Here is a 144179-nt window from a genome sequence, read left to right as displayed (position 1 = left end):
ACACTACAACAATTGATATATCTAAGAATCTGGTACTACATTCTAAAACTAAACATGTCTCTATGAAATTGAATTTTCTAAAAGAGAATGTTGAAGCAAAAGAAGTAAAACTGGTTTATGTGAATACTAAAGAGCAGATTACAAATATCTTCACTAAGCCTTTGCCTAAGGAGACTTTTGAATATCTTAGAAATCATCTTTGGGTCATACCCCCACCGGTAGAGACTTAGACAGTTGATGTTTGTCATCAATCGACAGAATTATCAAAAAAATCTTTTATTCCGACTTTGATGATGAGAGCTACTTCTGAGGAGGAGTAGTTGGTATACTGAATTGGTTGGTATTTTGTATTTGAACTTTGTTTTGTATTAGCTTTGACATTTTATGTCAAAGGGGGAGAGATTGATATGGAAAAACACAAGGAAAACTCATGTTACCCCTAGGAGGAGAGACTTGGGGAGTGATTGTTACTTTGGGGAGAGACTGATTACTCTCTGTATCCTGATTTCTGGTTATAATCTTTTTTGGGAGATTGTTGGTTTTTGGTATTTGGCATTTCTGTTTTGGCACTTTGATGGTTTTTCCATCTTGTGTTGCCATCAATGCCAAAGGGGGAGATTGTTGGTATTTTGGATATGCTAATATGGTTTTGTCATTGATGTCAACACCTATTAATTCTTATCAACTCTAACACTTTGGAGGATTGGCAATATTCACTGGCAAGCAAGTGACTTATGCACAGTCACCAGTATCTGGTACACCAGTAGGATATAATGTTCACTGGCACTTGGAATGACATGGAAAACACTTGGTTATGTTTAAGACATTATTTAGACACTTTGTCTTGAAGATTTATTCATTGGTATATTCGTATTTGCATATTTGTTGTTACCGGCAAATAGGTCCAAAATAAGCACCAACAAGCTTATCTATTCCAGATCAGCATTACACACTTTGGAGATGATTTATTATTGTTGTAAATGCATTAAGATGACATGTTGTATCGATTATTGCATCAATTATTGATTTACTTGTAATTGATTTTATTGTAAAATCTCTTAGTCGACCTACTAAAATTGGTCTTAGGTTATGATATAAATGTAGGATCTTATTTTTAAAATCGGTATGTGATTGGGAAAAGGAATTGTAAGAAGGTATATGCGAGAATAAGAAGAGCTATACATGCAGACATCATTTGATGGTGAAGCAAGGTTTTTTCAAAGACATCAAAACTACACTAGTACTGAATCTAGCATATGAAGATGCTATTTTGAGCAATACATCATTATTGGATTTAACCATCCAATTGTAGTCAGTGTGACTCCTATTTGTGTTTGAGCAGTGAGCTCTAGGCACTTGGCCTTTCTACATGTGCATGTATACACATGAACATACTATTTGCAGTAGTATAATCTAATTGTGGGTAAGATTTCCCACTATGGTTTTTCCCCTTACAGGGTTTCCATGTAAAAACATTGGTGTTATGTGTTGTGGATGTTATTGTCTTTCTGTTTTATGCATTAATCTTTACTGGTACTGCAATTAACTAATAAACTGTCTACTGGCATAAAGTTTGGTTTTTTCGGTATTAAGCATTTGGTTTGGATAAGTTGTTTTTGGTTTAAATTTATTAGACAACTGATTCACCCCCCACCTCTTAGTTGTCTCCGAGACCTAACAAACTAGACTAGTAACTCCACCAGTAGAACAGAGCATTCCTACAATGGTAGTGTTGGTGGTACATATAAATTTCTATTTTTATGTCACCTTTTTGAGTCATGCCCCTAACTGGTCCTTTGGTCAGGTTGTATTTCTTGAATTTTCTGTGCAAATTCAATGTTCGCAATTTATTATTTATTTAAGCTTCATTGTATTGAACCTGAACCTTGAACTTGAACCTTATTGGGTTCAAGGTTCAAAGTTCAATAGCCTTCATGTTAAATTTTATTTCCCCGCGTGGTTTTTAAAGTCTTTTTTAGTGTTTGTCGGTGTTTAGCATTGGTTGAACCTTGAACTTGAACCTTATGGGTTCAAGGTTCAAAGTTCAAGATTTGTTATGTATATGTTTTTGTGTTGCTATTGTTCTTCAAGGTTCAAAGTTCAATGTTTGATTTCTTGGAAATCATATGACTTTTCATGAGCTGATGGCACGGATTTTGAGGAATGGCTAAATGGTGGTAGAAAAGGGAATATTCTTTCTTAATGATTTAAAAGTTGTCATTTATAGCAAGTATGGCATGGGAATCCGTGTTTTCAGATATGAAGTGACTTGTTATTAAATGCATGTTCATGTGCGATCATTTTAGAGTAATGTCGCACGAGTGAAGAGTAATGATGATGACTTATGGAAATCATGAGTAAGATTTTCTTGTTTGTTTTAAATTGAACAGTTGTTTTGTTGAGATTATCATTTCTGAAACATAAGTTTTAAGGAAATTTTTTGGAGCGAAAGAAAAATAGACTACGACAGGGGTTTTATAGATGATAGAGGAAGGAAAGAAGAAAGCTAAGATTAAAGAGGGAAATCTTGACTTTGAAGCTTCACATTCCATTAGTGGCCGAGTTACTGGATCAAGATACAAGAAGAATTTTTAGCCACCTGCTGCCTATCTCATTCTTGATTTAGACGCTGAGGAAGCACAAGGCAATATGACAACCCCTATTTTTGATGCTAAAAAAGTTGTAAACGATGCTGATGCTAATGTCCAAGATTCATAGGGACTTGATGTTCTATCTAACATAGATAATGCTATGTTGCTAACTTGAGGAGGACATGTTGCTAACTTCAGGAGGACCTCTACCTATGCAATCCAAAGATCTGACTCTAGCTCCTAAATGGTTGAGTGATTCAATTACCAAGAAGAGGAATTTTGTGCCTATTTTTGTGTCAATAGAAGATGTCATGAGTAAATGTGTAGGAAGGGCCATGAAGCCTAAGCGACTGAAAGTGGAAACCATGATTGGTTTTGATGAGAGCACAAAACATTGGATTGCAAATATTGCTAAGCCCACATCCGATAGGGATGCTTCCACTACCTCAGAGGCTGATTATACTATTGAATGAGTTGATTTGGGGGTAGGAACTAGAGCGGTTGATGTGAAACATTTAGAGATTTCAACTGAAAGGATTATCTCATGCAGTTCGAAGGATGAAAAGGGTAAATCAGAGTTGAAATAGAGTTTAATGCAAATGGCCCAATACATCCATGCTCTGCACAATAGCCTACTACCTTTGTCCCAAAGCTTTGTTCCCTTTAATATAATATCCCCTGATAATCAGAAGTTCTTGAATGAAGTTCAAATGAACAAGATGATCACATAGATTTTCTATGAATGGATTCATCAATTGTGCATCAAGGAACTAATTATATATCGGATTTAGTTCAAATCTTCAAATATGCCAATGATGTTACCAAAGAATTGGACGCTGACTTAATCACATGGCAGAAAGAAAAGACTAAATGGATAGTGATTTCAAGGCAAATGTGCGATATTCAGTGCTATGTCTTAATGAATTTCCTTGCTAAAAGACAAGTGTTAGGATTAGATGAAGATAGAATATTTATATGCAAAGAAAGTATAGAGTGGTGTAACTAGATCATTGAGCAAGGTCATAATGAATTTGTCATTCTGTGAGGGGACTAACAACCATAAGAACAACCATGCAAAAGGATTTGTGCTGTGTAGATGCTTAGTTTCTTAAAGAGGATGGCTAGACCCTGGAAGATATAGCAAAAATGGTTAATGTTTTTAGGAGTCGCATTAAATAGATTAAGGTGGAGAAGTCCTTAGCTATGGAAGATTTTACAAAGATTCATAGTTAGATGAGAGGGGGGGGTGAATCAGATAACCTCAATAATAATTACTCTAATTAGATTCAACCTCGGTAGCATTTACTTGATATGCAACTTATTATTGTAAATCATTCAAACTCATAAACAGATAAACATGAAACATTAAATCAGATTTGACACTAGATTTAACATGGAAACCCTAATAGGGAAAAACCACTATGGGATTTCAAACCCACAAGAAAATATACTCTTCTAGAGTATGCTCAGTTAAAAGAAAATCCTATTAAAGATTACATACACATTGCTAGATGTGACCCGGTTAAGGGATTTCCCTCAAATCTGTTAGAATCTTCACTTTGTTAGAAGTGACCTTGTCAAAGGATTTCAAACACTCATTTAGAATGTTACCTTCCAAGAGGATTTACAAATAAGTCTGTCAAGTCCACTTGGTTAAGAGATTTCCTATCACTTACAAACATAAATAACAGTAATAAAATATATCTGCAACTTCACATCTAAAATGTTAAAGCAGATTCTATGTGCTCAATATGCTCAAGATAATCTTGTCATAAGACTTATCTTTCTCCTTGCTGGGCTTCTCAATCTATTCTTCAATCAAATCTTCAATCTTTTGTACTCGGTAATCACCTTTGTAGCATCATTATGCTTCAGTTTGCCCGTGTTCTTGTTCAACAACATTATTTTATTTATAAGCAATTCCCAACTGATTAATCTCCTTAATCACATTTCCCATCATTAATCTTAGCCATCAGATCTTCAAACTTGACTAGGTTCATTATATCCTTCGATCTAAAAAACATTTTATCTTTCCTTGAAACTTGTATCCTTCCTTGGTACTTGTGCTCGGTTAGGACTGTTCAAACCGTGCTGTAGATCTAACTCTTTAATTTTCATTGCTATAGATCCTTAAAAAAATTCTTGCACGATATTCCTATCTTCAATAAACTTCTAGCTCATTGGCATCCTTCATTAAATAATGTATACACTTTACTTAATGCATTCTATTATTGCTCGGCTGGTACTCCGTTAATACCAAACTTTACTCGGTAGACATTCTTTTCTTGTTGAATTTTTCTTTCATTAACCGATGTCGATAACCTTGAAGTTTACCGACTAGCTCCTTGCTCGGTAAAATAGAATAGTATCAAACCTTTACTCATTCTATTACATTAAATCTTTTCCCCTTCATGTTCAATCTTTGAATACATATATATAGGATATCAAAACAATCAAAACATTATAATCTCATCACTGTCTAACTTGGTAATAGTTGCCCATTGAATAACCTATTACTCCCCTTCGTTTTCACATTCTTTGTGTGTCAGTTACTGACATCTTTATACTCATCAAAACATACTTTTTAAGATATGGCAACATCATACTGAATCAGAATATCAATTGCTTGACATCAATGACAAAATAATAATATTAAGACAGTAATCATTCTTTATCAATTATATCATTCATCTCCAACAACCTTCTCAATATCATCAACCATCAAACTTATTGTAATGCCAACAATCTCCCCCTTTGGCATTGATGGCAATACCAACTTAATTTATTCCAATTGATTTTGTTATTAGTCTTCTAACCTTTTAGCTATAACAATCATCTCCCCCTTTGACAACAATGCCAAAAGTAAGACTGATCCATAATTACTCCCCCTGTGAAGTAATTTTCTTGCAGTTCAAACATATACAAATGTATCTCGGTCAGAGCAACTTGTCTTCATTCACTATTTCTTGCACAACTTTAGACATCCTTCTAAAGTGTGTAAATCAGCATCAGCTCACAAATAGTATTCTTTGGAGTCATAGAATTGATGTTGTCACTGAACTCTGTCAGTAAGTGCTAGATAGGGGTAGGACCTCTAACTTACTTCTGAGATACTCAAAAGTGTCTCTTGGCAGTGGCTTTGTGAAGATGTCTACAATTTGTTCCTTTGTGCTAACATATTCCAGCACAACATTCTTTTCTTGAACTTCTTCTCTAAGATAATGATACTTTATAGAGATGTGTTTTGTCTTAGAGTGCATTACCGGATTCTTTGAAACATTAATAGCACTTGTATTATCACAAAATATAGTTACTGGCCTAGTAACTATCTCATTCATTCCTTCCAACAGTTGTTTGATCCATGCTATATTGGTACAATTCAATGCTACAGTGACATATTCAGCTTCAGCTATTGACTGTGAAATGCATCCTTATTTCTTGCTAAGCCAACTTACTAGTCTTTCTCCCAAAAAGAAAGCTCCACCACTTGTGCTTTTCCTGTCATCAATATTTCCTACCCAATCAGCATCAGTATAGACTTTTAAGTCAAAATCATTCCTCTTTTCATATAGTAGACCATAATCTTTAGTGCCTCTCAAATATCTGAAAATTCTCTTGACTGTTGTCATATGAGTTTCTTTGGGATCTGCAGAAAATCTTGCAGCTATACCTACTGCATGTGCTATATCAGGCCTGCTGTGAACTACATATTGCAACTTTCCAATCATGGATCAATAATGTGTCTCATCAACATATGCAGATTCATCATTCTTTGATAGTTTACAATTAGTAGTCATAGGAGTACTTATAGGTTTAGAATCCTCCATTCCAAAAAATTTCAAGATTTCCTTTATATACTTGGATTGAGTAATAAAAATCCCATTTTTCATTTGCAGTATTTGTAAACCTATAAAATACTTTATCTCACCGATTAATGACATCTCAAATTCTTTGCATATTTCATTTCCAAAGTTCTTACATAAAGAATCATTTCCACAAAAAATAATATCATCAACAAATATGGTTGAAATTAATATTCCATCCTCATCATTCTTCATATACATGTGCTATTCTCACTAGTCCTTATAAATCCAATCTTTAATAAGTAAGAGTGCAACCTTTCATACCATGCTCTAGGTGCTTGCTTTAGACCATATAAAGCTTTTTTCAACTTACATACCTGATCTCTATTCTTCTCTTCAATAAATCCTTCAGGCTGTTCAATATAGACTTCTTCTAGTATACCATTCAAAAATGCAGATTTAACATCCATTTGATATACCTTGAAATTATTATTAAGCAACATATGCCAATAATGTTCTTACTCCTTCAAGTCTTGCTATAGGTGCAAAAGTTTCTCCATAGTCTATTCCTTCTTCTTGAGCATATCCTTTGCAAACTAGCCTTGCTTTATTCCAAATGACCTCACCTTTTTCATTTAGCTTATTCTTGAAAATCCACTTTGTACCGATTAAATTTTTCTCTTTTGGTCTTGGGACCAATGTCCATGTTTCATTTTTCTTGATTTGATCAATCTCTTCTATCATATCATTTATCCAATCTTCATTACTTAATGCCTCTTTTACTATCCTTGGTTCAAATTCGGATATCAGACATGTGTTGTGTCTCAGTTTGTTCCTTGTCATCACTGGAGCATCCTTATCTCCTATAATCTGACTTGATGCATGATTTCTTCTGACATATTTTGCTAATATAGGCTCGGTAGGCTCTAGATGATCTTCTTCATCACTCGGTAATTGAGTATTTTCTTCATTAATTTTCTTGATAAAACTTGTCGGTTGTACATATACAAACTCTTCATAATCTTCTAGTTCTTTGGAGTTTCCTTCATCATTCATTTCTGCAAATTCATCAATTTTCACATTTACACTTTCCACAATTTTGTTAGATGATTTGATCAGACATTTAAATGCTTTACTCCTAGAGGAATAACCAAGAAATGTTCCTTCCTCGCTTTTCTGATCAAATTTTCCATTTATATCATCTTTGTGAACATAACATCTACTTCCAAATATTTTAAAATAACTTACATTTGGTTTCTTGTCATACCAAATTCCATAAGGTGTCTTCATAGTCCCTTTCTTCAGTTGTACTCAGTTCAAGGTGTAAACTACAGTGCTTATTACTTCTCTCCAAAATATGTTACTCTCTTTTCTATCATCAAAGTTCTGGCACAATCTACAATTGATCTGTTCCTTCTTTCAACTATTCCATTTTTTTGTGGTGTCCTTGGTGCTGACACTTGTCTCTTTATACCATGATCATTGTAAAATAAGTTAAATTCATCAGAAATGAATTCTCCTCCTCTATCAGATCTAAGACATTTCAACTGTCTTCCTGTTTCTTTTTTAACTCTCGCCTTATACCATTTGAACATTTGAAAAGCTTATGATTTCTCTTTTAGAAATAGATTTCTCTTTTAGAAACATAACTGACATCATCCTTAAGTAATCATCCACAAATAATATGAAGTATTTATCACCATAGTAGCTTTGAACTTTCATAGGACCACAAAGATTAGTGTCTACAAGATCTAAAATTCATTTATAAATGTAAGACTTACTTGTAAAGCTTGATTTTGTCATCTTACCCATCTAGCATCCTCAACATATTGCATTCTCAGGTTTTTCCAAGCTTGGTAGACCTCTTACACGATGCTTCTTACTTATTTTGATCAGATTATCAAAATTTACATGACAAAACCTTTTATGCCATAACCAGGTATCTTCTATTTTTGCATACGGACAATTGTTCCTAGTTGAGTCAAGGTGTAATGTATTACCTCTTGTTTGAGTCCTGGTAGCAGCCAACTTTCCATGTTTGTCATGAACTTTGACAATTCCTTTCTAAAATTCTATTCAGTATCTTGTATTATTTAGTTGTGCTACACTCAACAAATTGTATTTCAGACCTTCAACCCAATATACATTATCACATTTAGCATTGTCAAGAAGTGTAATAGAACCTTTACCTTTCATAGGACATGGTACATCATTACCAAATCTTACATAAACTCCATCATAATCTTCTAATTTAACAAACTTGTGTTTATCACCTATCATGTGATGTGAGCATCCACTATCTATGATCCAAGAATCATTTTTATTTATGAGTGATATTAAGGCTTTTTCTTCATACCTTTCTTCATTTGATCCATCTTGATAGCCACATATACAACTTCCTTTGTCTTAGTCTCATCAGATTTATCATCATTGGATTCCTCATCAGCTACTAGGCATGTCTTTCTTTCTCTCCTTCTAAAGTCTCGGTGCCTTCTATATTGGTTGTCTTTCTATTTGTCATCTCGATATTCTTTCTTTTCATCATCTTTGTCAGGACAGTTAGAAGCCATGTGTCTAATTTTATCACAGTTAAAACATTTTAAAGGTAACTTCCCTTTATACTTACCTTTGCCTCTCGGTAACCTTCTGGCCAATAATGCTTCAAACTCTTCTTGCTTTCTGATTTCCTCATATAGTTTGTGTACTTATTCCATGTTTTTGAAAAATCTCTCACTTGCTCCACTGTGATTTCCTTCAACATACTTAGACATTCTATCATTATAATCTTTAGATTCACTGAGATGAAAAGAACTAAATGCAGATTCAACTTTGTTTACCAAAGACCCACTGTTATCAAAATTACTTAACTCAAAAGCATGTAACTTACCGATAGTAGCATCCAAAGAGACTGGCATGTTTGGTACAGACCTCAATTCATTAATTGTAGAGACTAATGGCATAAGCAGGTAGAAGTATTCTCAGAAACTTACTTGTTACATCCTTTTCTTCAATAGTTCCTCCTACTCCTTTGATTTGATTGACAGTTTCCTTTAACCTTGTACTGCATTGGATAATGTTCTCACCTTCATTCATTCTCATGGATTCAAGTTGTCCTCTTAGACTATCTTCTTTTGCTCTTTGAACATGTTCATCTCCACCATACACAAATGTGAGCTTATTCCACATTTCTTTGGCATCATTACAACCTTCTACATCATTAAACTCTGAGTCGGTCAAAGCTGATGTTATTTCTATCATTGCTTGAATGTGTTCTTGCTTTGCCTTTATTTCTTCCATTTTCATAGGGTAGGTGCTAGGTGCATTGTAATCATTCTCTAGATAATATGTTGCATATTCTTCAATTCCTGATAAGTGCAGCTTCATCCTTTTCTACCATGTGGTGAAACTTGACTTGTTCAGCTTTGGTGCATCCCTTTTATACATCTTCGGATCTTGCCTCAAGTACCTTTAAAAATTTTCTTCCAGAGTCCTAGCTCTGATACCAATTGTTAGTTAGATGAGAAGGGGGGGGGGGGATGAATCAGATAACCTCAATAAAAATTACTCTAATAAGATTCAACCTCAGTAGCATTTACTTGATATGCAACTTATGACTGTAAATCATTCAAACTAATAAATAGATAAACATGAAACATTAAATCACATTTGATACCAGATTTAATGTGGAAACCCTAATAGGGAAAAACCACTGTGGGATTTCAGACCCACAAGAAAATATACTCTTCTAGAGTATGCTCGGTTTAAAGCAAATCTTATTAAAGATTACATACACATTGCTAGATGTGACCTCATTAAGGGATTTTCCTCAAATTTGTTAGAATCTTCACTTTGTTAGAAGTGACCTTGTCAAAGGATTTCAAACACTCATTCAGAATGTTACCTTCCAAGAGGATTTACAAATAAGACTGTCAAGTTTACTCGGTTAAGAGATTTCTTGTCACTTACAAACATAAATAACAATAATAAAATATATCTGCAACTTCACATCTAAAATGTTAAAACAGATTCTATGTGCTCAATATGCTCAACATAATCTTGTCATAAGACTTATCTTTCTCCTTGCTGGGCTTCTCAATCTGTTCTTCAATCTTCTGTACTTGGTAATCACCTCTATAGCATCACTGTGCTTCAGTTTGCCCACGTTCTTGTTCAACAACATTACTTTATTTATAGGCAATTCCCAACCACTTAATCTCCTTAATCACATTTCCCATGATTAATCTTAGCCATCAGATATTCAAACTTGACTAGGTTCATTGTATCCTTCAATCTGAACAATGTTTTATCTTGCCTTGAAACTTGTATCCTTCCTTGGTACTTGTGCTCAGTTAGGACCATTCAAACTGTGCTGTAGATCTAACTCTTGAATTTTAATTGCCATAGATCCTTAACATATTTCTTGCACAACGTTCCTATCTTCAATAAACTTCCATCTCATTGGCATCCTTCATTAAATAATGTATAAACTTTATTTAATGCATTCTATTACTGCTCAGTTGGTACTCGGTTAATACTAAACTTTACTTGGTAGACATTCTCTTCTCAGTGACTTTTTCTTTCATTAACCGACATCGGTAACCTTGGAGTTTACCAACTAGCTCCTTGCCTGATAAAATAGAATAGTATCAAACCTTTACTCATTCTATTACATTAAATCTTTTCCCCTTCATGTTCAATCTTTGAATACATATATATAGGATATCAAAACAATCAAAACATCATAATCACATCACTGTCTAACTTGGTAATAGTTTCTCATTGAATAACCTATTACTCCCCTTCATTTTCACATTCTTTCTATGTCACTTACTGACATCTTTATACTCATCAAAACATACTTTTTAAGATATGGAAACATCATACTAAATCATAAAATCAATTGCTTGACATCAATGACAAAATAATAATATTAAGACAGTAATCATCCTTTATCAATTATATCATTCATCTCCAAACAACCTTCTCAATATCAACCATCAAACTTATTATAATGCCAACAATCTCCCAACTTATTGTAATGCCAATAGTCCTTAGTCATGGAACAGTATGTCTTGATCATTTGGACACTCACAGAGATAAAGTGCAGTTGGTGAAAAGGAAGAAGGAACTTTGGAAGCAAAGGGTAATTCATATCAGCCTACCACATGTAGCAGTAATCTAGGAATTCTCAAGGGTTCATCAGGAGTGGAGTGCAGCGAAAGTGGTTATGGTATTTGCCCAAAATAGCAATCTGGCTGAAACTGAATCGACCGCATGACTAGCACTGCTGGCAGTTGTATGCCAGTGTGTCTAGCTTTCTTTCATTTTATGTTATGTAGTTAGGACAGTTTCTCATTAACTCATTTGGAGTTAATTTTACCTTTGGTTAAACTATTGTTTTGAAGACCTATTTATAAACTTTGTAATGACTTTATGAAGGTCTGCTAAGTTTTTGAAAAACTATCTCTTTTAATTTTGGCTAAATACTTTATGTATGTGTTGGAAGTTGATGATTATTTATGAATGAAAATCGAATGACAATTTATCTTTGGCTTCAAATCTGTGTGTTTGGTGTTTGAAATTTGATTTCTGTGAGAATCTATTTCAAGAAAGAATTTGTCATGCCTTTCTATATGTGTAGAAAATATCAGTGAAATTCATTTTTAAAGATTTTCATTTTGTTTTAGCATACATGTGAAGTCTGTCAGCTTTACACAAAGAATTATATATGAATCAATGCTTGTGTTCATTTGGTATTTACTAGTGAATGCAATTACCTTTTTGTACTTTCTGATGAAAATTATAATATTGGTTGTATGTAATTTGGAGCTGATTGAATATCTATTTAAGGGAGTTGTACCTTAATTCAAAGGTTAATCAATACAATGATTTTCCAACTGTATGGTGAAATTTGTCTTTCATTTATTGGGCTAAGAGTAGAAAACTTAAATAAATTGTGAGAGACAAATCTGTTTACCAATAGATTTTTGGCGACTCTACTGGGGATCAAGCGAGATAATTGGTTTTAAAAGAAAGTCATCTTTATGGTAATAATTTGTTCTTTATAAATGGTGCTGCCTCACGAAGGGCTCTTACCTATTTTTCAACCAAATCTAAATTGGGTGCAAGAAGAGTAAAGTAACATTATCTTTGAGTTGGATACTCTATCTTGGAGACATAGGAGAAGTCGAGCTGAATATGATAGGATAAGTGCATTCCTCGACAAAGTAGAAAGGCAAGCAGACCATCCTATGTTAGTTTTTGAGAGGGTGATTGTTCCTAGAGTCTTCTTTATTAGAAACTTTAATAATCAACCACATAATCTCAGACGCTTGTTACCCTAATTTTTTTTCACACTGGAGTCCAAGCCTAATACCCAGTCACAACGGAGGGAGGGAATTGTTGATCACACCTTCTAGGAACTCTTAGACCTTGGTTTTGTTTATCAGGCTACACCTAGAAGGGCTAGAAGTAGACCTGTATCTCCACCAAGAGCAACTACTTCACCTATCTGTCAAGCCTTAACTTTACACAGTGTTGTACCTCCAATTGTTATAAACCTTACCCCTTTGAATACTATTGGAGCAATGGCAAACAATCCTTGGGGTGTTGTTATCCGACCTTTAGCTTTGGGAGAAATTCTTAATCTTTCTAAAGGAGCAAAAGATCATCTGCCCAAGTTCAGTGGTGATGGCAAAGTAACCACCACTAAACACTTAAATGCTTTCAAAGTGGCATATGGAGTGTTGGTAGTACAACATGAAGATGTGGTAGTGAGGTTGTTTGTTCAAACTTTTACTGATATTGTTGCTAATTGGCTCTACCACTTGCCTGATGGAGTTATTACAAATTGGCAGGTTTTAATAGATAGTTTTGAGGCAAGGTTCAAATTGACTGAGGATGAGCATTCACTCATTGCTCAGTTGGCTCAATTAAAGAAAGAAATAACAGAGCCTATGAGGGACTTTGTTGCCCATTTTGATAAACCTTGTCATAAGATTCCAACAACACAAAAACCCTCTGATGAAAACATGAAATGTTTCTGATGCTCTATAAAAAGGGAAGGTTAGTGAATGATAACAAAACACAAACAAGAAGAAAAGCCAAGTTGTTAGTGTTAGAAATCATAAACAAAAAACTTTCCTACACAAGCATATCAAAAGAGATAACAAAAGTATGATAGAATATCTAACTAGGAAGGTAAATATGATGAGGCATCTCCAAATGCCTCCTAACATGCTCTTGACTTCTTCTCCCTTGTTCCTCTCCTCTCCAAGTTCCAAAATAGTGTAGCTCTCAGCAGCTTTTTGCACTATGGATGCTTATGGAGGATTGAGATTGTAGTATTATGCTCCAAATGTTAAATGAAAAGCTAATACTATGCTATTGATGCTAAAATGATTTATTTTTAACCAAAATAACAATACATGAGTTAATTATGCTAAAATGCTCTCTTAAAATGCCTATCGCTTAAATGCATACAAGTTTTCAGGATCTGGATTATGAAGAAATGGGCTCTATTTATAAGAAAAATGGAGCAATGGATGGTTGAGATTGAGCAATCTCAACAAGGGTCAGGATTGAATGATTTCAAATCCATGTGATGGCTTTCAACCCAATCCCAGGATGACAAGTGTCAATGTGAGATAGGTCGAGAGGGGAGGGAATAAGCATTAAATGCTTGACATGACTTTAAGAGTTCAAGTCAAGGTTGGTTGAATGAATAAACTCTTTATTCAAAGAATAAAGCTTTTATCTAATGGATAAATTCTTGTGCAAATGTGAAATGGATGAATATGGTCAAAACAATAAATGTTTGGGGGGGCAAGTTTGAAATAACCATAAATGGTTATGTAAGAGCCATAAATGGTCATATAAGAGCCATTAGTGGTCTTGGAAGACTTTGGGGGCTAATTTGTTGAACACACAAAGCATTAAATGCTTTTCAAAGACTTTGAAGTCTTTGAGAAGTGACTTCATTTTGCTTAGGAATGTGACAATAATTAGGGGATGGATTAGGCTAATTAGGAAGGGGTTAGAAGAATCTAGAAGGGGATTAGATTTGCAATTGGATTTGGTGGGTGAGGGAAAATAGGATTTTATTAAAATAAAAATTCATTTATTCCAATAAATGTGTGCAAGTTGCATTTGTAGGAAAATGCAAGTGGGGGGGATAATGATTTAAATAAATGTTTTATTTAATTTATTTAAAAGAGGAAAAAGGGGATTTTAATTAAATAAATAGATTTTATTTATTTAATTGATTGGAATTTGATTTAATGAATTAATTAAAATAAATTGAATAATTTATTTAATTAATAGAAGAATGTTTGGGGATGAATTAATTAAATATTAATTTAATTAACTAGTGGCTAGTGGATTTTTAATCAAATAAATAGCGAATATTTATTTAATCAGGCTGGATAGATTTGTGTGACTACATTTGCCCCTCTTTGAGACGGTGTGGTTTATCGCATCGTTTCAAAGAAAGAAAAACTGGTGTGAAGAAAATGCCCCATAAAATGTAAATTTAATGGGTGGTATGCCCCCTCGAGAGATGAGCTGAAAAATTTCAAAAAAATTAGGTGATCTCTCGAAAAAGAATGAAAATTGGCAGGGTGGTAGAAGAGAAGAAGTTAGGCATATGGGTGAAAAATAAAGAAAATGGGGGAAAAAGGGAGAAATGGGGGGCTCAGGAAGTTCACGGGGACCACGGCGGTGAGCGGGGAGAAGTTACAGTAATGGCAAAGGGTATAAATGGGGTGAAAGGGGTGAAAACATGATCATTTGTGACCACGACTATTTGGAAATAAGAGCTCTGATAGGGACATTTGGAGGAGCGAGTAGCAGTCAGAATGCCAATTCCAATCACCGAGCATAGATTCGAGCGAGTCCGTTAGTTCCAACGCCCAGATGACTACGGACCAGCGGTACACAAATTCGAAAACTTAATTTTTATGCATTTTTGATAGGTTTTTAGCTGAGTCCAAGTCAAGTCGGAGCAAGAGTGCTGGAACTACGGTTTTGGTGCTTTTGCTCTATAAACTAGCGCTATTGTGCCGCAATGGCACTATTGTCCCATTGTTTGAGCACTTTTGCTCAGTATTAGTGCTATTGTATGCAAGTTTTAGCGCTTTTACAGTTTAGCGCTATTGTTTTTAAGTAGCGCTACTGGGTGGTTGCTTGAGCGCTGTTGTAGTTTTAGCGCTATGGGATAGTTGATTGAGCTCTTTTGTTAGGGTTGTAGCGCTATTGTTTGGAAACTAGCGCTTTTGCTTGAAGATAAAGAGAGACCCTAGTTTGGATGAAGAAAATCTCCCGATGCCAATGATTGATGGATGGCGAGGTGAAGTGGGAGTTGTTTTGAACCATAGCAGCCTGATGAGACTTAGGTCATTGGTTAGGAGAAATGCTCGTTGAAGTCTAGGTGGCCATGATTGCTTACCTGTTGAGACCCGAAGATACTTGATCAAAGTATCTGTTGATAGTCTAGGTTTAAACTTAAGAAAGTTTGCAAACAAAACAACTGATGGTGATTGATGAATGTCCATGTGCAGGAGGAGCTGCGCGTGTTGCAGTTATGTGAGCGCCATCCTGCAACACAAGGGTTGCGGGATCGATTGACATAGGTGGAGATAGACTGTATTGCCGTGACTAGTCTATACGAGGTGATGCACATGCCCGTGATTCGTATGAATCATGGATTGATCATAGCATTAGCAGAGCGGTGGCACAGTGAGACGTGCACCTTCCATTTGGCACAGGGGGAGATGACCGTGATGCTAGAGGATGTGTGGCGCATCCTGCGGATTCTGATTTGAGGGGAGCTGGTCACATATGATAGATCCTAGGGGACTGTGGCAGTGCAGAGGATTTTTGATGAGGATGTATTTATTGATGATGGCTCCATTGCTTGGGAGGATATAGCAGCATTATATGAGTCTCTTCCAGTAGTTTTGTCAGGTATTGTGGGAGGACTGTTGTGTCCAGACAAGCATTCACATGGTTTGGCGATGGGATGGGGATAGGTTATTGAGATGATGATGACCGAGGGGACCTGATTTGCGTGGGGGCCGTGCATGCTGGCGCACATGTACCAGGAGCTCCATGAGGTGGTATATCGAGGGAGGGGTTCCTTAGCAGTGGGCATGACGCTGCTACATATTTGGGCCTGGGAGCATCTACCAGTGACTCGACCAGTGAGTCTTAGATTCTGTGCAGTAGACCAGCCGTATATGTTTATGTATAGTGGCATGATGAGTCAGCCCCACCTAGGGAAGTTAGAGTGGCGGCGGTGGGCATTAGACGATCTGGATGCAGTGATATGGTGGCCATACTTGGAGTGTGAGCCATGGGATGATGACGCAGAGGCACTGTCGTATGTCTTCATGACCCGATTCCTCATTGGGAGGACTTCATACCATATAGAGAGACAGGTGCTCAGGAGAGTGATGAGGCAGTTCGGACGGTAGCAGGGACTGCCCAATGGATCTGAAGAGTATGTGTGGGTTATTTGAGAGAGGTATGCATGGGTTCCAGTGCTACCTTATGATCAGGCACTGGCAAGGTTCCGGACACTGTAGGTGAGACCATGGGACATACGACTGAGGGTCGTGGATGCAAGGGTGACAGATGAGTACACGCAGTACCGGGCGGTGCACCCGATCCCATAGATATCGGATCTAATAGAGCCAATCCCAGCTTTTGAGGATGAGAGGGGATGGAGACGGAGGAGGGCAGGAGGTCGAGGAGATGGAGGAGGAGGAGGAGGTGGAGGTGGAGGAGGTGGAGGAGATGGAGGAGGAGGAGGAGGTGGTGGAGGAGATGGAGGAGGTGGAGGAGGATTGGGGATGCGGAGTCAGTGGAGAGGGAGAGGTGGACTGCCTTTACAGATATCACAGGGACCATTGATACCGAGAGGAGTTCAGCTGAGTGGGAGGGGGATGGAGAGAGAGATCTCGATGGGCAGAGGGGAGGGGACTACTGGAGAGGGTGGTGCAGGGGAGGCAGCTATGGATACCGAGGAGGGAGCCACTAGAGATCTACAGGATCACATCATAGTACTCTTACAGACACGGATAGAGGATTTGGAGGCGGAGGTGGTAGCTAGGGATGTGCAACTATTTGCACAAGAGTCAGAGCTGACGGTGGTGCTGCTGGAGAGAGATAGTGTAGTGGAGAGATTGGCAGAGCTATAGGAGAGAGTGCAGATTGGAGTAGGAGCACAGGGGCCTACAGGGGAGGTGATGAGGGAGATGCGGTGAGCATAGACTGAGATAGAGTACTGGTGGGGTTTATACGAGCAGGTGGTGCCAATGAGTCAGCGAGCACTCAGTTATTCTCAGATGCGGCAGGTGAGATCAGAGCGATCACAGAGGGTGCAGAGCAGTGGGGGTGTGATGGATCCTTTGAGGAGGGAGAGATCAAGGGATGCAGGAGGGAGTGGTGGTTTGATGAGGCCTCCATGGAGAGATGGATCAGGTGGTGCAGGCACCAGTAGTGGAGCAGGGGGAGGTGTTGGGACAACATCTGGCCAGAGTGGCATTTGAGAGAGCATTTTTGCATCTATGTATTTGTATCATTATTTTGTGGATTGTATCTTGGAGGGCTCTTGGTAGCTGATTTTTTATAGACTTCATTGTACTCTGATATATGAGGAGATCCCATATTTTGATGATATGCATTTGATTATGTATGGATGTTTATGCAAGATGATGAGTGATTGCTTAGATGGATATGCGTATATGTATGCATTGATGAGATGTTTCTTTTATGCATGTTTTTATGATGATTTATGATGTTGGATATTGACATATGAATGCAGGTTTATATATGTATGATTTGTTTGATTTTTGATGTAATGCTTTATATATGTAATGCCATGATGAGGATGTATGCTTATGATGATTGATGAATAGGATTTTGGTGTTTCCTATTTTGATATAATGATGAGATGATTGATGTGATGATGTTAATGCAATGGTTGAATGAATGATGTTATGTATGGATATACATCTAGATGTGTTTAGATGAATGTAATATGGATAAACAAAATGTAAAGTACAAATGTGTACATGATAATGCCTAAATGAATGCTTTATGTATATGTATAATGGATATGAACCAATGTGTTTTTGAAAACAAATGGATTTATGATTCTAAATGCTTAAATATGATTTTAAGTAAGAATGATAATGTGATGATGATATCATAACTTATGGTTTTAATAACTGCACCTTAATGCAATTTAAAAAGGATAATGAATGCAATGTGAAATGAATCCTAAAATGAGCATAATAGGATACATTAATAAATTGATGAATGAACGCACTTTTTCACTAATGAATGGATGCAAATAATAAATGATAAAGGATGATAAAATGATGATGGATAATCGACACTATATGAATGCCTAGTAAATGACTTAATATAATCAAAGACAATTTAATCCCATGAATGAATCTAATTATTTATGATTGAGGTAATGATGCAAATGTTTAATGAAAATTAATGTCCAAAATGAACTATGTGCAATGTTAAGTTAAAAATGACATGAATGTACTTAATGCAAGATGCAACTAAATGCGATGATGATATGACCATGAGGAATGCAAGGTTTTTGAGACTTTGCATGATGCATTGATGATGTATCAAAGTACTCGGTTGTGATTGTATCCAAGACCAGCTTTTAATGGTCACTTTTTGCATAAAAATCCTAGACATGAATGAGTGAATGGATGGGTGATATGCAACGGAATGCAATATATAAATAGATGAGATGAAATGACGATCCATAGTGCTCTATTTTCATCATTGATCTTTAAAATGTTGGAAGAAAGTACAAGCATCTTGACATAATGATTCAAGATGACCTGAGTATTCCTTACATGGATTTTAATATAGCACGTTAATACAAATGACTTGATATAAGGGTCAAGTCAACCAGATTATTGCTTGTGGAATAGACAAGGATTATCTCCATTCATGCATAACTTGGATCGTCCTCCTCGATCTTAGGCTGATCATATCCTGAGACAAGTGCATACCGTACTAAGAGATACAAACCTTTATCCAATTTGGATGAGGAGGAACCAAAGAATGAGCATGGTACCTGTAAACAAATAGTATATACATAAAGAATAAAGAATAAGGATCTTTGGTAATGGTTCATGCCCATATGGTCGAGGTATATGTTATAGTCAACAAACCATAGTGATCTATGATTGCATTTGGCATAAGATCATGTAGCTTAGTGAACTTCCCACGTAGACACCATTAGCACATGCCCCAGAACTTCATCGGAAATAATGCACAAATGATACAAAACAATGCTGAAAGATCCTGATATAGATAAATGAATGATTGCACTCACAAACCAACCAAGTATTTGATAGCTTACATGATTTTCTTGTCAAAGAAAATGTCATCTTGTCTTTGTTTTGGTAAGGAAGGATGCATCCTTGTTGAAGACAGTTTTGAGTGTTGATGTGGATTGTGTGGTCGATTGGTAAATGGTCATTGTGTGAGTATTATGCCAATGTTTGTTTTGGTATCTACATGGATGAGTATGTACAAAGTGTTGCCATGTTTTTGTTGGATTTATCGATGTTTTCTGATGTTTTTGGATTTTGAATTGTTTTGAATGTTTTTGGTATTTTGTTGAGACATTTTCCAATGTTTTTTGGTATTTTTGATGATTATTTGGAATAAAGACCTTAATGGATCATAAGACAATGTAGAATCCTCTTCCATCAATAGGTTAAGGGCGTTGCCCCCAGTTCTAGACATGACTATGAAAAAGCCGGATGCTAGATGCATGAAGTACTATCATAATTGCAGATGAATAACAAGCCATGGTTTTTGGATGGATGGATGTATGTATGAAGTAGATGTGATCAAAACAAGTCTAAAAGATAATGGAGCCATAGTCTTTATGAGTGGCACCTGTTTGCTAGGTTTTCACCATCATACATACCCAAGGTGCCATCGGAGTGGTTGTTCACCATTTGGATGCATGATTTTTCTTTACTTTTTTGAATGTTTTTGTATTTTCTTCAGGACATTTTTCTAAATGTTTTTGGTATTTTTTGGTATGTAGGGGAGCCTGATGCTCTGTACAGCTTAGGTATAAAACCGTTTGAGGTGCATGCTATTGATTGGATCTGCGAGCGGTTCTCCTTCTGATGTAGCCAACTGATATGCCCCAAACCCGAATACAACAGTGACAACATATGGGCCCAGCCAGTTTGATTCAAACTTTCCCTGATGTTCTCTATTTGGTTGGTTGTGAGGATTCTCTCGTAGAAAAAGATCACCTACCTCAAATGTGCAAGGTCTAACTCGGTGATTGTAGCTTCTGCTCATGCGCTGTTGATAGGCTTTGAGATGATTGTATGCAGCTTGTCGCTTCTCATCAAGTAACTCTAAGTCCTGAAGATGGGATACTCTATAGGCTTCATCATCTATTAGAGTATGCAAGGAAACCTATAGTGATGGTATCTCAACCTCAATAGGTAAGAGAGCTTCTGCACCATAGACCAATGAATAGGGAGTTGCACCTGTAGGGGTTCGAATGCTAGTTTGATATGCCCATAGTGTTGGATTCAATTGAACATGCCAATCACGACTGACATCATTGATTGTCTTCTTGAGGATTCTTAATATGTTTTTATTTGATGCTTTGGCCTAACCATTGCCTTGTGGGTAATAGGGGGTGGAAAAGCGGTCTTGGATGTGAAATTTCTCACAAAGTTCACGAACATCCTGATTTTTGAAAGGAAGACCATTATCTATGATGATGGACATGGGTACACCATACCAGCAGATGATGTAGTTGAGTATGAATGAGGTGATCTGCTTACCGGTGACTTGGGTAAGTGGAACAACTTCGATCCACTTTGTGAAATATTCAGTGGCAGTAATAATGAATTTATGGCCATTGGATGAAGATGGATGAATCTTACCCACAAGGTCAAGGCCCCATTGACAAAAATGCCAAGGTGTTGTGATCGGTTGTAGTTCCTAGGCCGGTGCATGTATCAGGTCGCCATGAACTTGACATTTCTTGCATTTTCTGACAAAGTAGTAGGAGTCTTTTTCCATAGATGGCCAATAGTATCCATTGCGTAGGAGTTTCTTGGCGAGTGATGGACCACTTGAGTGAGTCCCGCAAATTCCTTCATGTACCTCTTCCAAAGCCTTTGTTATCTCATCTTGTTCCAGACATCGAAGGAGATTACCATCAAGACCGCGTCAGTATAGGGTTTCGGCAATAATGGTATATCGAGCAGTTTGGCGAATGAAGGTTTTATGTTGGTTATTTGATTGGTTGGGAGGAAGGGTGTGATCATAGAGATAGGTGTAGAACTCATCGTACCATGGGGATTCAGATCCGACAAGGTGACATATCATCTCAGATTCAGGGATATCATAAGTGGGGATCCAAAGCTGTTCTACCAAGAACTCGTAGCGTGTTGAATTTTGTGGAAGATCTAGGAGAGATGCGATGGTAGCCATAGCATCAGCAGCTCGATTCTGATCTCTTGGTATCTGATCAAAAGTGATAGTAGTAAATGATGTCTTTAGAGTGTCCACCATTTGCTTATATGACATGAGTTTACCATCTTTGGTTTGATATTCATCTGTTGCTTGTCAAATGACTAGTTGGGAATCGCCATATACTTGCAGTTCTTGTAATTTCCATTGTACGGCTAACCTGAGTCTTGTGATCAAGGCCTCATACTCTGCTATGTTGTTTGTGCATGGAAATGTGAGCCTGTAAGACTTTGGGATGCTATCACCCTGAGGTGTGATAAACAGAATGCCTACCCCCGAGCCATGCCTAGTGTATGAACCATCAAAATATAGTTTCCATGGTTGTGCTATTGTGATCATGAATATCTCTTCATCTGGAAAATTGGAAATGAGAGGATGATCGCCTATGAGTGGTGCATCGGCCAATTGATCTGCAATAACTTGACCTTTGATAGCTTTACGGTCCACGTACTCAATGTCAAATTCACTTAGAATCATCACCCATTTGGCCAAGCGGCCTGTCAATGCTGCTTTGTTAAGTAAATACTTGAGTGGATCAATCTTTGCAATGAGTTGTACTCTGTGTGTTAACAGATAGTGCCTCAGTTTAGTGGCTGCTAAGATTATTGCTAGGCAAGCTCACTCAATAGGGGTGTAATTGAGTTCATAGCCAACCAGTATGCGAGAGGTGTAGTAAACAGCACACTCTTTTCCTTCTGCATTATGTTGTGCCAGTAGTACACCCAATGCTGTACTTGTTGCTGAGATATAGAGTAACAATGGTCTACTTGGATCTGGTGGCATCAGCAATGGTGGATTCATGAGATAGTCTTTAAGCGTCTAAAATGCTTGCTAGCATTTGGTATCCCATTGAAAGCGGATGTTCTTGTGTAGCAGGTGTCTGAATGGGTGACATTTATCAGCCAGTTGTGCGATGAATCTGCGGATAGATTGGAGTCGTCCTTGTAGTGTCCTTAGCTGACTAATATTCTTTGGTGGTGGCATGTCCATGATTGCCTAAACCTTTGCTTGAGACAATGTATCCTAGAAGTTTCCCAGAGGTTACTCCAAAGACACATTTCTTTGGGTTGAGTCAAACATGGTATTGTTCCAGTCTATCAAAGATTTTATCTAAGATGTGGAGATGCCCTTCTCTAGTGAGTGATTTTGCTAGTAAGTCATCCACATAATCTTCCATCATAGTATGGATCATGTCATGGAAGATGGTGGTCATTGCTCTTTAATAGGTTGCTCCTACATTCTTGAGACTGAAAGGCATCACATTCCAGCAATATGTGCCCCATGGACAGGTGAAGGCTGTCTTATGTTGATCTTCTGGTGTGATCTTTATCTTATTGTATCCTGAAAAGCCATCCATGAGTGAAAGCATGGCGTGTCTGGCTGTCAGATCCACTATGATGTCAATATTGGGAAGGGGGAAGTCATCTTTAGGACATGCGTTATTCAGATCTCTGAAGTTAGTACAAATGCGGATGCCCCCTTTTGGCTTGCTGACAGGCACAATAATGGAGATCCATTCTGCAAAATCAATTGGCCTAATGAAACCAACATCTAGGAGTTTCTTGAGTTTGGTTTTGACTAGTACTACAATCTAAGGATGCATCTTACGAAGCTTCTGATTGACAGGTTTGGCTCCTTCTGCTACAGTAAGGTGATGCATGACTAAATCAGGATCAAGCCCAAGCATGTCTGCATATGACCATGCAAAGTTGATCTGACGCTTCTGGAAGAACTCTATAAACTTAGGCTATTCCTCTAGAGTGAGAAGAGATGCTAGATGTATGAGATGAGGATTTTCAGGAGTCCCCACATTGTATTCTTTGGTTTCCTCGATGAGAATCGTTGATCATTCCTATTGTACATTAGCAGGGAGAATGTCAAACCCTTCATCCTTAGGCACCTCAAAGAGGTTTTCACCATTGGATACACTCTTTCTTTTTACTTTTGTCAGATCAAACAGTGCCACAGTGTGGTTTTCACTGGAAGATCCATGTTTTATTGTTATGTTTTTGTAGCTGAAAGGTTTGGCATCCACCCCGAAGTATGCTGCGCTATTAAGTTCAATGGCGAATCCAGCTTTGTGATCCTCGCTTGGTAGGTTGTCCCTTAATTCCAAAAATTCAATGATAGCCTCATCATTTTGGAAGTCAAGACATGGGGGATTTGGTTGGTTCCATTCGATGAGTTCAGGGTGGATAATGGGCATTACTTCATTGATTAGGTTAAGTGCGTTAGATGTATCAGTGAGGGTTAAGATGTTATGGTGAAGGTTGTTGATGGTACTCTCACTGTTAGAATCAGGCGTAGGATGAGACGTAGGGTCTGTGGAAGATGTTTCCAATTCAGGAACCCAAGTGGTCATTATCTGTGCTTCTCCATAAACAAGGATGTCTTTGCGTAGTGGAGGTAGCGATGTGTCTTCCTCATCTGAAGTGTTAAGATGTACAGAATCAAATTCCCACTCATGTGAGTCAGTCTCTGAGTCACTTTCTAGCATCCAATTACTATACCATACTGGGATGTCTTTGGAGTTAAATACTGCAGGTGTGATTGGTTGATGTACCTTTGTAGTAATTGGTGTTGCAGGAAGATTGATGGGGATTAAAGGATCTGGTACAGGGAGTATCGGTAATATTGACTCTGTTTCTTCTGCTGGAACTATTGGTGCCATAGATGTTGCTGCGGGTTCTGATACAGTGGCTGCTGCTAATGGTGCTGCTGATGGGATTACTGGTTCATTTGGTGGGATGATTGGCATTGGTGATAGTTGTGTTGGGATTTTGAGCCTTGGTGGGGCAGTTGGGATGGTGCTTGATGCTGCTTTGATAATAAAAGGTGTCCTTTTGGTAGTAGGCTGACATAATGGTTTGCTGGGTTTTCCTTTGAATCTGAGTTTAGGAAAGATCTCTTTTTCAAAGCCTAGGCCTGTATTACCTTTGGGCTTTAATTCCGGCAGTAGGGGTTGATGTCGTCCTTGTTTACAATATCCCAAAGCACTCTGACCATCATACCCCATTCGTTGCATAATGAGGAGACCTTTGCCATACTGATCTGTAGGAAGTGTAACTCGCGGTATATCAGTGATGATGGGATCTTTATAGATCCATTCCGCTAGGTCCTCATCTTGTGTTTCTTCCTCTTGACTCTTTCCAAGAATGAAAGGCATCAAAGCACATGCTGGCATGATTAGTGGTTGCTGGAGTAACTATTGTGGTTTACCATGTGTTCTAGGAGAAGTGGGCATTTGTCCCACACAAAAGAGCTAACTCAAGTTGTATTCCCTAGGACCTTCCTCTGCTATCTTCATTTTAAGCTTTTCTTGCTTGGGTATAGTAGTGTTTGAACTAGCAAGAGAGGCAGGACTTATATATGATGTGGAAGAAATGGCTTCTCTATTATTAGGAACGATAATCTCTGGTTGATGGCTGATATTATGGCAATATGCAAAGGGATTTGCATCACCCAGGATTGTGATCTCTACATCGTTATGTGGGAACTTGATACATTGATGGTAGGTAGATGGAATGGCTTGCATGGTATGTATCCAAGGTCTCCCTAACAATAGATTATATGGCAGAGGAAGGTCCAGAACCTGACAGATGATGTGCTTTACCACAGGGCCTACTCAGATTGGTGGTACCATAGCTCCTTTGGATGAACGCTCTACATCGTCATAGGCTTTGATTGTGATCTTCTTACGAGGATCCACTGATTCTACCGCATATCCCAATGTTGTGACCAACTGTAGTGTACAAATATTTAGGCCTACTCCATTATCGATCAAGACTCGCTTGATCCTATGCTGGTTGATAAAGCCTTCAATGTGTAGTGAAGCATTATGAGGTTGCTGGAAAGAAGAGTTGTCACTTTTGAAAAAAGTGAGACAAGGTGACAACTTTAGACTTCCAACCATGGCTTGAAATTGGTCTATATTAAGATTTAAAAGGACTGACACCTCTTGGAGTGCTTGATCCAAGATAGTTTTATGAGAGGGCGATAGGCACAATAGCTCTAAAATGGATATAAGCGTAGGCATTTTGTCTAATTGTTCCACAAGATTGTACTGCTTTGGGATGGAGGTGGTGCCTTGTGGAGTTGCCTTTATGGTGACCTTACCACGACGTGTAACAATATTGCAATTTGAGTTGGGATTTTTGAAGGTTATAGTTGCAACTTGTTCATTGGCATCATATAGATGATTTATAGTGTAATTATACATAGCTTGGGTATAATCAGTGGTATCAGTGCCTCACCTGGAAGTGGAAGGACCCCTTTGATCTTGTGATGGAAGTAGATTTTTGAACATCAGATGATCATTGTTGGTTGTTTTTGGGTCATGTCCTTCTATTTCAATTTCTCCTCGGTCAATAAGATCCTGAATAAGATCTTTTAATCGGTGACAATTACTTGTCTTGTGTCCTCTTCCTTGATGGAATTCACAGTGTTCAGTATCTCTCCACCATGCCAGTTTGACCTGAGGCTCATAGTTTGATAGTTTAGGTAGAGTGACCAAATTTTGAGAAATGAGTTGTCGCAATACTGTTTCAATGGGTTCCCCTAAGGGAGTGTATGTTCATTTATGTTTTTACTGACGAGGTCTTGGTTCATCATGAGATGTGATGCGACCTTGATTGGAAGGAACATTTGTGGTGTTCTGAGGTGGAGGATTCTGTCCTACAAACCGAACCACAGGTTGTGCATTTTGGATAGTCCGGGCATCCACAACCCCATCATTGATGATATTCTTGTTTTTATTCCAGAAGTTTGGTTTATCGCTATTGAAGTGTGGGTGAGGACCATCTTTTGGTTCATTAAAGATTTTGATGAGTCCTTTATTGATGAGTGCCCTTTCACATTTCAAACCCTTGGTGATCATATCATTAAAAGAGTCTGTGTCTTTGACATCCAGGTGAAATTTCATTTCTTCATTTAAGTTGGAAATGAATATTTCCACTAGTTCTCATTCAGGTAACTAAAGAGAACGTTTGCTAGAAATTTGGCACCATCATTGCAGGAATATTGAGAATAGTTCACCTGGTTTTTGTTTGGTGTTGCACAGATCAGCCATGGTGATGTCGTGTTCAATGTTATGAGAGTAATGAGCGATAAATTTTTGGATAAGTTCCTCAAATGTTCTAATGCCACCTGGTAGTCGGGAAAACCATGATGTGATTGTTCCTCCCAAGCTTTGGGGAAAAAGGCGCATTAGGTATATGTCTTCATATGCTACTTCAAGACAAGCAGAATGAAATTCTTGGACATGATCGTGGGGATCCCCCTTTCCTCTATATTTTTCAAATTTGGGTGTTTCGAATCCTCATGGAAATGGTGGCATGTAAAGATTCCTATCAAAAGGATAGGGATAGATGTCATTGAGTGAGAATTGGTTAGTCTTGACACCACTATGAAGCTGTTGGGCATGATTCTCGACTTGTTGCTGCAACATCTCCATTTTAGTTGGAGGAGGAGGTGGTGGGTTACCTTGAGGAATGTTATATCTGATGGGATCTCTACCTCTTTCCTCTTCATGACAACTTTGTCTTTTGGATGCTTGTCTTAATTGGGCAAGATCAAAGTCAGAGGGGAGTTTTGCTCCTTCTTGAGCGAGTTTTAAGAAGTGAGCATCCGCATTGCTCCTGAGTATTTCATTAAACAACCTGTTAAAGAGAGGGTTATGCTGAGCCCTTTCTATTGTTGCAGGAGTAGGAGTACTTGGGTTTTCATCATTTGCATTTCCTCCAAGTGCTTCTTGAAATTCATTGAGATTTTCCTCTTCTTCTTCTTGTATTTCTATTTCTTGTTGCCTTGACTGTGATCGGGTTTGAGCCATTTTGTTTATGAGTCTTTGTTGAAGTTGAGTGAAAATGATGATGAGTTTTTGATGAAATGAGAGATTTGATGATTGGTGAAGTGTTTTGCATATGGATCTCTAGCACTTTTAAGGTAGATGTAACCAAAATTCCTTCTTTGAATTGCTTGCTTGTTTGATAAGATTTTGATGTGATAAGGTGTAGAGAAATCTGAGATGTGTTACAGATTTAACTACCTAGTAATGAGAAGATTCACTCATGAACTAGTTTTAACCTGCGTAGATGTGTCTCTTAGGATGAGCTTATCCTAGATGTAGAAACAATCTAAAAAGTGATGTGAAGTGTTTGATTCAAGCAATATCTAAAAAGAGAACTTGGAGCAAGAACCTCTTAATGTTTTGAGAGTTGGAACGGATTGATGATGAAGTGATGATGTATGAATAAGATGATGGATGAAAATGTTTTCAACTTTAATAAAAACTTTGTGTCACAAATGGGACAAACTCTACCTCTTCCCTTTCAGGTGTTGGTGGTATTTCTCGAGCTGTGTTATAGGTGATACAGATGTTTGGGAAAAAATTGGGATTAATCTTACCTCCTTGGTTTTTGTGATAACTCAGAGCTCTATATTGCATAAAAGCTCTGCAGTTCAATGATTCTGAATCAAATTCGTTTGTTTTGCCTTGAAGGTAGAGACGCATACGATGTAGAAAGACTCTATGTGAGACAAAGATTTGTCTATTAATATAGAAGAATTTCCTCCTTTTGATCAAAGCCTTTGAGCTCAATGGTCTTTTTTTCAAGTTGATATTCTGATGACGCTTCTTCTTTCGCAAGATGTGAAGAATGGTCATAAAGGTTTGATTCTTTGTTGTTTGCACTTTGTTTTTTGATGTGTTTGTTTGTTTTGAAAAATGTTTGGTTGTATGAATACTTTGCTTTTGATTTTTTTTTCTTGACAAGAAAAACAAAGCAAGCACACAAACACAAGAATGTAGCCTAAAAAGGCACAAATGAGTATGGGTCTAGATCAACCCAATCCTTGGACTTTGTATATGACCCTTCCTTTAGATGTATTTTAAGGTGTATTTCCAAAGCCTGAAGTCGGCTCAATTTGCACTTGGTCTTTAAAAATGAACACACTTCAAACACTTTTTATCCCTAAGGTCAAATGGCCAATTGCAATAAATTTAGCCCACATCTTGATATTTCTTCGACTTTGGTACTACATACCTTATGAATCCCACCGTGGCAGGTAAGGATGTGATATACTAAGTCTTGCATGAGCATAACAAATAGATGATCCCTATGATGGGGGAGTCACCACTTTTATCAAGCCACAAGTAACTTTTCAAAAAGCTATGTTTCTACTCAAGGAAATATGTATGGTGAGTATCTTGGGAGCAAAACCATCTATGCTCTTGCACTAAATTATATCGCAAATATCCTCAATCAATAGAACAGGTGGGATACTACTTAAAGGTGTTTAGTTATGTTCGATGTTTTTGGACATAAGTTCATCCTGCATTGACTCACTTAAGAGCCTTGTAACTGGTGGTGGGGCGCATTTGTCCTTTCGGCTAGTTACACTATAGGAATAGCTATACCCAAGGCTACAACTTTCACTCTCACCTGATTTCTATAGCAGCTCGAAGGATTTACCACTCGAGGTCATTCCTAAGAGTATCGATCCCTTGGCAGGCCTCTCTTAAAAAGATAAAATTCTGAGTGTTACTAACACTTTTTTCTTGCACCTAGGACCACGAAAGCCAAGGGAGAGGATAGTGTGTGTTAGAGGTAGGACCACTCGACTGACTTTTTGCACAAGTGTGCCAAACACAAAATTCACTTGTTCTTTTTAATTCATCATTGCAATGTGATCTAACTATTTGGAGATGTTGCTCCAACAGTTATGGCACGGTTTTTAACTTCAAAGGCAATGTGTTTTGTAATCTAGAATTCGGAAATCCTGGTCAACTTAATGAAAAACACGTTTGCTTGAAGTAAAATCTGTTTTTGCAAAAATCAAAACAAGTGGATTGTTCTTTTTATTTGACCAAAAATTGAAGTGTGGCTTGTGATTTTTAAGTTTGATGCAAGAAAGAAAATTTGTTTGTTGATTTTAAGCACCGAAATGAAGATGAATCCTATCTTGCAATGGAAGTAAATGTTTGTTTTCAAGTTTTTTTTTTAAAAGAACCAAAGGAAAATTTGTGATTTTTCTAATGATGAGTTTTAACTTGCACAAACCACAATTTGTTAGTAAAATCTATGTCCAAGGGGGGGCTTCCACAAGCCTAAGATTTTCAATTTTTCGGTTACAAGGTGTGTTTTACAACATTCTGTTGCAATAGCGCTAGTCTACATTTAAACAGAAGCGCTATTTAACATAGAAGTGCTAAAAGAAGGGTAAAACCAGAGAGGCGAAAGTGCTAAAAGATTTTCAATAGCACCAAAAGAACAACAAACGCGCCAAAACAAACCCAAAAGTGCTGGAATTTGGACAATAGTGCTATTTTAAGAACAATAGCACTAAAATAAAAGGTGTCGGTAGCGCTAAAACGTGTTCAATAGCGCTAAAGCGCACCCTGTGTGACAAATTCAACAATCAGACATGTTAGTTTACAAAAAAAAGGGGTCTTTTTTTGGTGGTTTGATTCATGTTGGGTTCACCAAATGATGCTCTACAAAAAGGGAAGGTTAGTGAATGATAACAAAACACAAACAAGAAGAAAAGCCAAGTTGTTAGTGTTAGAAATCATAAACAAAAAACTTTCCTACACAAGCATATCAAAAGAGATACCAAAAGCATGATAGAATATCTAACTAGGAAGGTAAATATGATGAGGCATCTCCAAATGCCTCCTAACATGCTCTTGACTTCTTCTCCCTTGTTCCTCTCCTCTCCAAGTTCCAAAATAGTGTAGCTCTCAGCAGCTTTTTGCACTATGAATGCTTATGGAGGATTGAGATTGTAGTATTATGCTCCAAATGTGAAATGAAAAGCTAATACTATGCTATTGATGCTAAAATGATTTATTTTTAACCAAAATAACAATACATGAGTTAATTATGCTAAAATGCTCTCTTAAAATGCCTATAGCTTAAATGCATACATGTTTTCAGGATCTGGATTATGAAGAAATGGGCTCTATTTATAGGAAAAATGGAGCAATGGATGGTTGAGATTGAGCAATCTCAACAAGGGTCAGGATTGAATGATTTCAAATCCATGTGATGGCTTTCAACCCAATCCCAGGATGACAAGTGTCAATGTGAGATAGGTTGAGAGGGGAGGGAATAAACATTAAATGCTTGACATGACTTTAAGAGTTAAAGTCAAGGTTGGTTGAATGAATAAACTCTTTATTCAAAGAATAAAGCTTTTATCCAATGGATAAACTCTTGTGCAAATGTGAAATGGATGAATTTGGTCAAAACAATAAATGTTTGGGGGGACAAGTTTGAAATAACCATAAATGGTTATGTAAGAGCCATAAATGGTCATGTAAGAGCCATTAGTGGTCTTGGAAGACTTTGGGGGTTAATTTGTTGAACACACAAAGCATTAAATGCTTTTCAAAGACTTTGGAGTCTTTGAGAAGTGACTTCATTTTGCTTAGGAATGTGACAATAATTAGGGGATGGATTAGGCTAATTAGGAAGGGGTTAGAAGAATCTAGAAGGGGATTAGATTTGCAATTGGATTTGGTGGGTGAGGGAAAATAGGATTTTGTTAAAATAAAAATTCATTTATTCCAATAAATGTGTGCAAGTTGCATTTGTAGGAAAATGCAAGTGGGGGGGGATAATGATTTAAATAAATGTTTTATTTAATTTATTTAAAAGAGGAAAAAGGGGATTTTAATTAAATAAATAGATTTTATTTATTTAATTGATTGGAATTTGATTTAATGAATTAATTAAAATAAATTGAATAATTTATTTAATTAATAGAAGAATGTTTGGGGATGAATTAATTAAATATTAATTTAATTAACTAGTGGCTAGTGGATTTTTAATCAAATAAATAGAGAATATTTATTTAATTAGGCTAGACAGATTTGTGTGACTACAGTTTCTTTATGAACTCTATGCTTGTAGAAATAAGTTTCTTGATGAGGCATGAGTGGTTAGAAACCCTTGATGCTATGAAAGCTTCAGTTGTGAGTCTTGAAGATGACTTAATCATGGCAGACAAGTGGAAAAGAGAAGTGCAAATTTCTACTTCACAAGTTAGAAGTACCTCTACTTCATCTGACCCTGTGATTCAATGGTTAATGAATGATGTGATTGCCCTAAAAAGACAGGCCCCCAAAGCAAGTACTTCATATTCTCAACCATATCACGACATTCCTAGAAAATATCCCACTTAACAAGGAGGAAATGGAGGAAGACAATTACAATTACCTCTTGTGTAGCAAACACTTGCTATTGAAGCACCACCTCCTAGGATAAACACATGTGTGTTTCATTTAACTGATGAACATGATGGTTCTTCATGTCTAGAGATGTTTCATTTTTCTCAAATGATCAGTAAAGGAGAAACAATCTTAGAAGCTAATGAAGGAGGTTCCCAAAGTATGCCTAGCGACTCTAAAATTCATTAAATGGAATATGTCTCTGACTCATAAAGGGGAGGAAACATGTTGGTGACTTTGGAGGATTCCTCATGTGCAATTCTTACTCGAACTCAACAAAATTTGAAGCCTCAAGATGTTGTAACACCTATCCATAGCACTGCAAAGGGTAAGGAAATCCTGACTCGTCCTAGAAGTGTTTCAAAAGTCATTCAAGAAGTTGCTTCTTCAGGTTTTGATTCATCTAATATTTCCTTTGATATCATTGAATTTTGCAAATCATCTCGTATTCAGATTAATCCGGCTGAGTATCTAAAACTTAACCCAAAAGAGTTAGATAGACTAGTTGAATTTGTCAAGGGAAATGATACTCAGGCTTTAGCAAGTGAAACCCAAATGGCCGCAACTTGTAATTCTTCAGCATAGGAAAATGTTAGCCCTGCTTTAGTAATTCCTGAAGCTCCATCAATTACCGTTCCTCAACAAGATGAATTGATTTAACCTAGTCTTGAAGATAAGCCTGAACCTTTCTATGTGTCTTTGTTTATTAATGTGCATAAATTGAGTAATTGTATAATAGATTCTAGAGCATCAAAAAATGTTATGCCCTCAGCAGTAGCAAAAGCTTTAGGTCTAACCTTAACAAAAACCTTTGGCAAATGTTATTCCATGGATTCCAAACAGGTTCCTTTGTTAGGGCAAATTAAGGATGCACAAGTGGCTTTGGTAGCACATCCTGACAAGAGAATCAAGTTGACAATTTTGGTGGCTGACATCCTTGCCAATTATGGCATGTTATTGAGTTGTACCTTTTGTAAAGACATGGGTGGGTAAATTAGAATGGATTGGTCTCAGGAAATTATCACAGTTGGAAAATGTAGAGTTGTCTTGCATCCTAAAATAAAATCCAAATACACAGTCTTTCCTTCAGATGATCTGAAAGCTCAAATTTTGTATCAATATTGTGGCTTTGGAAATTATATGATATCAACTGATTTTCAAGGTATGGATAAGATCGTAGATCTAGGTATGTCTCATGAACTCTGGTCCATGGAATTTGATGGGAGTTGTTCATCTTCTAGTTCAGTGGCTAGGGTAGTATTAATACCTATTGAAGGTAAAGTTATTCCTTATACTTTCAAATTGGAGTTTTAAAACACTAATAATATGGCTAAATATGAAGCTCTATTATTAGGTCTTGTTGAAGCAAAGAAACTGTAAATCAAAATGTTGAAAGTTAAAGGTGATGTTGAACTTATTATGAAACAAGTGAGAGGTTTGTTCATTGTTAAAAATGAGAGACTGAGACATTATAGAAACCATGTTTGGGATGAGATTGAAGCATTGAATTCTTTCTCAATCGAAGCAGTACCAAGAGAGTTCAACTTGAAGGTTGATTCTTTGGCTGTATCTACAGCTTTATTAGTGCCTCATCCTAATTTCATAACTGATATCTATAGGATAGAATTGGTTTATAGACCAAGCATGCCTGACAATTCTAAATCCTGGTAGGTGTTTGAAAATGATAAGCGGATTCAGAATTTTTTATGGTGTGCTGAGATTTTCACATCCTTGTTTTATGAAGGTTCAAAAGCAAGTTGTAAAGAGATTTCTCTTGATTCACCAGGGGAACTGCATGATGGGATGTTATAGTTGAAAGGAAATCAAATCTCAAAAGGCTTGGTTGCTCTCAATCATCTTTTTGATAGAAAGGATGGGTATGTTAAGAAAAGAGAGAAAGAAACTCCTGTAATTCAAAACTTTGGTGAGTATGAGCGAATCAACATTGGTACTAAAGAGGATCCTAATTTTGTTAATTTGGTAAAATGTTGTTCTAAGGAGGAGAATATGAGGTTCATCAACCTATTAGTTGAGTTCAAAGATCTTTTCGCATGGTGCTAGGATGATTTAAAGAATTTTAGAGATGGTAGGTTCCAACATCACATTCCTTTGAAACCTGGTGTCAATCCTTTCTGGCAAAAGTTGAGGAACTTTAATCCAAAGGTAGCAGAAGTGATCTTTCATGAGGTAGACAAGATGCTGAAGGTTTGAATTATTTATCCTATACATCATTCTACCTGGATTGCTAATATTGTCCCCGTTCGAAAGAAAAATGGTGAAATACGAATTTGTGTGAAACTTGAACCTAGCAAGCCTGAAGGATAATTATCCTCTGCCAACTATGGATCATATTTTACAAACCATTTCAAGATCAAAGATTATTTCCATGTTGGATGGCTTCTCTGGATATAACCAAATTAGTGTCTCAGAGCAAGATCAACACATAACAACCTTTACAACTCCCTGGGGCACCTTTGCATATAATAGGATGCCTTTCAGATTAATTAATGTAGGGGCAACATTTTAGAGGGCAATGGATCTTTCCTTTGGGGATTTAAGGAATAAAATCATTGTCATATATTTAGAATATTTGACTATGTTCTCTAGGAAGAGAAAACATCATCTACAAGATTTGTGGAAAGTTCGGATGAGATGCAGAGAGCATGGGGTGTCATTAAATCCTATAAAGTGTTTTTGGCGTCACAGAAGGAAAAATTATCGTACATATTGTTTCAAAGGAGGGAGTAAAGGTGGATCCAAAAAGAGTAAAAGCAATACAACAACTCAGCCTTTCTTCCAACAGAAATGGAGTGAGGTCCTTCTTTGGACAGGAAAACTTTCTAAGATGTTTTTTTCCTCATTTTGCTAAGACTACTAAATGCATTGTAAATATGATGACTACAAACATGGTTTTTAAGTGGAATGAGGAAGGTAAAAGGGCTTTTGAAGAAATAAAAAGAGCAATAGTGCATGCACCCACTCTGGTTAATCCGGATTTCAATAAGGATTTTATTATTTACTGCTATGTGTCAGAGCATACTATGTCTAGAATTTTAGTGTAGAAAGGTGAGGATAATGGGGAAGTCCCAGTCTCCTTCATGAGTGTAACTTTGAAGAAGAAAGAGTTAAAATACTCATAGATAGAAAAGAAAGCTTATGCGGTAGTGAAAGCTCTCAAATAATTCAGGTACTGTATACTTCATTCACATGCAACTATCTTTGCTCCAAACTCTGCAGTGAAAAGTATTTTAACCTAGTAGGATGTTGGTATCGATAATAGAGTATCTTGGGTCTCTAAGATTCAAGAGTTCAATTTAGACATTAAGTCTACTAAGCTGGTCAGAGGACAAGGCCTTTGTAAACTAATGGCGAAGAGCAAGTTTGAAGAGGAGGAAAGTCTACCCTTAACTTATTTTTTAATCATCAGGATTCTCGGTTCACCGATGTTGCCTATTATCTCACTTATGGAGATTGTCCAGGTTATCTTTCTCCTAGGGAGAAATGAAATTTGAAGCTGAAAGCTACAAAGTACGTTATCTTTGATGATATATTGTACAAGAAGAGTTTGGATGGCACCTTTCTCAGGTGTGTAGATTAGCCACATCAAGAAGCTTTACTGAAAACTTTCCATAATGAGGCATGAAGGTGGTCATTTCTCCTCTATGGTGACTACATATAAAATCTTGAGGAACTATTACTATTGACCAGGAATGTTTAGAGATGTGTATGCTTAGGTAGCAAGGTGTGAAAAGTGCAAATTGTTTACTGGTAAACCCCAGTTGGCTGCCCTGCCTTTAAGACCTGTAGTGATTGAGGAACCATTTAAACAATGGGGATTAGATTTCATTGGTCCTTTGAACCCAACCTCCAGCATAGGACACAATCACATATTAATAGCAATGGATTATTTCACCAAGTGGGTGGAAGCTATCCCTATGAAAAAGACCACTTTAGAGGTTGTGTGTGTGTTCCTTAAGGACAATATTCTTGTTAGGTTCAATGTTCCTCAGAATATAGTCATAGATAATGCATCAAAATTCTCTTCATCTAAATTAGTTTTATTTTGCTAAGATCATGGAATTTATTTGTTGCATGCTTCTGATTATTATCCATAGGGTAATGGCCAAGTAGAATCAAGTAACAAAAACTTGATTAACATTATGAGGAAGTCGGTTAGCGAAAATTTCAGAGATTGGCATAAGAAGTTGCATGAAGCACCGTGGGTAGATCAAACCTCACCTAAGCGAGCTATAGGGATGTCTCCATTTGAGTTGGTATATGGCATTGGTGCCCAAATCTGTCTTCCTCTAGAATTAGCGGCTTCCAAATTGCAGACTATAGTAGAAGATGCATTCTTTCAAAGCTCTCTTGAGAAGAGAATTATGTATTTAATTAAGATCAAGGAAGAAAGCGAAAAGTTGATTGATAGGATTACCAAACATCAGATAAGGGTGAAAAATATTCTTGATTAGAAGGCAAGACCCAAGAATTTCATGAAAGGTGATTTGGTGATATTATGGGATAAAAGGAGGGAGTCAAAGGGCGCCCACAGTGAATTCGAGTCACTATGGAAAGGACCTAATGTAATTCATGAGGTGAAAGGTCCCAATTCTTTTAAACTTGCTTATTAGGATGGCTTTGAACTACCCCTGTCCTACAATGGGCATGACTTAAAATTGTATCAATTGTAAGTAGGAGTCTCCTGCCAGTTTGTGTATATAGTTTTTGTTGTGTTTAGTTTAAGTGTGTGAGTTTTGGTGTGAGTCGGGCCTTACTTTTAAGTCATTTGTGAAACCAAGGATTCTGGGATTCATTGCTTGGTACTTTACAGTTCCAGTCCCCATGTAGAGCCACTATCGACGATACATATAAATTTCTATTTTTATGTCACCTTTTTGAGTCATGTCCTTAACTGGTCCTTTGGTTGGGTTGTATTTCTTGAATTTTTTGTGCAAATTCAGTCTTTGTAGTTTTTTATTTATTTAAGCTTCATTGTACTGAACTTGAACCTTGAACTTGAACCTTATTGGGTTCAAGGTTCAAATTTCAATAGGCTTCATGTTAAAGTTTATTTCCCCATGCGGTTTTTTAAGTCTTTTTCAGTGTTTGTCAGTCTTTAGCATTGGTTGAACCTTGAACTTGAACCTTATGGGTTCAAGGTTCAAAGTTCAAGATTTGTTATGTATATGTTTTTGCATTGCTATTGTTCTTCAAGGTTCAAAGTTCAATGTTTGATTTCTTAGAAATCATATGACTTTTCATGAGGTGGTGGCATAGATTTTGAGGAATGGCTAAACTGTGGCAGAAAAGGGAATATTCTTTCTTAATGATTTAAAAGTTGTCATTTATAGCAAGTATGGCATGGGAATTCATGTTTTCAGATATGAAGTGACTTGTTATTAAATGCATGACCATGTGTGATCATTTCAAAGTAATGTCGCATGAGTGAAGAGTAATAATGATAACTTATGGAAATCATGAGTAAGATTTTCTTGGCTGTTTTAAATTGAGCAGTTGTTTTGTCGAGATTGTCATTTGTGAAACATAAGTTTTAAGGAAAGTTTTTGGAGAAAAATAAAAATAGACTATGATAGGGGTTTTGTAGATGATAGAGGAAGGAAAGAAGCAATATAAGATTAAAGAGGAAAAGCTTGACTTTGAAGTTGTGCATTCCATTGGTGTCCAAGTTACTAGATCAAGATACAAGAACAATTTTTAGCCACGTGTCACCCATCTCATTTTTTATTTGGACACTGAGGAAGCATAAGGCAATATGACAACCCCTGTTTCTAATGCTAACAAAGTTGTAATCGATGTTGATGCTAATGTCCAAGATTCACAAGGACTTGATGTTTTGTCTAACATAGATAATGGTATGCTTCTGACTTCAGGAGGACCTCCGCCTATGCAATCCAAAGATTTGACTATGGCTCCTAAATGGCTGAGTGATTCAATTACCAAGAAGAGGAATGTTGTGCCTATTTCTATGTCAATGGAAGATGCCATGAGTAAATGTCTAGGAAGGGCCACAAAGCCTAAGTGGCTGAAAGTGGAAACCATGATTGGTTTTGATGAGAGCACAAAACATTGGACTGTAGATATTGCTAAGCCCACATCCAATAACGATGCTACCACCACCTCAGAGGCTGATTATACTATTGAACGAGTTGATTTGGGGGTAGGAACTATAGCGGTTGATGTGAAACATTTAGATACTTCAACCAAAAGGATTATCTCACACAGTTGGAAGGATGAAAAGGATAAACCAGAGTTGAAACAGAGTTTAATGCAAATGGCCCAATACATCCATGCTCTACAGAATAGCTTGCTGCCATTGTCCCAAAGCTCTATTCCCTTTAATATAAAATCCTCTGATAATCAGAAGTTCTTGGATGAAGTTCAAAGGAACAAGATGATGGAAAAGATTTTCATTGAGTGGCTTACATTGATTGTGCATCAAGGAACTAATTATATATCAGATTTAGTTCAAATATTCAAAGATGCCAATGATGTTACCAAAGAGTTGGATGTTGACTTAATATAATGGCAGAAAGAAAAGACTAAATGGGCAGTGATTTCAAGGGAAATGTGCGATATTCAACGCTATGGCTTAATGAATTTCCTTGCGGAAAGACAAGTGCCAGGGTTAGATGAAGATATAATGTTTATATGCAAAGAAAGTATAGAGTGGTGTAACTAGATCATTGAGCAAGGTCAAAATAAATCTGTTAGTCTGTGAGGGGAACTAACAACCCTAAGAACAACCATGCAAAAGGATTTGCACTATGTAGATGTTCAGTTGCTTAAAGAGGGTGGCTAGACCCTAGAAGATACAACTCAAATGGTCAATCTTTTCAATAGTCACATTAAATAGATTAAGGTGGAGAAGTCCTTAGTTATGGAAGATTTTACAAAGATTGCTAAAGTGGAGTCGATGCTTACAGTCTGTCTTGATCATTTGGACACTCACAAAGATAAAGTGCAATTGGTGAAAAGGAAGAAGGAACTTTGGAAGCAAAGAGTAATTCATATCAGCTTACCAAATGTAGCGGTAATCCAGGAATTCTCAAGGGTTCATCAGGAGTGGAGTGTAGCGAAAGTGGTTATGGTATTCACCCAAAATAGCAATCTGGCTGAAACTGAATCGATCGCATGACTAGCACTGCTAGCAGTTGTATGTCAGTGTGTCTAGATTTCTTTTATTTTCTATCATGCAGTTAGGATAGTTTCTCATTAACTCATTTGGAGTTAATTTTACCTTTGGTTAAACTATTGGTCTACATACCTATTTATAAGCTTTGTAATGACTTTATGAAAGTCCGCTAAGTTTTTGAAAAACTATCTCTTTTAATTTTGGCTGAATACTTTATGTATGTGTTGGAAGTTGATGATTATTTATGAATGAAAATCGAATGACAATTTATCTTTGGCTTCAAATCTATGTGTTTGGTGTTTGAAATTTGATTTCTGTGAGAATCTATTTCAAGAAAGAATCTGTCATGGCTTTCTATATGTGTAGAAAATATCAGTGAAATTCATTTTTAAAGATTTTCATTTTGTTTTAGCATACATGTGAAGTCTATCGTCTTTACACAAAGAATTATATATGAATCAATGCTTGTGTTCATTTGGTATTGGCTGGTGAATGCAATTACCTTTTTGTACTTTCTAGTGAAAAGTATAATATTGATTATATGTAATTTGGAACTGATTGAATATTTATTTAAGGGAGTTGTACCTTAATTAAGAGGTTAATCAATACAATGATTTTCCAACTATATGGTGAAATTTGTCTTTCATTTCTTGGGCTAAGAGTATAAAAGTTAAATAAATTGTGAGAGACAAATCTATTTACCAATAGGTAGGAAATTCAATTGGTAACTGAGGCATATGCCTTCGGGGTTGGCAAATTCATTAAAAATCTTTCATATTCCCCGGAAGAGATCTGGAAAGAGATTTGGAGAGTGGTATTGATCATTGATGGAGGTTTATCCAGCATAAAACTGTGAAACCGACATCTGGTAGGGCACACTGCTAAGCATTTATGATAGTGATGAATTAGGGTTTACTTGCTAATAAAAAGGGGAAAATGGACTCATTTTCACTCACCTAGCACTTGAGCAAACCAAAGCAAAGAAAAAGTGAATCATAGGTGATCAAGAGTGAGCAATGACATTCTAAAGAATTTCCAGTAGTTATTTGAGAAGTGATCAAGATATTTACACCGATGATTGTTATCTAGCTATTTCTTTGAAATGGCATCTAGATCATCATCTGCTCCTACTATTTTTGTGAATCCTACTATTGTTGAGGTTAAGGATAGACTTAGAACTATTTTCAAGGAAGCTCCTCAAATTGCAATGAAGGAAGACTCGATTGGCGCAATCTCGAGGGTTCCCGATGGAATAGTTTTTGTGGAAGATGTCAGGGCTTATATTCACTACATTTTGGAGGATTTAGGCACTGAGGAAATCAAGGGAATGTATCAATCTATGATACTAGGTAGCTTTGAAACAAACAAGCCGGAATATCAAATTATTGAAGACCTAGGGTTAACCGGAATCCTATATATACCAGAATTTAAGGACAATAATTAGATATGTTCTAAGAAGTGTCATTAATGAATTCATCTGGCTGGACCAACCTCACATAATCACCAAAGAAGCAATTCAGGTAGTCACCGACTTACCCAAAATCGGACAAGAACCAGGGAAGAAGATCTCCAACACTGAGGTTGAAAATCTCACCGGCGCAACCCATGATGGAAGGTCAATGAGGGTCAGCACCATTAAAGATATAGATGTGAAATTTACCAGCATGATCATAGGCTACAAGGTAACATAATCAAGTCCATTGAACTTTGTTGCCAGTTCCTGTATCCATGATGCATATCAAATGACAAAGAATAATGGAAAGTATGATTTGTGTGAATGGTTAAGAAGTGAATTAATGATAAATCTTGGAAAAATCAAAGGTGTCAAGAAAGGAACATTCTGTTTTGGCAATCTTATTGTGCTCTTGATGTTGTATTTCATGAATGAGCTACCAGGTTTGGGAAAGAAACAATGGGCTCATGACATACCGGTAGGCATGCAGATAAAAGATGCAATCACCGGTCTTGGCAACAACAGGGATGAAAAGCTTTGGAGCTTCTTTAAAACTTTTCAAGAGAACATGAAACTGAGGGAGAAAATCTCCAAACACATTATGGAGAAATACTCCACTGAAATTTGCTTCATGGTAAAAATAGATGAGACTCTCATGGAAGCGGTGGAACCTAGAACAATATGGGTCACTGAATTAGGGTATGCAGTTGATGACAACATTCTAGAACTATATGCTAAAATGCTAATTGACGCTCCTTTGGATGATAAGGCTGAACACTTTGGTACTACTGAGGAGAAGGCTCTTGAAGTTTAAATTGGCTTCAATAAGAAAAGGAGGGAAAATAAAATAGACAAAGTGTCTGCCTTCGTTCAAAATGTAATTCATAGGATAGATACAAAACTACGTTTTGGATCTAAACCCATAGATCAACCGATAGCGGCTAGTGCTCCAGAGGTAAAGAGGCCAGCAAATTTCATATCTCCTATCACTTCTAACTCTAATGTAGAGGACAATCAACCTCTTGCATTCAAAAGGGTACAAAGGAAGAAAGATGAAAAGCCTCTGGTAGAAGAGAAGAAGGTGGAGCCAAGGAGGAAGCTAGTAAGAAAGATAACAACAACATCCAAACCTATAGCAAGGAAACCTACTCAGAAGAGGAAGCCTGCTCCATCTACTCTTGCAACCCCCAACAAGCAGAAAAAGAGTGAGATAGATGAAGCAATTGAATATGGTAATGTTACCATCATCCCCCCAATGACTTGTGCATAATTAATAGATGAGGTTACTAAAGATGGAATTTTGAAGAATGTGTCAAATTTCTATGAAGATTTAGATGATAATGAGCAAAATGAAATAGAAGAAGAAATTTTGTTACATTTAGGCATATATAAGAAGGCTTTGGTAGAGATTTTGAAGGAAATTCCTTTATCATTGTATAATAAGTTAGATGCAAGGAGATTAGATGAAATCAAGAGGGATAGAGAGATTAAAGAAGTTGAACTTTTAGGCATTTGTGGAACTATAAATAATGAGGAAATGAAAATATGTATAGAAGTTGCAAATAGAATAATCTTTAGTAGCAAACCCCGACAAATAAGCTTAATGATGGGCTGAGTCAATGAAATAATAAATGAGACCAGAGATGGTTGGGCTAAATTATTCCAAAAGAATCCTGATTTCATTACTTCTCAAGAAGAATTTGCTAAGGCAACAACTCCCACCATTCTAGATAGATCTAAAGGGAAAGAAATTTTGGGAAGCTCAGATCAAATCTTGAATGAACTGATAGATAAACCTAAAATTGATGAGAGTGTACAAACTATATAGACAGAGACAACATTTGTATAGTATGAGCAAGGTAATGCAGATAATATATAGGATACATATAATATTGTGGATAATGATCCACCAACAGTAATAGATACTGCACCAAGTGGCAAAACTACCAGTGCAAAATAGGATGAGAAAAGGGATACACCAGGAGAGGATAAGGAAAAGAAAGAAAAGGAAAAGGAGACTGAACCAGCAGTTGATTCCTTAGCAAAAATTTTGGCAATTGACACTTCTCAAGTTGAGAAGAAATCAATCATAGAGATGAGTCCCATAGAGCTAATGATGTTGGCTGCTTAAAAGCTAATGAAGGAGGGATCTGTAGACTTAGGAATAATAGATCAATCAATAATAGTTTTGAATAGATTGATTCTTGAATGTATGATTGAAAATGAAGAAAGCCCTTCTCGCAAGCTTGAGGTATTGATAGAGCACATATCTAAAAACCTTCAATCATTACAACAGATTTTTGATCAGCAAGAACTTGAAAGATTTACTTTGGCTAAGAAAGCCACTTTTGACCAGATTATTAAGATAGAGAAAAGGAAGATTGGGTAGAAACTTATACTTACTAAAAATTCTTTGAAATAGTGTACTAACATCTACAGGGTCTGTTGTAATATAGAGATTCTTTGAACAAATGCAAATAAGAGGATAAAGGAGTTACAAGAAAAGATTGCTAATATTGCTAATCCTTTTGATGGACTAACTTCACTTACAACATCTATTGATGGACAAATTTTGACTTTGGAGAGACAATTTTTTCCTTTTGAAAAGGAAGGAGAAAAGATCATTCAGAGAGCAAGGAGTCTTAGAGGTTTGGTGAGTCCAAGATTGGATTCACTTAGTGTACATAAGAGGGAATGCATGGATATGCTTGCGAAGCCCACACCGATAGAAGTCACTAAGAAAGAATCACTTGCACATTTACTGAGTGGACTTGTATCCTTATCTAAAACATTCAAAACCAATCGGGATACCTATATATAGTTGCTAGAGAAATCTTATCTAAAAATCTTGAAATTGGTCAAGCTTCGGTAAAGTAATCTATAACAATTCTTTCAATTCTTTCATCGGTCTTTGGCATTGATTCGAAAGGGGGAGTATATGTATGTGAAAAATGTGTATATAATCCTAGGGGGAAGATATCAAACATAGAGTATATTGACAACATATTCAATCAACTTAGGGGGAGCATGTTTCAATTTCAATTGAACCGACAGGGAATCCATTTTTCACATGAGTGTTGCCATCAATGCCAAAGGGGGAGATTGTTGGCAATTGACACTCATTGGATTCATATGTTAGTCATTGATGGAAACAAGATTAGCTAGAAGGTATATACCAGCAAATGCCAGCATTGGAGGCATATACCGGTAGATACTGACATTGGAGGCATATACCAACATATACCAATATTGGAGGCATACACCGGTAGATACCAGCATTGGAGTAATCAGGGTCATCACCAACACCAGCATCCTAATAAACTAACTTAGATACCAGGATATGTATGTAGGTCATTTGTATGAAAAATTTATATCATGCAATGATCAATAGATGGTTTGTAAATCATTCCTGGAGGAAAGGAGATACCGGTAAAAGGGTTTAGGGTTTTATGAACCGGTATAGAAAAGAGCTATAACTAGAACTCTTTTTGGCATTGCAGATGCATTTTGTGAGTTTTCCATTACTGTTTTACCTGAGCAAAAGATTGTAGTCAGTGAGACTCTTTTGTGTTGAGTAGTGTGCTCTAGGAAGTGTGCCTTCCTACATGTGCAGGCCCCCATGCTATGTAATATCTTTCATATGGCCAGTGAATTGATATTGTGGGTCACAAATCCCACCATGGTTTTTCCTCTTTGTGGAAATACATGTATAAATTTAGTTTGTTATGGTGTTCAATCATTTAGATGGTTTATTTACTTCATGTTATATGTTTCTTCATTTACCAGTTTATATGTGTATGTTGTAATAAGGTAAAATTTTATATTATCGGCAACACTGATTCACCCCCCACCCCCTTCAGTGTTCTTGAATTCCTTGTATTCCAACAGAGGGAGGACTATAACCTTCTACAATAGAGTTACAAATCCCAACATTTATAGAGTCCATATGTGATTCAATTCTTATCTTCCAAAAAGATTAGTTTGAGCCATCGAACTTAGGAATTTTGTAAGATCCATCTTGTACCATCCTAGATCTTGTTTAAGCATTTAAGATTTTTCTAGAGGAGCCCAACTTTGATACCACTTGTTGAACAGGCCTTAGGTCGAGGGGGTGAATCAATTTAGGCATTACAACATTCAATCTTATACTTTATCAACTTATCCTTTACTTCATTAGCAACACTGAGGGATAAAGAAAACAAATGTAATTCACAAAAAAACACCAAATTTACATAGAAAATCCAAAGAGGAAAAACTACATTGAGATTTAACTCACAATATATTAAATGATTACAAATTTGTTTTAGGTTCACCACTAAGGAAGCATATTTCCATCTAGAAAACTTTCACACTAAGATGCACTATCCTAGGGCAAGATGCATAAGGACCTATAGATTGAATCTCACTGCTCTAGGGCAAGATACAAAAGGGCTTGTAAGCTAAAGTTCACTACTCCAGCATGAAATATAAAAGGAATTGTAGGTTGAAGATCACTTCTCTAGGAAAAGTTACAATATCACAACATTTGAATTAGTAGGACAAAGACTTCTCCAAAATGAAGTTGTACTTGAACCACTGTCACAAGTAGCCAACTCCACCAACAATCACCAACACATTATAACTATCTTCACATCATATAACTCTGCAAGTGATATGATTATGAAAGTACATTCACATATATTATAATTTATTCAATCACATCACAACACCACCCATATCACAACATCAAAATGATCTTTAATATATACCATCTACTTCATTACAAACATCAATTAGGCTAACTAAATCAAAGAATAAGCATAGGACCTATTAAACTAGCCACCAAACATTATTGTGGTGAGTGTGGTCCAATATAGGAGATAGAGAAGACCTAAAACATTATATTAGACTTATCTAAGTAGCTCTAAATAATATGTTTTCTAGAACATATCATCCAAGGATGACACAAAGGTAGCATGTAGATAAACAATATAGCACATTACCAATCAGCCCAAAAACATAGCATCCAAGTGAATAAAATCAATGTGGAGCCCCATAGCCAAGGGTAGGACCCAAATAAACCTTAAAATTTTCTCTAAGGTTGGAAAATATCATTAAGATCAAAGCACAAGTTGAGACCCAAAGCTTTGCCAACCAAACCATAACAATTACCCAAAAGACAACATAGACACAATGTTGCATCAACTAGAACAATCAACACCATGTAGAGCACATAAGGACATGCTCTAAACATCTATCATTCCAAAACAATTATTTCTCATTGAAACATATATACACAATAGCACAACATAAACAAACACATAACACTTTATTGCCAAAATGCTAAGAACATAATTCTAAACAAAACATCAATAAAACTTCTTGTAGAACACTTCAACACTTGTTATTGGAACTGAGACAAATACAAACATTAAAAGAATGTCTTCCTATTGGAATTATGTGTTTTTATGGTTGTCATTAATGTCAAACTTGTTATTATGGATAGTTGTTGGTTAGGAATGTCTATGGTGTGGAGGTATCTTGTTGTGTTGATGTTGCAGTTATTCTATTGGTTGTTTTGAAAGTGTTCAAGTCTGGAAAGTGTTGCTAATGTTTTTTATGTTTTTATCTTCTATGGCTATGTTTTTAGCATTATGGATGAGTTAGTTTTGTGGTCCAGAAATATTTTTGTATTCTCTGGAAGTTTTGGTATACTTCATAGCAAGTTATGATAATCTATGTTAAACCTATTTTTGGGTATAGATATGATTTTTGGAAGGTTATTTGATATGTCATGGTCCTCAATGAAGTGTGTGGAGATCTAGATAAGAGTAGTTTTTATTGTAGATTTTATTTTGATCATTAATTGTCTATATGGATGTGTTGCATGTTGGGATGTTGAAGTTTTTGTTCTAATGATTATAGATCAGTATATTGATCTTTAGAAGATGTATTTTGGTCCCCTCTTTCTCATAGATTGGATTAGTGTGTGTATTTTTGGTTTGGAAGGTGTATTATGTTTTAGAACGACTTGGTTCAAGATTTGATGATCTATCTTGTATATAAATAATGAATGTGGTTGAGTTGAGTATGATGATGCAGACGAGGTGAAAAGAGAAGAGAAAGCAAGAGGAAGTGTGTGGTTTGAGGACAACTAGAAAAAATTGGTGAAGAGAAAAGAAGAAGAGTTATGATTAAATGATATGCAAGCTATTTGAGACTATGACAAAGGTATGAGATAGAGTGCTGATAGATAAGGTATGAGTTGTGTGTGTTGATCTTGGTTACTTGATGCAGAGCTCAATGACAACTTCATGATCAAGATGTCCTTTTGTTGAATTATTTTTGTATCTTGCTCTATTGTAGTTAGCATCAGATTTGCAAGTCCTCATTTTGTATCTTTTCCCAAGAGTAATTAGCCTTGGTTTGCAAGTCCAAATTAGTGAGCTCATTCATTATAATATGATATACATTGTGGATATATTTTATGGGAAAGTGCTCACCATGGCTTTTTTTATTTGAATTTTCCACATAGAAAATCTTGGTGTTGATGTGTTATTTTTGTATTGCTAATTAATTATTTATGTGCTACATTAATTTTTGTTCAAGACTGATTCACCCCTCCTGTAATGCCCTGTCAGAAACCCTAAAGGAAAACAATACAATCTATGCAACTAAGGGTGAAATATTTTTTATTTTATTTAAAAAGAACAAGTGCACTAATAATAACTATTGCATGCCTAATAATAGCAGAAGTCTAACTCATGAATTTCCTAAGGGTCACCAACAAAGATTACTTCATTATTATATTAACACCACAGAAAAACCTACTGTTCGGCTTTATAGGAAAATTAAATGTTTAAGATAAAAATTTCCACAATGAAAGAATTCAAAGTACTCTAAAGCAATCATTTAATAAATACAAAAGAATTAAGTAACTGAAATAACATGCCTTCCAATGTTTCTCTATTTTACAATATTCAAAAATACATGTTTACAAAAATTACACCATGAATTAAAATGTTACAAAATGAAGGTTACATAAAAGTTTCGATACAAGACCTCAAGATTTCAACTGAACAATGGTCATGAATAAGAGCTGGTACATGAACCACGAACCACGAACATCAGTGAAGCCTTTCCTCACCTGAAGACACCTTCCAGAACATCCGATGGGAAGTGATACTACCACCCGACCATGTGATCCCAAAATGGAATCACCCCACCGTGCTAGGAGATAGTAGAAAACCCTCAAGCAAGAAAAATAAGACAAGTACGAAAGAAATACATGACTTCGCAAACATTCATGTGACTCAACTCACAAACACTAGTGACTCTAAGGAGAGAGTGTCATCGCATAGCTTATGATGGATACCATGGTACAACCTCCTAGGTCCTGGCCCCCATCCTGGGTTATCCTGGTAACCTCTCCCAGCTTCCGGCTCCAACTAAGTCTCATGCAGACCCTACCAATCCTTTCATGAAGACAAGGTAGTTAGTTTTCCATTCCAAGCCTTCTCGTAGCATTATGAGCCCTGTACAAGCACTACACCTATGCACAAGGAACATTATCTTAATTAATGTTTATTTCACCCATATCAATTTTTAGGTTATCACTTTTTAACTAACTTCCGATGGGTTATCCTATCATCCACTTTGGGCACGACCCCTACTCAAAAGACACTCTCTCTCATAGGACACTACAAGAAAAGTCTCTCTACGAGAACTCTATGGTGAAACAGACAACCATACCTAATCTTGACAAACCACAGGTGAAGGATACATGATTTACTAACCAAAGGTTGACCATTTGGACAAAACACACAATGGCTCACATCCATAAAGTTATACCTCGACAGCTGACCAAGGAAACATAATAAGACACAATGATAATGCAAACAAGAATTGAAATTTAAACTTGATAGAAGACACCATTTACACATGATCCTAACACAGGCAATCTTTCCTTAAAACAGTCAAAATGCATAAACAACTTGCAAATAAAGACTTCCAGAAAATAAGAATCGCAACTATATTAATACACTATTTAATAAGTCATAAAACTTATGTTTCAACAATGCCATTACTCCCCAAACTCTCCTAGAGAAGTGACTAATAATTCTTAATACCTAGGTTCTGAACGCAAGCATAAATTTCTATATAATAAAAAAAAGTGTGCAATATGTTCTTAAACAAAATTTCACTATGATTTCCATTCCTCTATTTTAAATGACTAATGATTATATTTTCAATTAACAATGATATAAGCATAATCATATAAATAATCATAACCTATGTCTAAAATACAAATTCCACCCTTCCTTAAATAATAAACAAAATCAAATGAAACCCTGACCTCTTTGCAAGCTTGAATCTGATTTGTGACACTTCTAATGATCTTCCACCAATTAGCTCTATGCCTTGCTTGTCAATCTCAAACTTTCTATTCTCCTATTTCATTCTTTATTCCTTCGTTGCATCTCCATCCCCCTTCTCTTCCCACTCAATGGATATATATAGTGTAGCCATCTACCCACTTTCCTAGTTTCGGGCTATCTCTACTAGAGGTGGATTGATTCCAAGTGACACCACTCAAGATCTAATTACAACATAATAGTCCTAATCGTAATTGAACACCTATGTGTTCATCATGTAAAGTTCTTCATTAACCATTCCACGACACCACACCACTAAAGTGGTTAAATCCTTATTTATAGATAATACATGTGGCTTTTGACTTCAATACTAAATTGACTTTACTAAACTTCCTAAAAATAAGCAAATTAAATAACTATCTAATACACGTTGATAATGGTGGATATGGGTGGGTTTACATGGTTTGGTAAACCACATTATTCTCCAAGTTACTCCCTACATTACCTCCTAACCCTTCATTAATTCCTTCCACCACATACCTTAATGGATATGGTTGCATATAAATAGGTGCCTCAACCATATTTGCTTGTTGATGTGGGGTATGCATATTGCAAAGGGAGGAGGGGCATGCAATAATAAAAAGGGAGGAAGGTGGTTGGTGGTAATACCGACCCCTCCCTTTATTAAGGGGGGTGGTCAATATTACTATCGGCCACACTAGCTATTAGTTTAAAAAACTTTATTAAAACTAAACCGCCACCCTATTTATTTAATGTTTTATTTTTATATTATATATATATTTTTAATTTATTTTAATTATATGTTTAATATATAGTTAATAACCCTTTCACTAATATTTATATTTTAAACATTAATCATTATTTAACAAATTAAATATATATGTAAATATATATTTCAGTTCTTCATTAAAGTAATATTTATAATTTTTAAAAATATATTTTTATATACCATAATTACATATTTATATATTTGAATATGATCGATTCATACATGTATATGGTTGATTCATATACATATATATAATATGTACATATATATTTATTCTCAAATGATTCCATAGACATATACAAAATTCATAAATAATCATATTTCACGATAATTGTTTATATATATATATATATATATATATTTATATATACGATCTATTTCACAGTTATTTAACTACCAAATATATTTAACTTGTATCAATATAATAGAATGATTAATTAAAAATCAATCATTCTATGTATATATGGTATGTTATATTATAAACTCTAATTTATTCAACTTCCAAATAATCCTATTAAGATAATCAACATAATTGAACATGACTCCTAATTACCTACACATATATTTATATGTATGTTCGAGTCTGAATCTCCATATAAAATACATATAACTATAGTATAATTTTAAAACCAAACATCGAACATAGTTTCAATAATTCACCTACTTCTACATGAAGGACGTTAAATCCTACCATCACTATTTAATTCTCATTATTAACAATTTTTCACCCTACATAGACAAATAAAACATAACATGCAATAATTAAAATCACTTAAACACGCAAACTAAGAAAACATCAAGCGATTTCTCATAAAAGCTCAATCAACAAAATACGAAGGTCAATGACTGACAGGATGACTAACTGACGATACTCACCCGAGTGTAACTGAACAAAATAGGGTCAACTACTATCTCCTCCACTTCCATTGGAAAATATAAGGCACGCTCAAACTTGTGAAGCTAGGTGGAGATGATACCCATACCTACCCGGTACTTGTACCTACAATTATCCTGCATCACCGAACCACTCATGCAAATATACAATATAGAAAACATGACATACAAACCGATGAAGGAGAATCATGACGTTCCCTGTCTCACCGAAATGAGTGAAGGAAAATCATCCCCTTGCATCCAATACACTCGCAGACACACAATATATAATTCCACATTGCATAGATAAAGTAAAGTGTCAGTACATAGCAATAAGCCATAAAGTGCTATAAACCACAAGTACTAAAATACTGCAAATAAATTATGCATTTCATATCTAGATAAAACATGAAATAATATCATATAAGCCTAAATAATAAAATATGGTAATGTATCCATTGAAAACAACCAAAATAAAATACGAGTTCCATGAGTTCAAACGGCTAGGGGTACTACACCTCCCCCTCTTAGTCTTTCCTTGGGTTCAAAATTTCCCAATCACAACACCTAAATCATCAATGTGAAGAAATGTAGAGCATTTTTTAGACGAATCAAATCCACTTCTAATAGGCAGCCAGATTGTTAGCAAACAACAATTACTAGCCACATCAGTTGTAACAACAAGAACTTGAAAAGATAGAAGTGAAATGTTCATACAGCATAGACATTATGTCCAAATACAAAGGACCAAACTCTCAAATGTACAGAAATACAAAGAATTTTTATAGTCAGACTTTACATACTCTTTCCTATATATCACATCCCCTCATATTGAAAAACATCTAGAAATAGTATTAAATTGAACAAGAGTTCCAAGGCCAAGGAAAGTACATCCTTCCCATCATCATCATGCTATAAATCCACAACATATCATCATTAACACTTCATTCAGAATGTAGACATCGGACACCAAGAAGGTGGACATTCACAACCCAAAACAAATGTAACCATCAACCATTTTTATTGTATAACATCTTTGTAGTGCCCCTACCCTAGTCGGCCTTGTAAAATCAGTTTGACCTTGGTTGACTTTTTCTATGTGGCATTCTTGGATGGTTGATTAACCATTATGTAATGTTGTAGATTAGATAATATGAATATTGTGTGTACTTGTTATTGCGCTTTGACATCGATTCTTGTGTAAGTTTAATTGTTTCCCTAATTCTTGTTATGAATCTCAAGCTAACACCTTCATTGAATATATATATGTATGCTTGCAAGAGATTGCAGGTACAGTACTGCCTAGGTGTGAGGTTCGTCTCCATCAAGATTCGCAAGGTTGAGTATACCTCTTTCATCCTTAGAATTTGGATTAGGTGGTCATAAAACCCTTGTCTTGCCTTAGCCATGATCAAGTGAGCGTCGTGTGTGGTTCGTTGATTTCCTTTTCATTTGGGTTTTCATGTCGTGTGATTGGTTGACCTTCTTGGTTTGTGTGCCTTGCGTTTGGTAAAATGGAGTACTTTATCCTAAGTATTTAATTTGATTTAATGTGTTCATTTATGCATTAGTAATTGAAGAATTTAAAATAAATAGGTTTCTTTCATGTGATTAATCATTAATTAAAAAGATCACTTTATTTATGTTTGTAGCGAGTTTAATTTAATGATTAATTTTGAATAACGAATTTAATTAGTTTATGCATTTTAAAAAGGAAAGATTTAAAGTTATTTGAAATAGAAATAATTTAATCTCTTTTTCATTTTGGAAAAGAAAGGTTAATTTTACTTATTTAAGGAAATCAAATTTTATTAGAAAAACAAGTTTAATTTATATGTATATTTGATATAGTGTGAAAGATTGATTTTGGGAATTAATTTAATTAAAATATTTTATCCTCGTCAATATTGTGAAATATAAATGATAGCTTAGTTAATATTGAGAAAATTAAAATTTAATGAGAGAGAAGCATTTTAATTTTAATTAGAAAAGCAAGTTAGATTATTTGAATAGTTGAAAAGAATGATTATTTTCATTTTTTATTTTAAAAAGTGCTTAAATTCAAAATTAGAAAATTAGATCAAAATTCCATTCTTTTAACCTAGGTTGGAAAAATATTTTGGGGTTGTTGAATTTTTGGGGGAAAAATATTTTTGCATGGAGAAATTTGGGATTTTGGAAAAGGATGGATTTTTCTGTAGCTGCAGGTTGGGGCTTTTCTTCAAAATCTTGCCAGGAATGCTAAAGGAGGTAGGATTCTTGTTTACCTTTTTATTTCATTGTTAAATAAAAAATGGTGTGTGGTTTTTCTTCATAAAACACTGGTTTTAAAAAAAAACATGAATGTTCTCAGATTTGAGTTTTAGCTTTGAAAAAAAATGGGTTTGCATTGTTTTGTATTGTGGAAAGATGGTTAAATTAGTTTTGTATTGTGGAAAAGATTGTAAATTTTAGTTACCTGGAAATGAAAATGCTTGTTTAAGAATGGCTGAATCCATTCTCCATTTGTCTCAGAAAATTTCTGAGTCTATTTTTTTATTTGGGGGTTTTAGTTTACTTGTATTTTATTTGGGGCTTCTGGTGTTTTCTTCCTTTTTTTAAAAAAGGGTATGTTTATGTTGGTCTTTTTCTATTCTGGAAAATATCCCCATTTTGTTCTCAAAAAATTTCTGAGTATAAAAAAAAAAAAAGAAAATTTATATATATATATATATATATACACTACTGCTGGTCTATGTACCCACCAGCTGGGGTTTTAGTTTTATTTGTTTTTGAAATGTTATTAAAACTCAAAATAAAAATAAAAATATATATATATATATAGGAATCTGGAAATCATCAAAGCAAGTAGACATTAAACTAGCTCAATCACGAAAACTCAATTGCAATGATAACAATCCTAAAAACATTCAATAGAGATATGGAAATAAAACATTCAATTCAAACGCAAACCATCACAAATGCAGATGTCTCCTCCATGATTCTCCATTGTCCTTCTTTCTCCTTCAAAATGCTTTGTTTTGTGGATCTCACCTTCAAGTACATAAGCATAATGTGAAAGCAAGATTGACAAGACGGTAGAGCAAGAATACTAGAAGCGTGATTGATTTGGGGATCCTTTGATTGAAGAAATTCATCCAATTTATAGATAAATTGGAGAAATGACAAGATTAGCATGAAGAGATTTGAAAGGAAATTTCAATTCAAGAATGACAAATATGACAAATTATGACACAATTGACATGCAAAATTGATTGATTGACAAATTGACAAGATTGCTATGCAAAATTGATTGATTGACAAATTATGACAAATTTGCTATGTCATTCCCATGAAATTAGGACAAATATTAGAAAAATAGGAGAAAATAGAAAATTAGATGAATTGGAAATTAGTAAATTAGAAATTGATGAAAATTAGGAAATTAAGAATTAGGAGAAATTAGGAAATTGGAAAATTAGGTAAATTAATTAATAATTTTTCATTTATTAATTAATTCACAAAAAGAGGGAGGAATTAGTTAGCCAATTAAATAAATATTTAATTGTGACAAGAAGACTTAGGATAAATAAATAAATTATTTAACCGAGAGGGAGAAATGACAAACAAGATTAAATGAATAAATCATGAAACCATAGAAGATGAATTAGAAATGCAAGGACGACAATTAGGTCTTGACAAAAGATAATTGATGTCGATTCGATCATGATTCTGATTAACAAAGGACCAATGCTGATAAATGATTTGATTGATAAATGTGCCAATTGACAAGGAATAATGACTAATTGATCCAAATTGACATGATTGAGAAGGATGATGATCGATGGCAAATTGATCGCAAAATGACAAGATTGAAAATGACAACATTCGATGACAAATCGATCACAAAATGATGAGATTGAAAATGACAATGATTGATGACAAATCGATCGCAAGATGACAAGATTGAAAAGAGGACAAAACCCTAATTAGGATTGACGATGTCCAAATTGATGATAAATGAACATGCACATTGATACGATAGGATAAGATTGACGAAAATCATGACTACAGATTATTATCAACAAGACCAAATTCGAAAGTGAGATAAATGAAGAATGTAGAAGAAGGACTCGATGCTTGCAAATGATAAAGACCAAGTGCACGACATAGAAGAAATGTTAATGCAATGCAAAAACCCTAAAATAAGCCAATGCACAAATGTTAAAGTATGACTCCGCAAGTGTTGACCATTTTTAGACGTCTACATTTTGCCCCTCTTTGAGACAATGCGATTCTAAGCATTGTTTCAAAGAACAATAATGAAATTGCCCTAGATAATGACAATGACATATGTATGCCCCCTCGAGGAATTGGCTGGAAACATCCAGAAAAGAGGCCAATTGATCGATAAGAATAATAGAAAATGATAGGTTCGAACGGATCAAACGGACTGCCAAGACTGACGGAAGAAATGTTAGTAAGAAGAAATTAGATAGAGGACAGTTAGAGATGAAGGAAAACTTTCTTTCACAAATGCACATAAGTAGGTGAGAACCTTTATTTAATGTAGCAAAGCGGATGCAGAGCATCTTGGCATTGAAGGCCAGAGCTGAAACGCAACCCTTTTTTCAAAAGACAGACACATCGCACACAAGGAATGAGTGAATCATCCTAGGGTGCATTCATCAAGGGTCGAGGTATGTGTGGCGTTCACAAAGTGAATGTACTTATCATAGACACCCAATGATATAGTTGCCCCAGTTTGTAACAAACATTCCACAAACAGCAAACGCAACAAAAAAAATGAAAAGGACCATGAACCATCCTGGTCACTCTAAATCACTCAGTGACATCCTCGAGCAACATAGGAACATGATAAATTAGTAAAAGATAAGACTCACAAATTCAACCAAGTCAAACAAATAGTCTGATCGTCATTGTCAAAAGTGGAAAATAGGAATGATCACGCTATCTGGTTTCAGGGAATGTGGTACCCCCTCTAAGACAGGACACAATCTGGTTTCGAGTATACCACACCCTGTATAAGACCCATGATAATGTTGACAAGGACCAATAGTAATGTTGATGCTATTTGGATTGATGTGACGACTGTGATTAGGTTGAATGCTTGCTTGGTTGAACAGTTCATCTATTAATGCGTGATTTCATTAAAGCACAATGTTTGATTGATTGTCGTTGGATGTATGCTCAACAATCTGTCTATGCACAAAGGGGACCATTTATTGACAAAATGCAAAAGGCCAAAGAAATTGTTTTTGGATTTTGATGTTTTTCACTTTGTAGGAGTTTCGAGTTTTTTACAAATTTTTTTGTTTGTTTGTTTTTCAAGACTTTATTTGACTTTTTTAGGGATTTTTCCAGGACATTATATGATTTTTAGGGATTTTTTTAGGACATTATATGATTGTTTTTAGGGATTTTTTCAGGACATTATATGATTGTTTTTAGGGATTTTTTCAGGACATTATTTGTTTTTTAGGGATTTTTTAAGGACATTATTTGATTTTTAGGGATTTTTTAATTATTTTGCCCCCAGTGTCTAGCAAGGCAAGGAATATGATAGGTGAATAAATAGGCTTTCTGAAATGTTGGTGGATAGAGGGAAGACAAAGGCCTTTTATTATGGAGACAATACAGATGCAATTTTCAAGGGCTATGGCATGATGGGACAAGAGATTGGATATGACAATGTAAAGCAGTGACATGGCATGAGGGACATGTCAAGAGGTTTTGAAAAACATGTTTAAATTTTGCATCCTTATGTTAGATCAAGATCAAGGAATGAAAAAGAGTGTATGGATAGTGATAAGATATGGATAGGATAAGCAAGACCAAGAATGGATAAGGGACATGGACTGAAGGTTGGGATTGGCTAAGGGATAGTGGCAGAAAGTTGCAATAAGCTAGGGAATATGGATGAAAGGTTGTAATAAGCAAATGGATAAAGATCAAAAGCTATGATAGACTAAAAGCTGCAAACAAGATGCATGATTCTCATGAAGATCCTCAGCCTTGTCACGAACAAAGGTGGAAAGAGGAAATGGACCTGAGGGATAATAGGATAATGGAGGAGTATGACATGGTATGATAGGATAATGAAGGGCAATAGGATATGGAGGAGGAAACCTGCCCCCAAGTGTGGTGTACAAGAAGTTCATGGATTACACATGATGCTTGTTTGTGAGGTTTTCATCACGGTACTTGCCCAAGGCACCTGTTTGCCAGGTTTTCACCAGTGGACGAATTATTTTTGCTTTACTTTTTTCTTTTTTTTTGTCTTTTTTTCTCACTTTCTTTTTTTTGTATTTTGACTTTTTAGTCGAAAATGGACACATGATAGGGGATGGAAGAAGGACTCAAACATCATTTTTTTTGGATAGTAGCCTTGAAAAAAAAATGGACCATGACCTTTAAAAGTATGCTCAAAGACGTTGGTAGGATAAGGACATGGAAAATAAGATGAAACAAAGGCAAAGATTTATGTAAAGGATTAGATCAAAGGGATCGAAGGATGAAAAATATGCATTGGATAATGGATAGGGTATTGGAAGAATTGGGCTTCAGTGGATGAAAATGTTGGCAAGATCAACATTGGCACACACCTTGAGGGGTGATGGACTGATGGAGGAAAGATGTATTTTGGATATTGAGATTTTGATGGAGGAATAGCTTGGGATTTTGGGACATAAGGGCCCAAAACGGATGAAGAAGGTGGTGGAGGAATAGCAATTGTAGATGCCAATTTTGATGTTTCTTTAGACTTTTGTGCTTCAAGGAGCCGCTTAGGGATCCACATGGTTTTTGATTTTTCATGCTTTTGTGGTTCCTTGGAGTGAATTTCTTGCACAAGGGATTTAGGAACCCATATATATTTTGAATTTGCTTTATTTTTATCAATGGGTCTTTGTGGCCTTTTGGATATTTATTTTTCTTTATAGATCATATTGTTCTTTGTTTTGACATGTTGATTATATTGGACATGTTGATCCTTGAGTACATGTGGATTGCTAGACTTCTGACGTTTACACTTGGCATCCAAATTGCTTGGAGGGGGAAAGGAATGCATGGATGGATATGAATGAAATGGACTTCTTTTGGATTGATGAAATTTACTCAAGGAGGTGTGCCTTTGCTGACCTTGCATAGAGGATGAAGGAATATAAGGACCTAAGATGGATGGAAAGTATGATGGGGAAGGTGTATGTTTTGATTTTGATGGAGGGATACCAACGTCTTGAGAGTGAGTCATGTAGACATGACCCTTAAGATCTTCTTTGATATGGAGGGGTTCTTTCTCATGAAGGTCTACTCCTTTGTCTTTATGAATATATTGACTTGTAGGATACTCTTTTCTTTGGGAAGAAGATGCGAGTCCATTATGAAGTGGATATGATATGAGAGAAATAATGAGATCTTGAAGTGGATTGGATTGCACCAAAGTGGAAGAACCCATTATGCATGTCGAGGGTTCATGAACATCTTGCACTAACACGTTAGAATCATGAGGGGGATTAGGATCATGAGGAGGACTAGGATTGTGTAGTGGACATGGTTCAATGACAGGCTCTTCAAGAGATGGAATGGGGGAAATAATGGGATCATCAAAAGAAATGTGATCTTGGAGTGTATATGGAGGATTAAGACAAGGAGATGGAGGAACAAAAGGATCTTGTGGAGGATTTAAAGGAATAATTTGATCTTGACAAGGAGGAAGATCATTGGAATCCTCTTTAAAGGTGTTTTTCTCTTGACTTTCAATGGGATCATCGGAAAGGATGGAAGGGATATCTTGATCTTTCTTAGGAAGTGGAATGTCAATGGGATTTGAAAGGACATTGTGTTCTTGGATAGAATGGATAGGAATAATGGAATCATTGCGAGTGTCTTGGAACATGGGATCCTGGTCAACAATTGGATGGGATGATAAGGTATTAGGATCTTGATCTTGATCTGTTTCAAGACACATTTCTTCATGCTCTAAACTATCCTCTTGACATGAGGTTGGACTTTGGATATGCATGGGGAATTCTTGCAAGGGATTAATGCTTTGGCATGAAGGAAATGCACTTTGAACATTTGTGATGGATTGGGGCAAGGAATCAATGTTTGAACATGAGGAAGAGGGACTTCGAATGGGGTCCTCTAAAATAGGTAATGGCAATAAAGTGCATGGCTGCATTGGGTCTTGTATTTTTGAAACATGACAAGGATGTGCATCATGAATTGGATTATCTTGGCAATCAATAATGGATAGCCCTTGAATAATTGCATCCTTGGGTGTATTATTTGATGAGGACAATATGGAAGGTTCTTGTGAAACTTCTAGAGGTGTAGGGATAGATGCCACTAGAGAGTCAATTTGTTTGTGGGGAGATGAGGCATTGCTAGACATAAGTGTATTATCTTGATCTTCCTCAAAGAACTCACTTGGTAGTTTCCTTAAGATCATTGCAATAAAGCCACCTTTCTTTCAAGGTTTTGACATAGTTGTATCTGGAATTTGAACTTTTTTGGCAAGGAGTTGGTTTTGATCTGATGTCATGTTTTGATATTGGACTTGGTTCAATTGTTCTGACATGTTTGAAACTTGGTTTGGTGTGGGCTGCAACCTTTGTTTTTGAATGTTTGGTTGTGGTTGTTGACATTGATATGTTGATTGAACTTGTTGATATTCCACCATTGGTTGAACTTTTTGTTGACGTTTTATAGTTGGTTGGACATATTGTTGAAATTGGACCATTGGTTGTATTGGTTGAAAATCTGATTGATAGTAAACACCTTCTTGTTCTTGTTGTGGAGGCACATAATGTTGAAATTGATGTTGTCTCTTTTCTTGAAATTGTTTCATCATCTCTATTTGGGAGAGGAGAGTTGGTATGTCTGATCATTCAATAAGAGATCTTAAATCAATTGGCTCAATCTTTGGATTTCGACCTGGAAATTTTCAAAACATTTTGGACATTTGTGATCTATTCTTCTCAATGTTTTTCACTCTTTGTTCCAAAATCTCATTTTCTTGAGCTAGTTTCTCCTCTAGTTTTTGTATTTGGACATTTACATCATCATGATAAGTTTGATCCAAGTTCTGCGACATGTAGAGATTGGATTGACATGATTGATTGCTCAATTGTGATGACATGGCTTTGTAAGAAGGTTGAGACCTCATTTCAACAAACATGTCACTATGCAATGCAACTAATGGGATTGACAAATGCAACCTAAAAGGATGACAATGCAACTTAATGTTTTTGTTGTTTTTCAAGATTTTGACAAACTCATGAATGCAATTCTAAAAATGAGACCCTTAGGAAATTGAAATGATGTCTAGACCTCAAAGGACAAAAGGACCAAGTGACAATAGGACAAATTGACAATGTCTCACCTATATGCTTGGATACTAAGCTAGGTTTGACCAAATGACATTGATGACAAAAAGGCAAAAGTTTGATAAGGTCTAGACTTCCTAACAATAACTTAGGGTTTATCAAAGATTTGCTTTACTCAAGTATGACAAAACCTAGTTTTGACACTATATGCAAAGGGACAATTACTATGAAAATGACCCTAATATGATATGATAATGATCTAAGCTTAATGAAGAGACCTAGGGTATGCAAATGTGACCTAATGTTATGAGGACAAAGATGCAAATGCAAATGTATGACAATGTCAATCTAAGACAAAACCTAAGGTTGAATTATGAAATGGTATTACTCTAATGAAAAAGGGCACATGCAAATGGATGACCCTTATTGATATGCAAAGGAGTATGACCTAGGTGAAACCTAACCTTGGTACTTGACAATGACTTGGCAAAATGCAAACCTAGGATGAACCTAAATCTAAGTGACATGAATGTTGAGACAAGATTTTCAAAAATGTTTGACAACCATGTTTGTAGGTGTTTTGAACTTTGATAAATGAAATACTCTTGTGTTTAACCTTGTTTTGAATCAATTTGTCTTGTTTTTGAAATGAGACACAACTCAACTTTTGACAAGCAAAGAAGACAAGCTATTTTGACTTAGACTCAAGACAATCATGCTCATACACACATTTCTTATGGTAGGTAAAGACAATAGGTACTTGAGAGGTAGACTCGTTATGAGATTCAAGGAGAATACATAGATGCTTGACCCCATAGGCTCCCCTCCATGGCACTCACTTCTCAGGGAAGCCAAGCATCAGTCCCCATGGAAATATCCCCATGGCGAACTTAGTATCTCTTCTAAGTATCTGAACTCCTCCTTCTCAAGCAACTAGAAGGATTTTGGCCTCTAAATACAAGGTGTTTAATAAGGATTTCCGTTAAGCACTACTCCTTGGTGTCACACAAGCATGATTGAGACATAGGCCCACCAAGATACCAAACAAATGTAGTCATGCAAGCACAATTTAGACTGTGAGGGCCTACTTAGATGCTGATATGAGAAAGAGTCCAAGGGTCATCACTTCCCAAGTAACTACAATTCCCATGTAACCCTTCCTTCAAAGCTTTCACCCATCAGGTATTTATTTATAGTGAGTTAGAATGCCAAGGTACTCTAGTTGTGCTTACTTTGGGTCATTCCCTTCTCATGATTATCACTTGCTTGTAAAACAAAGCAAATGGTCGGGAAGGCAAGCCCTCTAAAGGTAACAGACAATCCAAAACATGAGAATGGTATTGAAGATCTAGATTTCTGATCACCCTAAGAAGGATGAGAGCATACTCTCCTACTCCAATGTCAAACTCGACAAGAAAAGTGAACACATGTTCATTCCATCCTACTTAGCAAACATACTAGGTGCCTAATTAAAAATCACAAACACAAAGTTTGGTTGGAATATAAGGCAACCTGCAAAATCACTAAGTTAGAAGTTTGATTTGTTTGATCTTTGACTAGCGAACCTGCATAAGATTTGTTAGTAGTTTCATTTTTGTCTTTGCCATGCGTAATGCCAAGGTGCTGCACAGAGAATCAGTACCAAAGAAAACTAGAATACAAGAATAGAATGCAAAACAAAGTAATTTGCAAGTAAAAACACTAATTTTCACCTCTGTTTCTGGCCTTACACAGGTGCAGAATGTCTTGACATAGGTACAAAATGCCTTGACACAGGCATAGAATGCCTTGACACAAGTGTAGGTCTCCTTAACATAGGCACAGATCCCTCCTACACAGGCGCAGAAGTGTCCAGAAAGCTCTGGGTCGCCCTATTTCTTGAGTTTTTCACCTACAAATTAGCTCAAAAGCACTCAAAACATAGTTAAGGGGTTAAGTTCACGTCGGTTTCACCAATTAATGTATATAGGAATCTAGAAATCATCAAAGCAAGTAGACATTAAACTAGCTCAATCATGAAAACTCAATTGCAATGATAACAATCCTAAAAACATTCAATAGAGATATGGAAATAAAACATTCAATTCAAACACAAACCATCACAAATGTAGATGTCTCCTCCATGATTCTCCATTGTCCTTCTTTCTCCTTCAAATTGCTTTGTTTTGTGGTTATCACCTTCAAGTACATAAGCATAATGTGAAAGCAGGATTGACAAGACAGTAGCGTAAGAATACTAGAAGCGTGATGGATTCGGGGATCCTTTGATTGAAGAAATTCATCCAATTTATAGATAAATTGGAGAAATGACAAGATTAGCATGAAGATATTTGAAAGGAAATTTCAAATCAAGAATGAAAAATATGACAAATTATGACAAGATTGACATGCAAAATTGATTGATTGACAAATTATGACAAATTGACAAGATTGCTATGCAAAATCGATTGATTGACAAATTATTACAAATTGACAAGATTGCTATGCAAAATTGATTGATTGACAAATTATGACAAATTATGACAAATTTGCTATGTCATTCCCATGAAATTAGGAGAAATATTAGAAAAATAGGAGAGAATAGAAAATTAGATGAATTGGAAATTAGGAAATTAGAAATTGATGAAAATTAGGAAAGTAAGAATTAGGAGAAATTAGGAAATTGGAAAATTAGGTAAATTAATTAATAATTTTTCATTTATTAATTAAATCACAAAAATAGGGAGGAATTAGTTAGCCAATTAAATAATATTTAATTGTGACAAGACGACTTAGGATAAATAAATAAATTATTTAACCTAGAGGGAGAAATGACAAACAAGATTAAATGAATAAATCATGAAACCCTAGAAGATGAATTAGAAATGCAAGGATGACAATTAGGTCTTGACAAAAGATAATTGATGTTGATTCGATCATGATTCTGATTAAAAAAGGACCAATGTTGATAAATGATTTGATTGATAAATGCACCAATGGACGAGGAACAATGACTAATTGATCCAAATTGACATGATTGAGAAGGATGACAATCGATGACAAATTGATCGCAAAATGACAGGATTGAAAATGACAACGTTCGATGACAAATCGATCGCAAAATGACGAGATTGGAAATGACAATGATCGATGACAAATTGATCACAAGATGAAAAGATTGAAAAGAGGACAAAACCCTAATTAGGATTGATGATGTCCAAAATGATGATAAATGAACACGCACATTGATACGATAGGATAAGATCGACCAAAATCATGACTGAAGATTATTATCAACAAGTCCAAATTCGAAAGAGAGATAAATGAAGAATGCAGAAGAAGGACTCGATGCTCGCAAATGATAAAGACCAAGTGCACGACATAGAAGAAATGTTAATGCGATGCAAAAACCCTAAAATAAGGCAATGCACAAATGTTAAAGTATGACTCCGTAAGCATTGACCATTTTTAGACGTTTACAATATATATATATATATATATATATATATATATATATATATATATATATATATATATATATATACACATTACTGTTGGTCTGTGTACCCAACAGCTGGGGTTTTAGTTTTATTTGTTTTTGAAATGTTTTTAAAACTATATATATATATATTACTGCTGGTGTATGTACCCAGCAACTGGGGTTTTAGTTTAATTAATTATTAGTTATTAATAATATATATTTATTAATGAAGATTAATATATATATAATAATTAATATTTGATTGGATAATTATGTATTATTAATTATTAATTGTGTATATTTTATTAATCATGGGTTAATAAATATATATTAATTAATATTTAATTTTGATATCAGTATTAATGGGAAAGTATCTTTTTGGGAAAAAGATAGAATATTATTTTGATCGGAAAATTGTTGAAGCAAAATATATTTATTAATTGATAATTTTTAAATAATATTTTATCTAGGAACATATTATAGAGAAATTGAAAAGTAAAAATAAAATGAATGAGATATTTATCATTGGATATTTTGAAAATGTAGCTCATTTAGAAAAGTTGATCGACATTTAAATGTTTAAATCAACATGAGAAAAGATCGTATTTTCTGGTTATTGCTTGTGCAAGGTTTAATTTTTGCTTTCGCTTTTGTTTAAAGTAATGGCAAGTTTCTTGATATGTTTGCTTGGACCCTGTCGTCTGGTTGTTTTGTGTTTGACCATAATTGGTCAAGTCCCTAGGTTAGAGTACCGCCAGACAAGAGACCTTTTTAGTTCTTTTAATATGCTTAGTTGGATTCGTTTCTATGTAGGGATCTTTAAGGATTTATTGACCGAAGTGGTCATTTGTATATTGTTGTGCTCGCCTAAAAGGGCAGGAATGTAAATGATGTGTGTTGTTCACCAAAATTGATAACCCAAGTACACCTACAATTGATCTATGAAGTATCCAATTCAATCTATGAAGAACCTCAGGGCTTGGACAACATGACAAGGATCTAAATCCTTCTACTCTTCAGGCTCTACAAAACCTAGGCGGGTATACCTTTGATGCTTAGAATTAAACCTATTACACACCTATGACAGCATCAACATAAACAGATAGATCTCACCAGAGCTAAATTACAAGTGGGTTACTGTAGATGGGCTAGATCTACACATAAAACTCAGCTATGCTTGAGCACCAGATAGATGAAACATTTCAAAACATAACATAAAATAAAGATATTCTAGTTGGATTTTTGATTGGTTTGAGAATCCCTTCAATTGCAAGATTAATGCCTTATCCAAGGGAAATAGAGGCACAAATCAAACTATAAATGAAACCTTATACTATAGATTCATCTTAATTCTCAAGTATTCTTGCATTTAATGCCTTGCATAAATGCATTACTCAACTCATCCACAAAAAATATCAGATCTAGAAACATAATCCCTATTTTATTAATGTTTGTTCACAGAGTTTAAAATCTTCCGTGAAGATTACCTACAAACCAACATTACACTCACAGACACAACTACTCATGACAAACATGATCCTCCTTAAGAATCAGATTTGAATAAAATGAGATTACATTTAAGAGACAAATTCTGGACAAATTTGTGCATGCCTTACATACACAAGAACCTGCAACTAAGAACACCTATAGCAAAGAATTGAACTCCATTACTAAAAGAAAAGCCCTGCCCTGTACAATCTTCAAGAATACTCAAAATTGGAAGCCATGAAAATTGGAGCCATTCTCCAAATTTCTGGAACCATTACAAATGAGAAGAATTGTGAAAAAGAAGGAGAGGGAAGAAAATCAAATCTGCAACTGAAATTGCCAAGTGTCTCCAATCTAACTAAATTTCATTCCCTACCAAAATGCTCCCAAAATATCTAATCTTTTTCAAAATTTACTACATAATTGGATTCCTCACTCTGAGAGCTTTCCGAAAACATATAATACTTCATATTTTGGCCAAAAATACAGCCCTGGGTGAATTAATCATTCATATGTGCACAATCATTTAAATTTTTGAATTTTTAATATAGTTTGCACTATATATTTAAAATGATTTTAATTTTGATTTTTGCCTCCCTTTTGGCCTAATGCCTTGCCACGTGACAGCCTCCGATTGGTTCGTAGGGTCTACTGGGTGCCACCTGGGATGACACCCTGTCACTCTGCCACGTGTCCGCTTGCTTGTCATTCACCTAGGTGCCACCTCTGCACCACATCATCACCACCGGGATGGGACCTACCTGCTAGACATCTGACTGTACCTTCCATGTCATCGCCACCTAGCTTTCACCATTTTGCATTTCATTTTTTACCATTTCGCGGCCTCTAACGGGTGAGCATCTTGCCTTTATGAAGCAGCGCGAACCGTCAGATCAAACCAGACTTGCTCAATCTTTACCACTACTACATTTTTGCCAACTTGCTTTTGCCATTTCGCATCCCTTAACCTTCGAGCACCTTCAGCCTACGAATCAATGCACTTGGTTAGATCATCTCAGACCTGTTCACTAGTTAAGCCAACCCTTCTCTGCAAAATTCACCCAATTTGCCTCAGGAAGCGTGCCTACATGGGGTCCACCTATCGCCATCTATGTGCCACATCATCACCACCTTGGGATCCACACCCACATGCATGGGGTCCGCTTGGGCACCCAACAGGCACCATCTATCAAAAGCCTTGATGGCTTTGACATTATAGATGTGTGGGCTTTTGTATTTAAATACCAAAAACATACACCTCCTAGTGAATGTGGGATAATGTTATTCTGCTTGGAACTTCATTTTTTAAGCTTTCTCTAAGTTTTGATGGTGTTTTTGCTCATTTTCATTTGAATAACATTTTTCAATGGTTCTTTTCAACACCACAGAGAAGGGCTGGCAAAGTCATGTGGCTGCTATGTTTGTTTGATGATATTGTTGTTGATAACCATACTATGAATCACCCTGCTTGAAACGCATTATCTATTGTCTAAAAGGAGGGGCGATCCATCATTCCATTTTTGGCACTGATTGCATTCATTGAAAGTTCCAAGTGCTAAGAGACCACACAGAGGAGAGGAACATGATGGAGGGCTACTATTACCTTGCTCAATCTACAGTGCATGAAGTCTTTTGCAGTTCATCAAAATTGGCATTAAGATTCTCGGGCACCCAATATGCAAATATTGGATGCATTATAGTTACTGATGAATCAAACTAATTCAATACAAACTTTACAAAATGGTGCTATTTCTCCTTTTTATCAGACTCATCAAGAGCAACAAGCCTCTCTACAAGAGGGGGGTGAGAATAATGATATGCAAAATACCATGTTCAGTGTTCATTGCCGACAAATTCTCCTCAAGATGAAGTATAGGCATTATTGTATGCTGAAAAATTAGAGGCCAAATAAGAAAAAGCTGCGATTCAAAGCCAAGACTTAGGAAAAGGTCATTTGAGTTCCTATAAAGGAATACATTGTATGATTGAGCTTCCAATGCCCCAGTTCATGAGCAACGATATCAACCACTTCCCCCTCATTCTTGCACTATTGAATCAAGGTGTTGTATATCACAATTCGCATCATTTTGTAGATCTAATAGCCATCCCTTTTCTTGAGAGTTTCAATGCCCTTTTCACATGCCACGTGAGGGAGGGAGTTACTTTCTATCAATTTACATTTAACAGAGGGTTTTAAACCCCATTCCACCATCGCAGTCCTTAGCATATTGCCTCTCACACCTCCTTCAACCTCCACGTTGCCTACTGCACGTTGGATTTGGGGATACCCAATTAACATGCCATCTACCATTTTCAATTTGATGAAGCTTCTTCCATTTGCCCGAACCACGCCACACTCCTCCCTCCTTTCACTATTTGTATTTGATTTAAGTTTTAAAAACAACATTTACCATATTGTGGGAGGGTTGGGCTTTAAGCCTGCTAATTGTATTTTGTTGGAAATTTTCAAAAACTTTGTCATACCACAGACCCACGCAACCCCTTTCCAAATCTACTAATGATTTAGGAGTAACAACTAACCATGCTGGCTTCCCACCTATTTTGAGGTCAGTACCTCCTTTTCCATACTAGGACAAAGAAAATTATCCCTTACAACAAAGGAGGAAAAAATATGTAATACAAATTCATGATGTACCAGACCTCAAAATCGGTTTTCTGATGGTGGAATGCTTTTAAAGATCTTTTCTCTGAAATTTGGTATTACTCCTTTGTCCATTATGTTGCTTGCCTATGAAATACCTCACTCTCCATGCTCTTCCTTTATACTTACATCATATGACATATGATTGAATATAACGATTTGAATCTTGCTTACAAGACACATAAAGTGGCAAGTCGGGTCGGGCCCCAAAGTGGGTCAGACTAAAACAAAATTCATTTCCATGAAACTAACCTTTTGAATGCTTTGGGAACCTCACACGCACCTCTGGAAACGATTGACATCGTTTTCGGATCATTAGACTGAATTTTGCAACCTTCAAGCAATTATGCCACATTTTTGCATTTAATCATGAAGATGTATTTTTCAAACCTGTCAAAACACCTTTTTGGAGCTCACCATCTGATAGGTGTGTACTCTAATATACAAGAATAAACACTACCAAATGGTTTCTCAAGACGAGTCCCGAGCGAAGAAATATTAATTGGTGAAAATGACCAACTGGCTTTGTCAACACTACGGACCTGATGAAGTCAATGTTCTGGCAACACATGATGCTTTTCTCAAAAATATCAAATGACCTCCATAGGCCCTACCTTGAAGTACATATTAAAATTTATAATTCTCAATTTGATCACAAGGCTGACAGGATGCAAATGGTGCGCTCATGAAAATGGCTACATTAACTGATATAACACTGAAAGTGCAGAAGACTAAAAATGATAGTTCAAATGAACCCTTTTGCAAACTGACTAAACGAATTGGTAGGAGCCTGAAACTTGGAACGTAGCTTGTCATTTATACCAAAAATATCATAGAACAATAATTCTGACATGATACTCACTGAGGCAACTTTTACACTCATGCGAAATAGGGCTCTGACTAGCTATCGAAACAGGGACTTGTCAAAACATGCAAACTGCAAACGAATTGATCTTCAAAAACTGAACAAATGGATTCATTAAGACTTGAAACTTTCTAGGCTAACTCAAATTAATGCATATAATTGAATCCATTTTTAATTTCTTCATGAAAATCAATAGGGAAAAAGATATAATCGCTCAAATTAGGCTACTCAATAAAATCTGCATTTGTGCCTAAAATGCACTTTCAACTCACCCCTCGAAATGGGTACCTGGTAAACTTCTCCAAACTGAATTCTGAAAGTTGCACATCACTAAATAGGACAAATGAAAGGTTTAGGGCATGAATCCTGAGCCTTACCCTCTGAAAATCAACTAGCTCCACTTTACCCCCTCTCTAAATAGGCCATTCAAACTGACTCATTTGGAAATGCAAAGCAAAAATTTGAATTGGGCCTCAAAACTTGACTCAATTTTAATGAGTTCCAACAATGTGAACCTTATGTAACTATAACTTAATTAATTACCAGAGGGGTCTTGCAGTTGAGCAAACCCAGAGATGTAGCCCTCTAGGGGTGAACGTCGAGATCATTTTTGTGTTATGTGATGTTTTTGTCTCTCATGTTTCATGGATAGTGCTAGCATGTATGGATGATAATTGGATAGAATATATAAGTGGGTTAGATGAAAATTATCATAATTCATGTATGTAGTTGTATTTTAAATGCAATAAATAGATCATGAAGGAATGTAATCAATTTCAGTTAATGATGATACAATTAAGTATGCATGAAAGAACTCATTAGTTATGATGATGTTAATGGAGCGTTTTGGAACAAGGTACATGGTATGAGTTTAATACAAAATTGAACGTAATGAATGGTTTAAAATTTATTGGATGAACTCGTCATATCACCTAAATTGTAATTCTAATGGATGAACTTCATGTTGTTATCTACATTTTAATCTTAATAAATGAACTTCATCTCAATAGCTATAATTGGAATAAATTGGGTGAACTCGTTTAGTTATTTATATTTTAATCTTAACAAATGAATTCATCATATTAACCTTATTTTAACTATAATGGGTGAACTCATTAAGTTACCTATACTTTAACCCTAATGGATGAACTTCATTATGTTATTTATAATTTATCCTTAACAAATGATCTTCATCTTATTATCTACAATTTAACTATAATGGATGAACTTCATTATGTTATGTAGAATTTATCCTTAACAAGTGATCTTCATCTTATTAGCTATGTTGTAACTATTATGGATGAACTCATTTGGTTATTTACATTTTAACCTTAATAAATGAACTTCATCTTATTAGCTATATTTTAACTAAACTTGATGAATTCAAATGTTATCTATGTTTTAACTTCATTGGGTAAATTTCCACATTTTAGCCTCATCTTCAACCACAATAGATGAACGCTTCCTAATTTCTATAATGTCAATTCACTGAACAAATTATATTCCATGTTTCAAGTAATAACATGTAACTATGATATCCTGCTTAATTGGATCAGATGTCGTGAGTTGAGTTAGGTGTTAAGTTACATAATCATGTTGGGAAACTCCTTAGGTTTTGTTTTGTCTTCCGCTGTGCTAACGAAGCTTAAATATGCTCCAATGTATCTAAGTTTTGTGTCTTATAATTAAAAATATATATATTTACACTCCATTTGAGTGTTCTAGCTTTATCCCTTCGGGGTTTCCTAGCGGGGCATTACAATCTTCCTCAATTAGCCTCAACAAACCATAGCAAGACAATCTACACAACATCAAGGCATAATCTCCACAACATTAATGACCACATAAACATTAGCACTCATCAAGGAAAACACCTATTGTTAGACATCAAGATGACATCAATGATAATACATATTGCCAACATAACAATTCCATTGAGGAGTAGTGTGATTCCTTAGGAAGTGATCCTTAAAAAAAATTATAATTCTTGTTCATATATTATGAGATGAATGTCATTGTGGTTTTTCCATGTAAATATACTATTTTTTTATTCATTGGTGCTCACTATTTTATTTATCATTGTTGCTAATATTTTTAAGAGTTATTGAATTGTACTAAATAAGTTTAATTTTTAAAGAATATTGATTCACCCCCTCCCCCCTCTCAGTATTTGATGTGTTTATTAATTTGCACTTTATACTTAGTGTGATTATAATAGCCAATTTTAAAACCAAGGCAAGGTGGACTAAAATCTAAGCATTACAATTGCCAAAATAGGCCAAAAAATACTGTTCTAAAAGTGAAATTTATAATCACAATAACTATAAATTGATAGCACCACTGTGATGTACATGAAAAATTATGCACTTAAAAAAAATAATGTCAACTAGAAAGGACTATGTATGAGGTCAAATGAAGCCTATGAAGTTGCAAAGACTAGTATTACTTAGCAACATCATCTGCAATTATGATGTTTGCTCAACCAAATAGGGGAAATTATTCATAAGGGCCCTAGGAAATGTTGTCCAATTTGGACAAATTGATAGTTTATCTTGGGGTTTTTGGGCCTTTTAAGTGTGATGGCAAGGTTATTTTTTGTACCAAAATGCTCATAAATTGTAGGCATCTCCCAAATCAAGTAAGTACCTCCAAACATCAAATGCTTCTAGATTTGGCCTCTGGAAACTGATTTGGATGAAATAGAAAATGATCTTGAAATTATCAAACCTTCTAAATCTTGTGGTGGCCTTAAGTTTGACCCAATAAGCTACAACTTTGTCTTTCAATATAAAGCCATGAGAATAAAACCCCAAATTGCACCAAAACTCTCTCAAAAAGACTGACCAATGACACTCTAAAAGCTCTGATATGATGTAATATTTGGCTATGGAGATAGCCACCCAAGATATAGAGGCCTAATGGAAAGAAAAATAATAATAGAGAATCAATATGATAAGAATAAATTGTATTCCTATTAAGGATGAAATAGAATGGGTTGAATGTACATAGGAAACCCCTTGGTTAAATAGGCCGAGATGAAATATAGGAAGGCATAAGATTATGGAAAGTATTTTGATATTATGATCCATGATAAATTATCACTAACCTAAGGTGGAAATGTGATAGTGTGATACATCTACGAAAGGTGGGTCACCTATCTAAGGTGGAAAAGTGATAACATTATAAAACCACTAAAGGTGCAAGTTCCACATGAGGTGGAAAGTAGTAAAATGATAATTCCACTAAAGGTGGAAATGTCACATGTGTTCCGTAAGAAAACTTAAGTGAAAGGTGAAATTATAACCTAGGTGAAGAACTAACAAGGTACAACACCTTAATTACACCAACACTCTAAAAAATAAGGAACAAGTAATTGTTGATTTTTTAAAGGAAGTAAGAGAGGAAATGGAAGGGATGACCCCACAAAAGGGTAGATAAATTGTTAGAAAATATAGTTTTTTATTGTTACCAAGATGAGATATTTCATTTTCCACCACAAGTGATACCATAAGGAAGCAAGAGGGCATTGATTTAAAAATAAATGAAGAAGAAAAATGGATTATACTTTGGATCTGCATTTGATCCAAATACAAATGCCTTAGTTATTTGGGCCATTTCAGTATTATATAATAAACCATTGGTTATATAGGACACCAAAAAATTGAGAAGGAGCCTCATTATGCATAGATTTGAGGATATGAGTCTTGTTCAAGCTAGAAGATTAACAACACATTTAGCTATGTTTATAGAGGTAGTAGTTAGGAAGATGCAAGGAGAGATTGAAAAATTCAATATAGAAAATTTATCATTCCATGAGAGGTTGAATGTTGCAATATGTGAATCACCTCCAATTTCACATCAACTAGCTTCTAGAGAAGAGAGAAAACTGAAAAATGAGTTAGATGAAAGAAAAGATAGGGAAAAAAATATTTTAAAAGAGCTAAAATATGTGAAGCTCAACTTTGTCACAAACAATGTTGGCCAAGAAATTAGAGAAGAATATGACACATGTTGATAAAAATTGGGAGAAGTATTATGCATTGAAGAAAATATTGGTTGAGCATAGAAAGATGGAGATGAAGTTGAAATATTGGGAAAGAAATATGGTTCCCAATATTAAATTTCTTTGAAGCATTTGACAAATATTTGTGGCACTTTCAAAGTGATTAAGACTCTTTTAAAGAAACAAATAAATTTCATGAGTTTATTATCGAGGATTTAAATCATTTCAAGAAATTAAAAGGCTCCCTTATGCCACATTTTTGGAAGGAAGATGGAACAATAAAAACTCAGGCCAAATGGAGAAATGAATTTTCATAGATCACTACTCCTATTGTTATTGCCATTAATGAAGATGAGGAAAAGGTCAGTGACAACTTGAGCTCAAAATAGAATGAGTTGTCAATGCTAGAATATAAAATAATAACAATCAATGCTTCAGTTGTCTTGGATACTAGCAAGGAGTATGTTGAACATATGACAAATATTAACTAAATTTTCCCCCCAGGTAATTAAAAGAAACAAAATAATTGAAAATTTCATTTGCAATTTAATGTCATCTTTTCGAAATATTTTGCTATGATTATCTAGCTACATTCTCCATCAATTTTGATATAAAGTAAAGGGAGAATTTGCAAACTTGATTTGAATTTCAATTTTTCAAAGCCAAGAGTGTTTTGATATGATCTTCTATAATAGATTGCCTAAATTTTTTAAGAAGAATGAAGTGAATGCACAATTTGATTTGAATTTCAATCGATTATCTCCCTAGGTACCCCTTTTTGATCCTAGAGAACAAATAAATGCAAAAGATTTGATTCATCTCTAAGTCATCAACCAAGTAGCTTCACATGCCACATCATTAGGATAGAGAGTTAACATGTTGTAGTGGTCACCAAACAAATCAAATTAGTTTTTTCTTGGTGTGGAGATGTAGCAGGCAAATTACCAATAGAATTAACTTCCTCTGCTACTTCTAGTAGTGAAAAAGGAGCATTTATTGTCTTATCTATCATCTTTGAGAAGGATTTTTGTCTTTTTGTGCCTCCATATGGTTACCTACCAACATTTGAATTATAAATGGCCTCAAGCTTGTTGCTCCCTTATATTTATAAAATAGAAATCAAGGCCACTTGGTAGGGGTTTTGATTTTTGGTTGAGTCTTAGTTTCATTATTTATATATGTCTACATCTAGGTTTTTTGTTAGAAAGGATGATAGCCTATACATTTGAATATCAATGCATGTAAAGTTTTTACTCACAATGTGCAATATAAATATACCAAATATTGATAAAACTTATAAGGCACTAAGAGGGGGGGGTGAATCAGTGCAAGCAAAAATAGTATAAATTAGATCACCACTTTAATCAACTTGAAACTTAACAAGCATGCAAGGAAAATAACCACATAAGCTAACACACAATAAAAAATGCACCACATAACATAATGTTTTTCACGTGGAAACCCAAATGGGAAAAACCACGGTGGGAATCAGTTCCACAAGATCAACTATCTATAGAATATTGATCTGACTGGTTAAGGTTACACAACACCCTATTAGGAGTGACACCAATTAAAGAGTGCTTTATAGCAGTTAAGAGCTATTGCAATAGGACCTATTAGGACTAGCCTTGTTAGGAGCTACCTAGCTATGGGATTTCAAAACACAAGCTAATGTGTCACCTAGCTAGAGGATTTAAACATTCGAACCTATGAGGATCCTACAACACCCTATTAGGAGTGACCTTGTTAGAGGATTTTATCTTGCTGCAACTATTATTGAACAACAAGTGACTGATCTACTATTAGCACCTCTATGCATGATTAGATCTGGTTCAGTTCTACTTCTAACACCAACTAGACATCAATACGAAGCTTCACCTTTCATTGCACAAACAAATTCTCAAACTAGATCCTTTATCTAATACATTATCATACAATATTCATCTTTTTATAAATAACTCTACTAAGTCAGCTAATACGCTTGGAACAATTTCCTAGGTTTAATGTATCTAGACAATATTGCTCATTACTCTTTACTCATATCAACCAAATATATTATAACTCAAAAATATAATATTATGTCTACCAATTTAGCGATCTAAGTAACTCTTCTCTATTGGTTAACTGTTCTTCCTGACTAACTACTCAGTACATCATAACTTTCTCATTCAATTGAATCTACTGATGTAGATCCAGTCATAGATTCCTACCAATGCCATGAACATACATTCCAAACCACAATACTTAACTCTTCACCAATCTTTTTTATCAGTCTCTTGAACATAGCACTATCTCCATTTATTGATTCACTATTTAACTGACTTCACTACTGGTTAAGCTTTACTGGTAGACTTAGATGACATAACAAACATACACAAGCATGGTTTCCATCAATGACAACACACAGAACTATTCATAAAGCATCATATCATAATTATATCATCACCAAAAGTCCACCAATCAACATCATCCTTTACCGGTACATCATCATCTCCATCAGTTATGGCAACATGCCAACATTCTCCCCCTTTAGCATTGATGGCAACACTAAAAGAATGCAACACCAAAATAATCAACTAATGAAAAATACCAGGAACTCATCATGTCATGTTGTACTAATATGTACTTCACTTGATCATCCTTTGCATTACTTATCCCTATCATTGTTCTTCTCCCATCATTGTCCTTCTCCCCCTTTGACACCAATACCAAAGGTGCAAAGGAATCTTCTATCTTCATCTCTGTTGGTCCCCCTGAGGATTATCCATCTTCTCATCAATCTATAGTGAAATATATTCAAGAAATCCACTGGATTGATGCATCACTTGCATCCTAGTTGATCTTGTGTAGGGGTATAACCCCTAGCTTGCCTCTGAGATATTCAAAGGTAGCCTTAGGTAATGACTTAGTGAATATATCTGCCAACTGCTCTTTACTAGACACATGCTCCAATCTCACTTTCTTTTCCTGCACTCTTTATCACATAAAGTGATACTTCAATTCAATATGTTTAGTCCTAGCATGCAGTACCAGGTTCTTTGAAATGTTTATACCACTAGTGTTATCATAATGTATGATCATCGATTTTGTCATATCTGGCATAAATCCTTCCAAGACATGTCTCATCCATATAGGTTGTGTACAATTCATGGATGCAACCACATACTCTGCTTCTAGTGTAGGCTGAGATATACAACTCTATTTCTTATAGGTCCAAGATACCAGTCTACCACCTATTGTGCTTCTCTGGTCATCCATATTTCCTACCTAATATCCATCAGTGAATACCCGCAAAGAAAAATTTCCTCTATATGGATACCACAATCCATAATCAACTGTCCCTCTCAGATATCTGAATATTCTCTTCACTATTGTCATATGTGTCTCCTTACGGCTCTTGTAAAATCTTGCTAGTAAACCAACTATTAGGTCCCAGAGACAACTGAGAGCGGGGGGGGGGGTGAATTAGTTGTCAAATAAATTCAAACCAAAACAACTTAACCAACCTTAATGCTTAATACCGGTAAACCAAACTTTATGCTGGTAGACAGTTTATTAGTTAATTGTAGTACCAGTAAAGATTAATGCATGAAACAGAAAGACAACAACATTCACAACACATAACACCAATATTTGTACATGGAAACCCTGTAAGGGGAAAAACCATGGGGGGGAACTATACCCACAATCAGAAGATACTACTTCAGATAGTATGTGTATAGAAATGGGGTCTGCACATGTAGAAAAGCCAAGCACCTAGACCTCACTGCTCAAACACAAATAGGAGCCACACTAACTACAATTGGATGGCTACATCCAATAATGATGTACTACACAAAATAGCATCTTCATATGTTGGATTCCATACCGGTGTAGTTCTAATTGCCTTCACTATTACTACTTATCAAGTTGCCATTAGTTTTATATCCAAATTCATTCTATATACTCTAGTCGATCACTACTACCAAAATATTCAGTCGGTATGCACAGTCCAGTCGGTTATAGAAGAAACTAGTCTCAGAGCCTAGTATGCACCGAGTTGTCTATCGAGTTGATATACACCAAGTGAAATGTGTTACCAGATTCATTGAACCTAGATATACATCTGAAAATGTGTTAAAAGATCAAGGAACATAGAACTATTATCACATTGGAAATTGCACTTAAAGATTGTGTATGATTTTGAGGCCATCTAATGAATGAAATATTTTGCATGGTTATTCATTCGATAAAACATGTTTGTAAGATCGAAGCAATGAATGGATCACCGACATAAGAGATCTATTTATACAACATGGATTAAGATCAGATATACATGTAGCATGATAGAAAGAAAGATATAGAAATATATGAAGCAAGACATGTGAAAGCACTAAGTGTTATTACTGTTATAGAGACATAGAGGTCACCGAGAAGGATTTCATAGAACAATCAAAGAATAGAGTAAAGAAAAGGGTTTACCGAGTTACTATATGGGTTACCGAGGTATGCTATAAGCAAGGTAATCTTATTATGAGCACATAGAATCTGCTATAACATTCTAGATGTAAAGTTGCAGATATTTGTAATGATTTTATTGTAATATTTTGGAGTTGTGAGAGAAACCTTTAACAGGGTAAAAGACTCTAATCAAGTCTATAAATAGTAAAGCCTCTAACCAGGTGCAGCATTTAGATTAAGTGTTGTAAAATCCTTTAGCAAGGTAGATCTAATAGATCTTGATACTCCTAACAGGGTAAGCTATCAAAAATAGCTAAACATGTAGCTCTAACCAAGCAACCTTTATTATTGCAATAGTGAAGTTGTGGGTGCCATCCCCACCATAGTTTTTCTCTCTAACCAAGAGTTTTTGTGTAACCAAAATACATGTGTTATGGAGTGAATCATGTATGATTGTTATCTATTTGTTTTAGCTTTATATTATATTACTGCACTATTTAGTTTATGCATAACAGTAAAGTTATTGTTGAAGAAATGTTTTGAAGTACTGATTCACCCTCCCCTCTCAGTACATTAGCTTTCCATATTGGGCCTAACAATTGGTATCAAAGCTTCAATCTTGGAAAAAGGTTTAACTTCCTAAAGAGAAAGATCTTATCAATGGAAGGTTATAAACAATCTCGGAGGATTGTGTATCTGCAAGAAGAGTCAGATCATGCTAATTAAGTGATTGCAGACATGCAAAGGCAAATGCAAAAATCTCTAAAAGTGAGAAGAAGATTATTTGATGATTTGCAGGACTCTCAAGAGTTAGTGGAACAAATTGAGACATCATCTGAGAATAGTATATCTGAAGAGACTAAAGAAATGATTGGAGTATTGAAAGAAAAGAACAAAGCACTGGTTGATCAACTAAAAGCAATGAAAAGAGAACATGAACATTTTAGCACACAGATGATTGAAAATCTTGATGCATTGACGACAGTTGAGGATAAAGTAAGAGATCTAGAAAGAGAGAAACAACAACTTGAAGCCTTAGTATCTGATAAGAATGATGAAATCACAAGGATGACTGGAATTCAACAAAATCTATCAGATCAACTAGGTTATGCACATCATGAAGCAAATCTGAAAGATGATGAGAATCAAGCATTGAAACTTGAAGTATTAAGGTTGACCAATGAACTTGAAATAGAGATGAAATCCAAAGAAACACTAAAGAAGAGTTATGAAGCATCAAAGATGTTGGATGAGAAACTGAATACAAGATGACCCAACAAAGATGCAGGACTTGGTTACAAAGGAAAAGACTCTACCGAGAAGGGAATTCATACTACCGAGAGAGGATAATCATCAAAGCAAGCTGGAATCAAGAAGAACATCAAAAGAAAGAAGCCTATTTGCAACTACTGTGGAAATCAAGGTCACACTACCAACATGTGCCAAATCAGAAAAGGTAAGCAACCGATTGTGACTAAGTCCAATGGTTATTGTTACAATTGCAATAAATATGGTCACACATCTAATCAATGTAGGACAAAGTCTGTTAACAATTATTAGAAGATGAAATTCAAAGGATTTTGTAAAAACTGCAATAGATATGGACATAGTACCGAGAAGTGTTGGTATAAGAAAAAGAACTATATGTGGTGTGGACACCAAGCAAACACTGGAAGCTACCGAACCCATAGAGATCTTAACCGACAATATGTTGCAGTACCATGGGATTACAATACAAGGATATGGTGTGAATGTTGTGGAAGATATGGACATATAAGTGCCAATTGCTTTATAAGGTTTAGAATGAACAACCGAAGATCATGGAGAAATCCTGGTATAGCATGTTTTCATTGTCACAAAGTAGGACACTTGGCTGGAGATTGCAGAGATCAACCTAGAAAAGAACTGAGGAAATAAAAGAAAAATTAAAGATGATTTGAAAAAAGAAGGAAATTATGTCAAATGAAGAAAGCACCTTACCTACCGAGTTAGGTGCACCTATTCCAAATTAATCGGTAAAGGTATGAAGTGACTGCATTCTCTCAAGGTTAAATCTTAAAAGTTCCTATTTTATTATGTACTTAATTCAAAATCTGCATAGTTAAGATGTAGTAGTAAGTTTGATATTATATCAAAATCTTTTGGAGCACTATACAGGAAACCTATCAAGTCAATGAATACAAGAAGCCTGTCAAGTCGGTAAATGAAGGAAGTTTGGTTACCTGGTTAAAATGAAAAAAGGAGAGTAAATTGATTTAGTGGAATCGAGTGCATTTAATGTTTTTGACCTAACCTACATGGAGCCCGATAAGGTATATTGTGTACTTAAAGCATTTTCGCAGTCATTTTTACTTACCAAGTTTTCGAGAGAGCAAAGCAAAGAAAATCAAAGGTGATCAAACCTCCTACAAAGAAAAATTCAAAGGTATTTACATTAATCTCAATGCATTGTTAAGCTGGTTTACCGATCTTATCAAGTTGTTATTATCTGCTAAGTGTGAAGCGTCTTCCATTTGAAAATTCTCAAACCCTAAGGATCTTTTTTTAGTTTTTATCTGAAATCTAAAAATGGCACCTAAGATCCAAGATCCCATTGTTGTAAAGAATGTTGAAAAGCCCTCACTAAAATACTCATTAACTCCCAAAGTTGCATTTGAACTGAATGACAAAACTGCATTTTCACTCATCCCGGATAGAGTGTTATTGGTCGAGGATGTGAGATTCTTCACCAAATGTCATGTTGAAATCAAAGACACATATGATGAATTGTGCACTGATGGTAAATTGGATAGCAAGTATGAGCACATTAAGATCAAGGGATTAACTGAAGCCCTAACCTATCCCTATGTGTTCAAACCCCAGTGGATCAAGTTTGTTCCGAGTAGAGTTCATGATGACTTCATGTGGCTAGAAGAGCAACCCTTTAAGATTACCAAGGAAATCATTCATTTGATTACCGATTACCCTATTTATGATCATGCCCGAGCTCAAAAGATGATATCACAAAAGGAATTGATTAGTTTAACCAGAGTAGAATCAGATTGCAGAGGACTGAAATTGAATAATGTCACTGATGCAGAACTAAAATTTTCCATTAGAGTAATAGGTTACTATTTCTTCCAATCGGCAAGGGAAAATAGTGTACCCTATGCAGCAGTAGACCTAGCATACAAAATTGTGAGAAAGGGAATGAAAATTGATCTATGTGAGGTGTTGCTGAAAAACCTGTTTGAGATTCTGAACACCATCAGGAAGCCCAAGAAGAACAACTTGGCTAATACACTAAAGTTTGGATCACTACTTGTATGCATGTTTTTCTATTTTAAAAAATTCTTTCCATCCGTTGGTAAAGTTGTTTGGGAACTACACCGACCAATCACCCATCAGATCAATGACTTCATCAAGAAACTAGGTGATAATTTTAATGATATTATGGATGATTACTTCAATAAGTTTCAAGAGAAAATGCATAACAGGTACCGGATTCCACCCAAGCTAGTGGAGAAATACAAAGATGACATATGTTTTGAAGTAGACATTGATTACTGTTATGTGAATGTTGTGGAACCAAGAACTCAATCTTTGGCACCTATGGGTTAAGAGATTGATTTTGACATCACACAACAACAAATTGATGCATTTCTTACATTGCCAAGACATGCTATCGAGCTGAGGTATGGAACCTATGAAGAAGTGAAAGAAAAAGTAAAAATGAGCATTGTAGTACCCAAAGCTATAAGAAAGGCAACAAAGATGATAAAGGCATTATCAGAGAAATTTGGAGAAGATTCTTCCTCCACATCTGTCAAAGGCACTATAGCCATTACCAAAGAGAAATCTGAAGCCCAAGAGGTAGCTATAACACTGAGCACCAAATTGCCTAAGGGAAAAGTGTTGAAAAGAAAGAAACAGGATTCATCAAAGGCCTCACTGACTCCTCCAGCAAAGCGGCCTAACACTAGAGCATTTGCAGCTTCACCAAGTAAGAAAACAAAGAGTGTTACTATTCCCAAGGTAACAAAAACTTACAAGAAATCTACTCGAAGACTCATTTTAGCAAAAGAGTCTAGTGACACCGAATCTAAGGATGCAAGCAAATTTCAGATTGTCAAGAGAAAGAAGGTAAATGTACATAGTGTTGAAATTTTTTGTACTAATCTGAAGGAATATGGTGGATTTGGATGATTTAGATATGTTAAGTATGAATCTAGAAATGATGATGAAAAGAGACAAATAGAAGAAGTTGTCATCTGCACACTTCTGAAATTCTAATTGGTCCCATTAGAAGTCTCTAATTCTCTTCCAAAAGAATTATATGCACATATTGATAACATGTGGCAATATGCCCTGGACTCAGAGAAACAGATCAGAGAAAGAAGTTTGGCACATCTCTTTCCTGACATGTCAATAGCTGAAATAAAAGAACATTTGACTACCTACCACACAAAGTTCCTCGTCAAAACAAAAAGCCTTGAAACTGATGAATGGGCTATATATTGAAGTGGAAAATGAGACAAAAGAAAAGTGGCAGGAAATCTTTAGAAACAAGGATGTCGGTGAGCAAGCTGAAGTTGAAATAGTTGATGTCACTGAGCAAGATCCTAATGTTACCGAGCAAGACCCTACTGGCACCATTCCAATAGATGAAGATATCATGGATACAGAGGCACCTGAATAGGAAATGATAGAAGACAATGCATATGCAAAACTTGTATCCAGTGAATCAATCTTAGAACAAGTTGAGTGTTGCCTCTATCGAGCAACCTACTGAGGGTCATCAAGCCTCACAAGCCATTGTCTTAGTTCAATCGGTGAAAGGAAAAAAAAGAAGATGAAAAAGCATAGTTTCAAAGTAGATTTGTCAAAACCAATAGTGTTGCCCAATGTTGATATATCCAAATTAAAGGGGCAAGCACTCATTGATTTCAGTGAACTCTACAAAGAAAAGGCCGAACAAGAGAAGCAAATGGCTATTCAAAAGAAAAATAAAGTACTTCAGAAGGTGAAAGCACTCTTAACAAATATGCTACCTGAAGCTACAATAACCAAAGATGCAGCCATCCACATTCAACTGGATGAACTCCTCACCAAGATAGAGACATCTGGAGTAGATGCATCTGAATATTTGAGCAAGCTAAAAGACAAGGAGCTCACTAAAAAAATGATAGAAGAGGTATAGAAAGCTAAAGCTATTGGAAAAGTTAAACTTGTCAAATTTATTGCTGAGTTGACCCCTCAACTCAAGAACATTCATTATTTATTTCAGAAACTCTATACATTTTCTTTATTCATTAAAGACATCAAAAATAAAACTGAAGCAATTCAGAAAGAGATCACTGATCTCTCAACTAAGTTGACCACAAAGCCCAATTCAGTTCAAAATTTCTATACAAAGTTACAACAACACATGGCTCAACAATTGGACCTATGAAATGAAGAACACAAGATCATGATGGACATAATGACACTTTAGACATTATTCCTTCCTCATCTTTCATCCATCCAAGAACAAATAAACTGAGCCACATACTTATCTACTACACAAGAGGGAAGCACTTTAGATGGCTTAATATCATTATTGGCTAATATTCAAGTGCAAAATTCTTTAATGGATAGTGTAAAGGATTCCCTCTCTGTTGCTCTCACCGAAGCACGGACAAAGTACAAATCCATTTTTTACCAATTCCCACCACCAAATGATAACTAAATTTTGATGTTTGTCAAAAAGGGGGAGTGATATAGTATTCAAAGCATCAAAGTATAGTATCAAACAAAAGGAGTGTAGTATATAGGGGGAGTATACCGAGTAGAGTAAGCAGAGTATCCAAGAGTAGTGAACCGAGCAGTGAACAAAACAGTAAGCAAATAACAAGAGCAAATCACTGAGCATACAAAATCAAACTTTTGTACAGTATATTGATAAGGGGAGTATATCTGGATATATTATTTCATTGACTAATGTATATACTATCAGTTTAGTCAAAATTATGTAAAGTATATAGATTATTGAGTTATGACTTTGAAAGTAGTCTTGTCAAACATCTTAACTAATGTCAAAAGAGGAGATTGTTAATACTTATCAAGTTGCCATTAGTTTTATATCCAAAGTCATTCGATATACTCCAATCGGTCACTACTACCGAAATATTCAGTCGGTATGAACAGTTCAGTTGGTTATAGAAGAAACTAGTTTTAGAGCCCAACATGCACCGAGTTGTCTACTGAGTTGATATACATCGAGTGAAAAATGTTACTAGATTCATTGAACCTAGACATACATATGAAAACATGTTACAATATCAAGGAACATAGAATAGTTATCACATTGGAAATTGCACTTAAAGATTGTGTATGATTTTGAGGTCATCTAACCAATGAAATATTTTGCATGGTTATTCATTCGATAAAACATGTTTGTAAGATTGAAGCAATGAATGGATCACTGACATAAGAGATCTATTTATACAACATGGATTAAGATCATATATACATGTAGCATGACAGAAAGAAAGATATATAAATATATGAAGCAAGACATGTGAAAGCACTAAGTGTTATGACTGTTATAGAGACACAGAGGTCACCGAGAAGGATTTCATAGAACAGTCAAAGAACAGAGTAAACATAAGGGTTTACTGAGTTACTATATGGGTTACCGAGGTATGTTATAAGAAAGGTAATCTTATTCTGAGCATAGAGAATCTGCTATAACATTCCAGATGTAAAGTTGTAGATATTTGTAATTATTTTATTGTAATATTTTGAAGTTGTAAGAGAAACCTTTAACAGGGTAAAAGACTCTAATCAAGTCTATAAATTGTAAAGCCTCTAACCAGGTGTAGCATTTAGATTAAGTGTTGTAAAATCATTTAGCAAGGCAGATCTAACAGAGCTTGATACTCCTAACAGGGTTTAGCTATTAGAAATAGCTAAACATGTAGCTCTAACCATGCAACCTTTATTATTGCAGTAGTGAAGTTGTGGGTGCCATCCCCACCGTAGCTTTTCTCTCTAACCAAGATTTTCTGCATAACCAAAATACATGTGTTATGGAGTGAATCATGTATGATTGTTATCTATTTGTTTTAGCTTTATATTATGTTACTGCACTATTCGATTTATGCATAATAGTAAAGTTATTGTTGAAGAAAGGTTTTGAAGTACTGATTCACCCCTCCCCTCTCAGTACATTAGCTTTCCATATTGGGCCTAACATTCACAAAAACCTTGCTTCACCTTCAAATGATTTATATGTGTATAGCTCTGCTTAACCTTACATATACCAAATATAATCCTTCTCACACTCGCTTGTCGATCTTACATATATACCATAACCTAAGACCAATTTTAGTAGGTCAGCTCTAAAATATATTACAATAAAACATTTTACAAATAAATCAATGACCGATGCAGTAACTGATTCAACATGTTGGCTTAATGCATTTACAACAATAAAAAATCATCTCCAAAGCATGTCGTGCTGATCTGGAATAGATAAGCCCGTAAGTGCTTATTCGGGACCTATTTTTCGGTAATAGCAAATATGCAAATGCAAATATACTAATGAACATATCTCTTAGACAAAGTGTCCAAATGATGTCTTCAACATAACCAAGTGTTTTCCATGTCATTCCAAGTTTTGGTGAACAATATATCCTACTGGTGAACCAGATACCGGTGATTGTGCATAAAGTCACTTGGTTACCGGTGAACATTGCCAGTTCTCCAAAGTGCCAGAGTTGATAAGTGTTAATAGGTGTTGACATCAATGACAAAACCATATCAACATAACCACAATACCAACAATCTCCCCCTTTGGCATTGATGACAACATAAGATGGAAAAACCATCAAAGTGTCAAAATAGAAATGCCAAATACCAAAAACCAATAATCTCCCAAAAAAGAGATCATAACTAGAAATCAAAATTCAGATACAGAGAGTAATCAATCTCTCCCAAAAGTAACAAGCTCTCCCCCTAGGAATAACATGAGTTTTCCTTGTGTTTTTCCATATCAATCTCTCCCCCTTTGACATCAAATGCCAAAGTTACTACAAAACCAAGTTCAAATACAAAATACCAACCAATTAAGTATACCAATTACTTCCTCTAAGAAGTAGCTCTCCTCATCAAAGCCGGAGTAAAAGATTTCTCTGTTAATTCTATTAGTTGATGATAAACATCAACTATCTAAGTCTCTACCGGTGGGGGTATGATCCCAAGCTGATCTCTGAGATATTCAAAAGTCTCTTTAGGAAAAGGCTTAGTGAAAATATTTGCAATCTGCTCTTTAGTATTCACATAAACTAGTTTTACTTATTTTGCTTCAACATTCTTTTTCAAAAAATTCAAACATGTTTAGTTTTGGAATGTACTACCAGATTCTTAGATATATCAATTGCTACAGTGTTATCAAAATAGATAGTTATATGTTCCTTGCATTTTACCTTTATGTCGTTCAACATTCTCGTAAGCCATAATACCTGTATACAGTTAGTTGCTGCTACAAAATATTCTGATTTTGTTGTTGATAAAGATGTGCAACTTTGTTTCTTAACCAAGAAATTAATTTGCTTCCAAGAAAAAATGCTCTGCCAGTGGTGTTTTTTCTGTCATCCACATTTCCTACCCAATTTGCATCTGTGTATGCACATAATTCAAAGTTTTTATCTCTAGGATACCATAAACCAAGATTTGTAGTGCCTTGCTCAACACCTATTAATAGTTATCAACTCTGGCAATTTGGAGAACTGGCAATGTTCACTGACAAGCAAGTGACTTTATGCATAGTCATCGGTATCTGGTTCACTGGTAGGATATATTGTTCACCGGCACTTGGAATGACATGGAAAACACTTGGTTATGTTGAAGACATCATTTGGAAACTTTGTCTTGGAGATTTATTCATTGGTATATTCATATTTGCATATTTGTTGTTACTGGCAAATAGGTCCAGAATAAGCACCGGCAGGCTTATCTATTCCAGATCAGCACGACACGCTGTGGAGATGATTTTTTATTGTTGTAAATGCATTAAGCCGACATGTTGAATCGGTTATTGAATCGGTCATTGATTTATTTGTAAAATGTTTTATTGTAATATTTTTTAGAGCCGACCTACTAAAATTGGTCTTAGGTTCTGGTATATATGTAAGATCTTACTTGTAAGATCGATAAGCAAGTGTGAGAAGGATTATATTTGGTATATGCGAGATTAAGCAGAGCTATACATGTAGACATCATTTAAAGGTGAAGAAAGGCTTTTGTGAAGGCAATCAGAACTACATCGGTACTGAATCCAACATATGAAGATGCTATTTTGTGCAGTACATCATTATTGGACTTAATAATCTAATTGTAGTTAGTGTGACTTCTATTTGTGTTTGAGCAGTGAGCTCTAGGCGCTTGGCCTTTCTGCATGTGCAGACCCCATTTGTATACACATACTATCTAGAGTAGTATCATCTGATTGTGGGTAAGGTTTCCCACCATTTTTTCCCCTTATAACATTTCCACGTACAAATATTGGTGTTATGTGTTGTGGATGTTGTTGTCTTTCTGTTTCATGCGTTAATCTTTACCAGTACTACAATTAACTGATAAACTGTCTACCAGCATAAAGTTTGGTTTACTAGTATTAAGCATTAAGGTTGATTAAGTTATTTTGGTTTGAATTTATTTGACAACTGATTCACCCCCCCTCTCAGTTGTCTCTGGGACCTAACAATTGGTATCAGAGCCTAGTCCTCTTTTTGTAGAAGTTTAACAGCTTGAGGAGATCAATTGTCTACTAACTATTTTAGGAAGGACAGTCCTAAACTTAATGGAACCAACTATGGGATATGGAAGATAAGAATGGAGACACATCTGAATTGTATTGGAAAGGGCATCTAGGATGTTACAAAGAATGGCTATATTGCTCTTACTCAAAGTCATCCCAATCCACCTAATCTAACCAAAGATGAAGAGAATGATTGCAAGGCAAGAGAAGCACTTTTGAGTACATTATCAAATCAGAAAATCATGGCTTCATTAGATAGGTCTACTTCTAAAGCTATTTGGGATCATTTAGAAACACTGAATGAAGGAGATTCCACAGTCAAAATTGCAAAACTTTAAAGCTTTCAGGTCAGGTATGAAAATTTGAAAATGGAAGAAGAAGAAAGGATTTTTGCTTTTATGGAAAGAGTTAATGAAATTGTTTTGGGTATTAAATGTTGTGGAGGAACCTTAAGTGAAGATGAAATCATTTCAAAAGTTTTAAGAGGATTGCCACCGACATACAAAATGAAAGTTACTACTATAAATGAGTTAATAACAATGCCTAATACATCAGTAACTAGGGATACATTGATTGGAAAACTTTCAGCCTTTGAAATTGAGGAATTTGGTCCTGTTGCTACTATAAGACAGATTTAGCTTTTAAGGAATCAACGTCATCTACACCATCATTTGACAAATCTGATTGGAAAGACTTTTATGCAAGAGAACTTGATGAAAGCAGGAGAGAAAATGAAGAACTTGAAGAGCTTGAAGCACTATTTGCAAGGAAAATGCCTAAAGGTCTAGTTGGAAGTAAGTATGAAGGTAAAGCACCCTTTAAATGTTTTAAATGTAATAAGATTGGTCATTTGGCTTCAAGATGCCCTGATAGACATGCTAGACTAAGAGAAGAAGCTAGAAGAACATACAAGACTAACCCTGAATATCAGAGATGCAGATTTAAGAAGAATACAGATAAATATTGTTATCTTGTTGATGAAGGAGTCACTGATGATTCTAATGAGGATCCAACAAACAATGGATGGGTCTTTGTTGCTATAACAGAAGATCAACCGACACCTACTGTTCAACCGGTAGAGCAGGCCCTGACAGCTAAAGTTGAAGTTAAGGATGAATGCATCATTGATTCAAGATGTTCACATCATATGACTGGTGATAAAGGTGAATTCTTGAACTTTCAAGAATACAATGGAGGTTTAGTAAGATTTGGAGATGATAAAGCTTGTTTGATCAAAGGATAAGGTACAATATCTCTTGATAGTAAGCATAATACTGACAATGTCTACTATGTAGAAGATTTAAAGCATAATCTTTTGAGTGTTGGTCAATTAGTTGAAAAAGGATTTCAATTATAGTTCAAGAATGGTAAATGCAAAATTATGAACAAAACTGGTTTGGAAATTGCAACCCGTAATCAAACTAGAGGTAATATCTTTCATTTGAATAACAATGAGAAGACATGCTTGATTACACATATTGATGAAAGTTGGCTATGGCATAAGAGACTCTATCATGTAAATTTTGATTGCATGGTAAAAATCAGTACTACTAAGGCAGTTAGAGACTTACCTAAGATTGTCAAACCTCACAATCTGGTATGTAAGGAATGCCAATTTGGAAAACAAGTTAGAGCATCTTTTAAAAGTATTCCAAAAAAATCCAATAATGCTCTTGACTTAATTCACACTGATATATGTGGTCTGGCTAGAACTAAAATCTTACAAGGTGATAAATATTTCATGCTAATTATTGATGACTATTCCAGAATGTGTTGGGTTACTTTTCTTAGAGAAAGATCAGAAGCACTTGGGAAGTTCAAACTATTCAAGGCAATGGTAGAAAATGAAACCGGTAAGAAAATCAAATGTCTAAGATCAGATCAAGGTGGTGAATTCACATCTAAGAAATTTAATGCATTTTGTGAAGTAAATGGAGTTAGAAGATAGTTATCAGCACCCCGGACACCATAGCAGAATGGAGTTGTAGAAAGGAAAAATAGAACTATCTTGGATTTAGCTAGAAGTATGTTATCAAAGCAAATCTACCACATGTATATTGGAGAGAAGTAGTGAGTACAACGGTCTATACATTCAACAAAGCTCACATCAAAGGTGAAACTAGTAAGACCCCTCATGAACTATGGTTTGGTATTACTCCTACTTTTAAATATTTTAGAATATTTGGAAGTAAATGCTATATTAGAAGAGATGAGTATATTGACAAATTTGATCCTAGAAGTGATGAAGGAATATTTCTTGGTTATTCATATAAAAGCAAAGCATATAGATGTTTTAACCAAAGATTGCAGAAAATTGTTGAGAGTACAAATGTGAAGATTGATGAACAGTTTAGAGGAACTTCAAGGTATATAGACTCTAAACTGACAACAAAAATACTGACAAATGAACCTACATTGAATCCACTGGTACAGAATGAAGATCCAGTATCATCTGAAAACTCCACTATAACTAAGGAACAACAACAAATGAAGACACCCCGGTATGTAAGACTGAATCACTCTGAAAATCAGATAATTGGGAGCAAGTATCAAGGAGTTATGACAAGAGGAAGACTAGAAAATGAAGAGGTATGTCTTATTTCTCAAATTGAACCATCATCAATTAATGAGGCATGTGAAGATAAGCACTGGATTAAAGCTATGGAAGAAGAATTAGAACAAATTGAAAAGAATAACACATGGACATTAGTTCCCTGACCTAAAGACAAAAATGTGATTGGAACAAAATGGGTATTCAGAAACAAACTTAATGAAGATGGGAGGGTAATCATAAATAAAGCAAGACTAGTGTGTAAGGGATATTCTCAGAAAGAAGGAATTGATTATAATGAAACATTTGCACCGGTAGCTAGAATTGAGGTAGACAGATTATTCTTGGCTTTTGCAGCACACAAGAACTACAAAGTATATCAAATGGATATTAAATGTGCATTTTTGAATGGAGATTTTGAACAAGAAGTTTACATTGAGCAACCTAATTTTCTTTGACAGATAACAAAGATATGGTTTGCAGGTTAAAGAAAGCTTTGTATGGGTTGAAGCAAGCTCCAAGAGCTTGGTATGGTAGTTTGGATAAATATCTTATGAAGATTGGATTTTCTAAAGGTAATGCTGACAACAACTTATACTATAAAGTGACTAATGATGACATCTTTGTTATAGAAGTTTTTGTTGATGATATAATCTTTGGAGGAGAAGATGGATTATGTAAAGACTTTTCTATTGAAATGCAACAAGAATTTGAAATTTCTATGATTGGAGAGATAAAATTCTTTTTAGGACTGCAGATTCCACAGACTGATAAAGGTATATTCTTGAGTCAATCTAAGTACTTGAAGGAGTTACTATATAATTTTAGGATGGAAAACTATAAACCGGTAAGCACACCTATGACTACAAATGACAAATTATCACTAAGGGATGAATCTACACCTGTTAATCTAGCTAGGTACAAATATATGATAGGAGGTTTACTGTGTTTGACACAAACAAGACCTAATATTATCAATGTAGTATGTATTGTTTCAATATTTCAGAGTAATCCTAAAGAAAATCATGAATCAACAATAAAAAGGATTTTGTGGTACTTACAAGGCACTACAAATCTTGGTTTATGGTATCCTAGAGATGAAAACTTTAAATTATGTACATACACAGATGCAAATTGGATAGGAGATGTGGATAACTGAAAAAGCACCAATGACGGAGCATTTTTTCTTGGAAGCAGATTAATTTCTTGGTTGAGTAAGAAACAAAGTTGCACATCTTTATCAACAGCAGAAATAGAATATGTTGCAACAGCAACTAACTGTACATAGGTATTATGGCTTAAGCAAATGTTGAAGGACATAAAGGTAAAATGCAAGGAACCTATAACTATCTTTTTTGATAACACTGCAATAATTGATATATCTAACAATCTGGTACTACATTTCAAAACTAAACATGTTTCTATCAAACTAAATTTTCTAAAAGAGAATATTGAAGCAAAAGAAGTAAAACTGGTTTATGTGAATACTAAAGAGCAGATTGCAGATATTTTCACTAAGCGTTTTCTTAAAGAGACTTTTGAATATCTCAAAGATCAGCTTGGGGTCACACCCCCACCGGTAGAGACTTAGACAGTTGATGTTTATCATCAACCGGTAGAATTAACAGAGAAATCTTTTACTCTGGCTTTGATGAGGAGAGCTACTTCTTAGAGGGAGTAGTTGGTATATTGAATTGGTCGGTAGTAACTTTGGCATTTGATGTCAAAGGGGGAGAGATTGATTTGGAAAAACACAAGGAAAACTCATTTTACTCCTCGGGGGAGAAATTGATTACTCTCTGTATCTGAATTTTTATTTCTGGTTATGATCTTTTTTTTGGGAGATTGTTGGTTTTTGGTATTTGGCATTTCTGTTTTGGCATTTTGATGGTTTTTCCATCTTGTGTTGTCATAAATGCCAAATGGGGAGATTGTTGTTATTTTGGTTATGCTGATATGGTTTTGTCATTGATGTCAACACCTATTAACACTTATCAACTCTGGCACTTTGGAGAACTGGCAATGTTCACTAGCAAGCAACTTTATGCACAGTCACTGGTATCTGGTTCACCGACAAGATATATTGTTCACCGGCACTTGGAATGACATGGAAAACACTTAGTTATGTTGAAGACATCGTTTGGACACTTTATCTTGGAGATTTGTTCATTGGTATATTCGTATTTGCATATTTGCTATTACTGGCAAATAGGTCCCAAATAAGCACCGGCAAGCTTATCTATTCCAGATCAGCATGACATGCTTTGGAGATGATTTTTTATTGTTGTAAATGCATTAAGCTGACATGTTGAATTGGTTATTGCATGGGTCATTTATTTATTTGTAAAATGTTTTATTGTAATATATTTTAGAGCCAACCTACTAAAATTGGTCTTAAGTTATGGTATATATGTAAGATCTTACTTGTAAGATTGATAAGCAAGTGTGAGAAGGATTATATTTGGTATATGTGAGATTAAGTAGAGCTATACACGTAGACACCATTTTAAGGTGAAGAAAGGTTTTTGTGAAGGCAATCAGAACTACACCGGTACTGAATCTAGCATATGAAGATGCTATTTTGTGCAGTACATCATTATTGGACTTAACCATCCAGTTGTAGTCAATGTGACTCCTATTTGTGTTTGAGCAGTGAGCTCTAGGTGCTTGGCCTTTCTGCATGTCCAGACCCCATTTGTATACACATACTATCTGCAGTAGTATCATCTAATTGTGGGTAAGGTTTCCCACCATGGTTTTTCTTGTTATAGGGCTTCCACGTACAAATATTGTTGTTATGTGTTGTGGATGTTATTGTGTTTCTATTTCATGCATTAATCTTTACTAGTATTGTAATTAACTGATAAAACTATCTACCAGCATAAGAGTTTGGTTTACTAGTATTAAGCATTAAAGTTGGTTAAGTTGTTTTGGTTTGAATTTATTTGACAACTAATTCACCCACCCCCCCTCTCAGTTGTCCTCGGGACCTAATAGATACTGTAAATATAAGCATAGAAAAACATATTCAGATAGAGAAACTGGTAGAGAACACCATTGGTAAACCATTAGAAGATTCGGTATATAAAACTGAAAAACCATCAGGAGAACTGGCAATGGACAGTGTAGAGGTACAAACTGAGAAACCAGAAGTGCATACAGAGACTAAATATGAGAAAATGACAGTTGAGAGCTCAGAAAAACCTTCTGAGACACAGATGGAGAAACAAGGAAACAGAAATAGGTTCAGACCGAGATAGTGCCACCGACTAAAACTGAAAAGCCTAAACCTTTGCTAATAGAAATGCAAACACAAATTGACCTACCACGGGTCGAAACAAGCAAGGTTATTACTACAACTGACAGCATGGATATTGTGAAAATAGTTGGGTAGACATCTAGTACTTCAATGACTGAATACTAGCCTACAAATGTGATTGAGGTCCTACTGGATTCAATAAAGAAAATCACAGAGTGTAATGGGCAAGCCTATAAGGCTATTGATGACACAATCCCTATTCTTAGATTGATAGCACCAAAGTGCATTGTAGACAATAAAGATTCTTTAGGACAACTAGACACATTGTCTAAATTCATCACTAGCAACATTTTGATAGTTGATCGAATAAATGAGGACACATTCAAAGAGAGAATGATTAAGGAGAAAGAAAAATTCTTTGAGGAAATAGTGAAGAAGAACAAGGAGAAAATGGACACTATTACTTGAACTAGGAGAGACAATTTTGGATTTCAAGAAACTATATAGAGATATTTGTAAAACAAATATTCTGATAGAAGACCTAGACAAGGAAATCAGCAAAGCACAAGATGAGATTAACAATATTGCTAACAATCTAATAGGTACATCAGATTCATTTTTGGAGATAGAAAAGAAAATTGTAGATCTTGAAGAGAAAATAGAGAAGTTAGAAAAGGATAAAGAGAGAATAAAGGATAAGGCAAAGAGTTTAAAATGTAAACTTAGTCCTAAACTAGATTACCTCATTTCTTTGAGAAAAGAAATTTATAAGGCTCTGGTTCTCAGATTTAAGACACCGGAAGAGAAAATGCACATACTCACCAGTACAGTTCAGAGAACATGAGAGGCATTACAGGATAGAAAAAGATTCAACGGCAGTTTAAATTTGGTTTTGACAAATATTTTCCAGATTGTAAACCATCGGTTACAAGAATCTAGGTAGGAAACACACTCCACTGACAACAAATGACAACCTTTGTCATTGATGTCAAAGGGGGAGTAATGGAAATGAGAAAAATGATCAGAAGAAAGGACATCATCTGCTCAAGGGGAGCACTCAGTTTTGAAACAATAATTTTTTAAGCATACATTTTTGGTAAGACAATTTTGGCAAACCATTTTTGGATATACATTTTTGGATTTTTCTCATGAGTGTTGCCATCAATGCCAAAGGGGGAGATTGTTGGCAAATGCACACTCCAATGAGACATTGTAGGTGATTGAAGGTATTGTCATTGATGGCAACCTTACAATCATGTGATACCAATAAGCAAGCATAGGCACTGGCTCCAACAGACTCTACATCGACATACACGTCACCGGCACTGAAAAGGAAGATTACTGACACCCTGGCTGACAAGAATTTTGTGTATATATATTTTGTAATTAATTGTAAAATCTTTTGTAAAGCCGACTTGGTGGATTGTAATATCACTCATATATGTATGATATCATTATAGATCATTTAATAGGCGATGTATGAAAAGATGATATCAAACCTAATATGTGAATTATTGGATAAGGGTTTATGTATGTAGTAGAGCTTAAACCGATACTGAATCTAGCATAGTAGATGCTAATCTAAAGCAGTACAAGACATTGGATTTGTATAATCCATTTTGTAAGTCAGTGTGACTTCTTTGTAATTAAGTAGTGAGCTCTATGCACTTTGCCTTCCTGCATGTGTAGGCCCCTATTGTAAGTAGTAATATTCTCTTATTGGCCAGTAAGTGAATATTGTGGGTCATAAATCCCACCGAGGTTTTTACCACACTGGGTTTCCTCATTAAAATATTGTGTTATGGTGTGTCTCTTAAGTTGTGGTTGCTATTCTTATTTACTGCATTATTTTTGGTTTACCGGTACACAGTTTTGATATGCTTTTCATGTTATAATTTAAGAAAATTATTATACTAGTCAGATATTAATTCACCCCCCCTCTTAGTATCTTTGGGATACCACAGTCCATAATCAATTGTCCCTCTAAGATATCTGAATATTCTCTTCACTATTGTCATATGTGTCTCCTTAGGGCTCTTCTGAAATCTTGCTACTAAACCAGCTGGATGGGAAATATCTAGTCTACTATGAACAACATATTGGATTTTTCCAATCATATATCTATATTCCTTCTCATCCAATAAGGGTGAATCATCTTCTTTTGACAATATGCAACCTATAACCATAGGTATTCCAACCGGTTTACAGTCTTCCATTCCAAAGGTGTTTAACACTTCCTTCACATACTTAGACTGACTAATAAAAATTCTACCTTCTAGCTGTTGGACCTACAAACCAATGAAATTTTTTTGTCTCACCTATCAAAGACATCTCAGACTCTTCCTTCATCTAATCTACAAAAGTCATACACATATCATCATGTCCTCCAAATATGATGTCATCAACAAATACTTCTACAATCAGCTATCAATATTTACCAATGTAGTAATCATAATCCCTTCTAGGTTTTTCTCGCTCTCCAAATTCTCTCAAAAATGCTAGGTGACAAATAAGACTAAAAAACATCCTTTTATTTGCTTAACACCTACTGCATTAAATGCTATAGTTGTTGAATAAACCCTAAACACCATTCAATCTTAAAACATGCTGCCACTTTCCTAGACATCCAACATACTGATTTCAACTAAAAAATTATTACATAACATTAAATTACATTTGAGTATGTAGATTTAACTTACCACACAATCCTTAAGGGGGTTCGGAAATAGATCTAACAATAAGCTCCCCCTAAGCTTTATAACAACTTAGTTTACCGGTGATGAATTCTCCACACTAGGTGAAGTATTAGGGTCTTCTGATAGTTTCTCATCACTCTTCTTTCTCCAGATCTTGTTCATCTCTGCTCTAGTCTCTTCCACATCAAATTTCTTCTTAACTTTCCAGGTAGCAGACTGATTAACTAGTTGGCTCATTCTAGCTCCATAAAACCTTGCAATGTGTCCTAGTTTGTGGCAATTAAAACATGTCATTCTAGATACTCTCTAGGGTCCAACATTGCCTCTACTAGTAACTCTTTGACATTCCATAGAAACATGAACAAAGTTGTGACAAATTAAACACATCACATTCTATCTATACTCCATTTCATAAGGACTAGACCGGTTCACATAGGGTCTCTGCCATGTAAGGTTTCTTCGGTCATTGAAAGATCTCTACCATTCACCATTAGGTCTCTAATTCATGTAAGATCTTTGAATGTTTACTCTAGACCTACATTCAACAACTCTATGCCCATACTTGTTGTAATTGTAGAAATAACCATCGAAAGTTCTAGGCTTGTAACCCTCATAGGCATTAGACCTATGACCATCAAAATAACTAGATCCGCTTCTACAAACATTAGAAGTATGACCTATCTTATGACAATTAAAGCATACTGGTTTATAGGGTTTCTTACTAGTGGTTTTCATGTTCTTAAGTGCAGATTTATCTTCATGCATGATGTCCTTAGTACCAGAAGGCTCTCCTTTCTCAAAAGATGTGTATCCCAAGCTTTGTATTTCTCCATTTTTCCTTTGTGATTGAATTTTCTCATCAAGCATTGTAGTGCTCTTGTTGAATTTAGCTAATAACTCATTAGCATCAGCCAAATCCTTAGTAAGATCTTCATTATTCTTCAGAAGACTTTCTCTAATAGACATACCCATGTCTAGATTAGCCTTTACTTCTTCTTTTTCTTCTTTTTCTTCCTGAAGATATGCAGTCAGGGTTCCAACCTCTTGGTTTAGTTTAAAGATCTTGTGCTCTTTCTCTCTGATTTTGTCTTCAACAGTCCTCCTAGCTTCCAGCTCTTGACTCATTCTAATAGTTAGGGCTTCTAACTCTCTTCTTAGATTTGACTTCTCATCATTTAGCTTTTCTACCTCATTAGCCAATGCATCAATGTTTTCTTCCTCAGATGAATTATTTTTACTAAGTTCAAACAACTATTCATCTAGCTCTATTCTCTTAGCCAATGAAGCTTTATACTTGACCCTTAACTCTCCTAGGGCTTCTTCAGATTCAACAAGCTGGTTAGAAATCTCTCTATAACTCATATCCCTGATTATACCCTTAGGGATCCTTCCTAAGCAGTTAAGCCTTAAGGGAATTAGGCTCTGAGACCAATTAAAAAAATTATAAGGCATGGAGTGGGGGGGTGAATTAGTACAAGAAAAAATAGTATAAATCTGATCACCACTTTAATCAACTTGAAACTTAACAAGAATGCAAGCAAATAACCACATAAGATAACACCCAATAAAACATGCACCACATAACACAATGTTTTTCACGTGGAAACCCAAATGGGAAAAACAATGGTGGGAATCAGTACCCACAAGATCAACTATCTACAGAATAGAGATCTAACCGATTAAGGTCATACAACACCTTGTTAGGAGTGACACCCGGTAAAGAGTGCTTTAGCTTGGTTAAGAGCTATTACAATAAGGCCTTTTAGGAGCTACCTAGATATGGTATTTCCATAACTAACATGCTTTTAGCCTCTAACCTTAAATAAAAATAATTGGGTAGATCATCTACAACCTCAATGAGAACTTTCTTGTAGATATCAAGATGTAATATAATGCTTTCCTCTATAGTATTTTATCTACATCCTTGAAAGAATGATAGAGTTTATTTACATTGCTAAGGTTACCTTCTTGTGTGATTTCATTTATCAATTCCTTTGGTGTAAGAGTGTCCAATGCCTTAGGTTTTGATTTCTTCTTAGGAGTTACCTTCTTTTTCGGACCACTAGGCTCTCTTACAGCCTGTTGCTTCTTTCTTTGTATCCTTGACTTATTTGGAGATGGGGTAGGTGTCGATGAAGGTTTCCTTTTCTTCCTTTCAACTCTTTTAAATTCAGTTTCTTTATCACTTTCTATCTCAGAAGAAGTAACAACTAGGGAAACATGAGCTACTGGTGTCTACTCTGACTTACTTTTTACTTCAGTAGAAATACCATTAAGATTCATCAACCCTTCTGTAACTTCTTTTACCATCTTAGAATCATCTTTCATGAATTTGTCTCTTTTCTTTCTTTCCTTCATCATTGCTATATCACTTTCAATTATTTTAGTACTACCAAATATTTTCTCTAATGGTTCTAGTGGAGCGTCTATGATTATTTTTGCATATGATTCCAAGATGTGAGAGTCCACCTCATATCCCATTTTAGTAATTCAAATTGTTTTGGGTTTGACTGCTTCCATCCAGATTTCATCTCTCTTTAATACAAAGCATATTTATTTATCATATTTGTGTACGATGCTTTGGAAAATCCTTTCTCTCTGTTTCATTCTAGTTTGGAAATTTTTGAAGTAATCTTTGACCAACTCATCACTGTTATCTCCCATACCTGTGATTGCCTCCTTTATCTATTTTCCAACAGAAATATCATAGGCAAAATCCTTATGACCTATGCCAGGGATCTCCTTAGAAAAATAAAGCATTAAACATACCAACAAATTTCCAAATTTGAATGTTCCTTTCTTGTCACCTTTTATCTTATCCAAATTTTCTATCAATTCATCCTTCAACCATTCACAAATATCAATCTTTGCATTGTTTATAATCATTTCATATACACTATGAATGCATGAACTAGATATAGAATTCAATCTATTTGTGTGACCAACATTATATCCAATTATCATGCTAGCAAATTTAATATTTTATCCTTTATGTCATTAACCCTAAGTGACCGGTTGTCATATGTAGCTCTGGTTAAGCTCATAACTTCCTTGTTAGGGATTTTATTCTTCCTGTCAAGTTTAGAACTGGTAGAGGGTAAACCAGTAACAACTTTAATAGCTTCCTTAGTTATCTTGAATACCAAGTCCAACCACATAAATTCTCTGTGAACTTTGCTAAGGACATAGCGAACGACTTCATCTGAGAATTATGGCATATGGAGGATGTCTATGAAACCTAAATCCTCAACTACCTTATGTTCTGGTTTCACTATCCCATCCTTGTCAGTAATTTCATTCATGTACATGTTCATCAATCTTCATATCCTAAACTTTCTATGTTGTAGTGTATGTATGTCCTAGGGTCTTCAGTGAACGCGACTCCCTTCGAGATTTTGGAAAATACACCAATATAATCATCCTATTTTTCTATCTTGGAAATGATCTTGAAAACAAGTCTAGGTCGCTTAATGTTTTCCACAATAGTAGGGTTTGCTATGAATTCAGGAATAGAAGATGAAGATGCCATTGCAAAAAATAAATACCTCTTAACTGTGAAATCATTGGATGCCCTAAAAATGATCTTTGCTGCTTTTCCTTTAGAATCCCTTTGCTCAATTTTGCTCTCTTTGAATTCTTAGATGCTTGGTGAGTTGAAATGAAAGGTTATAATGCCTTTATAACCAAAATATTGACTTACAACTGCAATAAATGCTCACCAGTGAAGTGATAAACTCCACCTATTTGTCAATAAAGAAGAAATATAACTTCTTACCATCAATTGAGGGTAAATGCATGGTTTTCAATTTTTTTCTTTACCCCTAAGGATTATTCCTTAGTTGGTTCAAGAATCTCTTGCCGATGCAGGATTACCTTGTTCTGTTAGTGTAGTGATAAATTTATCACCTTTGTGATCTCTCTTCCTACTGCTTCTTTGGTGATCTTATGGATTGAATCCAACCAAAAGAATTCACCATGAACTCTGCTTAGCACAATACTTATAATATCCTTGGGAAAATCTGGGACACTAAGGATTTTAGTAAAACCTAGGGTTTCCACTATCTTATGTTCCAGTTTGATATTTCTAGATTCATCACAAATCACAGTCCGATACATGTTCTTGATTTCATCATCTCCTAATTCCTAGGGTCTTCAACACATACTACTCCCTTAGGAATTTGAGAAAATGCACCTATGGTTTCATCTTTCTTCACTATTTCAGGAACAAGTTTGAATATGAGTCTAGGGCACTTGATTACTTCAATCATAGTAGGGTCTACAATTAAGTTAGGAGTGGATGAGGAAGCAATAGTTATAAATACCTCAATCTTCCTTAAGGATGAGTGCTTGGATGAATTGCTTCACTTCTTCGCTAAGGATGATTTCGCTCATAAATTTTTTCGCTCTCAAAGATTTGAATTCTCAATGAATGAAAAAGGAGCCAAAACACTTGCTTTATAATGTTATTTTCTCCAACTACCACATTTAATGCTTGTCAGTTAAGTCACAACTTAACTCATCTACTGGTAAAGAAGTAATTTCAACTTCTCACCATCAATCGAGGGTATGTTAGCATGTTTTTCAGTTTGTTGCTAAACCCCCAAAGGATTTTCCTCAGTTAGATGAAGAGTCTCCTATCAGTGGAGTGATACTCTTTTCTACTGGTGGAAGAGTATTCCCACCAACATTCTGATTTGACTTTTTGATCCATTATTTTGAGAATTCTTGCTTTACCTCATCAACTTTTTCTTTACCTTTCAAACTAGGACCTTTGTTATTTACCGGTGAAGTCTTGATTCTATAAAATTTTGCAATATGTCCAATTTTGTTACAACCATAATAAGTCACATTGTTTTTCTGAATAGATTTTGCATATCGTATGTCGGTATGTGTTCTGCATTGATTAGATAAGTGTCCAAATCTTCCACAAACATAACATCTTACATTCATTCTACAATTTTTTGAATTATGACCAATTTTGTTGCATTTAGAACATTGACTGGTGGGTGTATTAGTGTTCTAATAATTTCTAGATCTACACTAATTTTCTCTATGACCATACTTGTTATAGTTAAAGCATTTCCCATTGAATTTGTAAGCATTAGGTTGTCTTACTAGTTTACTATGATCATGATTGTTTGCAGTACTGGAGCTTTCACCAATTTCAAAGCCAAGGCCATTTGTATCACCATTAGGTTTCTGATTCTTCAACTTGTCAACAAGTTCTTCTGAACTTTTCTTGAATTTCTCCTTGTATTGATTTGCAGCAGTCATTTCATTTTTCAAGATTTCTTTTTGTCTCATGAGTTCAGTTCTATGATTTTGTGTATGCATCAAATATGTCTTCAACATATCATTTTCATGACTAAGTCTTGTGTTTTCATTTCTAGCATCATTTAGTCTTCTAGCCAAATCATCTTTATTATTCTTTCTATCTTCAATTTATTTACAAAATCTCATAGTCATATCTTGCATCTCATTCTTCATTGTATTGTTTTCTTGTCTCAGCTTGTTTCCCAGAACATTAAGAGTTTCCTTTTCATCTTCATCATTCTGCATCTTTTCACAAAGTTCTCTTCTTTTATTTCTTGCTATAGTGAAATTTTCTTGAAGTCCTTAAATAATATCTTGTGCAGCCTTTAGATCATCCTCAAGTTTGATATTCTTTACTTTTTCTACATCATAGTATGAAAGAGTTATTTCCAATTTCTTTCTTAAGTTTTCCATCTCTACCAGTGTCAAGATCTTCCTCAAGCTATTAGGCTTTTGAAAATAGAGGACCAAGCTCTGATACCAATTGTTACTATTTCCAAAGATACTGAGAGGGGGGGTGAATCTGAATCTGACCAGTATAATAAATTTCTTAACTTATGACATGAAAAGCATATCAAAACTGTGTACCGGTAAACCAAAAATAATGCAGTAAATAAGAATAGCAACCACAACATAAGAGACACACCATAACATAATATTTTAATGAGGAAACCCAGTGTGGGAAAAACCTCAGTGGGATTTGTGACCCACAATATTTGCTTATTGGCCAATAAGAGAATATTACTGCTTACAATAGGGGCCTACACATGTGGGAAGGCCAATTGCATAGAGCTCACTGCTCAGTTACAAAGAAGTCACACTGACTTATAAAATTGGATTATGCATATCCAATGTCTTGTACTACTTTAGATCAACATCTACTATGCCAAATTCAGTACCGGTTTAAGCTCTACAATATACATAAACCCTTATCCAAGATCTGCCTTACAATTCACATATTAGTCTGTATTAATTCTTTAATCTATCTATGTCCTAAATGATCTACAATGATCTCATATTTATATGAGTCATGTTATAATCTACCAAGTTGTCTTACAAAAGATTTTACAATTAATTATAATATATATTTATACAAAATTCCTGTCGGCTAGGGAGCCAGTAATCTTCCTCTTGGTGCCGGTGATCTGTGTGTTGGTGTAGAGTCTGTTGGTGTCAATGCCTTTGTCTGGCTACCGGCATCACATGATTGTAAGGTTGTCATGAATGACAATACCTTCAATCACCTACAATTTCTCATTGGAGTGTGTATTTTCCAACAATCTCCCCCTTTGGGATTGATGGCAACACTCATGAGAAAAACCAAAAAAGTGTCCAGAAATGATGTCAAAAAGAATCTCCCAAAATATCTTACCAAAACTATGTTGTCAAAAATTTATGCTCCCCCTGAGCTGATGATGTTGTGTTCTAATCTCACTACTCCCCCTTTGACATCAATGACAAAGGTTGTCATTCACTGTTAGTGGAGTGTGTTTCTTGCTTGGATCCTTGTATCCAGTGGGTTACAATCTGAAAGAGTTCAACTATTACCAAATTTAGACTCTTAGTGAACTTTTCGTTGTCTTTTAGTGCAACCTCTATCCTTTGAATAGTACCAGTGAGGCGATGCATTTGTTCTTCCGGTGTCTTCAGTCCTTGAACAAGTGCCTCAGAGATCTCTTTTCTCAAAGAGATGAGGTAGTCCAATTTGGGGCTGATTTTGCATTTAAGGTCTTTTGCCTTCCCTTTTATTTTGTCTTTCTCATTTTCAAAATTTTTAAGTTTTCCTCAAGATTGTATATCTTCTGCACTGTAACTAACAATGGTTCAGATGAACGGATGAGGTTATCAACTATATTGTCAATCTCCTTTTGTACCTTACTTATTTACTTGTCTATATATGTTGTCAGAACATTTGTCTTGCATGCATCTTTATAGAGTTCCTTAAACTCCATTATTGTTTTGTTTAGTGCCAATAAAAGGGTGCCAATGTGTCCCATGCACTTTTTTATTGTTTCAACAAATAATTTCTCTTTCTCTTTATTCATTTTCTCCTTAAATGTGTCCTCATTTATTTGATCAGCTATCAAAATATTATGGGTGATGTATTTAGACAATGTGTCTAGTTAACCTAAAGAATCTTTATTGTCCACAATGCACTTTGGTACTTTCAATTTAAGAATGGGAATTGTATCATCAATAGCCTTATAGGCTTGTTCATTATACTCTTTGCTTTTCTTTATTGAGTCCAGTAAGACCTCTGTCACATTTGTAGGTCAAAATTCTGCTATAGAAGTATCAGATGTCTGTACAACTATTTTTACAATTTCCATGCTGCCGGTTTTAATAATAACCTTGTTTTTCTCTCTCTCAGGAGGATCTATTTGGGTATGTATTTCTATAAGCAAAGGTTTTGGTTTTTTATTTCTTGCCGGTGGCATTGTCTCAGTTTGAACTTGTAGATCAATGTATTTCTGTTCCGATGCCTCAGAGGATTTCTCTGAGCTCTCAATTGCCGATTTCTTAGATGTAGTCTCTGAATGTACTTCTGCTTTCTATGAATTTGCCTCTGCACTATCCATTGATGGTTTCTTTGATTGTTTCTTAGTAGAGCCATCTGTTGATTTCTCTATCTTTGTGCTAACATTAATTTCCACATTTGTAGCTGGTGGCTCAGTAGCCACATCTTTCTTCTTATCCTTAGTGGTTTCTTTATCTACCACAATATTCATGGTATACAAAATTTTAGACTCGGGATTTTTATCATCTAGAGGAGTCTCCATACTCTCAGTAGTATGTTGAGTGTCAACTAATTGTACTAGTGTAGTATTAGAAGGAGGTGGGGGTAAGTTATCTGTTATTTCTAGGTTAGGAGGTCCACCTTCCTTACCTTTCCCTTTGTTCTTGTCCTTTTGATATACTTTTATTGTCTTGTGTCTTTTGAGTTCTTCTTGTTTTTCTTTTTCAACAAACAATATGTCCCATTGGTCCACAGTCTCTTCTGAAATTTCATTCATTCTTCCTGCCATCAGTGCTACATGCTGGTGACTAGTTGAGAATACAGTTGGGTTGGCCTCACTGATTAATTGATCAATCTCTTTAGGTGAGTTCACTGGGTGAACTGAAAGTAATTTCTCAATTTTTATTTTCTTATCCAGCTCAACAATAGCTAGCCTTCTAGCTTCAAGTCTTCTATAAAGATCAGTGGGTATTTCATCAACAATTTCCATCAAAAATTTCTTGTAAATATCCAAGTGTAAAATTACACTATTTTCTATGCTCTCTTTGTCATCACCAGAAAGTGTATTATATAGTTTGCTAATGTTTTTCAACTTTCCATCCTCTATTATTTCACTAAGGAGCTTATCCAGTGGAACAGTGTCTTGTTTTACCTTTTTCTTCTTAGGAGTTAGCTTCTTTACTAGAGGCCTCATTGCTTGTTGCTTTTGTCTTCTTCTCCTAGGTGTAGGTGAGGGTGCAGGTGAGGGTTTTCTTTTCCTTTCTACCCTTTTGAATACCACCGGTATATCACTCTCAGAAGAAGTTCCAATCAATGAAAGATGAGCTTCCGGTTGAAGTCCCTCCAGCTCACTTTCCTTGATACCAGTTTATTTCAAAACATCTTCCTTACTTGCCTTTGCCTATCTAGTTCACTTCTTCATTGTTTGTTCAACTTTTTTAACCCTTTTCCTTGATTGAATTCCACTTTCAATTATTTTTGCATTTCCAAAGACTTTCTCAGTGGGATCCTTTGGTGCTTCAAGGAGGGCTTTTGCATAAGTTTCTATGATGTTATCATCTATTTCATAGCCCATTTTAGTTACCTAGATAGTCCTAGGGACAACTTCCTCCATCTAGATTTCATCTTTCTTAATTACAAAACATATTTCCTTTTGATATTTATCCACAATTTCTTGTGACAGTCTTGTTCTAGTCTTCATTCGATCTTTTAGTACCTGAAAAATGTTCATTTATGTTTTTCTCCCTGTTATCTCCCATGTTCTTTAGTGTATCCAAAAGTTGCTTTCCTACCAGTATGTCAAAACAAAAATCTCTCCTACCAATACCGGGTAGTTGTTTAGTAATGTACAACATTAAACATACAAGCAAATTTCCAAATCTAAAGGTTCCTTTCTTATCTCCCTTTATCTTCTTCAGATTGTCAATCAATTCATCTTTAAGCCATTTGCAAACATCTATTTTAGCATTGTTGTTAACCATATCATATGCACTTTTGATACATAGGCTTGACATTGAGTTTAACCTATTTGCATGTGTAGCCTTGTAGCCTAAAATCATACTGACAAATCTGACATTGATATCCTTCACATCATTTACCCTTAGAGACCTTTTGTCAAATATTGCACCGGTTAGGTCCATCATTGTGTCATTAGAGACCTTTTTAGTTTTGTCAGGCCTGCTACTAGTGGAAGGTAACCCTGTTATTACCTTTACTACTACTTTGGTGATCTTATGGATTGAATCCAACCAAAAGAATTTGCCATGAACTCTTCTTAGCACAATCCTTATAATATCCTTGGGAAAATCTGGGGCACTAAGGATTTTAGTAAAACCTAGGGTTTCCACTATCTTATGTTCCAGTTTGATATTTCCAGATTCAACCCAAATCACAATTCGATATATGTTCTTGATTTCATCCTCTCCTAATTCCTCTATATGACAATGTATGTATATCATAGGGTCTTCATCATATACTACTCCCTTAGGAATTTGAGAAAATGTACCTATGGTTTCATCTTTCTTCGCTATTTTAGGAACAAGTTTGAATATGAGTCTAGGGCACTTGATTACTTCAATCACAGTAGGGCTTGCAATAAATTCAGGAGTGGTTGAGGAAGCCATAGTTATAAATACCTCAATCTGCCTTAAGGGTGAGTGCTTCGATGAACTACTTCAGTTCTTTGCTAAGGATGCCTTCGTTCGGGAATTTTTGTGCTCTCGAAGATTTGAATGCTCAATGAATGAAAAAGGAGCCAAAACACTTACTTTATAATGTTATTTTCTCCAACTACCACATTTAGTGCTTGCCGGTTAAGTCACAACTTAACTCATATGCCAGTAAAGAAGTAATTCCAATTTCTCACCATCAATCGAGGGTATGTTAGCATGTTTTTCAGTTTGCTGCTAAACCCCTAAAGGAGTCTCCTTCAGTTAGATGAAGAGTCTCTTGCCGGTGGAGTGATACTCTGTTCTACCAGTAGAGGAGTATTCCCATCAACATTCTGATCTGACTTTCTAATCCATTGTTTTGAGAATTCTTGCTTTACCTCTTCAAGTTTTTCTTTACCTCTCAAACTAGGACCTTTGTTATTTGCTGGTGAAGTCTTGCTTCTACAAAATTTTGCAATATGTCCAATTTTGTTACAAGCATAACAAGTCACATTGTTTTTCTAAATATCTTTCTCATATCCTATGTTGGTATGTGTTTTGCATTGATTAGATAAGTGTCCAAATCTTCCACAAGCATAACATCTTACATTCATTCTACAATTTTCTGAATTATGAGCAATTTTTTTGCATTTCGAACATTGAATGGTGGGTGTATTAGTGTTCTAATAATTTCTAGATCTACATTGATTTTCTCTATGACCATACTCATTACAGTTAAAGTATTTCCCATTGAATTTTTATGCATTAGGTTGTCTTACCAGTTTACTATGATCATGATTGTTTGGAGTACCAAAGCTTTCACCAATTTCAAAGCCAAGGCTATTTGTATCACCATTAGGTTTCTGATTCTTCAGCATGTCAACAAGTTCTTTTGAACTTTTCTTGAATTTCTCCTTGTGTTCATTTGCAACAGTCAATTCATTTTCCAAGATTTCTTTCTATCTCATGAGTTCAGTTCTGTCATTTTGTTTATGCACCAAATCTGTCTTCAACATATCATTTTCATGACTAAGTCTTGTGTTTTCATTTCTAGCATCATTTAGTCTTCTAGCCAAATCATCTTCATTCTTTGTTCTATCTCCAATTTCGTTACAAAATCTCATAGTCATATCTTGCATTTCATTCTTCGTTGTATTGTTTTCTTGTCTCAACGTGTTTACCAGATCATTAAGAGTTTCCTTTTCATCTTCATCATTCTGCATCTTTTCACAAAGTTCTCTTCTTTTATTTCTTGCTATAGTGAAATTTTCTTGAAGTCCTCAAATAATATGTTGTGTAGCCTTCAGAACATCCTCAAGTTTGATATTCTTTACTTTTTTTGCATCATAGTCTTAAAGAGTTGTTTCCAATTGCTTTGTTAAGTTTTCCATGTCTACCAGTGTCGACATCTTCCTCAAGCTATCAGGCTTTTGAAAATAGAGGACCAAGCTCTGATACCAATTGTTAGGATTCCCAAAGATACTGAGAGGGGGGGGGGTGAATCATTATCTAATCGGTATAATAAATTTCTTAACTTATAACATGAAAAGCATATCAAAACTATGTACCGGTAAACCAAAAATAATGCAGTAAATAAGAATAGAAACCACAACATAAGAGACACACCATAACACAATATTTTAATGAGGAAACCTAGTGTGGGAAAAACCTCAGTGGGATTTGTGACCCACAATATTCACTTACTGGCCAATAAGAGAATATTACTACTTACAATAGGGGCCTACACGTGCAGGAAGGCCAAGTGCATAGAGCTCACTGCTCAGTTACATAGAAGTCACACTGACTTATAAAATTGGATTATTCAAATCCAATGTCTTGTACTGCTTCATATCAGCATCTACTATGCCAGATTCAATACCAGTTTAAGCTCTACAATATACATAAACCCTTATCCAATATCTACCTTACAATTCACATATTAGGTTTGCATTAATTCTTTCATCTATATGTGTCCTAAATGATCTACAATGATCTCATACTTATATGAGTCATGTTACAATCTGCCAAGTCGGCTTACAAAAGATTTTATAATTAATTACAATATACATTTATACAAAATTCATGTCGGTTAGTGTGTCGGTAATCTTCCTCTTGGTGTCGGTGATCTATGTGTCAGTGTAGAGTCTGTCGGTACCGGTGCCTATGACATTGATGAAACCACTCATGAGAAAAATAAAAAAAAGTGTCCTAAAATGATGTCAAAAAGAATCTCACAAAATATCTTACCAAAACTATATTGTCAAAAATGAATGCTCCCCCTGAGATGATGATGTTGTGTTCTGATCATTTTTCTCATCTCACTACTCCCCCTTTTACATCAATGACAAAGGTTGTCATTCACTGTCAGTGGAGTGTGTTTCCTGCCTGGATCCTTGTATCTGGTGGGTTACAATCTGAAAGAGTTCAGCTATTATCAAATTTAGACTCTCAGTGAACTTTTCACTATCTTTTAGTGTAGCCTCCGTCCTTTGAATAGTACTAGTGAGGTGATGCATTTGTTCCTCCAGTGTCTTCAATCCTTGAACAAGTGCCTCAGAGATCTCTTTTCTCAAAGAGATGAGATAGTCCAATTTGGGGCTGAGTTTGCATTTAAGGTCTTTTGCCTTCCTTTTTACTTTGTCTTTCTCATTTTCAAATTTTTCAAGTTTTTCCTCAAGATTGTATATCTTCTTCTTTGTAATTGATAATGGTTCAGATGAATCGATGAGGTTATCAGCTATTTTGTCAATCTCCTTTTGTACCTTACTTATTTCCTTGTCTATATTTGTTGTTAGAACATTTGTCTTGCATGTATATTTAGTGTCGGTAAAAGGGTGCCAATGTGTCCCATGCACTTTTTTATTGTTTCAACAAATAATTTCTCTTTTTATTTATTTATTTTCTCCTTAAATGTGTCCTCACTTATTTGATCAACTATCAAAATGTTGTTGGTGATGTATTTAGACAATGTGTCTAGTTGACCTAAAGAATCTTTATTATCCACAATGCATTTGGGTGCTATCAATTTAAGAATGGGAATTGTATCATCAATAGCCTTATAGGCTTGTTCATTACACTTTGTGATTTTCTTTATTGAGTCTAGTAAGACCTCTATCACATTTGTAGGTTGAAATTCTACTATAGAAGTACTAGATGTCTATCCAACTATTTTTATAGTTTCCATGCTGTCAGTTTTAGTAATAACCTTGCTTTCCTCTCTCTCAGGAGGATCTGTTTGGGTATGTATTTCTATTAGTAAAGGTTCTGCATTTTTAGTTCTTTCCAGTGGCATTGTCTCAATCTAAACTTGTACATCAACCTATTTTTCTTTCAGTGCCTCAGAGGATTTCTTTGAGCTCTCAACTGTCGGTTTCTTAGATGTAGTCTCTGAATGTACTTCCAGTTTTTGTGAATTTGCCTCTGCACTATCCATTGTCGGTTTCTCTGATTGTTTCTCAGTAGAGTCCTCTGTCAGTTTCTCTATCTCTATGCTAATGTTAATTTCCACATCTGTAGTCGGTGGCTCAGTAGCCATATCTTTCTTCTTATCCTTAGTGGTTTCTTTATCTACCACAATATTCACCTCTTGTGTATCAATATTCATGGTATACAAAATTTTAGACTTAAGATTTGTATCCTCTAGAGGAGTCTCCATACTCTCAATAGTAGGTTGAGTGTCAACTGATTGTACCGGTGTAGTATCAGAAGGATGTGGGGGTAAGTTATCTATTATTTTTAGGTTAGGAGGTCCACCTTCCTTACCTTTCCCTTTGTCCTTGTCCTTTTGATATACTTTTATTGTCTTGGGTCTTTTGAGTTCTTTTTGTTTTTCTTTTTCAACAAAGAATATGTCCCATTGGTCCATAATCTCTTCTGAAATTTCATTCATTCTTCCTGCCATCAATGCTACATGTCGGTGACTAGTTGAGAATACAGTCTGGTTGGCCTCACTGATTAATTGATCAATCTCTTCAGGTGAGTTCACTGGGTGAACTGTAAGTAATTTCTCAATTTTTATTTTCTTATCCATCTCAACCATAGCTACCCTTCTAGCTTCAAGTCTTATGTAAAGATTAGTGGGTATTTCATCAACAATTTACATCAAAAATTTCATGTAAATATCCAAGTGTAAAATTACAGTATTTTCTATGCTCTCTTTGTCATTAGCGGAAAGTGTATTATATTGTTTGCTAATGTTTTTCAGCTTTCCATCCTCTGTTATTTCACTAAGGAGCTTATCCAGTGGAGCAATGTCTTGTTTTACCTTTTTCTTCTTAGGAGTCAACTTCTTTACTGGAGGCCTCACTGCCTGTTTCTTTTGTCTTGTTTTCTTGGGTGTAGGTGAGGGTGTCAATGAGGGTTTTCTTTTCCTTTCTACCCTTTTGAATACCATCGGTATTGTTGGTTGAAAATTTTGTACACTTGGGGAAATATACAAAATTGTGGCTTCAACTACAGTGTATGAGTAAAACTCTCCTAATTAATGGAAGGCTCCCCCTATCTACAAACTAAACTAATCTATTATGGGTGGGATTACAATCTTTCTTCTTCTTTCAACAAAAACCATACTCTTTTCTCTTCTCAGAAAAGTAATCGCAATTGGAAATAAATAACAGCAAATACAGAAACGAGACTTCTTTGTAGGATTTTTGGAACATAAAGGGAAGCAAAGTTTCCATGAAGGCACAAAGACCTCTGTCACTTCCCTGGGATGGGAAAATATAAAGAAAGTTCAAAGTCTTCAACTATCTATTCTCCTATCAACCTTTTTAGATGATTTTCTGCTAACTAAGCACAATATGTAGCAACTCAAAGTCTAACTACATGATGCACTTAAACTCACATGCATGAGTCTTAAAAATAGAAGCATCATAAAGTCTACAAGATATCTTCCCACTTTAGCTTTCCACACTAGTTTCAGCTATGATAAGCAGCTCAAAGTCTACAAGACCAAATCTGAAAACCAAACATATAACTCTAAATATAATTAGGAGCTCAAAGTCCGCAAGATTGAATTTAAATCCCTCTTTCACAATAGAACAAAACTCACAATAAACTCTAGAAAATTTCATCACATAACAACTTGAATTGGCACAAAGTCTCAACACAACTTGCCTCTTTTATCGAAAACAATCTGATTTACATCTAAACTCAAAGTCTTAGAGTGTACATACAAACTAGTAGAATTTTGTTGCATTGCTAAAAGGATCCTATTTACAAATGAGGGTCCTCCTTATATAGGAAAATGTTGGAGAAAAATGTGGGCACAGATGACTAATTCAACTGCACAGTCCCACTTGACTACAACTTCAGCAGAAAGAAAATATGCAACTACGAGAAAACTTGCAGCATCTAACAATGCAACTACATGAAAAGAAAGTGTCAAAAAGAGGACACTTTATTCATCTTTCTCCTCCTCATTGGATTTCTGAAATTCTTCAAATGGAGCTAAAGCAACTTGCATCTTAGCTTTGTCTAGCGCCATATCAATAATCTCATCAGTGCATGTTCTTTTCTTTGTCAATTTGCTGGGAGAGGGCTCAGACATTTCAACATGGATCAGTAGTGTTTTGAAAATGATCACCATTGGATGACCAAATTTCATCAATCAGAACAAGAAAAAGGAGTCAAAAATGACTTAGGAGACAAAATGGAAAAACTTGTAGGTCAGACTTTAAAGTCCAAATTGCACGTTCAAACAATATCATACATAGGTCGGACATTAAAGTCTGACCTGTAAGGGAAAAACTTGACAAGCAACTACATGTCAAACTTTAAAGTCCGGTCTGCAACTTGGGAAGGAAACTCAAAATTCACACATCAGACTTTAAAGTCCGATGTGCAAAGAAAATCAATCAAAGATTACATATCAAACTTTAAAGTCCGATATGTGAGAAGGGAAAACCTTAACTTGTAGGTCGGGAAAAATTCCTCGACCTGCAGTTAGAACTACAGGTTAGGAAAAATTCCCCGACTTGCACTTAGAACTGCAGGTTGGGAAAAATTCCCCGACCTGTACATGGACCTTGGCGAATTGAAATAAAAATAATCATGCAGGAAAAGACTCCTTGCAAGTCCGATTTTAAATTCTGACATGCAACTTTCTTCTTGCTAAACTGCACATTGGACTTTAAAGTCCGATGTACAAGGGAAAAGTCCCTACAAGTTGGACTTTAAACTCTGCTCTGTAGGAAAAGAACTGCCTGTAGGTCAGACTTTAAAGTCCAATCTGCAGGGAAAGAACCAAAACATTGCAAAGTCTGATGTGCAATTCTTACAAAGAAAAACCCTGCATGTCGGACTTTAAAGTCCGATCTGCAAAGAAGATTGCCAAAACATTGCACATCGGACTTTAAAGTCTGATGAGCAATTCTACCTAAGAAACACTGTGCAGGACAGACTTTAAAGTCCGACCTGCAGGCAAAACTCCAAAATCTAAAAAACTTTAAAAAAATGAGAAAAACAAAAGATGAAAAGCAAAAGAGGCTAACCGATGGAGTCAATCAACCTTTCCCAAAGGACGTGAGGCACGAAATGGACTAGTTTCATAGTGTTGCCTCATGATTTTAGTAGCACTAAAATCAAGGACAATAGGTATATCACTCTCAGAATAAGTTCCAACTGGTGAAAGATGAGCTTCCGATTGAAGTCCTTCTAGCTCACTTTCCTTGATACCAGTTTGTTTCAAAACATCTTCCTTAATTGCCTTTGCCTGTCTGGTTCCCTTCTTCACTGTTTGTTCAACTTTCTTAACCCATTTCCTTGACTAAATTCCACTTTCAGTTATTTCTACATTTCCAAAGACTTTCTCAGTGGGATCCTTTGGTGCTTCAAGGAGGGCTTTTGCATAATTTTCTTTGATGTTATCATCTATTTCATAGCCCATTTCAGTTACCTAGATAGTCCTAGGGATAACTCCCTCCATCCAGATTTCATCTTTCTTAATTACAAAACATATTTCCTTTTGATAATTATCCACAATTGCCTGTGACAGTCTTGTTCTAGTCTTCATTCAAGCTTTTAGTGCCTGAAAATGTTCATTTATGTTTTTCTCCCTGTTATCTCCCATGTTCTTTAGTGTATCCAAAAGTTGCTTTCCTACCGGTATATCAAAACCAAAATCTCTCCTACCAATACCGGGTACTTGTTTAGTAATGTACAAAATTAAACATACAAGCAAATTTCCAAATCTAAAGGTTCCTTTCTTATCTCCCTTTATCTTCTTCAGATTGCCAATCAATTCATCTTTGAGCCATTCACACACATCTATTCTAGCATTATTGTTAACCATATCGTATGCACTTTTGATACATAGGCTTGATACTGAGTTTAACATATTTGCATGTGTATCCTTGTAGCCTAAAATCATACTAAAAAATCTAACATTTATATCCTTCACATCATTTACCCTTAGAGACCTTTTGTCAAATGTTGTGCCGGTTAGGTCCATTACTATGTCATTAGAGACCTTTTTAGTTATGTTAGGCCTACTACCTATGGAAGGTAACCCTATTATTGCCTTTACTGCTTCTTTGGTGATCTTTTGGATTGAATCCAACCAAAAGAATTTTCCATGAACTCTGCTTAGCACAATCCTTATAATATCCTTGGGAAAATTCGGGACACTAAGGATTTTAGTAAAACCTAGGTTTTCCACTATCTTATGTTCCGGTTTGATATTTCTAGATTCATCACAAATCACAGTCTGATATATGTTCTTTATTTCATCATCTCCTAATTCCTCTATATGAAAATGTATGTATATCTTAGGGTCTTTAGCATATACTACTCCCTTAGGAATTTGAGAAAATGCACCTATGGTTTCATCTTTCTTTGCTATTTCAGGAACAAGTTTGAATATGGGTCTAGGGTGCTTGATTACTTCAATCATAGTAGGGTTTGCAATAAATTCAGGAGTAGATGAGGATGCCATAGTTATAAATACCTTAATCTACCTTAAGGATTAGTGCTTGGATGAACTACTTCACTTCTTCACTAAGGATGCCTTTGCTCGGGAATTTTCATGCTCTCAAAGATTTGAATGCTTGGTGAATGAAAAAGGAGCCAAAACACTTTCTTTATAATGTTATTTTCTCCAACTACCACATTTAATGCTTGCTGGTTAAGTCATAACTTAACTCATCTACCGGTAAAGAAGTAATTTCAACTTCTCACCATCAATCGAGGGTATGTTAGCATGTTTTTCAATTTGTTGCTAAACCCCCAGAGGATTTTCCTTTAGTTAGATGAAGAGTCTCCTGCTGATGGAGTGATACTCTATTCTACTGGTGGAGGAGTATTCCTATCAACATTCTAATCTGACTTTCTGATCCATTGTTTTGAGAATTCATGCTTTACCTCTTCAACTTTTTCTTTACCTTTCAAACTAGGACCTTTGTTATTTTCTAGTGAGGTTTCCCTTCTACAAAATTTTGCAATATGTCCAATTTTGTTACAAGCATAACAAGTCACATTGTTTTTTCTGAATAGCTTTCCCATATCCTATGTTGGTATGTGTTTTGCATTAATTAGCTAAGTGTCCAAATCTTCCACAAACATAACATCTTACATTCATTTTGCAATTTTCTGAATTATGACCAATTTTGTTGCATTTAGAACATTGACCAGTAGGTGTATTAGTGTTCTGATAATTTCTAGATCTACATTGATTTTCTCTATGACCATACTTGTTATAGTTAAAACATTTCCCATTAAATTTGTAAGCATTAGGTTGTCTTACCGGTTTACTATGATCATGATTGTTTGCAGTACTGGAGGTTTCACCAATTTCAAAGCCAAGGCCATTTGTATCACAATTAGGTTTCTAATTCTTTAGCACATCAACAAGTTCTTTTGAACTTTTCTTGAATTTCTCCTTGTGTTGATTTATAGTAATCAGTTCATTTTCCAAGATTTCTTTCTATCTCATGAGTTCAGTTCTGTCATTTTGTGTATGCATCAAATCTGTCTTCAACATATCATTTTCATTTCTAGCATCATTTAGTCTTCTAGCCAAATCATCTTCATTCTTCTTTCTATCTTCAATTTATTTACAAAATCTCATAATCATATCTTGCATCTCAATCTTCATTGTACCATTTTCTTGTCTTTGTTTGTTTACCAGATCATTATGAGTTTCCTTTTCATCTTCATCATTCTCCATCTTTTCACAAAGTTCTCTTCTTTTATTTCTTGCTATAGTGAAATTTACTTGAAGTCCTCGAATAATATGTTTTGCAGCCTTCAGATCATCCTCAAGTTTGATATTCTTTACTTTTTGTGCATCATAGTCTGAATGAGTTGTTTCCAATTGCTTTCTTAATTTTTCTATCTCTACTGGTGTCAAGATCTTCCTCAAGCTATTAGGCTTTTGAAAATAGAGGACCAAGCTCTGATACCAATTGTTAGGATTCCCAAAAATACTGAGAGGGGGGGGGGGGGGGTGAATCAATATCTGACTGGTATAATAAATTTTTTAACTTATATCATGAAAAGCATATCAAAACCGTGTACCAGTAAACCAAAAATAATGTAGTAAATAAGAATAGAAACTACAACATAAGAGACACACCATAACATAATATTTTAACGATGAAACCCAGTGTGGAAAAAACCTTGGTGGGATTTGTGATCCACAATATTCGCTTACTGGCCAATAAGAGAATATTACTGCTTACAATAGGGGCCTTCACATGCAGCAAGGCCAAGTGCCTAGAGCTCACTACTCAGTTACAAATAAGTCACATTGACTTACAAAATTGGATTATTGAAATCCAATGTCTTATACTGCTTCAGATCAACATCTACTATGCGAGATTCAGTACTGGTTTAAGCTCTACAATATACATAAACCCTTGTCCAAGATCTGCCTTACAATTCACATATTAGGTCTGCATTAATTCTTTAATCTATCTATGTCCTAAATGATCTACAATGATCTCATACTTATATGAGTCATGTTACAATCCGCCAAGTCAGCTTACAAAAGATTTTATAATTAATTACAATATATATTTATACAAAATTCATGTCGGCCAGGGAGCCGGTAATCTTCCTCTTGGTGCCGGTGATTTGTGTGTTGGTGTAGAGTCTGTTGGTGTCAGTGCCTTTGTTTGCCTACCAGTATCACATGATTGTAAGGTTGCCATCAATGAAAATACCTTCAATCATCTACAATTTCTCATTGGAGTGTGTATTTGATGCAGAGCATCATGGACCCTCCGACAATCACATTGCAACTTATCATTCTTGCTTCTTCAAAAACTCAACTCTTCTTGTTTCACCTTCCTTCACTAGGCATCACCAAGATGCCCAAATAGATCCCTCAACCTTAACAACTTGTTCCAACACTTCCTAGGGTCTCAACATACCCTATTCCACTTTACCCAATAGGATTCACTCATCTTGTCAACTGGTTTTCTCACAAACCCTTACCCGAGTCCCTAAATAGGCCGATTCCCTAGTAGCCTTGTTCAGCGGGTAATCTAACCTTTACTCAAAATAATCACAAAACACTTGAAAAAATAATTATATATCTGGATACCATTTTGGAAGTTACATGACATACCTAAAAATCAACTATGGGTCTTTTGGACGAAATACTCAGACCAACACCTTGCTACACACCAACTAGGCCCAATTAGCCCTCTGTTCCAAGGCAAGTACCAAAAAATGGTATGAACACAACACCAAACAAAAAAATAGTCTTGACAAATTTTCTAAAACCATATATTTTCCAGGTTTCAAGACAATACACAATCATTTGATAGGTTAGATACTAAACCCCCCTCTTTAGGCCTAAAAAACTAGGGCCTCCTTGTTCAATACCCAAAACTCACTTCCAAATATTTAAACTTGGTAGTCACCATTAATTTACCATACCCTAATACTATTTCACATAAAAACACTACCTCCTTAAGGTAGATCTTCTGTTGCTATACTCATGCCTCCATTTTCATGCTTTTTCTCACTCAATCTCTTAGCCTAGGGTATCAACACTTCATCTCCATGTTATTCCCTACACATTTAAGGTTATAGAAACATATAATAAAATATTCCTGACCCATTCCACAAGAAACAACAACCACATAAAGTGGAACGGGTCACATTTGCATTGTGACTCTCAAAACTTCCCAAAAACAATCACGTACAACAAATTTTAGGACAGCAAATAGAAGTGTATCAGATTTGAATGTCAAACCTTCAATAATAGTATCAAATGATATTAAAAAAACTCCTCTACATTTCCAAATCCATTTCCAATAAAAAATGAAGCAAAGAAGAAGAGTTTCAAACCAATAAAGTGCAGATTTTGGACTAAAATTGCAAAGAAAACCTTGTATTTTTATTGCCAAGCCCCAAATTCTTACAATGCCAAGAAAATCCGACCCTCTACTCTTCATTTTGGATCATAAAAAACATATTTAAACCTTTTCCCTTCATGAAAACTGAAAACCAACTCTTAATCACCCATACCACCACTTTTGGGTGCTTACAACTTTAATTTATTGTCAAATTGACACTTTTAGTTGTCAATTGACAAGTTTCAAATCTTTTTGCATCTTGACACTTTCTAATAAACTTTATTACATTAATATGGTCACACAAGACCTTATGAAACTTAAAATGCTCATGAAAAACCTATTCTACCCATTGAACCCCAGTACATTACTCAATTTGACATTATTTGCCCAACATGGCAATTTTGACAACTTATTACAAAATGACTCATTACATGAGTTTGATGACTCCAAATGGCATTATTATCCATGTTTAAAATATCAAATGGTCATTTTAACCTCATAGACTTAATATCTCATAAATATTCATTATGGCCTAACGATGGCCAATCTTGTCTTGGGTGCTCCTGCACCATACTCCCCACCTCAAAAATTTCCAAGTCTCTTGGAAATGGTGTACCTGCAAAAACAAACAAACATAAAACCTGCACCATATTTCCCTTGTAGTGTTCTCATCTTCACCTTGGGTTTGTACTTGTCATTCTCTTTAATTCTTATCCATGCTTTGTCTCTTGTACCCCTCATTGCTTCTTTTTCTACTTGAATCTTCTCTTCCATGCTTTGATTAGGCTGCTCCCACCTTCTCTCTATCTGACCTGCATCTTCACATATGCCAAAAAATCTAATACTCTGACTCTTCCCTTTCATCTTCACTCTTGGTTTCCTATTCATTAGCAAAATCAACAAAATCAAGAAGCAATAGCATGCCCCTTCCACCATCTGACTTCTACCAACATCCATCATCTTCACCATGTTTGGAATCTTAGTCAAAACAACATACATCTGCAAAACAATTAGACTTACCACCCAAAGACAACTCATAGTTTTATCATCAATATATTTCATCTCCATGCTAAGAGAACTCACACTTTCATTAGCCTTCTCATGGCCCATCATCATCTTATCAACCAACTCAACTTCCTTTACCAACTCATTCCTCATCTCATGCCATTCCTCTTGGTATACCAACTCTCTATCCAACTTCAAGGCTATATCATTAGCCTCACAATTCACTATCATAGGGGTACTTTTATGCACTATACCCTTTACTCCATCCAAAGGAAATTCCATTGTCCCAATCAAAATCACATTTTCATACTCTAGCCCTTCAAGACTTGAACCCTTGTTGTCATCACCAACATCTCTATCATCTACCTCTGTCTCAACTCTTTTAACATCTTTGCCATTAGGTTCATCTTCCTCTTCACAAGCTACTTGCTTCTCTTTCTTCTCTTTCCCTTCCAAGGGAAAACTTACCTTTCCTCTAAGATCTTTATCCTCTCCTAGGATCTTTGTCTAAGCTTCATACACATCTGGACTATTAGCATCACCTTTTATCATACTATCCTCCACTTTCTTTGTCAGCAAATCAATTCTATCTTCTATTATGACCTCTCTAGGCCATCCTTGCCTCATTATTGGCAATACACCAACACTCTCACTCACATTTTCTTTTTTTCTCATATATACCTCTAACTTATATGAATCACAATCTTTCACATCATCTAGCTGATATGTTGCATGTCCTATCAATGGAGTCTTCATCTACACAATCTCAATTTGCTTCTTCTATGGGATTGCTTCCTTGTTCTCCTTCACCTCATACCTACTCTTTGCATCTTCTTCCTGTAACTTAGACTCTACCTTGTCTTCTTCAAGCCTAGAAGTGGCTTCTATCTTTGTCTTTTTTTCATCCTTATATTCCTCATACCTTAGGAACTCTCTTATTGCAATCAACCTTATCCTTGACATTCCCCATGTTGCCTTGTCATCCTGTAATGATGTCATCACAAACTTTTTCCCATTCTTGTTAATAACATATTCATTTTCTCTACCATCATGTAGGGCTTTAACATCAAATTGCCATACTCTACCCAAAATCATATGACGATCACTCAAAGGCATAATATCACATAGAAAAGTATCATAATATAAACCAATGCTGAAAGAAATATATGCTTTCTCTTTAACATCAACCCATTGATCATTGCTTACCCCATATGCTCTGTAAGGTGACTCAAGAGGTATCCTTGGCAAGTTCAACTTCTCAACCATCTCTACTGAGACTATATTTTCAAAACAACCACTACTAACAACAACCTTCCATACCTTACCCCTGCATTTGTATTGTGCCCGAAATATAGAGTGCCTATGAGCATACCTTGCCCACATTTCTTCATCTTCTTCCATGATGGTTTCCTCTTTTATCTCTTAGTCTTCAATTTATAATCTGCAAGGAACTACTGCCTTGCTCTTATACCACTATGATGCAGAGCATCATGGACCCTCCCACAATCACATTGCAACTTATCATTCTTGCTTCTTAAAAAACTCAACTCTTCTTGTTTCAACTTCCTTCACTAGGCTTCACCAAGATGCCCAAATAGAACTCTCAACCTTAACAACTTGTTCCAATACTTCCTACAGTCTCAGCATACCATATTCCACTTTACCCAATAGGCTTCACTCACCCTTTCAACTAGTTTTCTCACAAACCCTTACCTAGGTCCCTAAATAGGCCAATTCCCTAGTAGCCCTGTTCAGCGGGTAATCTAACATTTACTCAAAATAATCTTGAAACACTTGAAAAAATAATTATATATCTAGATACCCTTTTGGAATTTACATGACATACTTGAAAATCAACTATGGGCCTTTTAAATGAAATACTCAGATCAGCACCTTGCTACACACCAACTAGGCCCAATTAGCCCTCTTTTCCAAAGCAAGTACCAACAAACAGTATGAACACAACACCTAACAAAAAAAAAGTCTTGAAATTTTTTCTAAAACCATATATTTTCTAGGTTTCAAGACAATACATAATCATTTGATAGGTTAGATACTAAACCCCGCTTTTTAGGCCTAAAAAACTAGGGCCTCCTTGCTCAAACCCCAATACTCACTTCTAGATCTTTAAACTTGGTATTAACCATTAATTTACCATCCCCTAATACTATTTCACATAAAAACACTACTTCCTTAAGGTAGATCTTCTGCTGCTATACTCATGCCTCCATTTTCATGCTTTTTCTCACTCAATCTCTTAGCCTAGGGTATCAACACTTCATCTCCACTTTATTCCTTGCACATGTTGGCATTATGTGAATCGGTATGTGGACATAATAAAATTGTATGTTTTCATTGATGTCAATATGTTGAAGAGGTATGAAATGGCATATGTGAGAACTGGTATAACACTGTGAACCGACATTTGTGCCAAAGTGAAGTGGTGTGCATATTCAAGATTAACCAGCATATGGTTATGGGAACCGACACATGGAAGCATTGTATGACTACTAGTTAGTAGTCTCAACTTTAGGGTTTCTGGTTGAAGTGCTTCAAGCCTGTATAGCTCAACTGGTGATCTTTGTGTAATGAGTAAGCAGTATAACAAAGAACAGATCATGTTGCCATGTCAGCCTTGAACGTGTGAAGGATCTTGCATGAAGAAGACTATCCCTATCTACCTTGGGAATGTGTGAAGTTTGTAAACGGTGAAAATGCATGATGGATTATTAGCCGCCATGAAATTGGTGGATAATGAACGATGGAGAATGTCTTGAGATTTATTCAAGATCTACTACATTTAATATAGTATGATCAATGATCAAGATTGAACTGTTTGAATTCCTTAACCTAACAGGTTTAGGGTTTAGGGTTTATGCTACTGACCTGTCTGTTGTCCTATAAGGTCAATGTTGTGATTCTTTCAGAGGTTGTTGGCAAAAGCTATGTGTGAGTATCCAAGAGAAGGGATACGAGATCCTTGCCAGACCAAAGGAGAGAAGTGATACCTGCAGAGTCTAAGTGCAGAAGGTGAAGAGGAGCTTAAGTGGATCTACATTGGCATTGAGTGCTGTTACCAGATCATTGTAATACCTGTTGATCTCTAACCACCTCAATAGTTGGAAAATCCCCTAACAGGGTAGCCTTAACTGGCTTTCTATAAATCCCTTAATAGGGCAACTCAAAGTTATTGAGATCTGGAAAGCTAGATGGAAATCCTTTAGCTATTGAGTTCTTGAAATCCTCTAACAAGGTACCCTTAACAGGGTTTAACCCTTAACTAGGTATTGTAGCCATCCCTTAACCGGGTGATCTCTAACAGGATTGGTTCCTAGCAGAACCTTTTGTAATGTCTTTAACTTGATGAGGCTTCTAATAGAGAAGACTTCCAAAGAGTTCAACAACAAGCTTGTGGGTATTCATCCCCACCATAGTTTTTCGTAATTGGGTTTCCACGTGAAAAATATGTGTGTCATGTGTGATGTTTTTATCTAGTGATGCTTTGTTATTACCTGTTAAGCATATGATGGTTCTGTGTTTTATGTCTGTCAATAAAACATGTTGAACTAGCTATTGTGAAGATATGATGATAGATTACCTATTCATACATAAGGGTGAAATGGTAGTGTAGTTCTGAGTTGAGTGGAAAGCTCAGTGAGTAACTAGTTTATGATTGTTTTAGTTGTTCTAAGTTTTACCGGTTGCACTCTATTTCAAACTGGTGTCACTGTTTGCCAGTCATTTGGAGTGATTGCTACTGAACTGGTTTAGGTCTATATTTTTCTTGTACTGATTCACCCCCCCTCTCAGTATCGGTTTGGTACTATTCATTCATCATTGATTTATCAATTGGTATCAGAGCTCTCTAGGTCCTCTGTGTTGTAAGCTTAACCACTTGAGGTAAAGATCCCAGTCAAATGATGAAGAGGGAAGGTCCAAAGTTTTACAAGGAAAATTTTAGTATATGGAAAGATAGGATGAAGATATTCATCAGAAGCATGGGTGCTCAACACTAGAGTTATGTTGAGAATGTCTATGTTGTCCCTACCGGTACTTTCACCAATGACCAAAAGAGAGAGATACAAGAAAATGGGCAAGTCATGGAAGCCCTTATTAGTAGTCTATCTAACATTGAGTTTATTGATGTTCAGGACAAGGTAAATCCCAAAGAGGTATGGGATGCTCTTGAAAATATCTATGGTGGTGATGAACATGTAAAACAGGCTAAGGAAGAAAGCCTGAGGGGGAAGTTTGAAGATATGTAGATGGTTTAAGGTGAGACCATTCAATAGTATGGAATAAGAATCAAAACAATTGTTGGAGAAATCAAGAGTGCAGGTGGTAAAATAGAAGATTCCACTGTGGTAAGCAAAGTCCTGAGATGCCTATTGCCAGTCTATGCAATAAAGGTTGCTGCTATTTAGGAGCTGAGATCAATAGACAAGACTAAGGTATCCTTGGACTCCATCATAGCCAAGTTGACAGCTTATGAGCTAAATAGTTTTGATGGCAGTGTTCAAAAGACTGAATCAACTTTTAAAGCCTCTGCTATACCATCTAGAAAAGGAAAAGAAGCTAGCACTAGTGGTGAACCTAGACAGAGCAGAGAAATGGATGATGAGGAGATTCTGATGGCATTTGAAGCTCTCCTTGCTAGGAAGCTTCCTAAAGGAACCAGTAAATACAAAGGTAAGCTACCTTTGAAATGCTTTTCTTGTAACCAGATAGGACATATTGCTATAAACTGTCCTAATGGCGATAACAAGGACAAACCAGAAAGGTTCAGGAAATACAAAGGAGGAAATCGGAGAAACTGTTTTGTGGTAGTTGATGAAGGTGTCATAGATGAAGAATTAGAGGATGAAGAATCAGAAGATATTGTGTTTGTTGCTGTCAAAGAAGATGTGTCAGACAAGAAGGCTCTTGTCTCCCAGTTTGATAATTCCAATGAGTGGATCATTGACAGTGGCTGTTCTCACCATATGACTGGTGATTGGAGCAAATTTCTATCCTTGGAGGAGTATGATGGAGGTGTGGTTCACTTTGGCAATGATGCACCATGCATGGTCAAAGGCTGAGGGTCCATCTCTCTGAATGGAAAGAGCAGTGCTGACAATGTGTACTGGGTTGATGGTCTCAGACACAACCTTTTGAGTGTTGCCCAGCTGAATGACAATGGCCTCACTCTGGAATTCAAGAATGGAGTTTGTAGAATCAAAGGAAAAGATGGTGAATTGGTGGCCACCGACATTCAGACCAAAGGTAAGCTATTTCATCTGAATGAAAATATAAGTACATGTCTTATGGCTAAGTTTGATGATAGCTGGATATGGCATAGGAGACTCTGTGATGTAAACTTTGATAACATTGTGAAGGCTAGTAAGATCAAGGTAGTTAGAGGGTTGCCGGTGCTAAGCAAATGGATAATACCTTGTGCAGAGAGTGTCAATTGGGGAAAATGTTTTCCTCAACCTTTAAAAGTAAATCTTTCACTACTAACAACTTGCTTGATCTTGTGCATACTGATTTGTGTGGTCCTATGAAAACTAGAAGTGTGCAAGGTGATAGGTACTTCATGATTCTCATTGATGACTACTCAAGAATGATGTGGGTCACATTCTTGAAAGACAAGTTTGAAGCCTTTGTGAAGTTCAAATCTTTTAGAGCATTAGTAGAGAAGGAAAGCGGTAAAAGGATCAAGTGTCTCAGAACTGATCAAGGAGGGGAATTCACTTCCGATGAATTCAACAAGTATTGTGAAGAATTTGGCATTAGGAGGCAACTATCTGCCCCCCAGACTCCACAGCAGAATGGCCTAGAGAAGAGGAATAACTAGACTATGGTTGAAGCAGCTAGAACCATGTTGATTCAAGGAAAGGTAGCTCACACCTTTTAGAGAGAAGTTGTGAGCACTGCAGTCTACACAATGAACCGAGTACTCATCAAGAAAGGTAAGGAAAAAACTCCTTATGAGTATTGGACTGGTAAGACACCTGTGGTTAGCTACTTTAGGGTATTTGGTAGCAAATGTTACATCAATAGGAGTGAACATCAGGGAAAATTTGAAGCTAAATGCGATGAGGGAATATTCCTAAGATATTCCACCAAGAGTAAAGCTCTCAAGTGTTACAACAATAGGACTCAGAGAATTATGGAAGTTATCAATGTAAGAGTTGATGAATCCTTTGAAAAAATCAAGGAAACTGGCAATGAGCAAGCTATAAATGAACCGGTTGCAACCTTCTAGAAACTAGTTGTCAGTCAACCAAGTTCCAATAACAGTTTTCTTGAATCGGTGAATGCTAATACTGATGAAGATGAGGATGAAGAAGAAAAGCAAGAAGAACTAGTCAAGACCATTCCTTGTTATGTCAAGCTGAATCATGATCCCAAGCAGATCATAGGAGATAAGGATGTAGGAATCCTTACAAGAAGAAAGATCAGAGAAAACTCATGTATGATCTCTGAATTTGAGCCTAAACCATTCAAAGAGGCTCATAAAGATTAAGATTGGATGAAGGGAATGGAAGAGGAACTTGACCAGATAGAGAAAAATTGTACATGGTCCTTGGTACCCAGACCAAAGCATAAAAATGTCATTGGCACCAAATGGGTGTTCAGAAACAAGCTGAATGAGGATGGCATGGTGATTAGGAATAAAGCCAGATTGGTGTGCAAAGGATATGCTCAAGAAGAAGGAGAAGACTATGGAGAAACCTTTACTCCTATAGTCAGATTGGAAGGAGTTCGTATGCTTCTTGCATATGCAGCTTTTAAAGGCTTCAAAGTATATCAAATGGATGTAAAGTCTACATTCCTAAATGGTGTACTTGAAGAGGAGGTGTATATTGAGCAACCAGATGGGTTTGCCCTATTTGAAGATAGTGACATGGTATGTAGGCTACATAAAGCCTTATATGGTCTAAAGCAAGCACCTAGGGCATGGTATGAGTACCTACATTCCCATCTTGTGAAGATTGGATTTGAGAAAACAGGTGAAGATAACAATATCTACTTGAAGTCTAAAGGAGATCAGATCTTGATCTATGAGGTATTTGTTGATGACAAGATGAGTCATGAGTTTGCTTATGAGATGAAGGAAGAGTTTGAGATGTCACTCATAGGGGAGATTAAGTTCTTTATTAGACTACAGATTCAACAAATGAAGGATGGAATCTTTATCACTCAATCCAAATATGTCAAAGAGGTGTTGAAGACCTTTGGCATGGAAGATAGCAAATTGGTTGGTACACCGATGGTGACCAGTTGTAAACTATCCAAAGAGGATGACTTTGTATTGGTTGATGAGAAGGAATACCGATCAATGATTGGTAAGTTGCATTATATAATACATAGCACATTGGATATTGCACATGCAGTTGGCATTACTGCAACGTTCTAGAAAAGTCCAAGAGAATCCCACTTGGTTATAGTCAAGCGGATTCTTAGGTATCTAAAGGGAATTGTTGACTATGGATTGTCGTATCCATATAGCAAGGACTTCAACTTGAAAGGGAAAAGGTTCAGAACAAAGAGATTGCACTGGAGCATGTGTCCAGTAAGGAGCAGTTAGCAGACATATTCACCAAGCCTCTTCCAAAGACTACATTTACACACTTAAGAGGTGAATTAGGGGTACTGCCCTTTCAAGTGGTGAACTAAAGGTATATTCTCCACATTAGTCATGTATTGCATAGTCAAATCTTTCTTCAGGATTGATGTGTTGATGGATGCTATGAACTGGCATATGTGAGAAATGGTATAACACTATGAACTGGCATTTGTGCCAAAGTGAAGTGGTGTGCTTGTTCAAGATGAACCAGCATATGGTTATGGGAACTGACACATGGAAGCATTGTATGACTACTGGTTGGTAGTCTCAACTTTAGGGTTTCCACTTGAAGTGCTTCAAGCCTGTATGGCTCAACTGGAGATCTTTGTGTAATGAGTAAGTCGTATAACAAAGAATAGATCATGTTGCCACGTTAGCCTTGCACGCATGAAGGATCTTGCATGAAGAAGAATATCCCTATCTACATCGGGAATGTGCAAAGTTTGTAAAAAGTGAAAACGCGTGAGGGATTATCAGCCACCATGAAATCGGTGGATAATGAATGATGGATAATGTCTTGAGATTTATTCAAGATCTGCTACATTTAATATAGTATGATCAACCATCAAGATTGAACTATTTCAATTCCTTAACCTAACAATTCTAGGGTTTAGGGTTTATGCTACCAACCTGTCTGTTGTCCGATAATGTTGATGTTGTGATTCTTTCAGAGGTTGTTGGCAAAAGCTATGTGTGAGTATCCAAGAGAAGGGATACAAGATCCTTGCTAGACCAGAGGAGAGAAGTGATACCTATAGAGTCTAAGTGAAGAAGGTGAAGAGGAGCTTAAGTGGATCTGCATTGGAATTGAGTGTTGTTACCAGATCATTGTAATACTTGTTGATCTCTAACCACCTCAACAGTTGGAAAATCCCCTAACTGGGTAGCCTTAACTAGCTTGTTGTAAATCCCTTAACAGGGTAACTCAAAGTTATTGAGATCCGGAAAGCTAGAGAGCTTTGGAAATCCTTTAGCTATTGAGTTCTTGAAATCCTCTAACAAGGTACCCTTAACAGGGTTTAACCCTTAACTAGGTATTGTAGCCATCCCTTAACTGGGTGATCTCTAACAGGATTGGTTCCTAGCAGAACCTTTTGTAATGTCTTTAACCAGATGAGGCTTCTGATAGAGCAGACTTCCAAAGAGTTCAACAACAAGCTTGTGGGTATTCATCCCCACCATAGTTTTTCGTAATTGGGTTTCCACATGAAAAATATGTGTGTCATGTGTGATGTTTTTATCTAGTGATGCTTTGTTATTACCTGTTAAGCATATGATGGTTCTGTGTTGTATGTCTGTCAATAAAACATGTTGAACTAGCTATTGTGAAGATATGATGATAGATTACCTATTCATACATAAGGGTGAAATGGTAGTGTAGTTCTGAGTTGAGTGGAAAGCTCAGTGAGTAACTGGTTTATGATTGTTTTAGTTGTTCTAAGTTTTACCGGTTGCACTCTATTTCAAACTGGTGTCACTATTTGCCAACCATCTGGAGTGATTGCTGCTGAACCGGTTTAAGTCTATATTTTTCTTGTACTGATTCACCCCCCTCTCTCAGTATCGGTTTGGTACTACTCGTTCATCATTGAGTTATCACATGTAAGGTTATATAAACATATAATACAATATTCATGACCCATTCCACAAGAAACAACAACCACATAAAGTGGAACGGATCACATTTGCATTGTGACTCTCAAAACTTCCCAGAAACAATCACCTATAGCAGATTTTAGGACAACAAATAGAAGCGTATCAAATTTGAATGTAAAACCTTCAATAATAGTATCAAATGATATTAAAAACACTCCTCTATATTTCTAAATCCATTTCCAATAAAAAATGAAGCAAAGAAGAAGAGTTTTAGACCAATAAAGTGCAGATTTTGGACCAAAATTGCAAGGAAAACCTTGTATTTTTATTGCCAAACCCTAAATTCTTACAATACCAAGAAAATCCGACCCTCTACTCTTCATTTTGGATCATAAAAAACATATTTAAACCTTTTCCCTTCATGGAAACTGAAAACCAACTCCTAACCACCCATACAACCACTTTTGGGTGCTTACAACTTTAATTTATTGTCCAATTGACACTTTAAGTTGTCAATTGACAAGTTTTAAATCCTTTTGCATCTTGACACTTTCTAATCAACTTTACAACATTAATATGGTCACACAAGACCTTATGAAACTTAAAATACTCATTCAAAACCTATTCTACCCATTGAACCCCAATACATTACTCATTTTGACATTATTTGCCCAACATGGCAATTTTGACAACTTATTACAAAATGACTCATTACATGAGTTTGATGACTCCAAATGGCATTATTATCCATGTTTAAAATATCAAATGGTCATTTTAACCTCATAGAATTAATATCTCATAAATATTCATTATGGCCTCACGATGGCCAATCTTTTCTTGGGTGCTCCTGCACCAGTATTTGCTAATAGATTTTAAAATTGCACATGTAATTATTTTCTCTTATTCTTTGCTATAACCAGGTTATCTTGAAGTGCTTTGATAAATTCCCAAGTAGTTCTGAGTTCATCTTCTAGTTTGATATTCTTCAATTTCTCTATATCAAAATATTCAAGATCTCCTTCCAACTGTTGTCTCAAGCTTTCCATTGATACGAATTTTAGAATATTCCTAAAGCTATTAAGCTTTTGCAAATAGAGGACTAGGCTCTAATACCAATTGTTAGATACTTGATCAGTCCCAAAGACATTGAGACGTGGGTGAATCAGTATCTTACTGATGAATGAAATATTTAAACATGTTTGCAACTTTACAACCCAAATTAATGTACCAGTAAACAAGCAATAAAAAAATAAAGAGAAATAAGAGAGACAACATCAATGCACACCATAACACAAGATATTTTGGTGAGGAGACCTGGTAGGGGAAAAACCTCGGTGGGATTTATGACCCACAATATTTGCTCATTGGCCAATATGAATAAATATCACTGATACAATAGGGGTCTACACACGCAGGAAGGCCAACAACCTAGAGCTCACTACTCAATCACAACAAGGAGTCACACTGAGTACAAAATTGGATGATTAAATCCAATGATAATGTACTGCTCAAAATAACATCTATAATGCTTGATTCAGTACCGGTTTAAGCTCTATCAAATACCTATGCCACAAACCTTTCTTCACTCTGCTATGCTCTTATTCGCTTATCATAATTGTTACATCAAAATGCATATACAGATATTCGCTCTCATAATCAACTTGCATTGATTACCTATGCATACCTATCACACTTTTTGCATACCTATGTCACTTACAAAATGACCTATAAGATGTCATACATATATGAGTCTTTACAATACATAAAGTCGGCTATACAATATAATTATAATACAAAATAATATAATTTCCATGTCGGCTAGGGTGTTGGTAAGATCTTCTATCAGTGTAGACTAGGTGTCGGTGAGAATAATCTTGTTGTGCCTGTCAGTGCCAGTAGATGATGTTAGTTATTGGTGTATGCTGTGAACCATATTACCAGCTAGTTTTCATCAATGACAACATAAACTATTCTCATCTAAGTGTAGAATGCCAACAATCTCCCCCTTTGGCATTGATGGCAACACTCATGAGAAAAATCCAAAAAATGATATCCAAAAATGAGGTCCAAAACTGATCCAGAAATAGGAGTGCTCCCCCTGAGAAAATGATCTCATCTATTTTTCTCCATACTACTACTCCCCCTTTAACATCAATGACAAAGGATGTCAAAAAGAATAAAAAATTTCAAAATTTTACCTCATAGACTGTATCCGGTTATTTGCAATTTGAAAGATATCTGCCAAAATTATATTAAGACTTTGCATGAATTTGATATTGTCAAAGATAATGGTTTCAGTATGCTAGATCATACCGATCAAATAATGCGTATGTTGCTCTGGTGATCTTTGTCCTTGAATTGTTGCTTTAGATAGCTCAACCCATTGAGTTATAAGGTTGTCCAATCTAGGACCAAGTTTGTTTTTCAGCTCATGTGCCTTCATTCTTACCCTTGCTTTTTCTTTTTCTAGTTTCTCAATCTTTTCCTCAAAAACTGCCATTTCTTGATAAAAAACTGATGTAAGTTCTAAAGAACCTATCATATTGTCTGCTATATCATCAATCTTTTTTTATGTTTTCTTTATCTCTTCCTCAATGTCTTCTGCCAAGTTGTGAGGCTTGCACGCTTCCTTATATCGTTCTTTATATTCCAAAATGGTGGAATTAAGTACCGGTAATAAGGAATCAATGTGCTCATTACAATCCTTGATAGTTTTATTAAAGAATTCATTTTTCTCCTTATTCACCATTTCCTTAATAGTCTCCTCATTAATCTTATCTACAATTAGCATATTTGAAGCAATGAATTTGGACAATGTGTCCAATTTACTTAAAGATCCATCAATATGATCTATCTTACAAGTCGGTGCAATCATCTTCAATATAGGTAATGTATCATCAATGGCCTTGAATGCTAAGGCATTGCAATCTGTGATCCTCTTAATTGAATCCAAAAGTACATCAGTCACATTTGTAGGCTTGAAATTCATGGTGGAAGTGGTAGGCTGAGCAATAATTTTCTTTTCTTCAAATACTTGTCCAATTGCTTTAACCACTTCTTCCTTATTCACATCATTGACCTCTTCTTTATTCACTGTTTCTACTTTTTTCTCATTTTGTGTTTCAATTTTTCTTTCAATCTTACTCTTATCTTTATTCTCTATCTTGCTGACTATCAGTTCAACTATGCTCTATTCAGGTTCTTTCTCTGATGGTTTCTCTACCTTCTGTTGAGTGTCATCATTTGTAGGTTCAGTTTGTGTTTTTACCTTTGCTTCTTCTTGTTCTTTTGTCAATTTCTTAGTGTTAGACTGAGTAGCATCTAGGATGGTATCAGGTTTCTCAACTTGTGTTGGTATCTCAATATTCTGAGAGTCAATAGTGTTGATCGGTGACTCAGAGATCTTAATATTTGCAGCATCAGTTTGTTTTACCTCTGCAGTCTCTTTGTCCATGACAATATTGAAGTCTTGTGTGTCCACATTCATGGTAAAAATAGCTTCAGATTCTAGATTGGTGTCATCTCTTGTTATTTCCTCTGCCTTCTCTTCTAGTTGACTATCAGTTTGTACTGGTACCTCTGCAGTTATTGGTGGGGTGTCCTATGCCTATGGAGGAAGGTTATCCTTGACTATTATATTAGGTACACTACCAATTTTACCTTTACCTTTATCCTTTTGATATGCCTTTGTAAAAGACATCCATTTTCTATCTATCCTTTTCTTCTTTCTTTTCTCTTTCCACAAAGAATATGTCCCACTTGTCTGCTATCTCATTTGCAATTTCCTTAACTTGGCCTACCATAAGGCTAACATGTCGGTGACCACTTACAAAAACTGACCGGTTGGCTTTTGCAACCAATTCATCAATCTTCTATCAGGAATTGATAGGGTGAACCGCAAACAAAGAACTATTACAATAAGGCCTGTTAGGAGCTACCTAGCTATGGTATTTCAAAACATAAGCTAATGTGTCACCTGGTTAGAGGATTTAAACCTTTGGACCTATGAGAATCTTTCTACACCCTATTAGGAGTGACCTTGTTAGAGGATTTTATCTTGTTGCAACTATTAGGGAACAATAAGTGACTAATCTACTATTAGCACCTCTATACCTAATTAGATCCACTTCTGTTCTACTTCTAACACTAACTAGACATCAATATAGAGCTTCAAATTTTATCGCACAATCAAATTCTCAATCTAGATCCTTCATTTAATACATCATCACACACTATTCATCTTTTTATAAACAACTCTACTAAGTCTACTAATACCCTTGGAACAATTTCTTGGGTTCAATGTATCTAGACAATCTTGCTCATTACACTTTACTAATGTCAGCCAAAAATATTATAACTAAAAAGTATAATATTATGTCTACCGGTTTACCGATCTAAGTAACTCTTCTCTATGGTTAACTGTTCTTCCTAACTGACTGCTCAGTACATCATAATTCTCTCATTCAATTGAATCTATTGATGCGGTTCCAATCATAGACTCATGCCAATGTCATGAAAATACATTCCAAACTACAACACTTAACTCTTCACTGATCTTTTGTATCAGTCGCTTGAACATAGTATTGTCTTAGTTTACCAGTTCACTTTTAACTAAATCCACTATCGGTTAAGCTTTACTAGTAGACTTAGATGACATACCAAACATACACAAGCATGGTTTCCATCAAAGACAACACAAATGACTGATCGTAATGATGAACCAATGATGAACAGTTAGTACCAAACTGGTACTAAGAGGGGGGGGGTGAATCAGTATTGACAAAAACACATTTCCTTGAACTAGTTTGACTGAGAACACTACACTTGACTGGCAAGCAATAGCACCAGTCTAAACTAGATTACTACTAGTTCAACATAGTGAAAGACATAAACTGGTAACTCAGCTCTCCACACAATCTAACATCTTATTTCCACTTCACCCATATGCATACACTAGTAATACTTCAATAGAAATGTAAAGACTTACTAGTTCAACATGCTTTACCACTTGATAGAGATTAACAAGGCATCACATGAAAAGCATCACACATAACACACATATTTTTTAAGTGGAAACCCAACTGGGAAAAACCACAGTGGGGATGAATACCCACAAGCTGTTCTTTGAACCCCTTTGAAGTCTGCTCTGTTAGGAGCCTAGTCTGGTTAAATACTTTACAATAGGTTTTGTTAGGAACCAATTCTACTAGGGATCACCCAGTTAAGGGATGGCTAAAATACCCAGTTAAGGGTTAAACCCTGTTAAAGGTTACATTGTTAGAGGATTTTAAGAACTCAATGATTTTGAGTCACCTTGTCAAAGGATCTACAACAAGTTGGTTAAAGCTACCTTGTTAAAGGATTTTCCAACTATTGAAGTGGTTAGAGGTCAATAGGTATTACAATGATTTGGTAATAGCACTTCAATGCCAATGCAGATCCACTTTAGTTCCTTCCTTCTGCAACCACACTCTGTAGGTATCTATTCTCTTATCTGGTCTAGCAAGAATCACATATCTCTGCACTTAGATACACACACAACATTTGCCAACGACCTCAACATGAAAAACAATATCGACCTTATAGGAAACAGATATGTCGGTAGCATAAACCCTAAACCCTAAACATTTAGGTTAAGTGATTCAGTTGGTTTGATCCTAACTGTTGAACATATTGAATTGATTACAACAGTCTTGAGTAGATCTCAAGATGTTCTCCATCATTCATTCTTCATTTCTTCTTGGAGGTTGTTAACCCATCACGTGTTCTCCACCATTTATAGAGACTTCTCACATTCCTGAGGTAGATAGGATCAATCTCCTTCATGCAAGATCCTTCACATGGACAAGGCTGACATGGCAACACAATCTATTCTTCATTACAATGCTAACTCATCACATGATGTCATCAGTTGAATCACATAGGCATAGAACACTTCAACCGTAAACCCTGAAGCCAAGACTACCAACCGATAGTCATACCATATGAAACCTTGATACAAAAAATTCCATATACCAGTTCACATTCCAACATGCTAGTTCACTTGGACAAACATACTGCTTCACTTTTTCACATATACCGGTTCACATTCCAACATACCGGTTCACTTGGACAAACATACCACTTCAATTTTTCACATGTATCGATTCACTCTTTAGCATATTGACATCAATGAGAACATACAATATCATCATGTCATCATACTCTACACATATGTCAACAATCTCCCCCTTTGGCATTGATGGCAATATACAAAGATATCTCTCTGAATCACATCTTCTCCTCATTTGACAACAATGCCAAAGTGAAGGCATAAACATCTATGTTCTACTATGCTGCTCCCCCTAAGGAGTAGCATCCTTCAACACACCAATCCTAAGAAAAATATATCAATGTAAGTCCTAACTGATGTGGAGCACACACCTTTAGTTCACCTCTTGAAGGGGAAACACCCCTGATTCACCTCTCAAATAGGTAAAGGTAGCCTTTGGTAGAGGCTTGGTGAATATTTCTACTAATTGATCCTTACCGGAAACATGTTCTAGTCCAACTTTTTTGTTCTGAACCTTTTCCCTTAAGAAATGATACTTAATCTCAAAGTTCTTGGTTCTAGAATGTAAAACCAGATTCTTGGAGATGTTAATCACACTTGTGTTGTCAGAAAATATACTTACTGGTTCAGATACAGGAACTTTGAAGCCATTTAATACATGCTTCATCCATATTGTCTGGGTGCAGTTCATAAATGCTGCAACATACTCTACTTCTGTTGTATACTAAGAGATAAAACTCTACTTCTTAATCATCCATGAGACTAGTCTACCACCAAGAAAGAATGCACCATGGGTTGTGCTCTTCCATTCGTCCACATTACTAGCCCAGTCAGCATCTATAAACACTTTTAGGTTGAAATCATCACTGTATGGATACCATAATCCATGGTCAATAGTTCCATTTAGATATCTTAGAATCTGCTTGACTACTACCAAGTGGGATTCTCTTGGGCTTTTCTGGAACCGTGCAGTAATGCCCACTGCATGTGCAATGTCCAGTCTGCTATGTACTACATAGTGCAATTTACCAATCATTGATTGGTATTCCTTCTCATTTACCAACCTTGAGTCATCTTCTTTTGATAATTTAAAACTAGTCACCATCGGTGTACCAACCAGTTTGTTGTCTTCCATGCCAAAGGTCTTTAACACCTCTTTGACGTATTTGGACTGAGTGATAAAGATTCCATCTTTCATTTGTTGAATCTGTAGTCCAATGAAGAACTTAATCTCCCCTATAAGTGACATCTCAAACTCATTTTTCATCTCATCTGCAAAATCATGACTCATCTTGTCATCTCCTCCAAAAATTATGTCATCAAAAAATACCTCATAGATTAGAATCTGATCTCCTTCTAACTTTAGGTAGATATTACTATCCTCACTTGTTCTCTCAAATGCAATCTTCACAAGATGGGAGTGCAAGCATTCATGCCATGCTCTAGGTACCTGCTTTAGTCCATACAAGGCCTTATGTATCCTACACACCATGTCACTATCTTTTGATAGGGCAAACCCATCTAGTTGTTCTATGTACACCTCCTCTTCAAGTACTCCATTTAGGAATGTAGACTTTACATCCATTTGATATACTTTGAATCCCTTGAATGTTGCATATACAAGAAGCATATGAACTCCTTCCAATCTGGCTACTGGAGCAAAGGTTTCTCCATAGTCTTCTCCTTCTTCTTGGGCATATCCTTTACACACCAATCTAGCTTTGTTTCTAACCACTGAACCATCTTCATTCAACTTATTTCTGAAAACCCATTTGGTGCCAATGACATTTTTATGCTCTGGTTTGGGTACCAAAGACCATGTACCATTCTTTTCTATTTGGTCAAGTTCCTCTTCCATTGCCTTGATCCAGTCTTCATCTTTATGTGCCTCTCTAAATGTTTTAGGATCAAATTCAGAGATCATGCAAGAGTTCTGTTTGACCTTTCTTCTTGTAAGAATTTTTGCATCCTTGTCTCCTATGATCTACTTTGGATCATGATTCAACTTTACATACCTAGGAATGATCTTAGTTGTTTTCTCTTTCTTTTCTTCTTCATCCTCATCTTCATTAGCATCAACATCTACCGGTGTAGGAGCACTATTACTGGTGCTAGGCTATTTTGTAACCGGTTCCCAAAAGGTTACTACCAGTTCATCTCCTACTTGCTCGCTGTCAGTTTCCTCACATTTCTCAGAGGTTTCATCAACTCTAACATTGATGCTTTTGACAATTCTCCGAGTCCTATTGTTGAAACATTTGAGAGCTTTTCTTTTTGTGGAATACCCTAGGAATATTCCCTCATCACATTTAGCATCAAAATTGCTCTAATGTTCACTCCTCTTGATATAACATTTGCTACCAAACACTCTAAAGTATCTTACCACTGGTGTTTTATCCTTACCCTTTTTGATGAGTACCTGGTTCATTGTGTAGACTATAGTGTTCACTGCTTCTCTCCAAAAGGTGTGAGCAACCTTCCCTTGGATCAACATAGTTCTAGCTGCTTCAACCATAGTTCGGTTGTTCCTTTCTGCTAAGCCATTTTGCTATAGAGTTTGGGGGTAGACAGTTGCCTCTTGATGCTATTCTCTTCATAGTATTTGTTGAATTCACCGGAAGTGAATTTTCCTCCTTGATCATTTCTTAAGCACTTAATCCTCTTACCGCTTTCTTTTTCAACCAGTGTTCTGAAGGCTTTGAACTTTCCAAAAGCTTCACATTTGTCCTTCAAGAATGTGACCCACATAATTCTTGAGCAATCATCAGTAAGAATCATAAAATACCTATCTCCCTACACACTCCTAGTTTTCATAGGACCACACAAATCAGTATGTACAAGATCAAGTAAATTGTCTACAGTGAAGGTTTACCTTTGAAGGTTGAGGAAGACATTTTCCCCAATTGACACTCTCTACACAAAGGATTCTCTAGTTCGCTCAGCATAGGCAATCCTCTAACTGCCTTGATCTTACTGGCCTTCATAATATTATCAAAGTTTACATGGTAGAGTCTCCTATGCCATATCCATTTATCCTCAAACTTAGCCATTAGACATGTACTGGCATTAGCATTTAGCTAAAATAGGTTACCTTTGGTCTACATATCGGTAGCCATCAGTTCACCATTCTTTCCTTTGATTTTGCACACTCCATTTTTGAATTCCAGAGTGAGTCCATTATCATTCAGTTGAGCAACACTCAAAAGGTTGTGTCTAAGACCTTCTACCCAATACACATTGCCAGCACTGCTTCTTCCATTCAGAGAGATGGACCCTCTGCCTTTTACCATACATGGTGTATCATTACCAAAATGAACCACACCACATCATACTCTTCCAGAGATAGAAACTTACTTTAGTCAGCAATCATATGGTGAGAGCAACCACTATCAATAATCTGCTCATTGGAATTATCAAAGTGGGAGACAAGAGCCTTCTTTTCTGACACATCTTCCTTGACTGCTACAAACACAATATCTTCATTTTCTTCATCTTTTGATTCCTCATCAGTGACACCTTCATCAAGTGCTACAAAATAGTTTCTCTGGTTTCCTCCTTTGAACTTCTTAAACCTCTCGAGTTTGTCCTTTTTGTCACTATTAGGGTAGTTTACAAAAAAGTGTCCTATCCGGTTACAAGAAAAGTATTTCAAAGGAAGCTTACCTATGTATTTAGTGGTTCCCTTGGGAAGTCTCTTGGCAAGAAGAGCTTCAAATTCCATTAGGATCTCCTCATCATCCATTTCTCTACTTTGTCTTGGTTCACCACTGGTACTAGCTTCTTTGCCTCTTCTTGATGGTGCAGTAGCTGCTTTAAAGGCTGATTCAGTCTTCTAAATACTAAAATCATAGTTATTTAGCTCATAAGCTATTAACTTTGCAATGATGGAGTCCAGGGATACCTTTGTCTTGTCTACAGTCCTCAACTCTTGAAAAGAAGCAACCCTTACTGCATAGACCAGTAATAAGGATCTCAAAACTTTGCTAACAACAGTGGAATCTTCCATTTTACCACCTGCACTCTTGATATCTCCAACAATAGTTTTGATTCTTATTCTATATTGTTGAATGGTCTCTCCTTCAACCATCCGCATGTCTTCAAACTTTCCCCTAAGGCTTTCTTCCTTAGTTTGTTTCACATGCTCATCACCACCATAGATATTCTCAAGGGCATCCCATACTTCTTTGGTGTTCTCTTTGTCCTAAACATTAATAAACTCAATGTCAGATAAACTGCTGATTAGGGCTTCCATGACTTGCCCATTCTCCTGAATCTCTCTCTTTTGATCATTGGTGAGAGTACTGGTAGGGATAACATAAGCATTTTCAACATAGCTCTAGTGTTGAGCACCCATGCCTCTAATGTATATCTTCATTCTATCCTTCCATATTTTAAAGTTGTCTTTGTTAAACTTTGGACCTTCCCTCCTCATCATTAGAGTAGGATCTTTACCTCAAGCGGTTAAGTGTACAACACAAAGGACCTGGAGGAGGCTCTGATACCAATTGATCAATCAATGATGAATAGTTAGTACCAAACTGGTACTGAGAGGGGGGGGGGTGAATCAGTACTGACAAAAACGCATTTCCTTGAACCAGTTTGACTAAGAACACTACACTTGACTGGCAAGTAATAGCATAGGTCTAAACCAGATTACTACCGGTTCAACACAGTGAAAGACATAAACTGGTAACTTAGCTTTCCACACAATCTAACATCTTATTTCAACTTCACTCATATGCATACAATAGTAATACTTCAATAGAAATGTAAATACTTACTGGTTCAACATGCTTTGCTGCTTGATAGAGAATAACAAGGCATCACATGAAAAGCATCACACATAACACACACATTTTTCAAGTGGAAACCCAACTGAGAAAAACCACAGTGGGGATGATTACCCACAAGCTATTCTTTGAACCCACTTTGTTAGGAGCCTAGTCTGGTTAAAGACTTTACAATAGGTTCTATTAGGAACCGATCCTGCTAAGGATCACTCCTTTAAGGGATGGCCAAAATCCTAATTAAGGGTTAAACCCTGTTAATGGTTACCTTGTTCGAGGATTTTAAGAACTCAATGATTTTGAGTCACCCTATTAAAGGACTTACAACAAGCCAGTTAAAGCTACCCTATTAAGGGATTTTCCAACTATTGAAGTGGTTAGAGGTCAACGGGTATTACAATGATTTAGTAACAACACTTCAATACCAATGCAGATTTGTTTTAGTTCCTTCCTTCTGCAATCACACTCTATAGGTATGTATTCTCTTATCTGGTCTAGCAAGAATCACATATCTCTGCACTTAGATACACACACAACATTTGCCAACAACCTCAACATGAAAAACAACATCAACCTTATAGGAAACAGATAGGTCAGTTGCATAAACCCTAAACCCTAAACATTTAGGTTAAGAAATTCAGTTGATTCGATCTTAACTGTTGAACATATTGCATTGATTACAACAGTCTTGACCAAATCTCAAGACGTTCTCCATCATTCATTCTTCACCACTTCTTGGAGGCTGATAACCCATCATGCATTCTCCACCATTTACAGAGAATTTGCACATTCCCAAGGTATATAGGATCAATCTCCTTCATGCAAGATCCTTCATGCGCATAAGGCTGACGTGGCAACATAATTTGTTCTTCATTACAATGCTAACTCATCACATGAGGTCATCAGTTGAATCACATAGGCATAAAACACTTCAACTATAAACCTTGAAGCTAAGACTACCAACCGATAGTCATACCATATGAAACCTTGATACAAAACATTCCATATACATGTTCACATTCCAACATACTAGTTCACTTGGACAAACATACCGCTTCAGTTTTTCACATTTACTAGTTCACATTCCAACATACTGCTTCACTTTTTCACAAATACCAATTCACTCTTTTGCATATTGACATCAATGACAACATACAATATCATCATGTCATCATACTCTGCACATATGCCAACACATAAAGCATCATGTCACAATTATATCATCACCAATAGTCCACCAATCAACATCATCATCACCATCAGTTATGCCAACAACCAACAAATATTTGCAATTTTCTCCTAAATACTTTACTCCAAATATTTTGAATTATCAATAAAATAGGTTTCATTCTATTTCATCTCTGTGTATTTTCTATAGTGTGTGATTGTCTGTCTACTTCTTTGTCAATATAAAAGATTAAAAATAGCTTAAACAAATCATAAGGGTTTGGGTGGTCTTTGGGATCTAGAAAGAAGAATTGCAATTGTATTTGAATTAAGGAGTGTTCAAACAAGGTATTAGTGTTAAGCCAATTGATCCTAAAATCTCTTGTTATGTTATATTTTGCAATTTCTTGAGTGACTTTGCAACCCTAGATATGTACTAATAATTATTTATAGTCCTTGTCATAACTGAATCACATCTAAATATGGAAAGCATTTGATCTTTAGTTTTATTAGAATATGTAGTACATGCTCTTTGAATCAAAGAAGCAAAGCATCAAAAAAAATTGTCAATTTTTTGAGTATCTTTAGGATTCTTGAATCTAGAAAAGGGATTATATTTGTGTAACAATGCCTAAGGGTAAGCAAAAAATAAGGTAGGGTACTAACAATTTGATCACCCTCCTATGTCCTACAAAGCCTAAAGTGTAGAGGAATTAAATTTTGTCAATTGATTCATTTTCTTTTTCCATATCCAACACTAAGCCTAAGCATTAGAATTGACAATCCTATAGGGTTTGGTGACCAGTTGATTTCAGAATGAACAAGGTGTTAGTGTAAGAAAAAGCTTAATTGACTTAATTATAATTACATAAAAAACTTAAAAACATCACTAAAATACCATCTTATTTTAGGTTTTTTTGCATACCTATAAAATCTTGAGCTTGTATGACTTGGTTTGATGCCCAAAATTTATGGTGAAGTTGGAATTTTGAACTAGTATAATAGGTGCATGTTGATTGGAGGTAAACAAGTACCACCTAGACTATTTAAGGTATATAACTATAAAAAACATAAACTGTTTATTCTTGTTTTCTAATATTAAACACAATATTTTATTTAAATTGGTAAATCAACATGTGGCCTACTAGTGGAACAAACTATTATGTTTTAGCCCTAGTAGATATACACATGATATGCATAGATGAATTTATAATTTAAAAATTAATGTGATATTTGAAAAATCAATAGTAAATCATAAAACATGACTCGATATTATTGTAGTGGTTAAAGATGGAATTACTTATATCATTGCAAATGTATTTTAAGAATTTGTATTGGTTAATTACAAGTGATTACCTACATTAAATGTTTAATTATATTAAAATAACCACATAACTACACCCTCTCTTTTATGTTGGCAAGATACACTATATAGAGCATTATATATTATCGTTGATGGCAATCAAAGTCATAAATCCTATCTGCGGTGTGTGATCTGATCCTACCGAAAGTGAAAATGAAGATTTGGTTAGGTTTGGTGAAGTTAGAACACTACATCCAAAAGTTTATATTATTTTGGTTGGCATTTCATTTCAGTTCAAGATCTTGTGTTGTGGATCTAGAGGAAGGTAGTAAGCTATTTGGATCACCTTATTCCATAATATTAGTCTCTGATGTTGACTCTTGACTGAGTTAGAAGATTCAGTATATAGGTTTTTGGGATGAGCAGTGTGGTATGAATGTTTTGGTTAGTTGATTGTTGTGCAGAATTGGTGGAGTAATTTTGGTAATTATTTTTGTGTTTGAGGATGTTTATCTGACATTTGGGAAGCATGTGGATAATTATTTTTGGTCTGCATATGCATTGGAGATCAAATTGAGATGAATATGTATGCACATTTCATTATTTTGATAATTTTCTTGAAGCCAACATGTAGAAGATGTAATCTCATGTTGCAGATATAAAAAACCAATGGACATGATCCTTTTTTATATCAGTGTGTGTGTGTGTTAAAAGTGTTTGTGATTGATTGTGCGCAAGTGAAGGATTTGTGCTCTAGAATAAAGCAGAACATTGGAACAAAGCAGTGTAGCAGAGCAGCAAGAGAATAAGTGTTTTGTGCTTGATCGAAAATGGGCCCTGGCATTTGTAGATTCTATTTCTCAATTTAGATATTCCAATTATCTTTTGTAAAATATTTTGTAAGGTAGTGAGCCTTCTAGGGCTGTTGCCCTTCTTTCTTTAGAGAAGTGAGCTCTAGGCAGTGTGCTTGAATGCATGTGCATTCCCATTGTAATATTTATATACTTTTGCAAAGTATACTTATAATGTGGGTCTCATCCCCATCGTGGTTTTTCCCTTAACTGGTTTTTCCATGTATAAAATATGGTGTTACGGTGTTTTTTCTATTTGTTTTGTGTTTTTGCATATTTATTTTGTTCATTTGCATTAAGTGGTTGAAAGGATAAGTTAATGAGGTTAAAAATTGCATAACACAGAGTCACCTCCTCCCCTCTTAGTGTTCCTTGATTCCAAAAATTAGTATCAGAGCCTAGTTGCTTAGAAGAATCCTAATAGCTTAAGGAGGATCTGGGAAGGTAATTCAATGGATTTTGGTAGTCTTCAACATCAAATTATTATGGTACTTGAGGATCTTGATCAATACCAAGCTAAGGTTCAATAAATGAAAGACAATCTTAAGGATGTTGAGAACTTAATCCAATCATTGAAAGATTAGTTGAACAAGTCAAGAGAGAAGAGGAAGAAACTTATTGATCAACTAAAGTAGAAAGAAAGACAAAGCATTGATGACCAAGCCTTGAAAGAGAAGACAAAACAATGTGAGAAAGTTTCCAGAGATACTGCAATCCAAAAGAATGAGATGGAATCTATTATGATGAAATTGACAAAGGTATTACTGGAGGTTCAATATCCTCATCAAGTTTATTGTTTGTCTCAATAGCAATGACCTCTACATCTAGAATGATTTGTTCTGGTGTATCCTGCTTATAATGTATATCTTCAATGTTATCTGTCGGTTTTTCTACACTATGTATAGGTGACACTGCCAGAAGAATATCCTAAGTTAGTTTCTATTCCAAAAATGGTGAATTTATACCCAATATAAATTTCCCCTTATCATCTACCAGGATGTCTAGGGTGTGAGACTTTGGAGGGACTTCCGGTGATGTAAATAATTTAAGGTTATCAATAAAGAATTTCACCCATGCCTCATGGGTGTCCTTAACAATTTCAATCACTCTACCAACCATAAGACTCACATGCCGGTGTCTACTCCAAAAAAATGTTCTGTTAGCAAAATCTAGACACTGCTGCATCTCCTCATTAGTGATAGCACCATAAACAATTAATAACTCTTGCATCTGTATATGTTTATCTTCTTCTACCATAGGCAATCTCCTAGAATCTAGCTTATTATACAAGTCTACCAGAATTTGTTTTACAATATCAATTAAAGCTTTCTTATATATCTAAGTATAAGAAAATTGATTCCTCAACCTCCATTTATTCCTTATCATCCATATGTACATAGTAATGCTGGATATTACTCAAAATTCCATCTTTAGTTACTTGATCAATCAGTTGAGCAACATAGAGAGGAGGAATAACCTTAATAGCCTTACTAGATTCGAGAGCCACATCTATATCTAATTTCTTCTTCTTACTGGGAGTAGAAATAGACTCCTTAATCGGTTTCCTCTTCTTTGTAGGTTTCCTCTCCTTCAAAGGTTTCATCGCTGCTATCAAAGGGGTGACCTTTTATTTATATTGCTTCCCTTCCTTAGGCTTCTTGTTAGGATTCCCAAAGATATTGAGAGGGGGGGGGGGGGTGAATCAGTATCTGAACAGTAATAATATTTTCTTAACTTATAACATGAAAAGAATATAAAAATTGTGTACCTGTAAACCAGAAATAATGCAACAAATAAGAATAACAACCACAACATGAAAAGCACACCATAACACAATGTTTTAATGAGGAAACCAGTGTGGTAAAAACCTCGGTGGTATTTGTGACCCATAATATTCACTTGCTGGCCAATAATAGAATATTACTGCTACAATAGGGACCTGCACATGCAGGAAGGCCAAGTGCCTAGAGCTCACTGCTCAATTACAAAAGAAGTCACACTGACTTACAAAAATGGATTATACTAATCCAATGTCTTGTACTGCTTCAGATTAGCATTTTCTATGCCAGATTTAGTACCAGTTTAAGCTCTGCTACATACATAAACCCTTATCCAATAATTCGCATAGTAGGTCTGCTACCTTCTATCTTTCGCATCATACCCTAACATCTATAAAATTATCTACAATGATCTCATACATATATGAGTCATATTACAATCCGCCATGTCGTCTTACAAAAGATTTTACAATTAATTACAAAATACGTTAATACAAAATTGTTGGCGGCCAGGGTGCCGGTAATCTTCATTTTTGGTGTCGGTGTTTTGTATGCCGGTGTAGAGTATGTCGGTGTCGGTGCTTGTGTCTTTCTACCGGTATCACATGATTGTATGGTTGCCATCAATGACAATACCATCAATCACCTATAGTATCTCATTAGAGTGTGCATTTGCCAACAATCTCCCCCTTTGGCATTGATGGCAACATTCATGAGAAAAATTCAAGAATGTATCCAAAAATTAAAGTCCAAAAATCTTGGCAAAAACTGTACCACATGTGTGCTCCCCCTAAGCAGATGATCTCTATTTATGGATTTTTCTCATCTCTACTACTCCCCCTTTGACATCAATGACAAAGGTTGTCATTCACTGTCAGTGGAGTCCTGCCTAGATTCTTGTAACTGGTGGGTTACAATCTAAAAAATATCTGTCAAAACCAAATTTAAACCAAAACTGAATGATTTGCTATCTTTTAGTTCCTCTTGAGTTCTCTGCACTGTACTAGTGAGTATGTGCATTTTTTCTTTTGGTGTCTTAAGTTTTGTAACCAGAGCCTCAGAAATTTCTTTTCTCAAACAAATGAGGTAATCTAGTTTTGGACCAAGTCTACATTTCAAGTCCTTTGCGTTATCCTTTATTCTTTCTTTGTCCTTCTCTAAATGCTTGATTTTCTCTTCTTGCTCTGC

The sequence above is a fragment of the Cryptomeria japonica genome, chromosome 2 (genome assembly GCF_030272615.1).
Source record: "Cryptomeria japonica chromosome 2, Sugi_1.0, whole genome shotgun sequence".
NCBI lineage: Eukaryota > Viridiplantae > Streptophyta > Pinopsida > Cupressales > Cupressaceae > Cryptomeria > Cryptomeria japonica.
The sequence above is the reverse complement of the archived record's forward strand: the minus strand, read 5'-3'. Positions refer to the sequence as shown.